At 39.7% G+C, this 144179-nt stretch overlaps 1 protein-coding gene across 1 annotated transcript; it reads left to right on the top strand.

The window, feature by feature from the left end:
• The first annotated feature begins 35653 nt into the window (after window positions 1-35653).
• On the top strand, window positions 35654-126259 carry GRXCR1 (glutaredoxin and cysteine rich domain containing 1). Its single transcript, XM_008140261.3, has 4 exons — window positions 35654-36049; window positions 77428-77670; window positions 116047-116112; window positions 126080-126259. The coding sequence occupies exons 1-4, from the start codon at window positions 35666-35668 to the stop codon at window positions 126257-126259; spliced, it is 873 nt and encodes a 290-aa protein (XP_008138483.1). The 5' UTR covers window positions 35654-35665.
• Window positions 126260-144179: the final 17920 nt, after the last annotated feature.

Raw genomic sequence — 144179 nt, 5'->3', positions numbered from 1 at the left:
GTAATTTGGGCCTGACTCACTTGAGATGTATTTATTTACACCTTCATACTATCTAGGATATATTGTTCAATTCCTCATTTTAGAATCTCTCTCAACAGCATTTACCATTGATTGGGAACTTCTGAATTCAGCTTGTTTCACCAATCCGGGCCTACTTTGCAACATACAAAGTAACTTTATTTTCTTAGGTTACATGTAGTGAATAAAAAGCAAACATGATTTAACACTTTCGGTCTGGGGTTAGAGATTACTTCAGAATGTGCATAGTTTTCTTTTTAATGTCTGTTATAATGATGTCCTAAGATATAAAAGCAGCAGTTCTAACAAATTGTAATTTTGGTTGGAAGAGGTAGCATGTAAAAGCAAAAACATAAAATTACCTTATATATACTAGTATCTATGTATTCCATAACTCTACAGATTATATTAAAGTCAGAATTTCTACATAAAAATAGTAATAGTATTATTTTGGACTCAGGTGTTACCCACTAAGTAACAGGAAGCTCTTACCCAAATCTTTTCAATCTAGAATGGAGGTTATGTGAGTTTTTCACATGTGCTCTAAAAACTCTCTTTCTAGACAGAATAGCACAGGAATGTCCCTTTGAGGGGAAGGGGAAAGGGTAGAATATGTTTCTAGAAATGGAAGAACTTAGTAAACATAGCTGACATTACTATTCTCTAGTAAATATGCAGTGTCTTAGTACTACTATTATTCTTACTCTTACTCTTACTCTTACTCTTACTCTTACTCTTACTCTTACTCTTACTCTTACTCTTACTCTTACTATTACTACATATCTTACTTCTCTCTTCCTAGTAACCCACGGTTCACTTTTTTACTTTCTTTTAAAAGGACATTATTTTACCCTATATTTGGGTCAGGCAGGAGTGGGGACAGCTGGTGAAAGGCCGAATTAGGCAGGGACTAGGAGCAGGCAGTAGGGGGAGCCAGGTTGCAAGAGGCCAGGTATACACTGGTGGAGAACAGTCAAGGTTAAGTGAAGGCCCAAAGGCTTCAAACCAGAAATAAGTTATCCTGAATACACAGAGGCAGGGCCTGTCCCAGGTTACCCCGAGGAGGTAAGAGGAGGGTGTGATGGCCGCATTTTCCTGACCCTTGTCTCTTGCCCTCTGGCACCATCCTCCTGCGGCTCTTCTCTTTTCTATTGGGCACCAGAGTTCACATTATCTTGCTAAGCTTGGGTTGTTCTGGTCCCTTGTTCCCTTACAGAATGTTCCTGCTCAGAGTCCTAAACCTTGACTCAGTAGATACCAAGGGTTCAGTAGTAATGTCACCCTTTTCAAATTCAGTCCATGAAACTTACATTGACTCATCTGGAAGAAAGGGGAATTTCAGGCAGATCATAAAGAGATGATTTGGTCCCTGATGCATGCAAAATCCCATTTCATAAGTCTTTTTCAAGTGTTCTGCATTCACCGCAGAGGTTTATTTTAGAATCATAGGGTTTCATAGCTGAGGAGAAATTATCTTTGTCATTATTCCCTCATCCCTTAATGGTTCCCCGTACGTGGTATCCACAAGAGGTGCTCACACAGTGCTTGTTAATAAACAACATTAACAGAGAAATAGCATTTCTGTCCTATAATGACATCTGCTGTCACTGTTTGTGACATGCACAAAATAGAGTTGATGAAATCTGTAGATGAAATACAAAAGCAACATTTGATCGATGTTGTGGGACTGAATTGTTATCAGGTTTTGGCACTTCAGTTGGTTGGTTTAATCCTATTTTGATTGCTATCAGTGAGACATTTTTAGAGCAGGCTCTATCTATGAATGGGAGATGTACATCAACGACTGCTGGGATTCTAAGGCTGCGGGAAAAGCGCTATGCCATCTGGTCCCTAAAATAACTCCCTTGCTTTCTGTGACCTGAAATTCCACAAACGGAGCTTCAGATTTTTCCTTTTGTTTCATTTCCCCATGAAAAAAAAAATAGATTCACCTGGGGAGATATTAGAAAAATCCTCATGCTTAGGCCCAACTCCCAGAACATCTGTTTTTATTAGTCTGGATATGGCCCAGGTATTAGTATTTTTAAAAAGCCCCTGAGTAATTTTAATGTGCAGCCAGTGTTGATAAACACGGTGTTAATGGGACGCTAAAATATAGTATTTGCTATATCAGAGCTATCCGAGCGTAGGCATTTTGCTTTTGTTTTCTTTTAAATCAGATATCTTCTTGAAAAACAGAGTATTAAAAGGGAGAAAGACAATAAGGAAAATGGAGTGGTCAAACCATTTCACAGAGCTCCAAGGCTAGGCTGGCTAGTATTAATGACAAACAACGAGGAAATCAAGCAGTGGCAGGCCTCGCCCTCTTCCCTTCCCTTGGGCCTTTAAGGAGCCATCCACACGTAGGTCAGGGGCCAGCGAAATGTGCACACACTGTTCTGAAGGCGGCACAGGTTGTTTTAAGATACTGCCAGCTGCTCTGCAAATCCATTAGGGAGATGATTGGTCCCTCCTTTGATTTGAAGTTCCAGATTAATGGGCCTGAAAATTGAATGAGCTCAGGGACTGCTTAAAGATCCATGGCGAAATGAAAACAAGTCAGAATAAAAACAAACCTGTAGCTCGTTGCTGCAGAGGCTTTTCCGTTTGTATTGTTCTCAGGCTTAAAGTAAACCTGAAATGTCAGACCACATGGGAAAATCAGAGGCGGGGGGTATAGCTAAAATGTTAAAAAATATTTCTAAATAATGTCATAAAATGAACAACCATTACATGGGCATTTTTTTCCCAACCCAAGTCATAAATCCTTTGCTTTTCTTTGCCTAGATACTCCTCGTTTTTCAAAGCAACAAGACTGGTCAGAGAAACTAACTAAATTAAAAGCAGGGTAAAGGTAGTCTTTGTAAGGAATGAACGTATCCTTTTAAATTGCTTGGGAATCCCAGAAATGTTTTCTTCCCTATAAACACAACTGGAGGCATCCGATTAAATTGGCTCCTTGCCATTGCTTTGGGATGAGTCTCTCCAGAGCTGGATCTCCTGTGATGCTGACCAAGCCGAGGCTTCCGGCCTCTCACTTGCACTACCCAACCTCAGGTCCTGGGAGGAAGGGCCTTGTAATGAGCACACATTTTATAAAATTTGAAAAATATAAGATACTTTGACAGCAATCAGTGAAGACCACTTTCTCCGCTCCAGATTTTCCTTTGACATACTTCCTCCCGTGGTGTGTGGTGGTGGAGGGACTGCATGCATTTTTGGGATCTGGCTAAGGGATTTATGAGCTGACTCGTGTAGCTTGCAGTCTCTTCAGTATGTACCTAAGTTATTGCTCGTTATTCTAATGTATATGTAGCTTACAGGAGCACGCCTTTGCTCACTATGTGCTCATCCAGAATCTTCACCCAAAGGTGCAGAATCATGATCTTGTAGGGGAGAAAATTTGCCACCCCAAGACATGTTACTTTGGCATATTGACTATTTTGAATTAAAGTTACTTGAGAAATAGCCTATACAAGAAGGATACTGTAGCCCTCCTCTCTGTCTCCCTCAAAGCAGGAAATAAATCTCTCATGAGAAAGGAACCCTCCCTGCACAGGAGGTAGAGAGACATCCTTATCACCAGAGATAGAAAATTCAGGGCCCAGAAGGCTGGGTACACAAACTCAACTTAGTTTCTTCACTAATTAGACCCAAGGCTAAGTTGCTTTGTCTTGTCAGTTCTTCACAGATTTATTGTTTGTTTGTCTAAAAAGTATAAAAGGTCCCATATCTATGAACCTCTGTTTGTACAAATTAATTTTTTTTCTTTTCCTGTTAATCTGTATCATGTCAATTGAGTTATTAGACCAGCCAAAAGAACCTAGAAGGTTAGAGAAAAATATTTTTCTCCCCAGCAATATAAACCAGCGCCAGAAGTATGTTGGTAGGAAAAGGGATGAAACAAAGCTTGGAATGTAAGGAGCCAGAAACTAGTCTGTGGAAAATTCTCCCAATGTCAGATATGTAAAATTTTAAGTGGAAGATTCAGTTCATATTGATACCTATTGTAAGCAGATGTTCTTTTTTTAAAATATATTTTATTGATTTTTTACAGAGAGGAAGGGAGAGGAATAGAGAGTTAGAAACATCGATGAGAGAGAAATATCGATCAGCTGCCTCCTGCACACCCCCTACGGGGGATGCGCCTGCAACCAAGGTACATGCCCTTGACCAGAATCGAACCTGGGACCTTTCAGTCCGCAGGCCGACGCTCTATCCACTGAGCCAAACCGGTTTCGGCTGAAAGCAGATGTTCTTACTAGTCAGCAACACTGCATAGAGAATTACATAAAATAGAATTTATCAGAATTCCTGTGTATATAGGCCACAAGTCTAGAGCAATAGGTCAAGTTGGTGAAGTTGCCTGTTTATGCATTCAAGTACAGGGGATGGCACCTTAGAGTATCTAGTATGCCCTGCCTGCTGAAGTGTGGCAGCTCCAAACCAACTGCCAGGTAAAATTGCCTTCAATAAAGAAAAGCAATCAACTATGCTAAAGACTTATTCTGCTAGTGTCTGTATTTGGGAAATATTTCAAAATTATTATCGGAAGAGGTGATAAAAATGTAGGAAAAAAGTGTTATAGAAATTTTTCATCTAATTGATTCATACATATTATATAATTTGTCTGGATTTTGTAATGTTTTCATTTTTTAATCCACTTTTTAAAAAGTTATAACTGGTGATTTCTCTCATTCTAAATAAATAGCACTTTTATACCTAATCTTATGTTTTCAATTTGGTATTATTTTCTTAAAGAGGGAACTTTCAAATTGTACAAATGTCAGGCTTCCCCAAACTCGAATCTGCCTCTATGTCTGTGTGGGAGAAATTTTTACATTATGGCAAAACCATGAAGATTAAGGATAGAGGGGAATTGTGGCCGCTGAACAGATACTTTTCCACTTGGTTAGGTTAGGAAATTGGGTTCTCTTCTGAACTCTGCCATTTATTGGCTGAGTGGTCAGACCAAGATCTCTGAGAGAGAAGGAAAAGGTAAATAAATGATATTTGTTGGAGATCTAGTAGTAAAATGCCTGAATCATACCAGCGTTTTTTATATACATTGTCTCATTTAATCCTCCTAACTGATTTTGGAGATTGGAGGAAGAACCTACATCAAGTGATGTTAGGGATTATGACTTTTTCTATGACTTACAGATTTAAGATTCTAAGATTTTTTTTTCAGCTGTAAAATGAGGATAATTATGTTTTATTTATCTGCTTTACTGGATTTTGTCAGCCATCAAATGAGGGAGCCTGTGAGAAAGGATTTTAAATCTTCCTCTATAAATATGAAATAACATTTATGGTCTATAGCTCTGTATGCAGCCATGTGATTTGGGGGAATTAAATTATTTAACCATAACAACTCTGAGATCTTGCAGCACATGAAGCTACTTAAATATATTTCATAGAGAGTGACATTGCAGGGTTTTTTTTGTGCTCATGGGGGTGAGTTGTTTCCTGCTTGGACCTCCAACCTTTATGTCTCTTCTTACCATAGAAGTTCTTGACTCCATCCGGAACAGAGCCCAGGGGTGTGGAGGATAATCACAATGGTAAAAGGAGACAAAGAGCTTAGAGCTGCATTTGGAGAAAGAAATGACCCTTAATATACAATATATTGGAGAAAATCAGCATCCGCCAAAGGAAATTAATATAGATTTGGTCATTTCCATGAACCTTATGTTTTGCAGAGTCTCAGAATAATATGTTAAAAGTATCACAGGCTCAAATAACAAAGTTCCTGGCAAAACTTGAAAGAAGATAAATCAAAACTGAACAAAACAGAGTGTATTCTCTTTGCCAGGTGAGGTAAGGAAGATTAATTTTTTGTTGAGAAGTAACTTTTGGTTAATATCAGGATGAAATTGGAGAATTATTTAGAGAAAGTTGTTTATGTTAAAGTTCAAGTTAACTGTATATTAATATGTAATAGATCTTTCATTTCAACTATGTGATTAATAAATCTCAAATCAATTTTTTTCTTTAAATTACATGTATTTAAAAAATGATTATAGATATTTTCATAGCTAGGTACTTGAACTAGGTGCATCATACATAATTATTATAGTCAGGATCTGGTTTTTGGGTAAGGTAAAAGTGGGTTACAAGAACTGCTTTAACAAGGCTTATTACTGAACTAGAGGCCCGGTGCATGACATTCATGCCCTGGGGTGGGGGAGGGGGTCCCTCAGCCTGGCCTGCTCCCTCTTGCAGTCTGGGATCCCTCGGGGGATGTTCAACTGCCGGGGAGTGGGCCTAATTCGGCAGTTGGACAGTTGGACATCCTTAGCACTGCCGCGGAAGTGGGAGAGGCTCCCACCACTGCCACTGTGCTCGCCAGCCATGAGCCCTGCTTTTGCATTGAGTGTCTGCCCCCTGGTGGTTAGTGCGCATCATAACAACCAGTTGTTCTGCTATTCGGTCGATTTGCATATTACAGTTTTATTATGTAGGATGTGCTACATGTAAAGCCAGACTGAGATATAGTACTTGATAGGCAGGTTAAATAACTTGGTGCTTTCTTTGGATGGAAATTTTAAAAAAAGATTTTAAAACTTTTGTAAAGTGGAGGTGTGGAGATATATTTTTCTAAGAAGTTAGAAGTTATAGCAGAAAAAAATCACATCCATTCATTAATACTATCCCAAATGTTTGTCAAATGTTTTCCTGTTTTAGCTAGTTCTCATCTTTCTGTGTTTCTTTTATAACTTTCTAAGTTATAGACATTATAGAATTATAGAGTCTCAAGATAAGATCATTGAAGACATAGAACCATTTCTTTAACATTTAGTGAACTATCTTACTCATGCTTCAGAAGTGGACCTATGTCTGACTTAATTTGGTTTTAGAACCTCAGCTCACTTTACTGACACCTAACTCACTAAGTTTACATATGAATGGGGGGAAAATACTCAAAAGATAAAGTAGTACAGTAAGGGTTTTTAAAATTTTGACTTCATTTTACCTACTTCATTGGGAAAGGGACCAATTTACATTGTGTGACTGTCCCCTAATGATGCTTTATTATTCACTAGAAACCAGTGTCCCAGGCAACTGCCCATTAATCCAGCTCTAGATAAAAGTAACTTATTTTTCTTTCTTGTCAGGATCTCCTCTCCTAAATTATGTTTTGTTTGGTTCTTATTTTGTAATCTCTGTTTACATTTTGCTGTTTTATTGCATGTGCTCTGCTGTAAGTCATATTAAATCCTTTGTGGATAGTGATAAGGCATAAAACAAATAATATATTTCAATCTGTCTTGCCTGGTTCCTTTTGCTTTTATCTTTGCCATCTGCCTCAACGTTAGCAGAATTCTGATGAGACGGTGGCCTGACATATCCCCACTGCCCTGACATCCACTCCCCACTCTAATCCAACCAGCAGCTGTTTTTCCATAGACATGCTCGGGCTAGAGGGTGTATGTGAGGACTCTGACCCTGCCCCGGGCTGGGGGTTTAGGATGACTCTCAATTTTCGGACTGGCAGTTAATCTGGGCTCAGAATCTGCACTCTTGTTCCTAAAGAGAGGTCGTACCTCTGGGATCTGTGCAAACCCAAGAGGGAAAAAGCCTTGTCATTCCTTGCAGCTTGTTCCAAGAGGACCTGCTAACTGTGAAGGCTTCGGAGGGTCACTGTGATCTCCCCTGCCCTTCTCCCCTCCCCCATTTGAACTGCTTTAGCATCCTATATGTATTCTCTCTTTCTTTTTTAAATTAAATCTTTATTGTTGAAAGTATTATGGATGTCCCCCTTCTCCCCCATTGACCTCTTCTAGCCCACCCCAGGCCTTCACCACCCTATTGTCTGTGTCCATGGATTATGCATATATGCATACAAATTCTCTGGTTGATCTCCTCCCACCCATCCATCCTTCCCCAACTTCTCTCTGAGATTCGACAGTCTGTTCCATGCTCTGTGTCTCTGGATGTGATCGTCCTTTTATCTAAGAGAACATCCATCACGATTTTTCCTGCTGTTTGCAGAAGGGAGTGAAGTGTTTCCAGTTTTCACATCATGTCTGTGAACAGCAGTCCTTCCTACCACTTGTAGGCTTCCGTCACTCCCAGGTATGCTTTTAGTTTGGTATGGGAATAAACGCATGAGTATGCAGAAAGAATAATTATAATCTAAGGGGACCCAATAGTCACCTTGAAATAGAGCAAGAAGAGAGTGAGAGAGGATTACAGAGAATTACAAAGAAAGAGAGGGAAAGAGAGAGAAAGAGAGAGAATAGAAAAGCTTCTAGTGTAGTAATACCAGTAAAACTGTTATGGAGACAGATGACTATTAAAGTAACCACCAAAAAAACGTTTTTAAAAGAGAATCAAAGAAGTTCTATTATAGATTTACAAAAATTCCTGAAACTTAAAATCTTATACTTTATAAATTTAAAAACTGGGTAAATGAATTAAGGAGACATTAGTAGTTTGGAAGGTCAAGTGGAAGACAGATTTTAAAACACAGAGAGAATGAAATCATAAGGAAAAAGAGAAGAAACTTGGAGGGTAACAGCAGGTGTTCTAAGATGTGGAGAATAGGCATATTCCAAAAGGAAGAAAAAGGATTAGCTAAAAGGAAACACAATAATCAAAATAACAATAGGGGAAAAAAGCATTGGATTGAAATTAAGACTCATGTAATGTGATCAAAAGTACCAAGCAGATGAACTGCTTGATACAGGATTGATTTCCATATTTGATGATTGGAGGTGAGAGGGAGAGAGAGAAAGCTGGCTGGTGGTACTGGCTTTTCATTCCACGCCTAGCAATACCCCTTTGGGAAGTATGGAGTGCCTTTGTGAGTGAGGATAACACCATATGGTCACACCTTAAACCTCTCATGTGATATGTCAGCCCTTGTTTTACTGGCTTTCATACCAACTATTATTATCTAACGGATGAAACATCTTGCATAAGAGCATCGTTCTTGTTATGTGAATTATTTCGAGCTGCTCTGCACCCTGGTGGATTTGGATATACAAAATTGGCCTGAGAACTAGGTTCAGGGTTGGGAAATGAGGAAAGTGAATTTCTGTGCAATTTAGGGGGAATTTGGCAAGTCAGAAACTATCTTGAAAGAAGGGATAAAATTGCATGTAGCTGGGATTTACTGTGGTGTAAAGTATCCGGTGAAAACTCTCAAGAGAAATTGATCTAAAGACAATAATGAAGATGTCTAAGGTCCCATGCTCAGTTTGAAATTGTGTTTCCGTGCCATAAACTCTTCATGGTTCTGTTCTGCCCCTCCCTCGTATTATGTTAAGTCTGCTATGAATATCGCTGTACGTATTTGAGGCAGAAAAGAGGTTTAACCACAGGAAAATAGGTGTTTAGAAGATAATTGTAGAGGCTGAAGGAAGAGGTCTAGGTTGGGTTTCCTGAAACATCTTTAGGAAGAACGCATCACTGCCCCACTAGGCGAGCCATTGTCTCTGAGGCCTTCAATGCAGCTTTCCTTGGAAGCAAGAAGCCTCCTTTCATCAAACCCAAGGAACTGAAGATAAACCCTGGAATGCTGATGGAGGAAGATCTTATATTGTTATGAGCTTTCTTAACAGCAGCCACAGCCAAGAGCGGCAGGAATATAGAATTCACTCTCTTAGGCCTTTGGAATCTTATGAAAGGTATCTGATTAGCAGAACCTAATTTGCGTCCAGATGATAGCACCTAGAAAATACTTGGTGTGAAAGTCAAGAGTGGCAATCCAGCCTAGGGCTGACTTTTCACAGAGCCAGTGAAAAGGGGCAGAGAGATAACTAGTATCCATGGTTCATTAGATAGTGTAGGGGCATGGAGATAATTCTTAAAGAATCACGGGGAGGCAGGATCTGGGGTACACAGGATGATCATGATGCCTCAATTTAGGTTACAATTGTCTTTGGGTGACTTAGATTGTCTTAAGGTGGCTTAAGATGACCTCGGGCTAGGATGGTGAGTCTTGGAATGACTAAACCACCTCCTATATCCCAACTAATGGCCAACATTAAGAATGTACATTGACCTGCTACTCCTTGGGCCTTAGAATCTTCAATAGGCTCTTCAGAAATTCAGTTTACCAATTGACCAGAGGTGACATGAAGAGAGAAAAGAAACCTATTTGCAGCCCTGCTTGTCAATACTTTTGAAACAAACTTGCCACAGTACCACAGAGCTATTATTGTTTAAAACTTGACCAACATCCTGGGGGCTGCGCACAGAGCTACAGGCCACAAATGTTATTTTCCATGATTAAGAGGCAGTAGCTATCTATGTATTGCTATCGTTAGAAAACAGCAAACGGACAACGAAAGACAACAGGAAGGGAGGCTGTGTGTAAACTTCCCATGTTTCATAGTGGTTAGGCCGTCTAGTCCAATAGGCAGATGGTCCATAAAAATGAATAGAACCATTAGCCCCATTGATGTAACCTAACCTTAGCAATTCTAATGATTATATTGTTCCATATTGTTAATGGTCTTAAGAAACTTATTTTCATCTTACGAAAGAAAGCATGAAGAAAGCTACTATAAGTCTCCTGATGATGTGCTAAACATTTCCCATGTAGTATTACGTATGTGTATAGGTATGGTATGAGTCAAATTGTTTCCCCCCAAAATTCATATAATTTACCTCCAGTAGTTGAGAATGTGACTTTATTTGGAAATAGGGTCATTGCAGATGGAATTACTTAAGATGAGGCCTCAGGGTGGTTGTTAATCTAATATGACTGATGTCCTTGTAAAAAGGGGAAATGTGCACACAGGGAAGAACATCATGTGACGATGAAGGCAGAGAGTGGGGTGGTTCTTATACAAGTCAGTGATGCTCCAGGATTACTAGCAAATCAGCAGAAGCTAGAGGAGAGGCATGGAACAAGCTGTCCTTCACAGCCCCAACCTGCCGACTTCTTGATTTGGACTTCCAACTTCCAGGACTGTGTGGCAATAAATTTCTGTGGTGTATGCCACGTAGTTTGTGGTACTTTGTTAACACAGCCTTAGCAAACAAAAACAAAGTATAAGAATTTTTAAAAAGCATATAAAGAATATGATCAATAAAAATTAAGAAAAAAATGATCCTGATATTATGTATACTATGCATACACATGGGGGCCAATCAGATATCACCTTTCCAGAAGATGAAAACTTTGGCTACACATTTTTACATGTGACTGAAGCAGCTGTGAGAGAACTCTACACTATTATACATCCACGGAGAATTAAAAAATAGATTTAGCCTCTTAGGAGTTATCTGAAAAATTCTGATTACAAATGGAACGTTTGGAAGCAATCTTTTCCAAAAGAATTTGAGGCAGTAAAGGAATATGAATCAGAAGTAGGAGGTTAGTGTCTTTTCAAAAATTAGGTCATTTCTGGCCTAAAATGTTCCATGTAGTGTTATCATAAAAAAGATATTCAACTTTAGGGGAGTGGCTACAATGAAAATTACCTATGGGAATTTTTCATGGGAAATTGGGCCTGCTTCCAAGTAGATATCAAACGCAGGCTGGTGAATAGATCAGCTGGTGGATGTCACCCCATCCCTTGGTGTCTGCCAGAGATGATAGAAAGAGGCCACACCCCTAATTCCTCCTCCAGGGAACACAGAGCAGCCTTGTCTCTTTCCATCCATAACCAAAGCTTCCAGGCAGCCCTGACAGCACGTTGTAGCAAATCTAAGGGATTTGATCCCCAACACAGGGGAAGCATTTCTTATTAATCTAGAAACCTCTAACAGTTTTACTGACAAGTTAATTTTTTTTTCCTTCTGGAGTCCCCACATTTCTGAGTACTTTCTGTGTATACTTTTTTCTACCGGTGTGAATGCTTTTTAAGAAACAGCGCATTTCAGAAATGAGAAGCTATTTCAACTTTTCTTATTGCATAGGAAAATCATGATTATATTTTTACCCTCTTGGGAGACTTTACAAAAATAACCATTTCAGTGCAGTCAATAAAAACTTTTCAGTAGGATAGTATTTATATACAGGACAATCAAGATTATTTTGCTGTAAGTCCAAGAAAGAAATGAAAACTTCTTACTGTTAACTTGAACTAGGATGTTAAAAAAAAATCTTTTGAAAAGTTATTTAAGTGTTTGTATAAAAATAGCTCGTGGTAGCTATCATTTATGAAATGTTTACCATGGGCCCACCCTGTATTAATACCTTACTCACTTATCATACATACAAGATTTTTGCAAGGACCATGTCCTGTATGTGAAAAACTTTGGGCACTTGAAAGTTACTGAGCTGGATGGAGCTCAAATGCAGGGTAGAGTCCCTTGTGCACCGAAACACATACCACAGGCTGTGCTCACATATTTGAATGTTATTAAGAAAGCCCCACAGGATTTTATCTATTAAAATTAAGTAATGATAGCAAATAATGACAATTGGAATGTTCTGCTTCTTTGGGATGGCCACGAGTTTAATATGGTTATTACTGACATTGAGGCAGGTGGGGTCCTCAGCTCAGTGATGCCATAATTATGACTTAATCATCCTGCAGGCATATTTATTCAGATGTGCTGGGGCAAAACCTCAGGAGCTTCCTGTGTGAAATCTGAAACTGGTCCCTGTACACAGAGGACAAGGAGAAACCAAAGAAAGAGGCAGACAGCTCCAGATTGGGAGATGGCCGTTTTAATAAGCAAGGGCACTTACGTGTGAGGCTTGCCTTGGGTAGCTGCCAGACAGTAGATCTTTGCACTCACCCTCCAGAATCTTAAAAGGTTAGACACCTTTAGGAGGTTTAGTCATGTTTACCTTCCAGATGGTCTTAACTCCGCATAATTATTTTGAGATTTATCCAAGTTGTTGCCTGTATCAGTAGTCCATTCCTTTGCTATTGCTGAGTAGTATTTCATTGTAAGGGTGAACCACAATCTCTATATCCATAGACCTGCTGATGGGTATTTGGCTTGTTTACAGTTTGGGGCTATTACAAATAATGCTGCTGTAAGCACCCACATACATGTATTTTTATGTACATATGCTTTTCTTTCTTTTGGGTAAATGCCTAGGATTGGAATGGCTGGGTTAGATAGTAGTTGTGTGTTTAAGAAACTGTTTTTCAGAGCAGTGGTACCCATTTGTTTCTATCCCTGTGAGCAGTATATGAGAGTTCCAGTTGCTCCATGTCCCCCAAATACTTGGTATGGCCTGTCCTTTTAACTTTAGACATTCTAGCAGGTGAGTAGTAGTATCACATTATGGTTTAATTTCCCTAATTATGGGTGATGTAGAGCTACTGCCATTAGTAAATCTTTAGCAAAGTGTTCAAATCATTTACCTTTTTACTTTTTTTTTTCTCCTTATCATGCTCTAATAGTTCTTTATGTATTTGGATAAAAGTCCTTTATCAGATATGAGATTTTCAAGTATTTTCTCCCAGCCTGTGGTTTGGTCTCTGTTGAACCTTTAACAATTTTTTTTTTTTTGGAGAGCAGAATTTCTTCATTTTGCTGTAGTTCAATTTATTTTTTATTTATGGATTGTGCATTTGATATATTATTTAAGAAATCTTGGCCTAACACAAGGCACAGAGATTTTCTCATGTTTTGTTTTAGAAATTTTTTAGTTTTAGATTTTACATTTATATCTATGATTCATTTCTGAGTTAATATTTGTAATTTGTATTTGGGAAAAGGTATAGATTGAAGTTCATCATATATATATATATATATATATATATATATATATATACATATATATATATACCTTTTATTAAAAAGACTATCCACTAAATTGTATTTAAAGCTTTGTGGAAAATCAATTGACTATATATATAGTGGTCTATTTCTATTCTATTTCATGGATTAATTTTTTAAAATCTTGGAGCTGATACTGTGTCTTAATTACTGTAGTTTTATGATAAATTTTGAAGTAAGGTAGAAGAACTTTTTTCTTCTTTTGTAATGTTATTTTGGCTATCTTAGTTTCTTTGCATTTCCAAATGAATTTTAGAATTGTTTGTCAACTTCTAAAAAAATGCTGCTGGGATTTTTATCGCAATTGTTTTGAATCTATACATCATTTTGGAAAAATTCCACCTTACTGACTAAATTGTCTTCTAATCCATGAACATATATCTTTATTTAGTTAGACGGTCTTTAATTTCTCTTTTTGGTATTAGGTCTTGCACATATTTTAACAGGTTTATCTGAAAGTAGTTCATATTTTTATGCTATTATAAATTATATTTTTTATTTTAATTTCCAATGGTTGCTAATATATAGACATACTGTTGATTTTTAGACATTGATCTTTTATCCTGAAACTTTGAAAACCCACTTATTAGTCTTAGTAGCTACATAGATTTTCTGCATAAATAGATCATCAGGACATCTGTGAGTGACTAGATATGTGTATGGGTGGTAGGATAATGAGGGGTCTTTAGGATGGCGATCATGTGTCTGACTTAGATATCATTAATAAAATAAAAATATGTAATAATAATATGTTTTACAAGAATAAATATGATAAGTTTAATGTTGGATATGGTGAATACTAGGTTCCCATGAATATTCAAATGGAAATGTTTAGCAGGCAATCATATCCATGCTTAGGGGAGCTATCAGGAATGAAACTATCAGGAATGAAATACATTTGGGAGTCATCATTATAGATGGTGTTCTGCTTTATAGGAATATATGTATACTGTGAAAGAAAAAGAAGAATGTCAATGATAGAATTATGGGGAGCTTCATGTGTAATTTAGGATGGAAAGACTTGGAAATTTTCATGGGCTGAGATCAGAGAGAAGAAATTAGTTTAGAGAAAGACTCTTTAATTTCCTTTTCTTTGTGCTTTGTTCAGAATCACGAATATCTGCTTAGATCTATGAGAAAGTATGTTGATTCCTACAGGGGGCATAGCTCTGTCTTCAGCGTTCGTTAAAATGAATTTGTTTCTCAGCCTCACATTGCATTTATGAAATTGCAAATCTGATTATGAGTCCATCTATATGCCATCATTTTTTAAAAAGTTTGTATTAAAATACATTTTTTATAGTTATAGAAATAATACACATGCATTGTAGAAAATTATGACACATATATAAAGCAAAATTAAAAAAAACAAGCATCACATTCCCACTCTCTCAAGGGTCACAACCATTAATACCTTAGTACATAGTAATATTGTGCATCCTGTTTTATAAGTTTCTTTTCTTAATCAATGATCCTCATCTTTCCTATCTGGTAAATTTTATCTCACCTAATACCCAGATCATAAGCGAATTTCCACAGTTGGGTAAAAAATGTTCTTTACAGTTGATTTGTCTAAGTCAAGACCACACATTGCATTTGATTATTATGTCTCTTAGATTATTTTATTTGGTACAATTAATTTTTTAATGATCTTACTTTTCCAAGAGACTGTTATATATCAAAATCTTAAAGACTTAGTTTCTAAAAAAGTAGCCACTATTGTTCATTGAAAAATACTATCATAACAAAACACAGAAGTTAATCTACTTGTCTATTTACTAGTGTTAACAATTGGTACATTGTGAAATCAGGCATCCTATATAATAAAAGCCTAATATGCCAAGTGTCCGGTTATCTGGTTGTCCATTCAACCAATCAAAGCATAATATGCTAATGATATGCTAAGACCGCTCAACCACTCACAATGACATGCACTGACCACCAGGGGACAGACAGTCAACTGGTCAACCAGTTGCTATGATGTGCACCGACCACCAGGGGACAGACAGCAGTTGACTGGTTGACCAGTCGCTGTGATGTGCATTGATCACAGAGGGCAGATGCTCTGACCAGCAGGTTAGCTTGCTGCTGGGGTCTGGCTGATTGGGACTGAGCAAGATGGGCTGGACACACCCTGGAGCCCTCTCACAATCCCTCCCTGGCTGGCCAACCTCCCGCGTCCCTCCTCGGCCCTGATTATGCACTGGTTGGGTCCCTTCCCTTGGCTTGGCCTACACCCTCTCGCAATCCGGGACCCCTCAGGGGATGTCAGAGAGCCGGTTTTGGCCCGATCCTGCAGGCCAGGCCGAGGGACCCCATTGGTGCACGAGTTTGTGCATTGGGCCTCTAGTCTTTATATATGTAAGATGCAGACAATAAGAGCAATATGTGTGGTGAAAGAGTTAGTACTGCTTTTGTGGGATCACTGGGCTTGGATTGGCAAGACGTGGATTCTCATTTCACTTCTCTGAGTGATTCCAGCACAGCCTCCTCTATTCTCCAAGCAGTGGCTTTTGGGGTTCCAACTCCACAGTTCTTGGTTCTTGTAACATCACCTATTTCTATCATCCCAGACATAAGGATGATAGCTGTTTCCTCTTTCTGGTAGGTTTTAAACATGTCTATGTACAAATTCCCTGACATTCCTACCACTAAGAGTTGGAGCCTATGTCCTTTTCCTTTTTATATAGACCAAACTTCCTGACTAATCAACAGAAAGAATATGGCAGAAGTGATACCAAGTGATGCTGGGTAGATCATAAAGAGAGGTGGATCTTCTAACTTTTTCTCTTGGATTACTTGCATTTAAAGCCTAACCCATCAGGTAAGAATTCTGAGGCTGCTGTATTGTGAGGAAGGGTAGGCCACATGGAGAAGTTCTGTGTGGGTGTTTTGACCCCTACTAAGGTCTCAGCCAACAGCTAGCATCGACTATCACTCCTGTGAGCAAGTAGACTTTCAAGGTGACTCCAACTTCCACCACCGACATATCTGCATGAGAAAAGCCAAGTGCGATCCACCTAACCAAGCCCACCCAAGTCTCAGAATTGTGGAAGATAACAATAAAAATAACACTGTTGTTGTGAGCCACAAAAGTTCGAGGTACTTGGTTATGCAAAAATAGAGAAATGGAACACTCGGTGATTCATTTTTGAGTGACCCCATCACCCCTGCTTTTCTCTCTCATTTACCACCTGTGTTACCAATTCCCTCAATTAAGTTTCCTCTTGGAAAAACCCAGCATTGTTTCTGATTTCCTGACTAAAACCTCATGGATAACCCTCCCAGGAAGGGCATATACAAAACAGCCAGGCAAAATTGAAAAATTTAAAAAGGAATCCAGATCCCAGGTCGATCTCTTTAGTTACATGACTTGTGATGTTTATTATGAACTGGTTTTGTAAAACCAACATTATAAAATGGTTCTGTTCTCTCAGAAGCTATACATGTCACCTTTCCAGAATGTGTGGAAAATGGTGCTACACATGAATAAGCACAAGACACAAGGATCTCAGCATTTGTTATTTAAAGTTCTTATAATATAAATGTGATTTGATAATCCTTTTTTCTTCACTACAACAAACTGTCTTTTTTTTTTTTTGCCTCCACATTTAAAGGGGGTACAGTTTAAACCACCCCCCCCGTTCTGCCCCACCGGCTGGGTTAGAGCACTGTACAGAAACATCAAGGTTACGGGTTGGATTCCCGTTAGGGTACAAACAAGAATCAACCCATGAATGCATAAATAAGTGGAAAAACAAATCAATGTTTCTCATTCTCTTCCTTCCTCTTCTCTAAAATCAATAAACAAAATAAAGGTTGGTAAAAACACACCCCTAATTTTATTTTTGTTTAACATCTTTTCCTTAGGAAAGTTATGATCAGTTCAATATGAGGAAATACAGTGAAGACGATCCCGGAACAGAGTGATTCTTGCTACTTATAAGGTGGCTTTGCTTGTGATCTGCAATATATGTGGTAAGATGCTTGCTGCTCCCCGAGGCAGCCATGCCTTGTAGGGTACTTATGAGGTACAGATTGGCAGTTACAGAATAGTCCCGGGATTTAAAGTACAGCAGAGGGAATATAGTCAATAATATTGTAATAACTAAGTATGGTGCCAGGTGGGTCCTGGAAATATCAGGGGGATCACTTTGTAAAGTATACGATTGTCTAACCACTAAGCTGTACTCCTGAAACCAATGCAAAATAATAACGAAAGTAATTGTAATTGAAAAAAAAAAAAAAGACTTGAGGCTTGGATTTACATAGATGGAGGTGGTAATTGTAAAGTGAATGCCATGGGAATATTTTTCTCAGGATGTTAGGCTCTGTTGGGTTCTTCTCAGGGTGATGTTTTACAGCTATGGAGGGCCTGGGTCTAGAGCTGGTCAGATTCCAGGAAACCAGACTTTGGGGCCTGTCCCATGGAAGAAAGGAGACTTCTCAGAGTAGGTATTGTCTCAGTTCAAAGCCCTGTTTTTCAAAGGCCATCTAGTCTGCTTCCGTCATTAGTATTGCAATATTCGTTCAGCTCTCGTGTTTCCCTTTACCATCAATTTCTTTGTCCCCTCTGATTTCGTCTGTAGGCTACACATGACCTGGGTCAGCCTCAGCGTCTCCAGCTCAGCTCTGGGCACTGAGGTCACACTCACTTCCTGACACAGTAGACACTCAAGTAGGAGACTCTAGTCCATCAGGCAGTAGAAGACAAGTTTTGCTGCCAAAAGCTTTAAAACTAGTGCTGGCCCACACCGGGCACTGAGCTGCAACCTTGCCTTAATTTCTGCATTGTTGGCCTCCTCCATGCAACTGGATTTCTACTTGTCTCTAGTTCACCGCATCAGGTCCTGTTGGTACTGGAGCTTAATCCTGAACCCTTTACATACTCGGATGGGTCTCTGACAAGCTGCCTAGTTCTGGCCTAAGTCTTTTGTTAGCTTTCTCTTTACCACACATGGATGAAAACTGTCTCCCATTTACTTGGGCACATGATGGAGTCTGTTCCCAGAAAATGTTGACTCAGAATCCTGACCCCAGCCCCTCCCCCACCTCATCTTAGCCTTGCATTGAAAATGACCCCTACTGGGAATCTTCTGCTGCTGGGCCCCCTCCCCCACCCCTCATTGAATACAGGCGCTCAGCGGAATGGAAGATGAGCTTGTCATACTCATCTGGATACTGATTACTCCTCTGGGTCTGTTTGATCCAAATTAATGCTGTCTATTCCTGGTTTCTTCTCTTTTCCCTCCCCTCTCTCTCCTCTCCTCAGTTGGTCCTGCTAATTGTTTGAGCCTGTCTGAATTAAGACATTCTTTGGCCTTTACCTTTTCCTGGCCTCTATCAGGCTCCGCTTTCACTCTTGTTCCAATAAAAGCACATAAAAAGCTTTGCATTGACATTTGAGAGGGGAGGAAGATAAATGCCGAGGTAAATTTGTGAAGCCAGTTGCTGTGGAACCCAACAGGTGTTGAATAGAAGAGAAAATAATGGAGAAGCAGGTGACCAGCATTTATCGGGAGAAACAAATAGGAAAGAGGATCCATAACAATACATATAGCCTCAGGTGGCTGTATGGTCAACAATGTCCAGAGCTCAGCAGTGAACAATTGAACTTAAAGCTTTACCTAAGAGAGGGAATATGATCTCTTGGGCATTATGGAGACTTGGTAGCATGGAACAGAGTAATGGATCAATGTCACCATTGGAAGCCAATCTTGGGGTGATGTCCCTAACTATCTATCCATGCCACCAAGGAAACTCAGTTTTACCTCTCTGTTTCCTTCTACTTCTGAACATCACCAATGGGTCATCCTCACAACTGGGCCTGTATATGATGGGTTTATGCAATCATTGTTTTCAGGATTTTTAGAGTAACACATGTCCCAGAAATGGGAGAACAATTCTAGTTGTTGAGAGATGATGGTATATGAAACCTGCTACATCAATTATGAAACATTTGTCATTGTGCAGTATTTATTTCTGCTTTCCTAAAAATCACAACATTTGACATCTAGTCCATGGAAGATATCTACCAATATCAAGTGAATTTGCCAGCTCCCCTCTCAGCAATTTATTTTTTCCCCACATGATGCTTCCAAAGGTGTTTGGGAGCTTTTTGGGTGAAAGCTTTTTAATGCACAGAGGTTACGGGGAGCACAGGTCATAGAATTAGGAAGCATTAAGGATAAGGAGCCTTTTGCATTTCTTGGAGATGCAGAAATGTGAGAGAAAGGATCGTCAATGAGCTGGCCTTTCAGTTCTGATACGAGGATATCTATAATCCAGAATGCAAGATTCAGCCAGATTTGCATTTCCATCCCCACTTTAGTGTCCCTGAACCTCAGTTTTCTCATATGTAAAATGGGAAAATATTACATGTTTTATAGGCTTATTTTAAGGATGAAAAGAAGTAACATAAGGAGCATTTTTTTGGCACATAGGACATAATAAATATTATTTTTAATCATTATTACAGGAGCTATTGAAGGTTCAGTTCCAAACTACCACAATAAAGTGAGTATCTCAATGAAGTGAGTCATAATCTTCTTGTTGGTAGAGGGTCTTACCTTCAATTTGTAAAAAAATGTGACATCTGTGAAGTGCAATAAAGTGAGGTGTAATAAGACAAGACACGCCTGTATTTACTGTTTAGAAAGCATTCAAAATGGAGACTATTCAGTAGGAAGTATACCAATACAGGCTAAAGTGAATTTTTCACCCCAAATTTCACTCTCTAAGTATCTAAGTTCTTATCTAAAATTAGACTTCATAATTTAAAATCACAAATTTTGATTTCTAAAAGATTAAGAAAAATGTAATTTAGAAATAAGATGAAAATGCAAGAATATTCAAAGAAGCAGTCTAAATTCTCTAAATAGGCTACAAAGTTGGAATATGCTTTATATCTTTCCAGTATGAAAGGCAACCTCTTAGCTTCATGTTGCTCTTATGATAACACTAGAGGCTTTGCCTGCACCCTCTTGCAATCCAGGACCCCTCAGGGGATGTTGAACTGTCAGTTTTGGCCCAATCTCCGCAGGCCAGGCAGAGGGACCACACTGGTGCACTAATGTATGCACCGGGCCTCTAGTATGCATATAAGATCTTTGGTTAATCTCTTCCCACCCTCCCGCCTCCCCACTTCCCTCTGAGAGTCATCAGTCTGTTCCATGTTTCCATGCCTGTGTGTTGAGCGTCTGCCCCCTGGTGGTCAGTACACATCATAGCTACTGGTCGAATGGTCGAATGGTTAGTCACTTGGGCTTTTATATATATAGATTTGTAAAATAACAAAAACATTTTTTACAGGATCATTTTTTTTAAAGAACTAATCCTATTTATTGGACAGTAAGTGACCACCACTGGCTTTTTATTTGCACTCTACTTTGTTTTATTTGTAAACTAAGTAGACAGTCAGTCAATAGAAGTGGTAAAAACATGCTTTGGACAAATCATACTTTTGGATATGCGTGCTCTGAACCGTAGCTGTAAAAATATTTATCCTTTTTTATAAAGAAAGTGATGGGAAACCATGCAGCACCTTCAGAATATTAATAGTTCTTGAAAAGGAATACTTGAGTAGATTTTCTAACCTGCAGCCTACCTTGGGAAAAAATAATGATAATAGAGACATAATTATATGGTATTTTTAAGTACTTACAGGAGTTCAATAAACCTGTACTTATACTAGTAGGTATTCTGAAACCATGTTTTGGAATGAATGGACTACTGTCCAGTTTTCCTTCCACTGAGGATGAAACTCAGAAAAGGAGTAAGTTGTTTTTCTTTAAAAGTGCAAACAAAATCTTGATTTCTGTTTGACTTTATTGGATAAAGTATTTTCTTCAACATTCTTGGGAATTATAATAGCAGCAGTTATTATTACTTTTTTCATGGAAGCTCTCTCTCTAATTTTTATGTCTGAGCCTAAGTAGCACTTATACTTACCTCCATATCCATTATAGCTTGTCAAACTGTACTGCGTGTATTTGAGGGCAGGAGCTTAATGAATTTAGAGTCCCTGTTGTTTAACATGACATGTGCTCAATCAAATAGGCCTAATGAACAGTTGGAAAATGAATGAAATGTGTCTTGTGGAAGGAATAAAGGTGATATGTATGCCCACAGATGGAATGTGGGTAGCAGCCACAAAATCAGGCCTCCTGTTTAATCAGAGTTACTGGGAATGGAGGGATCAGAGAATTTTAGAGTGGCCTCAGTTAGGATTCAGTCCATATTGAGTCTGTTTTCCAAATCCCCCTAAGGCTAGTGTGGGCTGGGAAGAAATGGAACAGAAATTAGTTCAGTGGTTCTTAGGATGGGAAGTATGCCCCTAAGAGCATTCTGGAAATTGTGAGAGAGTGTTTTTTGGTTGTTAAACATCTAATGAAGTTGGACCCAGGGATTCTAGATGCCTTGCCATGTGTAGGAGCCTCCTGCATAACAAATGTAGATGTAGTCTGTGTACATTGCATATTATCTTATCCTTGAGATGAGCTCTGTCTGACATGAATACAAGGTGCTTTTTATACAGTTTTATTTTATTTTCATTTTTTAATTGCATTTATTGTACTGACATTGGTTCACAAAATCATACAGGTTTCAAGTGTATATCTGATAAGGGGTTAACTTCCAAAATATATAAAGAACTTATACAACTTAACACCAGGAAGACAAACAACCCAATTAAAAAATGGACAAAGGACTCAAGTAGACACTTCTTCAAAGAGGGTATACAGATGGCCAATAGGAAAAAAATGCTCAATGTCACTAAACATCAGCTAGATGCAAATTAAAACCACAATGAGATATATAATTTTAATACAGTTTATTTTCCAGGAAAAGCTACTGATATGTAAATAGAGAGAAATCTAATATTGTGTGTGTGTGTGTGTGTGTGTGTGTGTGTAGTCTAGTATTTTTTTTTTTTGTTTAGAAATCTATCAAAAGTTATTTCAGACATTAATGTCACTATGTAGATCAAAGTTGACATGGTACAGCCTTGTCAGTTTGCAGGTGTGCCTGTGATACCCATTGATGGATGGTTCTATGTCTTGCTTCAAGTAGCAAACCACTACAGTACTTCTACTCTGTCAAGTTCAAGGCTTACATCATGAAATATATAGTTTCTTATGAATTAGTATTCTTTTTTTTTTTTCATGCTAGGGTTAGGCTGTTACATTTAGTTTTTTTTTTTTTTTATGTGAAGGTTTGTTACATAGTTCCACAAGCCCTTTTCTGAATCTCTTAGCTCGAAGTGTTTTCAGTCTTGTTCAGATTTTAAGAAAGCCAATGATGTATATATACCTGATAAAATATAACCATCTCAGTGGAATACAGAAGCCCCCCAGTAACCAAGACACATTGATCTTGCTACAGCAAATACTCATAATAGATGGGATAAATAGAATAAACCACTCCCATCAGTTCAGATCAGGAGATGTAGCCATGTGAGGTTTGGTGCCAAACTTTGATAAAAGTTGTCAGATTTCAGTTTATTGGGCTTTATGTTATCTCTGCATTGATGGACTATAGTTTGTGTGTATTTCATTTCAAGGTAGTAAGAGGGGGTATTAAAATATTTGGAGATCTGAGGTGTGTTATAGTTAGAGACCATTGATATAGTAGAAGAAATTCAGACTTTTACCAGTAAGTAACTTTCACCAGTTAGTAACTATATGCAGTGAAATCATTGACTGAGTTATGACCCAGATTCAAAGTCTGAAATAGTTCCCTGAGGCTAGAGTCCATTCATAAAATATGGAGATGTACAAGCCAGGTTATTTATCGCCATCTGCTTCACAACAAGGGATTGCACTCAGGGCCATAGGTGCTTTGTTGATCTGAGAATGTTATTTAGTCATCTACAGAAATGAAACATATAAGCAACAGTCAAAAATGCCAGATGAACTCTCTAGGTTATTAAAAAGAGGTTTTGTCCTTTTCCATTTCCCATAAATTTCCAGATGTATCATGTTCTAAAATTGGGACTTATTTATGCGCTCACCAGGTACCAGGGCTTAAAAATCAAAAGTGGAGAAAGCTGAAACAAAATATTTCGAAAATAGGAAGCAGGAATAGGGATAGAGGTAAATGAAAAGGTAAAATAGAAAAGAAAATAGCCATATGGAAACACTTTGGTGGGATAAATTGCACAGAGAATTTTATTAAACAGAGTGAATTGATTGGAGAAGAAATGACCATTAATCCTCCTAATTGTTTTAGTTGGATTGGCTGCTACTAGTTCATCCATTCAAATTCTCTGGCTTACATTTTTACATTTAAAAACAGAGGGGGATACATGGTAATGGAAACAATTAAATTACATTTTTAAAAAACCTCACACACAACATAGGACCCAAAAGCCAGTTCATAGGGGAGTTTGGAATAAACCCAGACTACTAATTCTGAGTGCGGTTTCCTTCTCCCACAGAGTACCTGGACTTCAGTGGAGACTCTGAGAATGAGGAGAGAGGACATACCTGAGACATGTTTAGAAGGGAGCACAAATAGCACTGTGGATTTGGTTACCATGTAGAGGGAGACACAGGAAGGGGTTGGAGATCCAAAGTTTAACATCTGTTCAAAAGAAGAGTGCTATTGCAAACGTGGAGATGATTAGAAAGAGGAGAATGAGGAGTAACGAGGTTCTATTTCAGATATATGCTTAGGTAACAGATCACACCTTGTTGGCAGAGGGATGGGTAGAGCCTATGAAATGCCCTGATCCTGTCGAGCACTGACCCAGTGCAGGGACGCTTGGGCCAGAGGGTGAGACCCTATTATCCTGTGAACACTAAGAAGGTACTGCAGGGTTGAAAATTAAAATGGAAATGGGCAAAATAATCAACTCACAGGGGGTCCAGATAAGAGGACCTGAGAGGACATTGCTGTGGTCCAGATGTGAAACAGGTCCTTCCTGCCAGATGCAGGAAGCTGGCATCATTTCCCAATAGGGTTCCTTAAATCCCAAGTCCCCCAAGAGATGTCTGCAGCCAAAAGGGCTAAAAAACTGCATTCTCCTGAATCAAGACCAGAACCAGTGATAGGAAGGAGCCAGGAACCAAGGGATATCTCCGTGTCTCTCCGTTCTGTGGTGCCCCTCCCACCCCAGAACGCTGCTTGTGTTTCCTCCGGGATATCTGTATCTCCTCCTCCCCTCTCTTTCCAAACAGTTTCTTAATTTCTCCTCGAATGGAGTGAAACCCTATCACTGAGAATGCTCCTGAATGCTAGGGCTTCCAAAGTCTGATGAGAATCACTACATCTGGTTATAAGTTGCCCAAGACAAGCTGATGGATCACGGTTGGGGTAGAGGTCCCATGGACCCAGGGGTGGGTCCTGTGCACACTCTTTAAGGAGGGGACAGTGTACTTGGATGTAATGAAATTGAGCCGCCAAAGAAGTTTGTTTTCATGTTTTCCCTCCCTCCCCGCCCCCCATGTGTTTGTGCTCGTCCAGGAATCCCTTCAGAGCCTCTCCCAATAGTGGGGTCTGCCTTCGCTCTTCTCTAGCTGTCCCCTGCCACCAGAGGCTGTGATGTCCTGTTTCCACGCTCCTCTGGGCTCCAGTAGGAAATAAACCCAACAAATGGTGGTGTTGGTTTCCGAATAAGACTTGTTCTGATCTTTGGTAACTCGCTTTTGTCCTGAAAGCCCCTGGTCCCAGGGAAACCAACCCCCTCTGGTAAACTGGGACTGTTGGTCACCCTAAAAGTCCAATGAACACCTTGGTTATCTCTCTGGAGTAGTTACAGAGGGTAAAGGAGCCTATTTTTCTTCTCCTCATTGGGCTAATCCATGTTGTTTATCCCTGCCAATCTATACTAGCTTTAAAAAAATGTGTATTTCTTTGAGCTGAAGTTCAATAAACATCCAAGTTTAGCAGGTATACATTTATTACATCATGCATACCAGTAGCTATAAGGAATATTCCACATAAAAATTTTTAAAATCCTGTCTTACTTGTTTTAACTAGCACTTCCCAAACCTTGATGTTCACAGGAATCCCCGGGGATCTTGTTAAAAGTCAGATTCTGACTCACTAACTCTGGCTGGGGTCTGAGGGTCTGCATTTTCTGACACTCTCCCAAGTGGCATGATACTAACGGTCTGAGGACCGCATGTTGTCTAGAAAGATTCTAAATTGATTAGAATACTGTTTGGGGGTATGCCTCTCTGTGATCAGTTTCCCAAAACAGTGAGAGCCAAAGAGAGGTTGATATCTTTATATAATTTCTGCCACACAAATAGATCTTTTGCACATCAAATTTTAAACGTGTTCATTTGTTTTAATTTTTAAAGCTTGGATGTGCTTTGCTGTACAATACATATGCAGAACTAGCTATGCTTCAGTTAATAAATGTCTGAGTTCACAAATAATTCCTGATTGAATATTCAACCTGTTTGGCTGCCCAGCATCATCATATGGAATACTAAAATTTTCTCTCTCTAAGAAGCTATTTGGATGATCATTTTGCAAAATCAGATTTTTCAGATCCCATTTTCACGACTTGATGTGGGAACCACTGGAAACCAAAGCCCTGAGCAAAAGGCAGAATCCTACTATCACAACGTCATGAGTTGAGTGCCAACTGGACAGCTCAGTAGCAAATACGTCTCAAGAGTCTAGTCTCAGCTGCCCTGGGCCGTCCTCTATATTAGAGAACATCACTGGGTGATCTTTGCACATTTCTATTCACAATAAGAACCTGAAGAAGAGATACACTTAAAGGTGCCGGTCCGTTTTCTGTGTCCCCTCATTGATACCCCTTTGGCGTGTGTGTACTGTGCTGGCTGAGCCTGCGCAGACTTTGATCTTTTGAACAGATGCCCTTGACAAAAAGTTAGACGGGCTTTAGGGACGGCTAATGTCTCCGTGGGCTGCAGACCGTTATTAAGGCTTGATTGCAATCTCCTGACATGATAAAACGGAATGAAAGAACAAGAACAGCCTGCTTGGCAGGGCCAAGTGCAGTTGGAAAGCTCAGAGAAGGCACAGGCATTAGGAAGAAATAATGTTGACAGAAGCTGGGCAGGCAGACAGGGTTATTTAATTCAGAGGGGAGGTATTAATTAATTGATTTGGGGTGAGGGAGATCTGATTTCTAAGCTAGACTACAAGCTGTTGCCAGCCTAGTTGGGGACAATGCCCTAACAGCTGTAGGAATATCATCCGTCGTCTGGGTGGCTGACCTCATATCATATCCATCTTCCTGGGTCCAGACTCGCCAAGTTGTGCCATTTGGACACCAGCAGCTCATTTTTCTTACCTTTCAGTGTGTCTCTTAATGTACCTGCCTGTCTAGTTGCTTGTCTCTGCTCTTAATTTCTCCGGCGACTCCCCTGGAGCACGGAAACAATCCAGGCAGGTGGAAAAGAGGAAACTGGGAGTGAGTTGGAAATGATCGCTCCTTAAATTATTGCATAATTTTAAATATATGAAGTCTTGGCTTTCTATATTTTTAAGACAGGTCAAATGCTATCCACACACACACACAAAAAAGTCTAGTCATTAACATTTACTAAAGCAAATGTCAGGCTCATGGTGTCCTGACTTCCTGTCTAGTCTCTGCTTTGTTCACTGCCAAAAATTATTTTCACTCAATTCTATTGTTTCACAGAACAAAGGACATGCCTAATGATGTCCTCCCACATGTAGTTCTGTGGAAGCTTTTATTATAGTAATTCATGTTTCCAGGCAAACAAATGCCGTGATGTATTCTGAAATACAAGGCAAAACGAATGAGTTTTGAGGTAACTTTTAAAAGTATTTTTTAAAGTATTTTGATGGAGTGGAAAAAGCATTGGTTTTTGGTACAGAAGATCTGGTTTAAGCAAGTGACTTAAAAATCTAAGGATTCCTGTACATATTTGTCAAAGCTCATCCATCTATAGCATTAAAACAGTATTTTTTTGTGTGTTTAAATTAAACCCACATAAATATAACTAAAAAATGTGAGTAATACTATGCTTTATTTATTAAATATGAGAAATATTTATCAGAAACTACATAAAAGCATAGAATAATTTTAAAAAACTAGCCATATCATTTCAACTATCAGATAATCACATATCCATTATCTGGTTGCAGTGGGGTGAATTAATCATAAGCTCTTGATCATGGTGCTCTATCACCACTGGTCCATGCAAATTGCCTCTTTTCCCCATAGTCCCCTATTCCCACTCCCATTCCCCTTCTCTGGGTTGAATCTGAGCTTTATGTAGCTTTTATGTAGAGGATGAGGAAAACTTCTGAAAAAGATGAAACAACCTTCCATGAAAATGCTCTCTTTTGATATTACTTGCTCTGCACTCTGCTTTCTACCAGAACAGTAAAAAAAATGAAGCTATTTATGAAGGGCAAATACATTCCTTAATAAGGGAGCTCAAAGCAGACTATACACTAGGAAATGTCTAATGTTTTTCTTCTGTACTTACTTGAAACAAAGAGATTTTTTTTCCATGAATAACACTATTTTTAGAGTACTACCACTTTAAAAATGAGTGATTACTTGGGAACTTCTGGAGGTTAAAATGTTCAAGTTCAAATTGTTCTCTGTTGGTAGTGGAACTGGCTAATGACTGGAAGAGAAAGCAGAGCAGGCCACTCTCTATGTGGGTGAGGGTTAGCTTTGCGCATCTATGCACGGGCAGGGCCAAGGGCAATGCTGAGTATGTGAGAAGTACTAAGAAGTACTTGCTGAATAAATGAATGGGTTGGGAAATTAAGCAATTAGATATCTAAGGAAAAAAGTGAAAGTATAAAAATGAGTGTTGATTTTCTGACTTTCTGAAAGATTACTGGCATTCAACTTCGACGCAAACGTTTCATTTATATAGGACATTAAATGGGGATAAACAGTGAACTTGGAATAATTTTATCTCATAGTGGCTCACTTTCTTAAATCTGCAGATTGGACATAGTAATTTTTACCTCCTTTTTAATTTTTTCTATGCCTCCCTTTTTCTAATTGCTTTAAATTTATGTTGCTATATGGTATGCATTTTTGTAACCTTCTTTACTCTTATAAGAATTGGGTGGAGTAAACATAAATTGAAATAATGATAGCTGTTTTATTTTAAATCAAGTTACACCCTCTGTAACTAAGCCTTCATAAATTCTCCATAAATAAACATTTGTAAACATATATGAGGAATCATTATTAACACACGCTTTGCTTATTACTATTGTAATTAAATAAAAGATTATCTTCCCCCAATGTAAGTCACAGCTAATGTGCTGCTCTACCTGCTCAATCTATTGGTCCATGTTAGAGTTCATCTGTGACTCACCATTTTGTCTCACTTTTCCTATCTGTCAAATGGGTGTTTCATATCCCCTAGTCTCAGGAATGTTATAAGATTAAATAAGGTAACAGGGAGTGTTCTTTGCTGGTTTTATTCTGTTCATTCCTTCCCATTCTCACCTTGCCAGAAGGTATCCCCCTCCCACCCACCGAGGCAGCATTAACATATTGCATTTGTGCCATGAGATGCGATCAATACTGATGAGAGAACATGGTTTCAGAGGTGCTCCATTCTGAAAGACCTGAGCCTGTTCCCACAGTGGGGTGAGAAGAGCCCGATTCAGTGGCTGATACCACATGGAGGGACAAATACATGGAGCACTGGGACCCTGGGAAGAGAAGAGAGAGGAAGAAAAGGGAGAGGGTAGTGGGGAAGATGTACATGGGGAGAGAAAATCTGGGAAGACCCTCTGAGGCTGACTTTATTAGATAGAAAGGTGACCCTGTGGAGACAGCAGATAAGTGAATGGCCTGTCCCCTGGATCCAGTGTTTTCCTGACTAGTACAGGTGCCTCTTTCCTGGGAATGAAGGCCTTGTCTTGGGATCTTACACAGCTTTAAATAAAGGTTAAAGGTTACATGTATGTGAATATTGTGGAATATGCCCATATTTCATTGAATCTAAGATGCTATCAGCTGGAAGATACATCCTTATTTTATGAACCATTGAGAATGGATGAAGAAGCCCTGCTAATTTAATCATGGCACAATATTTTAAGGTCATGAACTTTTTATTTAAAAATATCAAAAAAGCTCCTTTAGATGTATGTAAACATAGCATGCTCTTCTACATCACTCTTGAGTATACATATAAAGGCAAATAAATGTAAAATAAATTGATTAGGATATTCCTAACTGTGTTCTCAGAGTTTATTCTTGTGAATTGTTTTCCACCAGCCTCTTCGATGTGTGTGCTTTTTCACACAGTACAGTCAGCCCTTCCTGCAGTCAAGGCCGCTGATGATGTAGCGTTATTTAAATGTGTGTTTTGCTATTGCTCTGATTTTCCTCCAAGTCAATGACACTGGTCTCCAATTTCAGAGATGTGAACATGTGAAAAAACATGTCCTAGAATTTATGAAATATGGTAGGAAACACCCAAAGGTGCTAAGATCCCCATGTCCCCCTTTAACTACCTGAACAGCGTTCATCACATTTATTCACTGGCAAATACATGTTGTGGGCTTCCACAGCCTGAAAGAACAACTGATTCCTGAATTACTGTGGCTCTGAATCTTTAACTGATGGCTGGCTGGACTTAGGGTCCCCAATTCTAAAGCCTCCAGAATTATTTCTGGGAAAGAGGGTTCTGGGAGTCTCACGTGGAAAACTACACAGCCCTGTGTGGAGTGCTTTCCCCCCTTTGCTTGTGCTTATCAATACCCACCGCCCCTGGTGAAGCCACAAAGTCCACACCAAGGTGTGATCTTCTAACGCTCCCAGTGACTGCTCACCTCCAGGGAGTCAGAGATGTTGGAGTTTTCATGCAGAAGTGGGTTCGATGATATTCCCCTCAATTCCTCATCTCATTTTATTCCCCAGGTCCCAAAGCAGCAAGGTTCACCCCTGGAGTCAATTGCATCTTAAAAGAGACTTCCAGCTTCTACATACAGAGAACATTTTGATGGTTACCAGATGGGAGGGGGGTTGGGGGAATAGGAGAAAAAGGTGAAGGGATTAAAAAGTACAAATTGGTTGTTACAGAATAGTCGTGGGAATGTAAAGTACAGCATAGGGAATATCTATAATAATAAAAGGGTAATATGCTAATTAGACCAGACGTTATTCCAGATGTCATCCCAGACGTCCTTCTGGATGAAGCCTCAGCCAGAGGGAAGCCCAGGTCCCAGGTGCCAGACAGAAGCCGGTGCCGGCAGCCAGGGGAAGGAAGGCCTACTCTTGCACGGATTTCATGCATCGGGCCTCTAGTAGTCAATAATCCTATGTAATAAAAGCCTAATATACTAAGTGTCAGGTCGACCGGTCGGCTGTTCAACCAATCAAAGCATAATATGCTAATGATATGCTAAGGCCACTCAACTGCTTGCTATGGCGGGCACTGACCACCAGGGGACAGACAGTCGACTGGTCGACCAGTCGCTATGATGTGCACTGACCACCAGGGGCAGATGCTCTGACCAGTAGGTTAGCTTGCTGCAGGGGTCTGGCCAATAGGGACTGAGTGAGATGGGCCAGACATGTCCTAGAGCCCTCCCGCAGTTCATCCCTGGCTGACCAACCTCCTGCATCTCTCCCTGGCCCCGATCATGCACTGGTGGGGTCTCTCAGCCTTGCCTGAACCCTCTTGCAATCCGGGACCCCCTGGGGGATGTTGGAGAGCCAGTTTTGGCTTGATCCCACAGGCCAGGCTGAGGGACCCCATGGGTGCATGAATTCATGCACCAGGCCTCTAGTATTCTAATAACTATGTATGTGTGAGATGAGTATGAGATTTATCAGGATGATCACTTAGTAAGTTATATTTCTAATCACTGGGGTGTACACCTGAAACATATAATATTGTATGTGAACTGTAACGAATTTAATTTTAATCATAATTTGTTTCCCTAAGGATGACAAACTTCTTGAGAGCAACGGTTATCTCAAATACCCTTTGTGCAAATCTTCTAATGGTGGGCAGTCAATATAAGTGATTAAGGAATTTTTATTTAGCTTCTAATATGACTTCTATAGTCATACAGAAAAAAAAAAATTCTATTTGCAAGCAGAGCTGATCCAAGCCAAATCACTCAAATTACCATAGAGTTCCAAATGCTTTGGAAACTGCATTAACTCACTTTGCAAAAAATGCTGCAAAAATTATATATCTGCAAAAGCTCTCTCTACAATGTATAATTGGACGTTGGGAGAGGTGGCTGAGCTTCTGGGGTGATGTGCTTTTTCAGCCACAGAGCTCACAATTCATATTCTATCATGCCTTCTTTTTAGGGGAAGATTGACCTCTTCTGGGTATCCCTCAAGTGCTCTTAAATAATTTTCTAGTTTATTTGTGGACTCAGGACTACAATCCCACCAGAAATCCAAAAACAGCTCTAGATCTCTAAATTAACAGTTGTTTTTTTCGTATCTTGCCATCTCCCCATTTTTTCTCTCCCTGCCAGCTTTCACCTTCATCTCAGACACTAGAATCAACAGTCCTCTGTAACCTTGGCAACGATGATGATAGGATAATAGAATTAGAATTTCCCAGGGGTCTGTTCTATCATCATGCTCTTGGAAGAAAAAAATACAACACAATTTGAATTATAATTTGTGATACTTTAAAGTGGCAGTGTCCAGTCATTTTAAAGGCATGGCATTTATTGATAAAACATAATGTGTGTTAAAATTTCACTGATTTAAAAAAGTTCAACCACAAGAATAAGACAGGAAGTCTGTCTCATTTCTTTTCTTGTTCATTTTTTAATATGTATATTTTCAGCCAGACTTGTATGTTCCTCTTGACAGTCTGCTTTTTCATTAATTTAAAATGAGTAAGAAAAATTTATCAGCAGGGTAGTCTCTGAGAGGATTGTCACTTTATTTCAATGGATTTGAAATTCTGGAGGCTCTTTTTACAGTTTCCACTAGAACATTCTCACTATGGAAAAATAAATTGCCCCTCTAGGGATTTACACTCCCAGATTGCCACATGACGCACTGACATTCTATGTGCTGCTGATTTGAAGAACTGCATTTATGTTCTAGGCTGATATTTCTAAGACTGTGACAATGTCTCTGTTCTCTTATTTCTGTCCTGATTTTGGAAAAATACATAAACACTGGTCTTTCTTATATTTAGTGGATATCTTGAGTATCTCTGGGTCTGAGTCAGTAATTTTGATGGTTTATTCATCAATCTTTATTCTCGAGTGCTTTGTTCATTCAGACCTTTCCCCTACCCCACAGTAGTTGGATTTGCTTTGGGTATGGTTCCAAGCAGAAATTTAAGAAGTAAACTCCCCATGTATAGGAGAAGAATAGACATAATGCCATTCATTGATTATCTCATTTTTTTTTAGGAATTAAAATATATCAAATCCATATACCAATATCTTAGAGTAATAATGAAGTTAGTTTAAAAATCTTTTTTGCCATAAGGCATATTTATAAGTATTCTACAGAGCGTGACAATCTGATTGAAGGACATAAAAGTGATTTTTTTTCTGTATTGCAGTTTGAAGATTCTTAGCCACACGATACACAAGAAACTCATTATTCAAGAGGAAATAGAAAAATCCTTGTTTCGTGCTTGAGAATGAAGCTTAAGCTTATTAAGTGTGAAGTGGACTGGATGTTTGAGCCATTTGGCTTTTGTAAGTTGAAGGCAGCTAAGTCAAGTTTTTAACACCATTTAGCAGGGAAACTTGATTCATGATTCTTTCATTTCCTCTGGGACTTGGATTGTGTAGGCAGAGTATATTATTTGTTGTCTAGCATTCAACAATTTCTTATGTAGTGTAGATGGTCCTTTTTATGATACCAATAGCATTGACTGAGATATTTTGCCTAAAAAGTCAATAAACATTATTTCTTACCTTGCATATGGACTGGAAGCAGGACAAAAAAGAGATGGAAGTGATCATTACTCTCTCCTAATTTCAGTTTGTTTTGACATTAAAATCTAACTTAGCTAATTTCAATTCAGCAAATATTTAAGCATTGTTTATATATGAAACCTTTTACAAGATCCATTGGGGAATCAAAGATGAAAACTGAACTGTAAAATTTATTTTGGGAAGCTGTTGCTCTGTGGACTCTATTTATCCCCTTTGTGTTAATTTTAGAGAGTTTGGGTACAACTATAAATCGGAAATGCTAGGTATGTGTTGATTCCACAGCTGAGCAGCCCCAGGAGTCTGAGACAGCTATGCCCCCTCAGGATCCATAGTGACAGGATGTATGCCAGCACCGAGCCCCATCCTCCGGCACAGCACTTAGATATACTAAACTCTCAGTCCAGAGATGTGCACATGAACAAGGCTGCTGGAAACCGGAGCCCTTCTCCAGGACCTACCTGGTGGCAGGCTGGTTTAATCTGGAAGCCCTAGAATCAAACCAGAAACAGAATGGGTTGCCTTTATTCCCTGTCAGTTACTTATGCTTTTCCAGTTCCATTCTTCTCACTGTCCTCCAAATAGCATGTATCTTTAGCTAGTTTAAGGAACCAAATAAGAACTCATAGCTATTATTTATTGAACAGTGTGCTAACCATTTCATATACATCACTCTATCTAATCTTTGAGAACACTCTTTGAGATAGAAACTATTTGACAGGCGAGGAAACAACATGATGAACATCTCTCTTGTGAGATTATTTGTGACTTTCCAGCTTTGTGCTATTATTTTCTGAATTTTTCTAAAATAGGTATAAATTCAGGTCACAATCAGTTAAAACTATAAACATGAAAAAAGGTGAGGAGTAGTGGGAGGGCCAGCTGCTTGTTCTCTCTCTGGAGATGCAGACAGGCCGGGCCCTCGCTGCAGTGTGAGTTTCAGTACGGCTCTCCACCGCAAGCGGTTCCTCAGGTGCCTGCCAACGTGACAGAAAATACACTGAGCGCGGCAGAAGGAGGCCTCTTCTCCATGCATGGGCGATTTGGATATAATATTTATCAATGCCGATCACCTGGATTGCGTTGGCTGATCTGGCTGGCTTGGGGGATTGTTCCATTCTTCCTTCACTGCTCCATACGTTTCCTTTCCAAAAACCTTTCCCTCTGTCCCAGAGAACGTGTTTCTACTCGCAGAACTGGGGCAAGTCCTCTCTTTTCTGTTAAAAAGTTGTTCTTTAGAAAAGCCCCTTGTGCGTCACGATGTAGGTTGCAGATACACTGTATACAAAGCTGGTGAAATCTGATCAATGATTTACGAACCAGCAATGAGAGCTCTATGCAGCAACAGAGCGTGCTCACTGCTCTTTTCAAAGGCTGCTCGCTGAGAGTGAAATGCAGAGGGAATTAGTGCTGTGAGAAGACTAGGACCTCTCTGACGCTATGCCTTTGATTCCCTATTTTATCTCTGGCCTCCACTCTGGACAGTGAACTGTAGAGATACTTCGGCCCCTAAGATCCTTTTCAACACCCCCTATTGGCTTCGAAGATCAAGTCTTTCCTTTCCTTGCCCACACTTATTTTCTGTTTCCTTATCCTTTTCAACACCCCCTATTGGCTTCGAAGATCAAGTCTTTCCTTTCCTTGCCCACACTTAGAGTGATGTATATGAAATGGTTAGCACACTGTTCAATAAATAATAGCTATGAGTTCTTATTTGGTTCCTTAAACTAGCTAAAGATGCATGCCGCTTTCTTGCACTTGTCCTGTTAAAGAGCCCACCATAGCTATTGAATATTTAACGGCTGGGATCGTTTTGCAGGTTTTAGTTTAAAGGTAACCATAGCGCACACACACACACACACACACACACACACACACACACACACACACACACACATTCATTATTGATAGCAGAGATGCGCTGTGAGTTCTTGGGAATCTCCTTTCCTTCCGATGTTAGTTTCCTGTGAGTGCTGCTGTCACCGGGATGACGTCCTGACATCGCTATGTGGCAGGGGGACGCATGCAGGGACGGGGGGTCTCGAGAGTGATGTGACCTGCGGTGTGGGTGGCTGTGACCATGCTCAAAAGGGACATGAAGCCGGAGAGTGACAGGCCACGGAGAGTGCGGTTTCGGATCGCGTCGTCCCACAGCGGGCGAGTCCTGAAGGAGGTGTACGAGGATGGGCAGCCGCCCGGCTCCCTGGACTCCGAATGTGCCAGCGTCTGCGGCATCGATGGGCTGAGCGAGCCTGACGGGCCGCAGAACGGCCACCGAGGGTCAGAAAGCGACGAGCAGGAGGACGACCAGGATAACTTGCTGGTGTTGGCGAGGGCTGCCAGCGAGAAGAGTTTTGGCACCAGGAGAGTCAACATTTTAAGCAAAAATGGCACCGTCCGAGGCGTCAAATACAAAGTGAGCGCCGGCCAAGCGCTGTTCAACAATCTGACCAAAGTGCTGCAGGTAAGTCGTTGCTCTTCGCTCCTCCTGACCTGGCTCCCGGCTCACCATCTCCACACCACTCTGCGCTCCAGGTTAAAGCGCGCCTCCCTCATTCGTGGCTCCTGCATACTTCATGAGCCACTTTCCCTTCGGAGACATTGTCTCCCCAGCCACTGGTTAAAAACCGGGTTATGACGCTTAGCAAACTAGGCTGACTTTTCAAGGCCAAGTTTCTGCCTGTTAAGGGGCCTTTTCTTCCACTGTGTAGTGACTAAAACAACATATTTCTTTCTTAACCAAGAAAAAAAAGACACACTATAGTGTTCAAAGCATCTGAGCAAAACTTAGAAGTTAATTTCTGGTTTATCATCCTGAAGATACCGAGCTGGTGTTTATCGTTACTTGCGTAGGTATTTAAAGCAGAAAAAGATTGAACGCTGCAGTCCGTGGGGATGGATTCAGTTGGCTGTTGTGAAGAGAGAAAGGCTAACTCTGCCTCGCTCATTCCTGAGGAGGTTGCAGGCTCATCTGAGTTGCATTTCTCCATTAATTTGCTCTTTAGAACTCTGAGAGCAGTACTTACAAAATTTATTCTTCTATAAAAGTACAGACTGAGACCCAGATTTTATAGTAAAAAAAAAATCGCTCTTAAAATGTGATAGATTCTGCACAGTAATGTAGGAATGTATTATTCAGGTCCTGGGCCCTTGGCAATGAATTAATGTTAAGATAGCTTTTGGAATTGCCTGGAAACATTAGTAAGATGATTTTCGGTTAAAAATAGGGATCAGATTCAGGAATGAAATTCATTGTCACTATCATTAAGGTAGCAAACTAATATTTTTCATTATAATACCATTTTATGTTATTCTCAGTATTTAAATAAAATGATATCTTGTGAATTATTCAATGCCTTGACATTATGCAAAGCTGCTGGAGAAAGGGTTTTTAAAAAGGTAGACTATTTTTTTATTTTAAAGGAAGTATTTGGAAAGATCACGCCATGAGGACTTTATAAAAGAAAATAAAGGGTAAAGGCAGCTAAGATATAAGGTTATTTTCATATATAAAACCTGTGAAGGATTTCATAGATTAAGGGTGGGAGTTGGGAACCAAAAAATCAGAAATGGATGACTACGTTTTACTAGGTTGGAAAAAATCTTGTATAGATTTCTAGATATGTGACTATTAGGTTGAAGTCATCTTAGTGGCCTCTATGTTTCACTAAATGCAGATATTATTTTTGCCAAGATGTAGACCAAGACTGTACAACAATTAAATAAAAAAATGATTGCATTCATTGTAATTCATTTAGCTTGTCACGATTCTAAAGGCTTTATGGTTTGGAGCATTATTTATAAAACTGCTGTACTAATTTTAGTACTTTGACTTGAATTTGTTCAAATCTCTCAAAAACCTATCTTTTTTGAATAAGTACCTTAAATCTTCAAAACCTACAAGAGAAAAAATTTTCCTCCTATGGCTTTATTCTGATGGTGCTATAAATTTGCAAATAGGAAATGGGAAAAAAATTCCAAGTCAAAATTTTGGTACTAGATTAGCTTATAATATTTACTTGTATATTTTTCTATGCATAATTTCATTGCCCTTTTTGGGAGAGAAATGAATGAAACTGTCATTTTATAATACTTTAACCCCATTCCAATATACTTTAAGAAGAAAATAGTGGTTACTAGCAGAGGTCTCTCAAAGTCTTTGATATTGAATCAGTCCCTCTTTCCTACCCCAAACCTAATCCTTCTTTCTTTATAATGTGGGTAATCAGCATATTGCAGGTATTCACTAATTTTGGCCATCAGCATCAGTTTCATCATCATCACCATCATCACCTCCATGGAATGCTTTTTGATCTCTCCAGGACAAAACATAACTCCTACCTTGAATCAAGGCTGCCAGTTGCACTATTTCAAGGACTCCATTCACCTAATTGTCTGGGTGAATAGCACCCCCTGGAGTTGTGCAATAGAACCTACACAGCATTAGGTAGAGAGCTGACTTGGATACTTGCTGCTTGCTAAGGGATGTGTCGTAAGTGGTGATAAATGTCTTAGGCATATGTCTTAGAATGATTGAGTTTCCACATGCATTCCACAATGTAATAGCAGAGAAGTTCTAGGGGCTAAAAGCAGAAGTTACATTTCATTTCTTCCCATACGGGTTATGGGACCAGATGTGACTCTTTCTTGGATCTCTTTATATTTTCCATATCCCGTGGAAAGTAAGCAGCAAACTTAGCTACATGCAACTGTAACAGCAATTTCTCTTAGCAAAGAAAAAGTGAGGACTTGTATCTTGGATATTTGGTTAAGGTTCCAGTGCACAGACAGTCTTACTGAAGCAAGGAACAGTGATTGGAGAAATAGTCAGGTTTTTCTTCCTGTTTTCAGTTATAAAATCTTGAAGCACTCAACTTGAAACTTGAGAGGAAACTCTAAATATAACTAAAATCTTTCAAAGACCCCATCAATCACTTTACTTCCTCTCTATTAGTTTACCATTCTGTTATTCCTATCTCATTAAATACTGGCATGTGCTGTGTAAAAATTTTAACTGTGCAGAGAATAGTCATTGAAATCATTTGCTTAAAACATTTTTACTTCTTAGCACACTTATTTAAAAAGTCGTCTATGAAAGAATTATTAGAACAAATTTTCACTTGATTTATCAATTAATTTTCCTTGTAGAATTCTGAGCAATTGAGGATGTACAATATTAAACAAGGTTGCTACGGGTAGTGATGGATCAGAAGGCATAGAGAGAAAGGACACTTGGATTCTCAGAGGAGTCTTGTAGCAGGTGGATTTTTGGATCCTTGGTGAATTGCTCAAGGACCTCCAGCCAGTCTAGATTGTAGTCCAGATGTTTGACTTTTCTAGCTCTCATAGAGATGCCAAAAATTTAATACTCAGGAGAGACTAGTTTGGAAATCTGAAAACCTAGAATCTAATAGAGGCCTGGAAATATGGATTTATTGGAATCTTTCCAGGTTGTTATTACATACATTAATGCTTGAGAATCATTGACCTAGAGTGTAAAAGGGAAGTTCATCCAGTTTCCTAAAGTTAAACATATTCCATAATATTTTTTTTATGTCTTCAATATTTAATGAGGAGAACAAAGAAGATATAGATTGATCTATGATTTGTTAGGTCATAAGAAGGGTCTTTCCTGAGCCAAAGATATCCTGACAGACATGCTTCCTATGAGTATTCTTTTTAAAAAATATATATATTTTATTGATTTTTTACAGAGAGGAAGGGAGAGGGATAGAGAGTTAAAAACACCAATAAGAGGGAAACATCGATCAGCTGTCTCCTGCACACCCTCTACTGGGAATGTGCCCACAACCACGGTACATGCCCTTGACTGGAATCGAACCTGGGACCCTTCAGTCCCGCAGGCTGACTCTTTATCCACTAAGCCAAACTGGTTAGGGCTCCTATGAGTATTCTAGCGTATCAATTAGTTGGTTCAGGAGCAGGCCCAGAAATCTTAACAGTACACTCTGATTTAGGTGTAATGTTTTGGTTATTTTTAAGACATTCTGCTGTAAGGATATTTCTACCTAGATAAATTATTTTATTCCTCATTAATGGAATATTTTAGAAATAAATTATTATTTTTAATTTTTAAAAGAAGTCACTGTGTTACCCTATGCAACACAAATTACACAGCCACTGTGTAGCTCAGAGCTCTCATCACCCAGTTTGCATGATTGGATTTGAGCTATACCTTGTTCTTAGCAGCAACATATTTCCAAAATCTCTTAGGGTGGGTCAGTGATTCAGGTAATTAATTAAGGTAATTAATTTTTCTAACTTATTCTCACAGGATTAAATTTCAGACAGTAATTAAATTTCAGACAGTAAGCTTATCTTAACCTTATCCTCAAACTTGTATACTCTGTTGTATACTCTATTAGAATCTTCTATTGTAATTTTCATAATATCATTTCCCTATTTTTCTACAAATTTAAAGTTGTTGTATAGAGAAAAATAGATACAAAGAAGGAAAATAATTAAACCACATATTATAATTTGATGGCTCCTTCTAAGAACTCAACTACATATATAAATGTGGTTAGTGTGTTTATATTTATGAGTATTCTAATATTTCAAGACAAATAAAATAAAAGTACTATTGAATTTGCAAATGAGTTGAATTTTGCAGGTTTCCACATACATAATTTTGCTTCAGTGTACCCAAAATTTTGAGAAATGAGCAAGAAAATTATTATTATAATGCAGTTTTTAGATAATTGAGTATCAGAGAAATCAAGCATCTGGCCCAAAGCTAGTAACATAAGAACTATGCCTTTCTCTGTTTTAGCTATGTACGTTTTACAAAATATAATGCCATATGCAAAAACTCTCAACTTTACCTTTTGAAGTGTTATAATTATGAATATGAAGATTTATAAGGCTAACTAAGTCATGTTATGGTTTAATCTGATCTTTTGAAAGGTCAACATTTTGTTAGCTGTCAGGGCCAGCCTGACAGTTGAACCGGGCTGAGGTAGGGAGGTGGGAATTGAGAAAAGAAAGAAAGACAGGACAGCGGGATCGGGAGGACTACGAGTCATTGAGAGACTGTAGTAGGTTTATTAACTGCGTAAAGCCTTTTATACACAAAACACTGAGTAGGAGGTCTGTGAAGAGGAATGTACTCTTTGTTCCTCTTAATCTCTAAGGGAGAGACAGAGCAGAAGGACAAATTCTTGGTATAGTAAATCAGGCAGATTCTCAGTACAGCAAATCTCAGTAAATAGTTACAGACTTCTTGGTAAGGCATGAAAGGGTTGCTCTCATTCTACTGATAACCACCATCCAAACAAGCCTGGGAAAACTGTGTGGGTAGGGGGCTGGGTCTTGCCAGCCCCTTCGAGTGCAAGGGCCATGCCAGCTTACAACCGGTCTCCAACAGTTAGCAGATTTTAAAATCTATTATTCTAGTGAATATTCAGTCTTCAGCTACGGAAGGTGTTTCTGTAGAGTTAAACCACCTCCATTCATTTTAAAATTGTATTTTTTAAATGTATCAAAACTTATCATGTCTATCACATCATTTGATTAAATTGCCATGAAGTTACAAGGGTCCCCTTTGGAATAGGATGCCTTAAGAATGTCAATAAAGACTGTGCTCAGTGTTGTTCACTGACTTTAGGATGGATATTAACAGGTGTTTCCAGCCATACTTATTATCTGTGTCTGGCTCACTGAATCCAGCTTTGTTAATAGAATGTTACTCCAGTGAAAACAAGGTGATACTCTTCATGACTCCTTGGTCTCCGTGGTTTATCTGGACCACTTTGGAAAAGCAACAACAACAAAATTAACATTGATTAAGTGTTTACTTAAGCCAGGCACCGTTCTTATTATTTATGAGCATTGACATCTTTATTTTTCACAATTTTATGACATAGTATTATCACTAATCTATTCATAATAAGTTTTCTTCTCTGTGTGTGAAACATTAAATTATAGGATTAAAATATTACTTTTTAAAAGCAGAATACAATAAATAAGCACCCACTATCAAAATAAGCACCCACTAATGGAAATATTGCCTTTTTAGCTATCAGGGAGTAGACAAGAAACTCTAGAACTTTTAATACAATTCCAAACAATGCAAGAAACTACATTATGCAATTAGGTGACTTGTAATTCAAGAAACAGGAAAAAAGAAGCCCCCAAAATGAGTTGGTACTACTGATATATTCTTATGTGCAATTAAATAATTGCAAACCAATATTCTTGAAAATCCTGTGACCACCTTCCATACTATTCTTAGTCACAACATTTGACACTGATACTGATTAGGACCTCAATAATTCTTTCTTTGAATTATGAATTAAGTGAAATTCTCTGAGACAGTGGTTATTTTGTTCTTTTCCATCTCTTTTGGCTTTGGAAATTTCCCATCTTGAATAAGAATAGAGTTTGCATCATGAAGCATTAGTAGCTTGCTCCATTCAGTCCTTTCTACTTCAATATTTTTCAGTCATTCATTTAATAGCCATTTACTGCCGATCTATTATGGAGCAAGCACTATGCTACAGAATTTGAGGGATGAAAACCAATTCTTGCCTTCATGGAATATTCAGTAGTGTATTGTGAGTGGGTGAGTAAAGCTATTTAGGGAAGAATTCAGATATGAAACTCACTTTTGTTTCTTATTGCCATAGGACTCTCCTCTGTTTTCGTGTTGGCTTAATATAGCCTCTGCATTTCTCCAATGCTTATATTTTTCTCCTTTTAGCCTTTCTCTGATTACACTATAATTTTATTACATCCCTTTCTTCAGCTTCTCTTGCTTTCTAATCTAGTTCTGTCTCCAGGCCCAATAACTGTAATTAATGACTCTTATCTTGATCCTACAAGTCTCCAGAAGTCTGTAATGATGACTCTGACCATGAGCACTGACTTATCCATGTTCTATGAATCTTACTAAAACTTTCTCTCTTAAGTTCATTGAATATCTTGTTGGAATATCTCTTATTCTCCTCTGTTCATTAGAACCCTTGTGTCATCATGACATTTTAATTTGTGGGAGCTTGGTTTTAATTGTTTGACGCTTAATCCTATGAATCTATCTGAATTCTGTCTTTAGAATAACATGCTGAGCAAAACCACAGGTTCCACAGATGACTTGGAACTGCTTAATGAACTCATGCTGGCAATCTGTGGGTACCACATAATTAGGGAATTATCTTTAAAAGCCATATAACTGCAGAACTATACAGACATCCTTTGGGTGGCCTGGTCATGCTTGCAGAGTTTCTGACATTTTCTCTAAAATTCAGTATTGTGAATGTTGTATAAGAACAATATAAACATTTAATAGTCTATGAATTGACACACTATGTAACTATATCAGTCTCTCAACCATTATTGCCTGGGAGGAATTTAAAAGTTATAAACAGAATAAAATATCATAAAGAAATTTTTGGTTATGGAAATTATATTTATGATCTCTTTGCTCAATTTCATTTTTCTAACAATTCATTATCTCACCTAATTGCTGGCAAATTATTTGTGTCTTAGAATATTTCATTAGGAGGGAAGAAATAGATGTACATTTGTTTATATCACTCTCCCACACAGTTAATACATCAAATTATGGGAGTAGTCCTTATTTTATTGATTCCTAAACAATAAAATTAGGTTATGAAAGAAGTTGCTTCTTTTCTGAATCTTTTATGTAATTAGAGGTATGGAATTAAAGATATCTCTTTATTATTATTATTATTATTATTATTATTATTATTTCTTGCTTGTAGATAGAGAGCAGGCTGACAGCTGGGGGGGGGGGGCGGACAATGGGGATGGAGGTATTGAGCAAAAAAGAAAAAAAGAGAAAGAACTCAGGAAACAGACAATAGCATGGTGATTGCTGGAGGGAGATGGGGTGGGTGGAGGTGGAGGAGGGTATGGGGGATAAATGGTGATGGATGGTGAACACACAATACAGTGTGCAGATGATGTGTTATGGAATTGTGCACCTGAAACCTGGTGGATCCATTGTCATTGCTGCCCCTTCAGCCCTCTTATGCTGCAGGCAGCCTGTGAGGCCTGTCACATAAGTCCTTTCCCAGGATACCCAACTTTTACTTCTTCTGACTCTTGGAATTACCCAACCTCATTGCTTTATGCCCAGCTCTTTAAAGCACAACTATATTGATTACTCCCAAAGAAGACCCATGTTTCTAGGAACCAAAGCCCACTTTCTATATGAGAGAAAGAAGAGACAGTGTCATAATCCTCTAGCAGTCTCTTAAATGATTTTGGTGCTTATTGTCTTTCCACTAATGGGTCAAGGTACTGTTCTCTGGGGGCAGATGACCTGGTTTCAGAAGCAGAGTCTGCCACATCTTAGTTGGGCATTCTGGGAAAATTTACTTCTATAATGCCAGTTTTCTTCATCGGTAAAGTGGGGATAATGATAGTGACTATTTCCTATGAACTAAATGAACCATCACGGATAAGCATTTTGCACAGTGCCTGGAACATTGTAAGGGCTCAGTGGATACTGTTCCTATTTTTATTACCCATCCCTCAAACAAATTTTGAATTAATTCTTGCTAAGAACTCTGCTAGGCAATGAGTATGAAAATATGAATAAGGCATCATTCCTGTCCTCAGAGAAACTAAATTCCTTCTTAGGAGGGAAACAAACACATAGTTACTGTAAAATATAAGTATTCAGGAGCTTCCTGGGGGACAGAGGCAGGACTCATGACCCAATTCTGTAAATCTTATAGAGATTCTGCCCCCTTCACTCCCCCCACCTCCCACCTTACATCTTTTAAAACCAGAGCTGCGTGGGAAGTAAGTCCAGGGCCACTCCTGGAAAGGCATCCTGGTGCTTCACGCTTTATTGGTGGAACTCACTTCCCTTTGGGAAATCCCAGCTGCTGCCTCTAAACCTGGCTTAGCCCCTGTCACACAACCTGCTTTCCCAAGGCTTATTCCTCTGTTCAAGATCCTGTCTTGGTGGCAGCCCCTACCTGGTTTGCTTTGTCTTGGATTCTGTAGTTCTAACCTCCCGTGGCTGCTTGGCCATGTTGGTCAGCCTGGCTCTGCTGCGATTGGCTCCATACCTGTGAGCTCTGCCAGCCGGGCACCCATGTGCCCTGTGTCTGAGCATTCCTCTGCAACGCCTGTCATCCTGAAAGCCTGGCCTGCTCCTTCTGCATAGACCTGGACTCTTTCTCTTCTTTAGCAATAGCCTGGGGTTGATTTATGTCTTTCAACACTAATCTGGGTAATTGTTTGTATCTATATGGGATGTGCTGTGCTACAAGTCACATTGTGTGAGAAGCTCAGAAGGGGCCTCTGAGGTTGTTTGCTGGCTTCATAATGTGATAAGCCAGTTCCTGCTCTGCTCTTTCTTCTTTGGCTTATTTGTGATGTTCCCTCACAGATTCCAGATGGCTGCTATAGCTTGAAGCCAGGCCAGAACCAAAAACAGAAAGGGAGGGGTGACAAAAGAGAATATTCTTTGTAGGTGTGCCTTTTCTATCAGAAAAGAAAAGAAAATTCCAGAAACTTCCTAGACGCTTTCTTGTACAGTTCATTGGCAGAATAGAGAGTTATGGCCTGTTATAAGAGGAGGCTAGGAATGTGAAGTTATTTATGGCAGTGCCTCTATGGCAGAAGAGAGCATGGGGCATGGGGTTGGGAACTTACTTATCCATGGAGCTCGTGGATAAGTAAGCAGTGGTGCCTGCCCATCATCATCCAAGAACTTTGATGAGACAATTTTAATTTTATGCAATTTAACTCACATTGGGTTCTGCTACTTGAATTACAAAACCATTTTACTAGTGATCTTATTTCACAACCTGCCTACATTTAGTTTGCCTGTCCTTGTGTTTTGTTTTTCTGTCTTTCCAGTTTGTTTTTTTCTTAATTATTTTTAGTATCTATTCCTTTTGATTTCTGACTGTTATCTCTTTTTCCTTAGGTCTAGAGCTTTTTTTTTTTTTTTGCTTGATGGCTTTAATTATTCTAACACTAAAACTTCAGAACCTCAAAGTGACCTTACGGGTGCTAAACCAATTATTTTCAACTAACAGCAGTTAAAAGCCTTAAATATATTAGTTATTTATTTTATCTGTCGTGGGGTGCTAATTGTGCAATTTTAAAGAGGTGCATGCCACATTAGACCTAAGCTGAGCAATCTAAAACGTAAGGAACTTCCCCCAAACAGTACATATTGCTTTATTTTTTTTCTCTCCCTGCCTGCCTCCTTTAAATCAAAACCAAAATACAAAACAAAAACACAATGACTGCAGAGTCACAGCGATCATTCCCACAGCTCCTTCCCTCCCTCCTCGCTTCCCAAGCCCGGCACCTGGGGGGCTCGGAAGTCAGTGGGCTGGAACTCATTTCGCATTTGAGAACAATGATAGAAAAGCCCTCTGCATGCAGAGCAGGGCAGGCCCGTTCTCAGAAAGCCTTTCAGCCGTGCTGCTCCAGCTCTCCTGCTTCTGCTAGTCATAAACAAGCTTTCACAAAATTAAAAAACAAAACACAAAACCCTGAAGAGTATCATGCTTAGCGAAATAAGCCAACCAGCCATAGAAAGACAAGTATCACATGATCTCACTCATACGTGGAATCTAATGAATAAAATAAACTGATGAACAAAATAGATCCAGGGACATTGAAGCATGGGACAGAGTGATGAATTTCAGAGGGAATGTGGGGGTGGGTGGGTGGGTGGATGGGGAGAAGTTAACCTGGGGAACTTGTATGCATATATGCACAGCCCATGGACACAGACAATAGTGTGGTGAAGGCCTGGGAGGAGCAGGTGTGGGGTGGAGGGAGTCAGTGGGGGGAAAAAAAGAAAGGAGATATCTGTAATACTTTCAATAATAAAGATAAAAATTTTAAAATTATTTAAAAGAATACTATTAGTAATAAGAAAAACTCTTTATTGAGTGCCTACGTGTGACAAATTATTTTAGGTCTCTTTCTTATAATAGTTTCTTTAATCCTCAGGGAAATTTGCAAAGTTGATATTAACTTGTTTTACTTGCTAGGAGCTGACAACACCCCAATATGATTTAAAGGACCATGAGAAAACATGGTCCCCGGATATTTTGGCCTTAAGTGTTGATCTGCTCTCTGAAATTGTTTCTGCTGTTTTTCCTACTTCCCTACTCTCGAGACCTCCTTTGTCCGAAGTTGAGTTCCCTAGAAACAGAACCTGAAATTGGCTTCCTGTGGAAAGTGATTTATTAAGAGAGCATTCTCTGAAGAAAGGGGGAGAAGGAAGCAGATGAGGACAGGGGAAGAAAGCTAAGCCAGGCAGTGATCTTGGCTAGAAACCAGCTTCAGCCTGGACATTCACAATAGCAATTGCACCATAGATTTGGTCTCCCTTACAGCAAAGGGCTGGCATTTTGTATGCCTGTATCAGTCTGTCATTGGCCATTGGCTTTGCGTATGTGTGTGTGTGTGTGTGTGTGTGTGCCTCATAAATTCTGCTGAGACATTTTGAAACATTTATCCAGAGAACGGGGAATTTTATCTTTTAGCAGCCAGTATTTACAGTAGCTGAGGGATGGATCAACCAGCATTGTGAAATAAATCTGGAAGCATCCACTATAGTCTGCCTTTTGCACTATTCAGAATTAGTTGCTTCTTCCATTAAGTTTATTCCATCTGCACACAGCCTTGTCACAGTTAGTGAGAGAATTAGGGGGATAAATTATAGCCCCAACACTGTTGTTGGTCTTAAAGTAATAACTAATATTTACATTCCCTCTTTTATTATCCATTTTAGCCACCCCTCCTCTTAGCTAGCACTTCTGCTCATCCAGGCAGCTTGCGAGGTTGGGTTAGTCCCCGTGGAACCTGAGCCTCTGCTCACTATGCCCTTACTAGGCCGTGGTTACTGTACTTGCCTATTTACATTGAAAACCAAGGGAGGTACCCGAGGACCAGGCATATTTTTACCTGCCCCTAATATGTAGCAGCAGTTCTTCCTCCTTGAGACAATCAAGCTCTATTACCCCTGCCGGTTATGTAACTCCTTTTTATGTCAGCTGGATTACTGTCATGATGAGTCCAAGGTTACCAGGTGTCAAGTGTAGCGTTTAAGTTTAGTGGGCCTCTTTCTGCATTGCTTGGTGGAAGGACTCCCTTCTGGGACCAAGGACATAGAATAATAATGCCTAAAGTTGCAGGGATGGAAAGCACAATTGTCCAGGTGGGTGGCTGGGAGTGATGGTGAATGGGATCATTCCTACATCTACCCGTTGGTTCCCGAACCCATGAATTCTAGCTATTTGGCAATACAGCTCCATATAATAACCATTGGTTTAAAGTGTTGACTTTAAACAAACAGCCAGATATTTCTTCAAAAAAAAAAGGGTTTATTCAGGAACAACAAAGAACTGCAATTTGGGACCTGCAGCCTAATGACAAACCACTCTGTGCAAGTACAGAGAACAAAGGAGAGAATGTTCTTCTATAGAGGAAAGGGTTATTATATATTCAGAAAGTTTGCGAGATGTTATGAAACCCTTGGCAGTTTGAAATTGGCCATGGTGTGAGTATTCCCAGCAAATACTATGAAGTAGTATTTGTGCTTTTTTTCTTCCCCTTGAAAGTAATTTACCAGCATACCACTGCTACTAAAAAGAGGCCGAAAAGAACATCAAAATAGGAAAAGGTGAAGACTCCTTAATAATTTATCCTGGAGCCAGAGCTAGTCCCTGCACATTTTTCTTTTCCTAAAATGCCCTCAGAACGTGCCATCTGGTTATTATTTTCTCATTAAAAAATTGATCTACCTCCTGCGTATGGTCAGTAAGTCTGTGTTGCTGTAAACATGAAGAAATTCTTCCTATTTAATTTTCCAGCCTCCAGGCTTGCCTTCAGTGATCTTTTCCTCCTACAACTGAAAAGCTAATCATATTGCTCTCCTGCTAAAAACAAACCAATGGTTCTCTGTAGCATTTACATATAAAATCAAAACGTTTTAGTCTGGTAGATGAGCCTGAGCTCCTCTCAAAAGCAGAGTGTGAAATAGGACGTGGGTACAGGTCGTGTATTGGGGAGGTCATCTCAGGGCAGGAGGGAGATGGAGGAATGAAGAGGGAAGGGGATAAACCAATGCATAGGTGCACTGATTGCTGCCATGGGCAACTGGGGTTCCTTCCATCCTGGATCCTGCCGGGGCCTTCTGAGGAGGGTCTAGAATGCCTTTCAGAACCCACAGCACCTGAGTACCACAGGAAGAAGCATTTATGGACTCTCTCCCCTTGGTGAGGGTGGTCCCAAGAGGTCTATAACCCCCACCCTACAAGGTTGCATCTGAGCCTCATATACTGAAGAGCTGAGGGAGTGGTCTTCTCCCAGTGCCCCACACTGAGGACCTGGAGAAAACCAGGGCAGGCAGCAAAACATTACACAAGCTCTCGGTGAGCTTCTACCACTGAAAATGACTTGAAGCTCAGGGAGCTTTTCTTGAAACGGGACTGTGAAGCAGAACAAGGGGCAGCTGATCCAAGGGCGTATGATGCTCTCCAAGGCTTTCCATGTTCTCTTCCAGTCTCTCCCTGGACTTGTTCTCCCTGACAGCCTACACATACCAATGCAGTTACCCTAACCATACTCTGCCATTTTATATAACCCTTTTTGGGGAGTATATGCTCACCTGCTGATCTCTCTTATCAAAATGCAGCCACTTGCTTCTCTTAGTTAACTAACCTCAGATGTGACCCTTTCCTGGAAGCTTCCATGTTTCCCCCATCAGTGTTTAATGTGCAATTGCTCTTGCAACATCCTCATTGTAGCTCTAGGAAAGCCCTCATTGCAACATGCTGTAACTCTAACATAAGCATCTTCTTATACTCTGCACAGGCTGTAAGGATCTGAATTCTAAATGCCCATGTTCTGAGGGCCTAACATAGTCCATAACTACATAGCTACATAATAAATGTTCTAGAAATACCGTGGACTGAATGAATGAGTACATTTTGATTTTGCCGTGGATTTATTTTTCAAAAAAACATTTAAAAATCCAATCTAAGACCATTCCAAAGCAATTGAAGCATGGATCTATTTTGAAAGAAGTCTACTAGGTGTCCAAATATGCCATTCATTATATGTATAAGTAAATAGCACTATATAACTATACTAGAGGCCCAGTGCACAAAATTCATGCACGGGGGGTAGGGGTGTCCCTCAACCCAGCCTGCACCCTCTCCAATCTGGGACCCCTTGAGGGATGTTCGACTGCCCATTTACAGGGATCGGGCCATGGGAGTGTGGCCAGCCTGGGTGAGGGGTTGAGGGCTGTTTGCAGGCTGGCCAAGCCCCCCAGCAGGGACCCTCACTCCATGGGGGTGTGGCCAGCCTGGGTAAGGGAATTTTTTTCTTTTTCTTTTTTTTTTCAGCACCTCCTTGAGCGGAGGCCAGGGCTGGCTGGAAGCAGGTATCTAGGATTTATTTATCTTCTGTAATTGAAACTTTGTAGCTTGAGTGGAGGCCAGGGCCGGCCAGGGAGGGCGGGAAGCTTGGCTTCCTCCATTGCTGGGGGCAACCCAAGCCTCCTGCTCACTCCAGCTCTGTGGCGGCTGCCATCTTAGTTGGGTTAATTTGCATACTTGCTCCTGATTGGCTGGTGGGTGTAGCAGAGTGATGGTTAATTTGCGTGTTTCTCTTTTATTAGTGTAGATGTATAACTAACAAAGCAATAACAATGAAACTGTAAGAAAATCAAGCAATAAATCAATAATAATGAGTGTATGACTTCTGCTTAGAAGAATTAGATGAATAAGACACGAACATATAACAAGATGACTAATGATAAAAGAGGGGAAAATAACACGCTGAGCCATGAAATAGTATGATGTGGTAGGGGGAATAGGGAAACGAGTAGCAGGAAATATATTTGCTATGGTATCAGAGGACGCTGAGACCCTGTGGGCATAGAAGAAAGGGAGGTTTCTAAGCAGCAGATTGGATTTGAACTAGGCAGCATGTGCAGTGGTTAGCAGCAGTGACTCTGGGGAACTCTGAGGTTCAAACTCCTGTGTCACATATCACCCAATAGCTGTGTAATCTTAGGCAAATTTCGACTGCCTCATCTATAAATGGTAGTTTATAATTATGCTTAGTTCCTGTGGTTATTGTAAGGATTAAAATAATTAATGTATTTATAGACATCAAAACAATGCCTGGCATATAACATACCTATTAAATATGACATACGGTACTTACTCTAAAACATGGGGAGGATAGTCTCTCAGCAGAGACATAGGATATGTTTGTAAGCCAGTAAAGGGACTAGTTTACTTGTAGCAAAGAGTTTATATGGGGAAATGGCAAGGGATAAAACTGGAAAGCTGCTTTGGATTCTTAGTGAGGATCTCAAAAATCAGCTAGAGCCAGTAAGGACAGCCAATAGATGATTTTCATTCATCATTGAAGTTTCTATTTCTCTCTCCCTTTCCCTTCCTCTCTGAAATCAATAAAAATATATTAAAAATAATATTTATTTCCTTTAGAATCATAAAAGCTCAGTACTGGAAGGGACCTAGAGATAATCTGGTATACTTCATTCTTCATTTTTTATATCAGCACATTGTGATTTGGTGTTTCCTCATGATTAGATTCAGGTTATGTATTTTTGGCAGGGACATTATATAACTGACCTACCTTCTCTTTCTGGGGGCATCAGATCTGAAGTCATATGATGTCCATTTGCTCCCACTAGTGATCTTAATTTGATCACTTTATTATGTATGGCCTAATTTATTCACTGTATAGTCATTTTCCCCATAATAATTAATAAATAATGTGATGGGAGATATTTTGAGGCTGTGTGATTATCTTGTTACTCATCAAACTTCTACATTCAAGACTCAAGATTAAGCACCCATTGATGTTTGCATGGATCAATGTTTAGCATCATGTTTACAAAATGATTATTTTTTCTATAGTTATTAGGCAGCATTTTTCTGTAAGGATGATTCTTTGTTTATAGATTTATTTACCCATCTATTTACTATCAGTATGTAGACTCACAGATTTTTTTAAAAAAATGTTTTTACTTATTTCAGAGAGAGGAAGGGAGAGGGAGGGAGCGATAGAAACATGAATGATGAGAAAGAATCATTCATCAGCTGCCTCCTGCATACCCCATTTGGGGACTGAACCCACCTTGACTGTTGAACTGTGACCTCCTGGGTCATGGGTCAACGCTTAACCACTGAGCCATACCGGGTGGGCTAGACTCACAGATTCTTATTCACTGGGTTCTAATCCCTCACTGTGCTTATTTATTTTAATGCTCTAAATGTTCCAGTCTTGGCCAGTGGGAGCCCCTTAAAACTGGCACTGGTGTCTCCTTGTCATACTCCCATCATTTTTTTAAGCACTTCCTTTCTTTTGGCACAAGGTGTTCCAGGCTCATCTTAAACCTTTCCTGCCCATACCAGGAATCGACCACTCTTCAAAGAGCCTTGACACCCTTTGGTGCAGAATGACATTAGGAAACACAAATCTGGGTGGTAGGTCTGCTTCCACCTGCTGGCATGCTGTTCCCCATTGGTCCTCTCTGTAGACAAAGCTGCTGCTGCTGGTGGAGGGAGCTCTGTTGTAATTTGGCATTTATTTCTCTAGTTTATTTGAAGCTTGTGCTATTCTCTCCCTCCTAGTGATTCTGAAAGCATGGGACATGCGTATTTTTATTTTGGTTCCTTATTGATCCTGTTTTGCGGGGGAGGGAGGAATGGAGTGATTTGGCTTCAGGAAGCCAGTGTTATCTGAGGGCTGACCAGACCTCTGAGATCTGGTCTTTTGGTGTCTTCCTTATCTATGGCCCTCTCATTCCTCAGGGTAATTAACATTTAAATAAAGATTTCTGATGAACTAATGTATGTGTTGATGAAAACGTTGAGAATAGAAATGCATGCTCTATTTCCCCACAATCTCATTTTAATAGTGTGTGGTTGCTTTAGTGTCAAAGCTGGAGAGGAACAAAGCCAAGAATTACCCCCTTAAAAGGAACACTAATAAGAGGGTGGCTTCTGCAATTTGTTTGTATACATTGCCTTCAGAGGCTGCTGTTGTTTACCCAATACACTTGGCATTTTTTCTTTAGATAGGCATCCATATAACCCAAAGTGCAATCCTTGGCTTTATGAAAATCTAATGTGATTTTATTGCTGAAAGCAGACATTTATGGAGGAGGAAAAAAGTGTCCCATTTCCTCCAGTATTGACAGCACAAATGAGAGTTTAGTGTTTCATTCCAATGAGACTGTGGCTTTCATTAATCTCACACTCACAGCTGATGAATGAAAATGGCTTTGTCGTGCTAGGCAGACTGCTCCCGCAGAGTAATTAATCCCCAATGAAGGGTTGGAACAACTGCCAGTGAAAATGCTGCATGCTTGCAGCTCAGCTGAGCCTCACCAGTGAGGGCTTTACTGCACGGACTCATGACTTTACATTTCCTCTCTCTCCGACACGGGAGAGGGACAGATGGAGCCACTGACCCTGAAACAGGTGGCTAGGCAGGGTGAAGGAGGTGCAGAGGGCTTCTTAGGTAAGAGCTTCTGAGGGTGAATGTATTCACTGGGAAAGATGCTGCCCTGGGCAGAAAGGCTCCTTAGTGCTTCTCTGAGGAACTGGAACGATTGAGATTGTGAAGCACAAACTTTGAATAGGAAAACAAGATAGGAATCAGACACAGAGCTAGGAAGGAAGGACGTCCATAAAATATTCACCGTAATATGTAGCTTTTCAATATTAGGAGGTCTGATATGGAACCTAACTCATGAGTATTCGTTTTAGGATTCCAGCACAGCCAGCACTTACTTATATCTGAGTATGGAGTGGTTTGAAACCAGTTTTATATGCCCACAATGTTTCTCCAAAACTCACCCTGGTGAGTGGCTCCCTTGCCACACCAGCCTCACCTTCATGAAGGCGTAAAACTAGGATCACTGTTAAAAAGAAAAAGTAAAAAAATTATTAAGTCAAAGACAGGGTATGGCAAAAGGAGTACACAAAACACAGTTTATTTTTGTATTATTACTTACTAGAGGCCTGGTGCACAGATTTGTGCACTGGTGGCATCCCTCAGCCTGGCCTGCACCCTCTCACAATCCGGGACCCCTTGGGGGATGTCAGACTGCCTGTTTTGGCCAGATTCCTGCAGGCCAGGCCGAGGGACCCCACTGGTGCACGAATCCATGCACCGGGCCTCCAGTATGCATATAAGATCTTTGGTTAATCTCTCCCCCTCCCCCTCTCCCCCCTTCCCTCTGAGATCTATCAGTCTGTTCCATGTTTCCATGCCTGTGCATTGAGCATCTGCCCCTTGGTGGTCAGGGCACATCATAGCTACTGGTTGAATGGTTGGCCAGTTGCTTAGGCTTTTATATACATAGATTAGTCATTGTACTTTTTTTTCATGTGAATAGCTGTATACAAGTTTTGTCCCATCCTGTATGTACTGTGATCTTTGCTTTTTGTGTATAGAAACTTTCTTTCACTTCACAGTTATATAAATAGCATAATTGTAATTTGGCTTAAAAATGTGTTCTGGGCAACATACAAATTGCCAATTTTATCCCTTCTCATCTTAGCTTTGCCCATGCTTCTGCATCCCCATCTGTCACCAGTCTAGGAGATGCACATGCACATTATTCCCACAAATACCAATTATTTTAAAATTTCCAAAGATACTCCAACGTTTTTCCCCTTAAGAAACATAAGTAATAGATATTGTTTACTAACCAGGCACCATTGTGTGGGCAACAGTGAGGGTGATACACAGCTTCTTATATGGTACCTTCACTCCACTCTCTCTTTCAGGGGAACATTTCAGAATGTTAGTGGGTGAGCATGAAGTTATTATGGGGATAATACTAATTTATTCTATATTAAAAGTTAGATAAATTACAGCCCAGCTGCTGTGGCTCAGTGGTTGAGCATTGAATTATGAGCTAGGAGGTCATGGTTCGATTCCTGGTCAGGGTAAATGCCTGGGTTGCGGGCTTGATCCTCAGTAGGGGGCATGTAGGAGGCAGCTGATCAATGATTCTCTCTCATCATTGATGTTTCTCTTTCTCTCTCTCTCTCTCCCTTCCTCTCTCTGAAATAATATTTAAAAAAAACCTTATAAAAAAGGTAAATCACTTACAAACATCATTGCTATTACCAGTAATAAATTACCTGACACAAATTGCACAACTGATGATGATACTAAATTTCACAAGTAGTTCCCTAGATTAAGTAGAAAAAGCAATAGAGAATAAGGTGTTTGAACAAAGATACAGGATCTGATTCCTGAGAGGGGCTCCAATTTATGGAAAGCCTTAGACAAATGGATCAAGTCCTATAATTCATTTTCAAATTCAACAAGCATTCATTAGCAACTGACATGCTCTTAACAGTACTGTATTTTAGAAAAAGAGGTACAATAAACCTATGTGTATGTGTAATGTATCAGGAATAATGATTAATGGATTTATTATTTTAGGTATATTACCACATTTAATATTTAAAATCATTCTGTGGGAGAGATGAAGTTGATTTCATTTCATAGGTAATCTGCCCAAATTCATTCATTTAAGACAGAATGAACTAGCGCGGTCACTATGGAAAGCATTATGGAGATTAATCAAGAAATTAAAAATAGAACTACCATATCATCCAGCAAACCCATTTTTGGGTATTTATTCAGGAAACTGAATCACTATCTAAAAGAGATATCTGTACTTCCTTGTTCACAGAAGCATTATTCACAATAGCCTAAGCAGGAAACAACCTGTGTCCATTGACAGGTGAATAAATAAAGAAATTGTGGTTTATATAATGCCTAGTATCACTTTTAGGTGGGATCTTAAAAAAAAAAAAATAGGCGAATTCCTAGAAAGAGAGAGTAGAAACGTGGCTGCCTGGGGTTGGGGCAGGAGAAATAGGGAGAGGGAGGTAAGTGGGTACAAACTTTCAATTATAAGATGAATGAGTTCTGAGGATCTAAAGTATTACATGGTGATATAGTTAACTCTGTAGGGTATAATTAATTTTGCTAAGAGAGTAGAACTTAAATGTTCTCACCCAAAAGAAAAAGAAATCTCAATATGTGAGGTGATGGACTGGGTTAAATAATTTGATAAGAGGAATCCTTTTACATATATACGTACATCAAATCATCACTTTGTACACTTAAAATATCTTACAATTTATTTGTCAATTATACCTCAATATCTCTGGAAACAACAACAGAAGCAACAATAAAAGAAGTAATGAAACTGTGTTGCAATTCAGGGCCTTCGGACTCTAAAACCAATTTTCCTTATTAGTATTTCTTTCTCATCCTTTATTTTTTCCTTTACTTAACAGAAATCTACAGAGCATTGCAGGGTTGTTGTTGTTTTTTTTGTTTTTGTTGTTGTTGTTCTTTTTAAAATTATTTTTTTTTACTTTTTTAATTATAAGAGGGTATATAAAGCCTCAGACCCCCACCCAACTTGCTCTTCAGATAAGCTGAGAGCTCGTCTGCATTTAAGCCAGATTTATAGGTTTGCTTGCTTTGCTTTTTCAATAAAGGTTTATGCTTTAATAAATTGGCTTTTCACAATGCAGTCAAGGTCTCTCATATAAATTCATTTATATGAGAAGACAAGGATCAAGGTTGGGGACAGCCTTCTCTCACTAGCTCAGGGGGCTGTCCAGTAACACCTCTATTGTGTCAGTGAGAAGTGCCTCTAACAATTCTGTGTCTCTTGTTAATACCTTTGCTTTAAAGTCTATTTTGTCTGATGTAGTATTGCTATCCCAGCTTTTCTTTTCTTTTTTTTTTTCATTTCTAGTCGGATAAAATATCTTTTTTCATCCCTTTACTTTTAGTCTGTGTGTGTCTTTTGATCTGAAGTGAGTCTCTTATGGGCAGCATATGTATGGGTCTAATTTTCTTCTCCATTTTGCCACCCTATGTCTTTTGATTGGAGCATTTAATTTATTTACATATAAATAGGTATGTAGTTATTGCCATTTATTATTATTTAAAATTTTTTTTTTCTCCTTAAAGAAGTCCCTTTAACATTCCTTGTACAATACTGGTTTGGTGGTGATGAACTCCTTTAGCTTTTTCTTGTCTGGAATGGAGTACTGGTTATGCCAGCGATGTTTCTAGGTGCTGTATATATAGCAGGAACAATGAAAAATTCCCGCCTTTCTGGAGCTTATAATTTATTTGGAAAGGCAGATAGTAATCAAGTAAATAAGTAACTAAACAAATAGTGTGCCTTCCGTTGGTGGTAAATGCTATGAAGGAAATCTCCAAAAGGCAAGGAGATTCAGAATGAGGGGTGGGTAACAGGTGGGGGAAAGAGTAGGATTGTCTTCCATAGATGGAAGTCAGGCAAGTCTAAAAACTCAGGTGCTTCACAAGCCATTGGCTCCTTGACTAAAGCATTCAAGTTCCCCATGGCCCTGTAAACAATAGGAATTTGTTAGTAGAAACCTTTACTTGCTTTCTGCAATTTGTTTGTAGCTCATGGGTTGTTATGAAGCAATGAACACATTTGCTCTGAGCATCCCCCACGAGAGAGAGAGAAGTTTGTGAGATGTTTCTAAATGCCTGGGAAGATGTCTGAGTATATTTAAGAAGATTTTAAGTTTTTATATGGCAAGCAGGTACAGAGTATACGTTTAGGTTAGATGCCCTTTAACTAAGACCAATATTATATGTTTGGAAGGAGTAAGAAAATTACAGTGAGAGGGTCAGTGAGGAATTTGGGAGGGCATTAGTAAAGGCAACCTGCGAGTGAGAGCAGCACATGAAAACTATAGACTCCCCCATGGAATCTTCTAGTTTGTTATACTCAGGAATGTATAAAACTAGGAGTAATTCAATTCTAGAAGCAAATAAAAAGTGAGTCATTTTACAAAGTGTATCAGCCCCCTAATTAGAGGATCGTTTTCAAAATAAATTGCAGCAGACCAATTAACTGAATTTTTCTAATTTCAATTGCCTATTATTTTTCCAGCAACTTGATTATCATTGTAATGTATTTAAGCATTTTCCTAATAACCTTCTCAGAATGACATTTTCAGATATAACTGTCTTCAAAATATATGCTGAATCTATGCATGTAAAAATTTTACAGTCTATTTCCTTTTCTGCAGTTATAATTGAAACGGAATCATTTGGACTAATGCCCTTCCACCATCTTTGCAGGGGATTTAATGAGGTGGAGAGAGAATGAAAGATGGAGAGAAAGTGATTACTTTGATAGAGACAAAAGGTGGAGGAGAAGGGGGTTGTACTGAAAGGTAGCTGATTCAATTAATCCCACCAACCGTTTTCACCACCTCCAATGATAAGTCCCTGAAGCTGTTGAACACCTCTAGCAGTAAATGAGCAAGAAGTTCAATGTAGGATACCTTTGGGTGGGAGAAGATCAGATAGCTCTGACTCATTAATTACTCCATGAAATTTAAGCTGCTGTTGGAGAAATGGCTTTGACTGGTACATTTTAGATCTCCTCAAGATAAAAGGTTTCTTTCAAATGGGCTCTAATCTTAACTCCTTTTATCCAAGGACGCTCAATCGATATTTGTTTAGTTTTTCCAGCTAATGTTGCTGCTTGTGAGTAAGGAGTGACTCAGCATGTCAGAGCTCTATTCTAGGTTATAATAAACTGAAAAGAAAAATGTGCAATGAGTTCTAGTAGAGAGTTAAATTTATTTGTATGTCCTCTTCATTCTGAGTTTCTTTGAGCCCAAGTCTGGGCAAATATGGTAAAAATACTCAAAGTGTCTATTAGAATGTTAGCTCCATATGGACTGAAATTATGTTTTAGTCTTTTTTTATTCAAGACTGTATCAACAGTTCACAGAACCATGCCTGGCATAAAGCAGATGCACAATAAATATTTTTAAGTAAATAGATAATTGATGTAGTATCACCCAATTTATTGAATTTTTCAAATTCACTATTCCTAGATTTTGTGATTCTGATTTCTTTAATTATTTTTCTTTTGGGAAGCAATCCATTGAATGAAAAGTAATATTGACTTTTCTGTTAGATTCTAAGGCTTCAGTGCATTTTGCTGTGTCATTTTATTAGTCAAAACCGATGTTACACATATTTCACATTGGGTTGTTTTGTTAAATTGTAAGTCATTCATGATGCTTTGTTAGTTGAAGATCTTTTTAACACTGAAACCTTTGGCTGATTATTCTTTAATTGAGGCTGATAGCTAAGTTTGTGATTTAAGATGTTTTTAATTGCCCAACTTTTAAATTGTGGTTGAAGATTTTTTTTCAAACAGGTTTATTGAGGTATAACTGATCAATGAAATTGTTTGTATTTAAAGTGAACAACATGATGATTTTATATTTATATATATTGTGAAATGATTACCACAATAAGTCCATCCATCATCTCAAGATCTACATTCTTAGCAAATTTTAGGTATACAATGCAAAATTAATAACTATAGTCACCATGCTATACATTAAAGCTTCAGAACTTATTTATCTTACTAGAGGCCTGGTGCATGAAATTCATGCACTGGAGGGGGGTCCCTCAGCCTGGCCTGCGCCCTTTCGCAGTCCGGGAACCCCATGATCGATTGCCCCACAAAGGGAGGCTCCGCCCACCTGCTGCAGCCTGCTGGTCAATGGCCTGGGCCTCCCTCTGCGGGGCAATCATGGGGCAATGGCAGGGCCCCCGACCAATTGCATTGCACCCGCCTTGGCTGGCCTGGTGCCAGTGCGTGTCATAGTGTGGTTGTCCAAATGGTTGTTCTGCTATTCGGCCACTTGGTTGATTTGCATATTATGCTTTTATTATTATAGATAATTGAAAGTTTGTACCCTTTGACCAACATCTTCCCATTTCCCTCATCCCCAGCCCCTAGCAAGCACCAATCCACTTTCTATTTCTATGAATTTGACTTTTTTTAGATTCCACATATAAGTGATACTGTACAGTATTTGTCTTTGTCTAATTTATTTTACTTAGCAAGATGTACTTCAGTTTCATACACGTTGTCACAAATGACAGGATTTCCTTTTTTTATTTGGTAGAGTAATGGATCATTGTGTAAATATATAGTGCATTTTCTTTACTGACTTATTCATCAATGAACTCTTAGATCATTTCCATAACTCAGATATTATGAATAATGCTGCAATGTGCATGGGAGTATATAAATATCACTTTGAGATATATGTTATGGTGATAGTTTTATAAGTTTTGTCAGTAGGAGCTTTCTCACATTTACCACTTGTAAAGAACCTATTATTTATTTGATAATCCTACATGTTGACAAGGACCTTATTGATCTTCATATAAGAGGTCACTGTGTAAAATCACAGATTTCTACTTGATCATTAACATCACATATATTAATTTTAAACTCTGTATTTATCCATTATAATTTCTTAATAAACAATGAACCAAAAAAGAATTATAAATCATCACCAATAGAGCAAATCAGGCTTAAGCAATTTCATAATTGACTAAATATTCAACTTATAAACTTTAATAAAGAGAATTAATGAATGATAAAAGTAATATTTAAAAGTTAGGAAACATTTTATATGGCAACATTAATGTTACACTTCATTAAAAGTAATAAATCATCAGTTATTTTTATGTCTCTATATCACTGAAACAGCATTGTGTGCTTAGAGGACTAGTGGTTATCAGAGGCTAGAGAGTAAGAATAGGTATACATTTTTATTAACAGTTAATTGTCTAAAGTGTTGGTAATTTTTAAAATCAAAGAAAAAATATTTTGTCAATGTCATTGAAAGGTAATATAGTTATTTAATTGAAATAATACTGGTAAAACTAGAAGAGATTTCTAGAAACCAATGGGTACTGTTCCTTGACCCATTTATTGGGCTATCCTAGAGTTACAATCTGATCATAGAAATTAACCATTTATTTTAGTTCAAAATACCCAATGAGGTAATCATTAAAATGTAACAGTTTAGATTTCTGGTTTCAGTTTCAACATGTAAAAAGCTTAGAAGTGGTCACTTTCATCCTTACAAGAAAAGCTGAACAAAACCCAAATCACTCACTTTTCTTGGTCCCTCAAAAAACTCGGTTGCAGGGCAAGCTGCCATCCTGAAACCTGGAGAGACATGCATGCCTGGGCACTGCTTACCTGAGCTGAGAAGAAAGGAAAATAAGTATTAACTTTGAAGCCAGGAGCAGGAGAGTGGTAGTTGAAGACAATCATATAGATTAGTCTTCATGGGAGGGAATTTATACAAAAGATATTAAGATTTGAAAGACTAAGCCTTGGGAAATACTAGTAATTAACAGCAGTAACTTACTCATGGTTGTACAAAGTATAGGCATGTCATTCATTTTATTTAATCCTATAAGAGCTCGGTGACATGGTGCAGGTGGGTTTTACCTATTTTATGAATGTGGGAATACATTTATTATAGGTTATTTTATTACAGAGTAGCAGATTAAATTCACAATTTAGGTTTTATATCTCCAAATTCAGAATTCTTAATGCCAAGAAGTCAAGAGGAAGGAGATCAGCCAGGCATACTAGAGATCGTCAGCCACTAATTGTATCAAGCCTAGGTGATATATGAGCATAGGAATGGGTCCCACACACATGAAAACTGAAAAGCTGGTTTCCCTACAAAAAAAAAGTTATTTCTGGAAAGGATTTTATTTCTGGAAAGCAAAAATGTAATCAGTAAAGTTCATTGAATTTGCTGGAATCCTGGGTATTGTAACAGTATCTTTGATTGGTCATGACAGAAACAAGACCAACTCAAACAAACAGACAAAAACACAGAAAGAGACATTTATTTATTGACTCATGTAAATAAACCACGATCACCACAGGGATGGAGATGCAAATGAAAGTGGAAATACTGTCAAGACCCTTTCTTTCATTTCTGCTTCTTTCCTGCTTTTCCATATTTTGGGGTGGTGGGGACGCCATGTCTGACCTCTTCTGCCCTTATATTCTCCTAGGCTGGGAACCAGAGAGAAGATGCTTTCTCTTTCCCAGGGCTGGCTGAGGGGGTGACGGTGGCATGCAGTTGAGAGGGCGGTTGCTTTCTAATGGACTTTGCATACCATGTCTGTAGGTGCTACCAGGAAAACAGTGGCTGATGATAAAAGCCATCAGGCTTTCCTCAGGCCTGGCTCACATCGGCACAAGCATTTCTCCACATCCTGATGGAGAGCCACGGGGAATTCTGATGCTCTCTATTATGGTTTAGAGGTGGCGAGCCAGCTTTTATTGCACCTCCCACTTCACAAATGCATATTTCAGAGCTCCACTTCACAGTCTTAGTCTCCAGTGTTTGTGGAATGATCCTCTGCTTGAACAAAAGTACATTCCTTCATTTTAATTGTAACACAACTCTTTTCCCTTTTCATATGTTGTTTAAAATGATGCAATGAAGACAAGTGAGAGTCCTTTAGGTGATTTGAACGCATCATGTTGGTTGCTGGGCAACACTCAGCTGCAGTGTTTGGCCTGGCGAGGGGGTTTCAGTTCAAATCGGAGACAAGCATTACAAATTATCCCACTCAGAATTCTATACACCTACCAGAATGGCTGGGCGACAGCAACAACCTGCAGTTTCATGCTAGGTATTTTGCAAAAGGTACATTAGTCATTGTTGTTATGTCAAAAATTTGTAAAGGAGGTAGAAAATATATCCAGTGTACATGTTTCCCTAAGTGACAAATTAGTTTGATATATGCTCGTGACATTTTGTTGGTTTGCTTATTTTGGATTAAAAACATCACTTGGGAGATTTTTCTTTTTTCTTGATTTTCTCCTAAACCACACATATTGTGTTTTATATTATCACGGAGAAAGTACAAAAACTTTAGGTTCTCACAACCTTAAGTTTAAATTTTAGTTTATTTTTCATTCAGCAAACATCTGCTTTGTGCCTCTGATTATGCTCTAGACACCTGTTAAGTGTGGAGGACACAAAATCAAATAGCACAAACCCTTCATTCGATCTCAGGAAGTCCATAGGAGGAGAGGGTGGTGCAGAGTGAGTGTGAAGTGCAGAAGATGGGCAGCACACATCGCACTGCAGAGAGGGCTGGGAGAGACGCCCTCCGAGGTGCTGCTTGACCTGCATTGTGTCAGTTGAGAAAGAAGAGGGGACAATGGGGAAAAGTCCTTCCAGGCACAAGGACTACATAAGAGAAAGGCAGAGACACTGAAGGACGTGGCGTGATTTGGAAAACATGTTTTGGTGTGTCTGGAGAAGTTGGCACGTAGTTGGAACCTATAAATGTTAGTCAAATAATCAGTACATGACAGGAGTGCTGTGGAAAACAGGCTAGGGAAGGAAGTAAGAACCACATCACAGAGGGCTTTTGGGGTATTTTGACATTTATCCTGAAAGCTATGGGAAAATTATTTATTACTAGTGACCCGGTGCACGAAATTCGTGCACAGGGGTGTGTGTGTGGGGGTTGTCCCTCAGCCTGGCCTGCATCCTCTCCAATCTGGGATCCCTCGAAGGATGTCCTACTGCTGGTTTACAGGAATCAGGCCTAAACCAGCAGTCGGACATCCCTCTCGCAATCCGGGACTTCTGGCTCCTAACTGATCACCTGCCTGCCTGCCTGCCTGATTGCCCTTAACCACTCTGCCTGCCGGCCTGCTCACCTCCAACTGCCCCCTCCACCACCACCAACCTGCTCACCCCCAAATCCCCCCCTGCCAGCCTGATCACCCCCAACTGCTTGCCCCCAACTGCTCCCTCCCGTCGGCCTGCTCACCCCGCAACTGCCACCCCTGCTGGCCTGCTCACTCCAAACTGCCCCTCCCCCCGCTGTCCTGATTACCTCTAACTGACCCCCACTGATGTCCTGCTTGCCCCCAACTGGCCCCCTGCTGGTCTGCTTACCCCCAACGGCCCCACCCCCCACCAGCCTGATCACCCACAACTGCCCTCCCCTCTTGGCCTCTAACTGCCTCTACCTCAGTCCCACCACCATGGCTTTGTCCAGAAGAATGTCCAGAAGGTCTCCTGAAAGGTCTCTCAGTCTAATTAGCATATTACCCTTTTATTAGTATAGATAGAGGCCTGGTGCATGGGTGGGGGCTGGCTGGTTTGCCCTGAAGGGTGTCCTGGATCAGGGTGGGTGTTCCCTTGGGGTGTGGGGTGGCCTGGGAGAGGGACCTGTGGTGGTTTGCAGGCCAGCCATGCCCCCATGGGGTGAGGGTCCCCACTGGGGGGGCGTGGCCAGCCTAGGTGAGGGACTGAGGGCTGTTTTCAGGCTTGCCACACCTCCTTCAGGGTGGGGGTCCCCGCTGGGTTGCCTGGCCAGCCTGGGTGAGGGGATGATTGCTCCCAGCCCCTTCTTTCTTCCTTCCTTTCTTTCTTTCTTTTTTTTTTTCAGCGCCTCCTTGAGCAGAGGCCAGGGCTGGCTGAAAGCAGGTTTCTGGGATTTATTTATCTTCTATAATTGAAACTTTGTAGCCTTGAGCAGAGGCCAGGGCCAGCCAGGGCGGGCAGGAAGTGTAGCTTCATCCATCGCCAGGGGCAACCCAAGCCTCCTGCTCACTCCAGCTCTGTGGCCACCGCCATGTTTGTTGGGTTAATTTGCATACTCACTCCTGATTGGCTGGTGGGTGTGGCTGGTGGGTGTAGCAGAGGTACGGTCAATTTGCATGTTTCTCTTTTATTAGTGTAGATTATTATTTTATGTCAAGACATGTCATGATAAAAAAAAATGACATGATCAGATTCTTACATGCACTCTGGAGAAGGGATAGAAAGGGCCTACGTTAGAGGAATGGAGGACAGTTTAGAAGCTGGTGAGAAATTGTGGGGATCTGAGTTAAAGCTGTAGGAATTGGGACAGAGAGAAGGGGACAGGCTTGAAACATATAAGAAAAAAATTGGTAGGACTACTTGATGTACAGAACATGGGGAGTGGAGAGGGAAAGCTCTGGAGGAATCTGTTCCTAGATTTGGAGCAACTGGTTGAGTAGGTCTAGTGACAAATATGAGGTTAGCTTCGGGCATTCTGAATTCCAGGTCTGGAGGGTATATCCAAGAGGAGATGCTACATAGAAAGCTGGACATCCAACCTGGATTGTTGGAGCAGAGTCTGAGCTGAAGATGTATACTTGGGAGTTCACCAATCTTTAATTAGCTATTGACATTTTTGAAGAGGTCCTCCAGAGAGATGGTGGCCCGGGGACCAAACTGAGAGTTCATGGGAACCAGAATGTTTAGGGGAAGAATGACCATAGCTGAACATGAAAAAGGACTAGCCAGACATGTAAGAGAAAATATGAGAAAGAAGGATGTTATGTACAACAATAGGAAAATATTTTTAGTACTTTATGACCTTGAGCAAGTTTGCAATCTCCTTATGACACACTTATGTTGACAGTGAGAGTGAAAAAATAGTAACTATTGCATTATATTTTGTCAGGATTATAGTGACAAATAAATGCATTCATTTGACATAATGCTTGTAACATAGAATTCATTAGTGAATATTTTTTCTCTTTCCAATGTTGATAGCATTGCTAATACAATCCTTCATGATAAAGATCTTCTACTTAATGGGACTTACTATTTAGTTCAATAATTTAGTTAGATCTCTTGCCTAATGTCTGAATCTCCAAAATCTAATAATCAGCTCCAGTAAGGAGCTCTGTTATCAAAGCAAGCGGTGTCTGATGAAGAACATTTCCAGAATTAATTTTATTTTCTTCCTTTTGATAATACTGTGATCAATCTTGTTTAAAAAAGAACAACTCTGGCATCTGTTCCTTATTTAAATATAAATCAATATCAAGTGTTAAACTTCCTTTACAAAATTACATCAATCATCTCGAACAACACAATATATACTTGAAAAACGTAACTCCTAAGGTTTTGAGCATTATTTTTCACATCTGCTTCTGTTTGGCTTCATTTCTCACAATTTACTTGCTTTTATTAAAGCAGCCTAATTTGGGGGAATTTCAGAGGAGATGGGAAGGCAACATTTTTTTGCTTTTGAATTATGATTATTTATTCTCTTTGAAGCTGAAAAATTAGCTAGATTCTTTTGTGGAGCTCACAGACAAATTGAACCTCTGAGTTTATGCAGTCATTTCAAACATTTTCATTTGTGTTTTCCTTTTCATGTGATACAAAGTACCTTATTCATTTGGTTATGCTTATTGTTTGATTTTCAGAACAATTTCTAAGGCATATTTGACAATGGGAGGCAAAGCATATTGAAAGGTAAGAGATAGAAAAGAGTAGAAAAGAGAGATGGGACACAGTAGATTGATAAAGAGCAGGCAAATCTTTTTTTAATGCACTTCTTTTTTTATACATCTTTGTTTGTTCAGTACCAACTTAGAGAATAGGCCTATTCACAAGTAATTGTGCCAAAGGCCTTGGAAGAACAATGTGTTTTATAGCTAATTTACTAGAATTTACCCTCATTTTATGATTACAAAACAAGTAGATAAACACAATGGGGAAGATCTAATCTGATAATCAGAGGTTTACATATTCTTCACATCTCATACATTTGTTCAAGTTGGCTAGATGATCTCCAAGTTTCCTTTCTATTTTAAGATTGTGTACCTTTCATTCCTATCTCTAGGATCCAGTATCTTAAACATCTATCATCTATCTATCTATCTATCTATCTATCTATCTATCTATCTATCTATCTAATCTAACTATATACCTATGGTAGGCTGAATAATGGAGTCATCCCCCCCCTACTCCCACCACTAAATGTGTCCATGTTCTAATTTCTAGTGAATATGTTACCTCACAGCAAAAAGGACTATGCAGGTATAATTAAGTTAGGGATATTGAGATGGAAAAATTATCCTGGATTATTTTATTGGGCCTAATGTAATCACAAGGGTTCTTATAAGAAGGGGGCATGACGGTCAGAGTCAGAAAGGAGGTGTGGTCATGGAAGCAGAGGTTGTACACTTTGAAAGTGGAGGAAGGGACCACCAACCAAGGAATGTAGGCAATTTCTAGAAGCTGGAAAGGCAGGGTAATGGAGTCTCCCCTTGATCCATTGAAGGCAGTGTGGTCCTGCCAACACTTTATTTTCTTCCCAGTGAAACCCATTTGGCACTTCTGACTTCAAGAATTGCAGCATAATAAAATGTTGTTTTAAGCCACTCAATGTGGTAATTCATTACAGCAGCTGTAGAAAAACTAATATACTATCTATCTAAAATACCTATATATTTATGAAAATTGAGAATTCATAAATTTGGTATATATCCCTCTAACTTCTTGTTCTGTATCAGATGAGATAGGGCAGTGGTCGGCAAACTCATTAGTCAACAGAGCGGCAAACCACGGCTCACGAGCCACATGTGGCTCGCGAGCCGCAGTTTACCAACCAGTGAGAGAGGGTATAGATGAACTCAAAGAGTCAGTACATGACCAAAAGGGTCATATAAAAAGGCCATTCTGTGACTTACTTGGATAAAATACTAGCTCCATCATTTGATAGGTGTCTGACTTTAGACTTGTCACTTAGTTCTCTGTGCTTTACTTTTCTCATGTGAAAAGTTAAGACAATGATAGTGCCCACTTTCCTTATAAAATTGAAGGGCTCGGTGCTCATAAAATATTTTTTTTTGGCCTGAATACAGTGTTTGGAATCTGGAGAAGAGCCTATTTAGGTGAGGTTGGGACCATGACAATTAGTATGGTCAGAGGGACATTAGGTTTAAACCTGTAAACCTGAGGAGAAGGCAGGAATGAGGGATTTGCCTGAGTTTGGGTCCAGTCTTCTCAACTTCTAAGTTTCCACTGGCTCTGTTGCTCTCAGTCTTCAGTCTATTCTGGGAATTCCACAGAGACTGAGACCATGTCTCTTCATCAGATTGGCATTGATGAAAACATCAAGTTGAGAAGAGATGCAGATATTTCAACCCCACTAAGAGAGATTGGCTCCATGAGGCTGATAATTAATTTTCTTCGATGTAGAAATTCATGGAAGGTTTTAATGTTTTGTTTGATTTTTATTTATGATATGTATGTATTTGGGAGAGCTGAAGAAAAAGAACACCTTTCCCTTTTAGAAAGAGCACCAGGATCCCTAGCCAGGTAGCTCAGTTGGTTAAAGTGTTGTTCCAATACGCCAAGGTTGCAAGTTCAGTCTCCAGTCAGGATACATATAAGAATCAACTAATGAATGTATAAATAAGTGAAACATAAATGAAATAACAAATTGATCTCTCTCTCTCTCTCTCTCTCTCTCTCTCTCTCTCTCTCTTTCTCTCCCTTTCTCTTTCTCTAAAATAATTTTTTTTTAAAAAAAGAGCATCAGGATTTTTGTAAAGTAAAATGATAAAAGAAGAACTATCTAAGCACTTATTACTTTGATGCTATTGTCTAATATTTTAGTCCCTCTTCTTTGGTTTTGCAACTTGAATCTTTCAAAAGATGAGAGGGAAAAATAATTTTTCAGTGTCTCCATTTGCAGAATGTACCTGATTCATTTGCTACCTAGTTTTTCACTGTTGTAGTAAGCACATCACTTTGGGATTGGATGCTCCTAAATATGGTGATTTGGGCATTTGTTTTGATATCACTTCTATCTGCCGAAATGAACATAATCTCAATTGCCAATAAATAATGCTTATGACAATTTCTATAGAAATCAAAGTATTCATATTGGAAGAGAGGTACTATTTTTTTTGGTAGGAAGGTGGTTTTCATTAGATCCTAGTTCCTCTTCTCCCAGCCATGTGACTTAGGGTGATTGATGATAGCTAGTGTGTTTGTAAAGTTTTATAATTTACAATGTGCCTTCAGGTGCATTTTACCTGTGATCCTACAACTCCCTTAGGGGCAAATTATAGCTACTCCTATATTAGAGAAGAGAAAATATAGTCCCAGGAAAGTTAACTTATTTTCCCAGTTTATGCAGGAACGTGCCAGAGCAATGGCTCAAGATACAACATGTTGCTTATCCAAAAAAGTTTGAATCAAATAATTAAACTGTGACTCTCAGTTTCTTCCCATATAACGTGTATGAGAAAACACATTAGACAATATGTGATATCACAAATACAGCTAAAAAGGAGTGATATAGGCAATGTTAATGCAAGAAATTGTCCAGACATAAGAGCCTGGTATTAAATGTGGCATCAAGAGACATGTGCCACTAACTGCCACCAAGCTTTAATTATTGTTTTTGCGCAGGAATGCCATAATACTAGTGTTGTCAGAGTTTCTGCTTTTTCACGAAAAGACAAAGTCTAGCTCTGTAAGAAAACTCCCTGCGTTTGATTAATGCTAAATTGGCAAAACTGTGACCCCTTTACAAGGTCTCCATGGTGGGAGATGGTGGGCATCTTCATTCCCATGAACTCTGATGTATTGTTAAATCAGCATTTTCTTTTGCATGGAGGATTTATTAGGTTCATCAACTTTTCAGTTAATGTCTAGACCAATTCAGTAATAGATTTGGACACATAGATAATTCCTAAGGAAATAACTGAAATTCATTTATTTATATGATTTTTGAGCATTATGAAAACAGAAAACATTTGCATATTTGCATGCATTGCTCAGGCATTTCTTGGTGCCACCAAAGAAATAAACTTTTCTGAACTTAGAAAAGGAGGGATTTTCTGATGTCTGGTGTGTGTATACCACTCCACCACTTTCACTCAGAATTGATGGTACATGCAAACAAATGTGAAGTGGTGATTTAATTCATTAAAGAGATTTTTTTGATCACTGTGTAATTATGAAGTTAACCTTTGTCATTCAAACTTATGAGGTTGATGACCTGTGAATTTGGATTTGTTGGTTATAATGGTAGTGGTGATAGTGCTGGGGCTGGTGTGTGTCAGTAACATTTTATTATAATGATGATATTAATAATAAAGAGATATCATTTTACTGAGTGTTTATTATGCATCAGGCTTTATGCCAAAGGTTTTTCTATTCATGACATCATTTAATTCCTACAAATCCCCATGAAGTAAGCATTAGTGTTGCTGTATTTCAGCTAAGAAAACTGAGATATAAAGAGATGAAGTAAATGGTCCAAGATTATCCAGTTACTAAGAGGCAGAGTCAAACCAATGTGAGGGAAAGAGGCCAGAAGATATATACTGAGCATGTACTATGTACTAGGTTACTTCCTGGGTTCTTAGTTCTAGAGAACAAAGTGAAGTTCCTGCTTTATTGGGGCTATATTTTATTTGTGGAGATTGACAGTAAACCAATAAACACATACAATATAATGCCCAGCAATACTAGGTACTAAGGGACAGAACTGGGTCAGAAGATAGAAGGCCTCTTTCCCATGGGATTCTGAGGGCAGGTCTGTCTGAGGGGTGACCTCTAGGCAGAGATATTAGAATGAAGTGATGAGATAAATAGTGTGCATTTCTAGGACTGTCCTGTAACAGTCCCTTCATACAACCCAGGATTCATTTCTAGAATGGTATGTCCATTCTAGACATAAAGTGGTATGTCTAGAATGGTATGTCCAGGGCTTGTTTGTGTTTAAGGGGGATATGTGGTATATCCTACAATAAGAGCAAGGATTTAAGAGGCAGACCCAAGTCAAAGTTCTAGTCCTGTTCTTTTTTACTCTGAGCTATTTGGGCACCTTAAATTTTATTCAACTTTAGGGTCCCCATCTGTAAAATCTATATATATAAAAAAGCCTAAGTGACCGAATGACCAGTCAACCGGTCTCTATGATGCACACTGACCACCAGGGGGCAGACGCTCAATGCAGGAGCTGCCCTCTAGTGGTCAGTGCGCTCCCACAGTGGGAGCGCCACTCAACTCACTGACAGGTGCCAGAAGCTGGGCTCACAGCTGGGCTGGTGAGCACAGCTGCGGTGGAGCGAGCCTCTCCTGCCTCTACAGCAGTGGCAGGCACAGGGGTTCCAGGATGAGTGGGAGCGGCCTGGCACCTGGCCCCAATACTACATCCCTTGGGGGATGTTGGACTGCTGGTTTCAGCCCGATCCCTGCAGGACAGCCTGTGGAGATTGGACCAAAACTGGCATTTCAACGTCACCTGAGGGATCCCAGATTGTGAGAGGGAGCAGGCCAGTTTGAGGGACCTCTCTGGTGCAGTAATTCATGCACCAGGCCTCTAGTTTGTATAATAATCCTTCTCTCTTATGATCAGTGAAAATTGCACATTTGAAGTCCCTAGAACGACACATAAATATGCAGGAGTCATACAATAAATAATAGCTATTATACTTATTTTTATATTCTGTGCCTTACAGAGGGACAGAGAGAAGTTCCCAGGGTTTTTTGTGGTCAAAGTGTGGTGAGGGGATATGGCATAGATTGCTTTTCACCTTCAGGGCTGAATAGGGAATAATTGATGGAATGGAAACAGATCCAGGAAATAGGCTAAGAGAGGTACCTGGTGTGGATCAAGTGGGTTTTGAAATCACATTAGTTAAGAGCAAGAATGAGATTTCAAGAGGTGATTTGAGAGCAAGGTGAGCAGGAGTTTACTTATTTTAATTCAGTATTAGAAGCATTCCATAATACACATATAGCTAGCTACAGGGGCTCACAGAGTCACACACACACACACACACACACACACACACACACACACACACACACACACACACAGAGAGAGAGAGAGAGAGAGAGAGAGAGAGAGAGAGAGAGAGAGAGGGATTTGTAAAATTCCCTTCCCCTTTATAGGCATGTGGCTGTTATTGAAAATGACAGTTTCTGAAGCCAGGTTGGCCAAATTCCTGATAATCAAGGAATCTGGATCTAGTCCCAATTTGTCTTCTAGCATGCTGACCCTGAGCTAATCACTTCGCCTCTTTGCCTTCAGCTAGAGGAGACAAGATCCCTACACTTTGCCCATCTCAAAGGAATTTGTTTAGACAGAAAAAAAGTAGTTTAAAATGTCCCCTCTGTGATGTTACTTACTGTTAAGTGTGGGGAGCATAAGTTAATAAATAGACAAATCTCCTCAAATCGAGAACAATATCTCCCAGGCAATGAGTTAGATCTATAGCTGCCTCTGGTTTGGCAACAACTTTATGTCCAGGGGAGGGGGCGGCATAACAGCAGTGGCTCCCTGGTTCGATGTGGCTCCGTGGGAAGCACACAGACTTTGGAAGAATGTGCATCTGGGTCCAGTCTTCTAACTTGGATGCATTTTAACTCTGTCACCTTGTCTAGGACACTGATCTCCTCTGAGCTTAGGTTTCCAGGTCTATAAATAATGACAGTAACACCATGGAAGCTATTGTGAGGATTAAATGGATGTAGAGCATTATGTCTGCCACTGACATTTTTAAAATGTTACTTTGCACGGAGCGGGGGGGGGGGGGAGGGGAGTCTTATGTTTTTTAAAAAATTTTTACTGTTGAGAGTATTACAGATATCCCCCTCTTCCCCCTTCTCCACTTCGTTCCCGCCCTGCCCCAAGCCTTCACCACCCTATTGTCTGTGTCCACAGGTAATGCATATATACATGTAAGATCTTTGGTTAATCACTTCCCACCCCCCACCCCCTTCCCTCTGAGATTCGTCAGTCTGTTCATGACAATAAATGCATATCTATCAACAACTGAATCTAAAAATCAAAACAAATGAACAAGGAATGTAATGAACAAAACAAACTGATGAATAAAATAGAACCAGAGACATGGAAACATGGAACAGACTGACAAAAACTGTTACTTTTAATTTTTGTTTAAGACCTGAATTCCTGAAGTTGTCTGGAGGCCACTAGCTTCTCTCAGTGGTTTGGGGGCATACTGGGATATGACCAGGAGGCCTTGTCGAACATGGCCAGGCTGGACAGGCATGGGTCAAGTTGAAATGACCCATTGGATTGGCTGCATCTGAGGAGCTGGGTCTGCTCCAAGTTCACCCTCTGACAGGAGGGCTGGGGTCTAATCCTTGTCCTGGGTTCCAGTGGCAGTTCCAGTGAGTGTGGGGCTCCAGAATTGTCCCAAGATGACTAGGTGACTGAAGTGCTTACTCTTTCACAGTGACTAGTGCCGAACAAAGTGCAGGCTGAGGACATACGTTGGCTATTTAGGAACCTCTGGGTCTCATTCACAGCAGTGTGCCCACACGTCTAAATTTGCTGTGGATTGTTGCGAGGCTTCAGGGCACCACTAAGATTCATAATTAGGGGAGGTAGGGGAGGCTGGGGGAAGGTCAATTGGAAAAAAAAAAAAGGAGACATATGTACTACTATTTGTCATACTTTAAACAATAAAAAAAGAAAAAAAAGATTCATATTTTTAAAATAAATTTTGTATTTAAATTTTTTAAATTACAGTTTGTATTCAATATTATTTTGCATTCATTTCACTTGTACAGCAATAGTGGTTAGCAAATCACACACCTTACAAAGTGATGCCCCTGATATTTCCAGTGCCTAGCGGGCACCAAGATTCATCTTTTTAATCAATGGAAAGGAAGAAATAGCCTGCTTTTATTAGCATCTAGGTCAGCTCTCTGAACGAGCAGGCTACAAATCCTGCTGTCTCAGACGCTTCCTCCTTCATTACGCTATTCCCATGGTAACCCTCAGCAAGGGAGAAGAGGGACAGCTAACCACTGAGATGCTATTTTTAGAATCAGGCAGATGCTTTACACGTCTGTTGAAGGAAAGAAAATGAAACAAATGTAGGAGAGGATTTTTTTTTTAATGACCAAAGACAGTATCATTGAAAATTCATACTATAAAACTGGAAAGGACCTTGAGAAATCATTCAGCCTACCTTTACCTTTAAGAAGATCTCCTTCCAAGTCATCCCAAAAGTTGTGCAATAGGATGATTTTAGAACATTTTACTTAATAGCCTATTCTTGTGGGTACCCATATCTCTTACCCTGAATTTACCCTGTACTCAATCTCAGTTTCAAGACCGAGGGAATTGGGAATGAGACTGTGCATTGTATTGTGCTCCAGCTGTGGACTATACAACCCTGAAGGCATAGCTCATTTAGCCTCTGCTACCAATGACCCTCCCGAGGTTTGCGCAGCGCATGTTCTGTGCAACTCTCCCCACTGGCCTTGCTTCACTTCCCTTTTTAAAATGTAAGTCCCTCCCATCCTCCTTAAAAGCCTCAGGGACTTCTCATTGCTCTTAGATGACAGGCCTTACATCTTTACAGTGGCTATAAAGTACAACATGATATTGATCCTGCGCACCCGTCCAGAATCAGTGAGCACTATTATAACTCTCTGTTTCAGCAGAAGACCTTATTTCAGAATCTCAACATGCCATCTGCCTCCCAGTCAAGATCTTTGCCCTCACATATAATACTTTCCCCCATGCTCTCTACCTAGGTAATTTCTCTGTCAAATCCTTCTTATACTTCCAATCAGTATTCAAATATCAGGAGACCCTTTCTCAACCTGTAAGATAAGAGAAGGCACTCCTGCAATAGCCTCTCCTAACATTGTGTGCGTTTTCTTAACAACATTTAACAATTTGTTGTTTTATATTTGTTTATGTAACTTTTGAGTATCTTCTTTATTACTTTAGTTCTGTGTTGTTAGGGAATTATATTCTTTGGCCACCATTATGTATCTAGTGTCCAGCACCATGTTTGGCAAATGAATTGCTCTAATAACTGAAAGAATGACTAGCAGTTATCTTAAAGGGATATAATCCCTGATTCTCTGCCAAGTCAAACTGCCTAGGTGATTGCACTGGAGCTCCTCAAAATGTCACGTGGATCTAAGTTTCCAGAAAACTTGTTAAAATGCAGATTCAGATTCAGTAGATGTGGGTGCAGACCATGATTCTGTATTTCCACTGGTAACTAACTAGCTGTAGAATGTGGTTTGCCATTAGAATCACCTCAGGAGCTTTAAAAAAATTCTCCGCTCTGCGGTCCCAACCCTGGAGATTCTAATTCAATTGGCGTGTGCTTGGTGTGGGCTTTGGGGATTTGTAAAAGCTCCCAGTTTATTCTAATATCTAATATCACTCTAGGAGATCCACTCATTCCAGACAGAGCTCATCCTCAACAGCAGATGAAGGGATATTTTTGTTATCCTTTGCATCAGATAGCATCCAAAGTGACCACCTGATAGGGGTGTATCTCATTACTAGTTTTTAAATGCACGACTCCCAGAGACACACAGGAGGGTGGTACCTATGGTTTAATGTGTGCGTAGAGAGCACCCTATGTGAGTTGGTTAATGTGGCAGCAGAGAGGTCCAATCTCAAACTTTCCCACTTCTACACATGGGGCAAATGCATTTCTGATCACATATTTTTAAAATTACATGTAGCTATTGAAAAAAAGTGGAACATTTTGGAAAGACCATTTGCAGTTAAATGCAGCCTTTGCAGCCAGAAGAACAATGCATAATTACTCCAATAATAACAGGAAAAAGAGAACTTTAGTGCTCTCCTAAAAGCCTCAGCATTTACAGCGAGTTCCCTCATTCCAGGCTCGCTCAGAATGGTGAATGTGAACAGGAGCAATAGGCTCATGGGGGCTTGGTTGCTGACTTTGAAGATCAGTGCTTGATCATCTAAAGCAGTGGTCGGCAAACCATGGCTTGCGAGCCACATGCGGCTCTTTGGCTCCTTGAGTGTGGCTCTTCCACAAAATACCATAGCCTGGGCGAGTCTATTTTGAAGAAGTGGCGTTAGAAGAAGTTTAAGTTTTAAAAATTTGGCTCTCAAAAGACATTTCAATCGTTGTACTGTTGATATTTGGCTCTGTTTGCCGACCACTGATCTAAAGCATAGTGGTAATCTCCTTGTCTTCTCATTTATTACCCTGATTTTTCCACTGACTTATTTTTTTGTGTGGTTTTAATCTTAAAGATTTCACAATGTCTAGTAGCATTTTTGCACTTAGCACAGTACTATATTTTAAGCCTCATACTAATTGTTTTCATATTCTTGCTTACTTTATGTTCTCAGCTGACTGTTAGGTAGCTGTTGCTATTATAACATTGTACAGATTAAAAAAACAACAACACCTAAGACTTATTAGATCATTAGCTTCTAAAAGACACACAGATGGCCAGTGGCAGAGTCCAGGTATATCAGATGCTGTTTCGACCCCAGTGTTAAGAGATGAGCAGTTTTTAGGCCAAATTCAGCCTTCAGATATATGAGTCTACCTGGGCTCAAGTTTTAATGAGGTGCTAAAATTTAGAAAGAAGAATATTTACTATAAAAATCCATGTTTCAAGCATATATTTAAAATAATCATGTCTGACAACAGTGAATAACATGCCTGCAAGCCTGAAGCTTGCCTGAAGCAGAGTAACATTTTTCTCTTTCATGTGACACTCTCCTTGCCTCTCACTACTATCTTCCTTAGTCCTGACCTGTCTGAGAATTTATGACACCTGCTTGTCCACTCCAATTCTCTGGGTTTTCAATGGAGCCTCTAAACTCTTATTGAGGGAGTAAATGACTCTTTCATTGTTAATAAACTTGGTCATCAGGAAAGAAAGATGTCCTCTCTTTCGGTGAGGTGGAGAACATTACGTTGCCATCTTCATGACTTTGGATCTTTTTAGAACTATCTGTACAAATGTATCCAGCAGAGTGTTCTGATTTCTTTGAACCCAAAGTGGTGGAGCTTAGTATCCTACCTTCTGATTCTGGTGTTTAGCTGGCTGGAGCAGTTTCCATTCAGCGTTTGGACTTCACCTGGGTTTACAAATTGTGTGGTTGTGTTTCAACAACTGGAGCCCTGTGAGAACTCCCATGTCCCTTCTCTCATGGTGCAGCCATATTCTGTTCAGTCTCCTGCAAGTAGCACTGTGATAAGGAGGAAACGGATCTTTCCTGACGATGTCAGGACCGACCTGGTATGGTCTGAGCAATGCTGGGCAGGGTTTCCCAGGAATACAGTTCCTGATTTCTGATGTAGCAGGATCTGTTGAAAAAAACAATTCTCACAGAAGGAGACTTCTCCTTTGTTGTGAGAGTTGCTTGCCTCCATTGACGTATACCTGTTTTTTTTTTTTTTTTAATATGATTTCAGAGAGAGGATGGGAGAGAAATATTGATTGGCTGCCTCCTGAATGCCCCCCACTGGGGATCAAGCCCACAATCCAGCCATGTGCCCTGATTAAGAATCGAACCAGCCACCTCCTAGTACATGGGACAAAGCTCAACCATCTGAGCCACACTGGCTAGGTGCAGTGTACCTGTTTCTTTGTTTCCTTGTCACGCCTGGCTTTGACCCACTCCCCATTTGGCTGTTGATTTCTATGCACTCCCCCTGAGTTACTCAGTCTTTCATTCCTTGTGGCAGAGCCTTCTCACTGCACACTGGAGACCTGTTACTCAACAGATCTCATGCCCATGTGTTGTGCTATTTAAACCTCAGAAAAATCTTATGACATAGGTCTTGTTATTCTCAGGAAATTGTGGTGCAAAGGACTATGAAATTTGGTAAATTGATTAGTAAGAGAATTTTCAAATGGTTAAATGCTAACCTATTTTGTTCCATATTTTACTTTGAGTTTAAGAGGCAGATATAGTAATTTAACAATGTCTACAAAACATGAGAAAAATAATTCAACCAGTCCTTATTTCACCACATGGTATGCCAAGTAAGACATCATCAGTTTTAAGATATGCCATCATTCGATGTGCCACTGAGAACAGCAAAAATACTGTCAATTAAATTAGGTCATTTAAATTATGTTGATTGCTATCTCCATCTCAATTACAGATGTTTTAACTTAAAAAGTCATGTCTGAGAATTGACAAATACAGCGTTTATTCAACTTGTATTGCATGCCCTTAATATATAAGACACTTGCTAAAACTTAATTGTCTTAAAATTAATTGTCTTAAAATAAAATGTAAGAAAGTAAATGCAAATGTATTTACACTACAATGTTTTCCCTTTAGCAACCATCAACGGAGTTAGAATTTGACCGTGTGGTGATTTATACCACTTGCCTTCGGGTGGTGCGGACAACCTTTGAAAGATGTGAACTGGTTAGAAAGATCTTCCAAAACCATCGGGTAAAATTTGAAGAGAAAAACATAGCTCTGAATGGTGACTATGGAAAAGAGTTAGATGAGCGCTGCCGACGGGTTTCCGAAGCTCCCTCCCTCCCTGTCGTGTTCATCGATGGCCATTATCTTGGGGTAAGGAAAATCTTATTTTTATCAAACCCAACTGGTATTGATAGAGATCTGTAAGCCTATGACAAGGTCACTTGCAACATAATCACTAGGACACTTGCTATTTTTCAAGTTCAGACCAAAGGGAATCAAACTGTCCCAAACAATTGTACTAGTATGTGTTCAACGGAGTTGATCTCTGCAGAAGCACGGTGAGATAAAATCAGCATGAAATTGCCTTTTTTAATAGGATACATTTTTAAATGTTCAGTGGACTTGGGTTTTGTGTTATGAAGCTCGACATGAGGTATTAAAAACTATTTTTTTGGTAGAGGCAAGAAAAATGGATTACTTGTAAGATATATATTTGTGAATTCTCTTATACCCCATTCATTACCCAGCACTCAGTTTCCTACCTAATGAACTTAAGATGACAATCCTGAAATGAAATCGATAAGAAATGGGTCCTGGAGCCAGAATTTTATCTGCTTGTTTAAAATTATTCTTGATTTTGGTAATGCAGCAGCGTGAGACACAAATTCAGGCTTACAACAAGCAGAGAGAACTCCCAGAGCAACAAGAAAGCATGTCTGCTTCATTTCTTTTTGAGTAATACTGCTAGCATAGTAACTCCCATTGATCTATGGACATGCTTAATCTGTGAGAAGGCCAGGAGAGGGCTCTAGAGAGCGCACTTTGGAAAACTGGGAGCAAAGAGAGGGGAGGGGGGCTGACTACAGGATCTCTCAGAGAACAAAGAGGGACTGTCAAAGGACAGGCAAATACTTGGATTTAGGTTTTGTTTTGCATCTGGTCTTAAACTTCAACTTTCAGGGGAGTTTAGGGAAAAAAAAACACCCCAAAACTAGAGCAGAAAATACTTATGTTTTGTTACAGGGAATCTCATATTCTTGTCATATTCTTATAGGGAACCTGTGTTCTGATCTCCTGTCTGGAGCCATAGTTATTCAAGGCAGCCTGTCATCTTATGGAAAGATAAACACAGGAAGCCCTGACTGAATAGCTATGACATTATGCCACCTGAGTTTCGGAGCTGGGGACAGAATGCATTCCCAAGCAGAGGAATTTTGATTTGAAGTAATGAACCTCATGTATGCTATTTCAATATAGACCCTTAGGTCTCTAAAGCTGTAACAATGGTGGTGATAATCATGATATATCATAACAATAATACTAAGAATAATGCTAAACTGTGCTGTCGATGTTACACGTGCCTTCTGATCCAGTCCTCCCACAGCCTTGGAAATCAATGCTCTGGCATACTGGTTAAGAGGCCCCGGAATCAGCCAGCCTTGTTTCAGAGTCCTGCTCCGAGGCTTCCATGTCATTCTGGGCAATTTGTAAATCACTTTGTGCCTCACTTTCCTCATTTATAAAATGAGAATGATAATAGAACTACTCTCTTTGGCTAATTGTGGAGATTTTATGATAGATATACTTAGTTCCTGTGCCTGGAACTAAGTTCCATTGGAATGGAACAAAGTAATATTTTCAATAAATATTAACAGTTATTACTTCTGTTTTGCAAAAGAGAACATTAAGTCCTGTGTACCAAGTCACATACAGAGCTGGTAAATGGCAGGGCCAGACTCAAGGTTAGGTCTGTCCAACTCCTTAGAACCTTGCTCTTTGGTACATGACCTCAAGGAGAGGATCTTGAACTGGTTGCTGATGCCTTCTTAGCACCAACGACAGGGCTTGGCACAAAGTCTCAAAAACAGATGTTGAATGGATGTGTCAATGATGCTCTCTCATCTCCTCAAAATCTTTCCTTCTCTCCTGAAGACATTCTTCCATAAGGAAATAAGCTGATAAACTCACCTACACCAGGGAGCAACTCACTGATAAGGGCTGTGGGCATTTGCCTTTTGACCCAGGAAAAACTCTTCTGACAACGTAGGATATTTCTCATTGTGGAACTTAAGACTCTGTGAAACTGCACAATGAAACTTAGCGGGCGACCGCCTGCTTACACAGGTACAAGGTCGGCCACGCCTGTCGCACTGCTCTGGCCCATGCTTCTCCTCTTCCTGCCTCTGAGACAATCTAGCAGCCTGGGGCACCTTTTCTGCTTTTGTCTTTTAGTTTGGGGAATAGAAAAAGAGTGCCACTAAGGAGGTGGGGCGATTTTGCTCTGCCATCACTTTATTTTCACACCTAGAAGCCTAGCGGAGGACGGATCTCACAGGTGCTACCTTGTTGCTTCTGAAATTTGCAGCTTAATGCTCCAAACTTGGAGAGAGGCTGGAGACAGATATGTTTTTTCCCTCACAAAAGAGAATTATTTCTAAATCTATAACTCAAAATGGAGGTAGACACTCGAGAATAACTTGTATAACAAATTCCCTTCCTCCCACAAGAGCCTCTTTACTTGAATCACAGCGCACAGTTGTCAATGGAAGACACTGCTGGCATTGCAGAGCCTTTTTGCTGCAGTGTTCACGCATCTGAGATGGAAGGATGCCCTCTGCTGGGTATGGGCATGTGGAGAAACATAATTTTTTAGGGAGAAAAAGAAGCTGATGTTGGTAATTTCCAACTGTTGGTAATTTATAACTGTGATGTTTTAAACAGTCACATGAAACCATTTGGTTTCGTTTAAATTTAGATGAGTGAGAAAAATTAAGATGTGTGAATCATCTGCATAATACAACTTTCTGTAAGGAGGGAGAGAGAGAAAGAGAGTGACAGAAGGAGCCAGAGAATGAGTTAGACAGAGACAGAGGCACCTGGAGGCAGACTGTGTGACAATGAGGTGGGTTGCAGAGAGAAGGAGAACATTTTGCAGCTCCCTTTTTTCCTGTCATCATAGCCACCCCACCCAGGTGGGTGGCGCCAAAGGAATTCAGTTACCTTCATGGAAGAGAAGACAACAGAGTTCAATGGGCAGGAACAGAAGAATTGACAAGGATGCCAAGTTCTTTTCTCCTGAGGACTCTCTTTCCCAGGCAAATAAAAACTAAAGATAAAAGCAATGCAATCGTCAAGGGAAAGAAATTAATTTAGAAAACAAATTTATACTGCCCTAGGATGCTCCATTGTTTGGGAGTGGCGTCTGGGGGCAGGGGTTGGCGGGGGGGGGGGGGGTAGGACATAGCGGGTGGGAACAAGTTCAACTTGGAATTTACTTAGGGCAGTTGTCCTATTCTTTTGGCACCAGAAAAATCTTCTTTACACAAGATTATGTTCTGAAAGTTTAGAAAGAAATTATCTTAGAAATTGCAGTAAGAAATAGATTAGTTTTTGATTCTGGACCAACCATAAAACTCTACAGTGGAAATCCACAAAACACACACTGCAACTGAGCTATAAAACAAATAGAATGAACCTACGTGGGGACTTTGGTAAGAGAGAGAATAATAGAAGGCCTGTTGATTTAAGTAGGTCCCTTAAACTAGCTGATATTGAGATGTGACTGATAATACTATGTCTAGAATTGAAGTACTGTTTATTCCATTAAGAATGCAGGAATCCTTACTAAGTATAGCTAGTTTACAGACTTACAGACACTTAATATGTTTCTAGGGACCACTTGCAAACCTTCTCTCAGGCCTGTTTACTCAACTCAGGGAGTCCACCAGGCTCTGCCTGGATTCCCCTTTCCTACACAGCTTGGTAAAGCTGTCATGATAATAAGTTTAAGAAACCATAGATCTTACCTCATGTATTTCTTGCCACACAGACATCATAGTTCATTGTGCTACCTAAAGTTCAAATTCATAAAAACAATCCTCTAAAAATCATTGTTTATTGAAATGAATCATCAGTTAGCCTACCTCTGGGCAGTATCTATAATAATAAAAATGCTAATTAGACTGGACAGCCGAATGACCTTCTGGACGTCATTCTGGACATCCTTCTGGACTAAGTCCCGGTGAGGGGGGGCGAGGCAGAGGCAGTTAGGGGTGATCAGACAGGCAGAAAGAGTGGTTAGGGGTGATGAGGCAGGCAGGCAGAGTGGTTAGGGGCGATCAGGCAGGCAGGCAAGTGGTTAGGGGTGATCATCAGTCAGGCAGGTGAGCAGTTAGGGGCAATCAAGCAGGCAGGCAGAGTGGTTAGAGGTGATCAGGCAGGTAGGCGAGCCATTAAGAGCCAGCGGTCCTGGATTGCGAGAGGGATGTCTGACTGGCAGTTGGACATTCCTTGAGGGGTCCCGGATTGCGAGAGAGGCAGGCCAGGCTGAGGGACACTCCCCCTCCCCCCCGTGCACAAATTTTGTGCACTGGGCCTCTAGTAACAAAATAAAGTGAAATTGGCTGGATGTCTGTAGCAGTTATGAATTACATTATTTTTGGAATAACAGTGATCCTTTTCCACAAAAAATTCCTAAACAAACAACAACAAACCCCAAATCATGAAAAACCAGGGGTTTTACCTCACCTCTCCACCCCCCCCCCCCACACACACATTAAAAATACAGTACAGGAAGATGCTCTAGAGAGGTTTAAAGTTGCATGGCATCACCCAGGACCACTTTCTCTTTTACAGTTCGGCCATTCTTAGCACATGCCTTCTATCTTCAAGGTCTCCTGACGGTTCAGGATAGTGGCTGAGACTCTTGACCTCATGCCCGAATTCCTGGCAGGAAGGGAATGAGAAAGAAAAGTGCTAAAGGAGCTCCCTTTTAAAGAACTCTTTCAGAATTCCCACCCAACTGCCATTTGCATTGTATTGTTCACTTTTAGTTGCAAAGTAGGCTGGGAATTGTGGTCTTGATATATTGAAAAAAGTCAGATTTTTCTTAGATGAGAAGAGGGATCATGGATATTGGGAAGGCAGTCAGTTAGTTTTGATGTTTTAGCATTTAATTATGGAATCAATGAATTCAGATCTTTATCTTCTCTTCCTTTTTCTTTGCAAGTCATCTTCATCCCTTTTTGGTCATTTCCTGATCATTAGCAATTTCATCAGAGGTCTGGATGGGAGAAGGATCCAATGAACATTAAAATCTACCCCTATTGTCTTGCATTTTATTTGTAATAGACAAGGTAAGTGTTTACTCTTCAAGCCTCCTTGTTCAAAGTCATGAAATAATTTTCCCTGGTTTGTTTACTCCACTTCAGACAGTGCAGGGATAGAGAGGTTTGCAACTTAAGCCTTAAATCAGGCTCTTGGAATTTAATTGCACTCGGATGTCGAGTGTGACTTGACACGGTTAGCATCGGTAGCAGCTCATATGTTGATTTGTATTGAATGTGTCAATAATTTGAAATACAAAAAAAATCCAAATAAATAAGTTTGTATAAAAAGAAACTCCAGTTTTTATTCTACTGCCGTGCTTTGTAAAATCTGGGGTATTTAAAAAATTAAATCCCGAGTAGAATAAAGGAATCGAGAAAAAAGCAAGCGAGTACAAAGGTTTAAATACCTTCAGATCACAAGTGATCATTAAAATTTAGGTGTGTCTGCTTCTAGAGTTTAACCATTTAAAATCAAGGCCACACAGTTCCTTAACTCTCATCTTCAATATCTTTCCATTTCACTTTTTAGCAGTATATACACATCCTGTGTTACTTCATCATTTGAAACCACTCCACATTAAAAATCTTGAACTTAGAAATGTCCTGTGCTGGCCACAATTTTCTTTCCTTTAATCTCTCTCCTTTGTGTCTCTATTAGAGTTACTATATCATCATCGGTATTGTTTATCCTGTCCCCCTTTCCATTTCTCTCAGCTGGTAGTCACAATTTTGGTTTCACTTGCTTCCCTACCATCTTGTACTCAAGAATATACTAACACCTAGGCTGTCGTCACTTGCTGGATAAGCTCTCTTGATTTTCCAAGGTTGTTAGTTCTCAGTCCTTTGCAACCCTCTCCATCTGTTTCCTCCTCCAAGGGCATTATTGGAGAAAATCACAAAATCATAGCAAAGACGTCTACACTAGAATTGTAATATCAAGGTCCATTATCTAATATTCCAATTAATATTATCTGGGTTTTCTATTGTGAGCCACATAACCAGTGCTCTTAATGTTCTCTAATTTCCCCAAACAAGAATCCCATTGTCATCTCCTGCTCCCTCTTTTTCACATTCATTATTATCTTTATCTTTTTCCAGCCTTCAAGTCTATTTACAGTTCCTATCTTGTAGGGTATTTTAAATTTTTGAAGATATTTTATCTCATCATTAAAAAAATACCATAGAATGATTCTTCTTTATTAGTTTCTTATTCCAAATCTCTGGTTTTGATTAATGACCCCCAATTCTCCTTGTCACTCAGACTCAAGATCTCACTTTTCTTGGACTCCATCATTCTCTTCCTCATAGGTAGTCAATTGCCAAGATTTACATTGTATCCTGTGGGATCTCCCATCTTAGGGGCGCCTCCCAGAAGGTAGGAGTAGCAGAGCAAAGTGGAAGCAGGCGTCTGGAAGCAAGAGTGAGTTCTTTGTCTAGCTGGTATGTATGTTGGACAAGTTATTTAATCTCTCCAAGATGAACATAATAAAATACCTATGCCTGGGTATTTTAGGAATTAAATGAGATCAAGCATAAATACTCACAGTTCCTGGAACATGGTACACACTAAGTACCCCTTTGCTAATATTATTAAGGCAAGAGCTTTAGAGAAGGCTTACATATAAGGTCTATAGGTGGGAAGAGATGGAGAGAAAAAAGCAGCATTAGGATAGTGCTGGATCAATAAGTCATTCATGAGAAGAGAAAGGTGTAGACTATTGTTATGAGACTACACTCAGACATCTATGTCCAAGTGGTCTAATCCTTGGGGGCAGGATGCTTTACAGCATCTGAGCTTCTGGAGAGAGGTTTTGTTGTTAATAGAAAGCAGGTATCAAGGTCAAATAGCATTAAGTTTTATGTGAGCTGATATGTAGGCTATTAGAGATACTCCATCTCCATTCATGACACTTTTCCATGAATAGTAAATATAATTATTTATATAGTGTTATATTTGTTTGTTTTAATACCAGATAAGTTATTATTTTAATTAACAATGCTATTTAAAACATATTAATGAGCGTCTATAACATAAGAGATTTAAAGATTAACAATATATCTCTTTTCTCTTAAAATGAAACAGAACTTATGTACAAGAAACTCTATACCTTGTCCACTTTTTCCTTATAATATAAACTTTGACTTCTCTCTCCCTTTAATAGTAAAGTCACTTTTACTGTATTCAACTCAGAAAGCATTTCATTACGCCAGTAGTTGACATCTGATTTGCTATTTATTACTAGAACAAAGCTAATCAATTTAACATGTGTGCCCAAGTAGGGGAATTAGGGTGAAGGAGTTAATTTCTCACATTCTTTAGGTAACATCCCCCCTTAGTCTCAGATCAAGACTAAGTTGAGAGACTGGTGGGACAGCCCTTGAGATGAGACTGCAGAAGACTTACTTTATTAGGTTTTGTAAAGACAAATGTAGATAGAGGCACACAGAAGTTTCACACAGAAGCACAGACTATTGGATTTGAAAGGAAACTTAGCAGTCGTCTTATCTAATGTTCCTTTCAGCGCAAGAATCCTTTCTACCACATCCCTGGGCAAAGATGAACAATCTTTGAACACATATAGTGACAGTATCCTCACTACTGTTCAAGCCAATCTATTTTATGATTATACCCCTTTAAATATTAAGAAGTTCTTTTTCATGTTGAGCACAAGCCTGCCTCTGACTTTCTTTACCTGTTGGTCTTAGTACTTCTACCTAGAGCAATGCAAATTAAAACCGGGTCCTCATCCTCATAACTAAAACTTCATATACAAAAATGATGGCACGTTTTCTCCATGGTTCCCTTGATTCGTACTCTTATCACAAGGTTTTCTGATCTTCCACATCCTAATTACACTCCTTAGGACACACTCCAGTCTTTAAGTGCAGCACCCAAAGCTAGAGCCAGCCTTCTAGATGATTATCTCCCTAAACAGGGTCTCTATCCCTCTAATAATGGAGCCTAGATTTCCTTTAAGTACATTTACCATACAATTGTTCATACTGAGTCTGAGGCATGTACACTGTGGTCTGCTGGTGGGTGGGCTAGAGCTGGGTGGTCCGGGATGGCCTTACATAGCTGGAAAGGGCTCCTCGGATTTCCTCCACCTGGCTTCTCTGGGAGATTACCTGGGATGTGTTAAATGGTGGCAAAGGAGTTTCTTGCAGTGAAAGAGGGCAAGCCCAACGCTCAAACACTTTTCAAGTTTCTGCTTGTTTCATGTTTGTTTTTGCCCCATTGACTAGAGCAGGTCACATGGTCAGATCCAAATACAAGGTGGAGAGAACAGACTCCAGTCTTGATGGGAGGACCACCAACGTCATGTGGTTGAGAGTGTCCATACAATGAGGCCTGGACAACTTAGGGGCCATTACCACACAGTCTACCAAAATGCAGGACTTTGACATCATCTAGTCATGGCTTTTTGCCTGAGACAGGTGTGCTCACTGACATTTTCATATTTTTCATGGAGGACTGGATACTTTTACTGAAGTCAGTCCAGATAATTATGTTTTAACATTCCATGTGCCCATGAAGTTTGTTTGTGGAACAGTTTGGCATTCAATGAACAGCTGTATGGAACTAATCAAAGTACCAAATCTCCCTGAAATTTCCAGAGTCACACACTATCACCTTGTTCCTTTAGTAATACTGTAGCACCACTAGTCACACCTTGTGAATCTTTGGTCCATTGACCAAATCATCGCCTTCAGCTTTACAAATATGTTTGGCTATCAATTTATTCTCACAGAAGAAATGAAGCAGCAATAGTTTCTTCATCTCATATTTCGGTGCTGGTGTTAATTCCATGACATGAAAAACCCGAGAGTATTAAGTACCTCAAAACCTGTTTATGCACAATTCAACTTTCACCCCCAAAACTCAGAGCCTGTTAAAGAGAGGGAACTTTTGAGGCATGTAGACATTACATATTTCTAAATTATAGGCCTAAGGAACAACTTCACCCACATAGGCTTTTCTCAATATATATCCTGATCCTGGCTTCATCCTCTCACAAATGTAAATCTGTTGTCCCATTTGCTCAAGGCTTTGGTACTACTAGTTTGTCTGGTGTATTTCTCTGTATGGCAGGATACTTTAAAGTGTCTGGTAGGTCCATTGTTTACTGATTTGCATCCTATGTCAAAAACCGAGTCTTAAATTTGGTGCTTTGTACGTGGGAACTGTAAAGTATAAATCAGTTGTGTCTATTTGTAACTTGGCCACAGTTAACCCTTTGCACTCGCTTGCTTTTTTCTCGATTCCTTTATTCTACTCGGGATTTAATTTTTTAAATACCCCAGATTTTACAAAGCGCGGCAGTAGAATAAAAAACTGGAGTTTCTTTTCATACAAACTTATTTATTTGGATTTTTTTATATTTCAAATTATTGATACATTCAATAACCATCACACTCGACATCCGAGTGCAAAAGGTTAAAAGAGGCTATAGAACGTGCCACTTAATAAAGGGCTCCAGGAGTCAATTTGCCTATATTTCAATTTAGATGTAAATTGCTAACTATTCTCAATCTGATTGAAAAGAAAATGTACTTGCATATAATCAGTGTTTTCTTAATAGGATTTAAAGACATAATGTAAGCATTTGAGATCTTTTTTTTAAACCTAGAAAATGCATAAAAATAAATTGATTTACAATGCTATAATAGTGAAAGTTAATAGAAATTTTAATAAGCATACCCATTTCTAATAGAACTTAAAGTCAGTATCTCAGTAAAGCAACCAGGGGGTGAGGGCAGGAGTAAGGGGGGATGGGGGAGCAATGGGGGGGATAAGGACACATATGTAATATCTTAATCAATAAAGAAAAAAATAAAAAAATGAAAATACCAAACTGTTAATTTAAGATGAATATATTTAAAAGAAAAAACTGGGAAATAGTTGCTGACTGCATAGAAGAGAAAATTTCACTACTGATTCTTACAGTTTTTTTGTTATGAAAGCAATGATTTTGCCAAGTTTCATAGTTCAGGCATCAGAACTTTCTACTGTTCCAAAAAATAAAAATAAATAACTAGTTAAAAAAAAAAAGAAAGAAAAGCTTTGGTTTATAATGAACTCTATTTCTGTTCTTGTGAGCATACAGGTTTAGTATCCTTTCCACCACCAGAGGGCTCTCACAATATAAGAAAATATATTAAATAGGAGAATAAAGGAAAATGGATGAACTCATTTATGATACACTTTTCTTTAGTGCTCAATTTAAGTTAAATGTCTTAAATAAATAGATTATAAACAAAATTTCCAATATGTATTTTCTTTTAGGAAAATAAAAAAGATCAGGGGAATGATTTTAAATGGACTATTCAAGAACCTTAAACAAATATATAAATATTTTATTATGTGGAGGCTTATCCTGAATCAAATGCATATACCATTTACATTTTGACGGGGGGGAAAAAATAAAAGGAAAAGTGCATATATATTCTCTGAGAGTTTCTGGCCCTTAGGACCTATTTTTCTATAAACATCTAGTTTGTTACCATGATATTCTATATAATTACAACTGCGCAAACATCTCACAGGGGGATTTGACAAAGTAAATAGCTCCGGAGCCAAGTGGCAGGCTGCCTTCTGCCAGTTGGAATTATGATACATTGTGTTGTGGTTTTGTTTTGTTTTTAATCACTCCTTGGACTCCCAGTTTGGTTTAACTCATCCCAAGATGCCCGTCTCTCCAAAAACAAAAAATTAAACTAAAGACCTGACCATATGTTTTGGTCCTGATGGTGTTTATTCACTGGATTAGATTCAGAGAATGAATAGAATGAATAAAATGAAACAAACCACCTGTCCAGCAACAAGCCCTGAAATGCTGATGGTGGGGAGGGGGGCTCCTCTTCTTTGGGTGTAACAGAGGTCAGTCTTGCAGGAAGTCAGTAACATTCAGTCCCCGGGAGCCAGCGCTCAGCTTTTCTGTGTGAATTTCAGAACCTCTCTAAGACTCATGTGGTTTACCGGGGAGGCTGAATCAGAATTAGTGCTTTTCAAATAGTTCTCTGTGTCCCCTAGAGGTTCCTTCGACCTTTCCTTAGAGGGTACCTGGTGGGTAGTGTGAACAGGAGGGATGTCAGTCAATCTATTCTCCGAATGCCAAACAACACTGCTGATCCACACACTTTCTTGTATTCCACATACGGTTTCCCTTGAATGACTTGAAATAAACCGAAAAGTTCAGTTAAAAGACTTGGGAAACGCAGAAATAAATGTCTCAAGTTCTTTTCAGCTATTTTATGTTATTTGAATTTCTTTGGAACTTGGGCCACATTGCTAAAATACAGTGTGGATGCTGACCCACAATCAGATGGCACAGGACTGTGTATGTGTCTTTGTACAGCCTCCAGACCTTTGTAAAAAATAGTCACCTTGGAGGGCCCAGGAGAAACAAACATGGAGCAGCCTCTGTGTTCAAAGCATCGGAAAATAGTCTAGGAACTCAAAGATTTTAAATCTCTAGAATCCGAAACTAGGCTCACAATTTAAAAGGTGTGTGGGGTGAGGGAGTGGGGTGAGTATGGATACAAACTATATCACTCTGAACTAGTTGTGCTATGTACTAAGTTGATGGTAAACCAAAGTTTATTTAGAAGGAAGAGGCATTTCAATCAGGGCAATGACAGCAGGTCCTACAAAGGAGGCAGCATTTGAGCTGTGCCCTGTGAAATGAGTTATACTCCATTAAGAAGTGGAGGGAATGAGCCCTTAATTCCATGCCACATGTATCCCCAGCCTAAGAGATTTCTAGAGAGGAATCCTGTGCTGGCCTAACGTGTGGACATCTCTGACTCTTTCTCATGAAGTGGGGTTCAGTTCAGTTCTGAGAAAGAGTTAGCTGATGAAATGCAGGGTAAAGAACTCTAGGGAATAACTGAGTTTCTTTCTGAAAGAACAGGTCAACTTAGATCTCTTTAAAATGTTAGTACCAAAGGAAAAAGTTATGAGCCTGCTCTGACATGCAGCTTAGCTCCTTGCTGATTGTTTCCAGGTCCCTGCTGTCTGTCTTTAATCGTGGCTGCCAAATCAAAGGCCCCAAAGGCCTTCGGGTCCACCGAGGGTCCCAGGGCCTGAGAGTTTCTTCTTGTTCTTCCCATTGGGGTCCTCAGATGTCACATTTTTTTTTTTTTGGAATATTCTGTGCTTTGGAGCTTTGAAATGACTTGAGCTTGAGCTTGAGTCCTTTGTTTTCCCCTTGAGTGAGTCAAGAGAGTTCAAACATGTGGCAGAGGGTATGAGAAGGGGGTTTGAAGGACCTGGGTGTTGGAAAGGGCTATCCTAGTTATGGGAATGCTTGCTGAGAATCCTGGCTCCACTCTGCCTACTGTGTTTTGTCTCTGGAGTAAAAAGGGCAAGATCTACATTTTCAGATTTTTATACATCAAAATGAGAAATCAATGTCATGCTGTCACTGGCTGAGAGCACTGATGCAGAATGACACCAAATCTCAGTTCTTTCTCAAGCAGAGGATACAATAAAAATAACAATTATGATTTTACCTGAAGACTGCTAACTCCAGGCCACTCATTCACTTTGATAGTGCTTCTTCCAGGTTAAAGGGAGATTAGTCACAATAAATATTCTTTCAAGGTCACTTGTGTCCTATGTTCAAAATCATATATTATAACATGTCTTACAATGCATAGTATAATAAATTATTAGGAAATTGGATCTTTAAAAATTGATTTTAGAGTGAGGAGGAAGGAGAGAGAGAGAGAGAGAGAGAGAGAGAGAGAGAGAGAGAGAGATTAATGCAGAGAAACATCTATCAGTTAGTTGCCTCCCATTGTGCCATCCCTCTTACCAGGGTCAAACCCACAACCTGGGCATGTGCTCTGACCTGAAATCAAACCCGCCCTGGGCCAATGCTCTAACCAATTGAGAGCTAAACCAGCCAGCCACTAGTTTAATATTTTTGAACTGATCAATTAATAAATGAATGGGAATCTATTATGCACTGTGTCAGGCCTTTTGGAGGATTTAACAGCAATATAAGCTGCGAGGTTTGCATGCCAGGAACTTGCAGTAATACTGAAAAGACAAGAGTATATATGGAGTCCTGTGTGCCAAAATTCCCCCCCCCCCCCAGATTGTTAGTGCTATAGAATATCAGCTGAGAAAAAGATCACTGAAAAATGGAGTTATCCTAAAAGACTTCTTGAGCTCATAGAATTTTATTATTTCATAATCCTTTCCATTACTAGAGAGCTCTCATAATATAACAAAATATCTATATATATAAAAGCCTAAGCAACCATTATGACCTGACTATGGGACTACTGGATGACCTGCTGGTAGCTATGATGCACACTGACCACCAGGCAGATGCTCAATACAGGAGCCAACCTTCTGCGGAAGGCCAACTTCCCGCAGTCCCTCCCCCTGGCTGGCCACTCCAATCTGCCCCAATCGCTGGCCAGATCTCCGGCCAGCCTGAGGGACCCCACCCGTGCACAAATTCATGCACCGGGCCTCTAGTATTAAATAAGAGAAGGGCCACTCATGAGTTCTAGAATATAATTTCTCACACTACCTATTGATCAAGACAAGTCAGAAGCCCAGATACAAAGTAAGGGATTAGACCCCACCTCTTGATCAGTGAAGTGACATATGTCTACAGGAAGAGGAGGAAGTGATGGTGGCCATTATTGGAGATCATCTATCAAATGTATATAGAAACTGGGGGAAATGAAATTAGAAAGGTTGCTGGAGCCAGTTAATGGGATAATTTGTGGGCTGTGCTCAGATATATGGAACTGATTGGTTTTATTTATGGGCTTCTAGAGCCAGACTAAATGGATTTTAGATTGTCCATAATGATAAAATTATTTTTAATGGTTTTATACATTTTTAAAAAATATATTTTATTGATTTTTTTTTTTACAGAGAGGAAGGGAGAGAGATAGAGAGCTAGAAACATCGATGAGAGAAACATCGACCAGCTGCCTCCTGCACACCCCCTACCGGGGATGTGTCCACAACCAATGTACATGCCCTTAACGGGAATCGAACCTGGGACCTTTCAGTCAGCAGACCGACGCTCTATCCACCGAGCCAAATCGGTTTCAGCAGTTTTATACATTTTTTGACATGTACTACACTTTTTTTCTTCTTTTCCTTACTCTTGACTGTTTAGGCCCACTGTTCTGCAATAAGCATCTTTGTGAATGTAATTTTTATATTGTTAGACTATCTTCTTAGAGAAGTTTCCAAAAATGAGATAATTGAGGCCAAGATCACAAAAATTTTCACTCTTTTGGAGACATTATTGTCCTTATTGAGAATATGTGCTGGACAGAGAGGTCTTCTGACTACCACTCACCTCAGAATGAGCAAGCGTGGGTCATGTATTTACAAATATTTTCCTCAGGCATGCAACTCCCTTTATGGTGGAGTTCATGGAACATTCAGTCCTGTCTGCCCTTCTTTTTGCAACATATCCTTTAAGTACCTGACATGTGGATATTATCCTGTTCAAGTTTTTATCATTAAGTCAAATTTCCCACAATGCTTACATTACTTTTTCCTTTCAGAGGAAATCTAGTTGTGGAGGATAGAAGAGTTAGACTCAAGGGCTTATGTCACCATCGTACTCAGAAAACCATATGGCTATTTCCTAAGAAAATTCTAGTATGTAACCATAGGCATGGCATTAAAACTGAGCAAATGCCCTTCTTCAGAGAGCTAAATAATTTAACACAATTGATAATTAATAGTCAGGAAAAAGAGGAGTACTATAAATCAAGCCTAGAGTAATCATTTTATTGGAATGTCAATATCTTTTGCACATCAAAAGTCACTCTTTGAATTACTTAGAACACAGATGACTAACTTATTATTGTTTTGTAGTTTATATATGATAATGTAAGATGTATTATGCTGCCTACTATTTTTTTCTTTGAAGATTGCAAACATCTTATTATTCAGAAACATAATTTTCATTCTTTTTTCTTGTCATAATTTCCTTACTTTATAACCCTAATATTAGTGTGGAAAAAAAGCTGAAAATCATATTTGTTCACATTAAATTCCATACATTCACAGTGGATCATGCTATGGTCTTAGTAATCTCAAAATCCTTGCTTTTGTTTTCATATTGGGATCCAGAAGCCCATAATGTAGTAGTGTGATTCAGGCTAATAACATTCTGAGAAAATGGCTTTGCATCATTCATGTCAGTACATTCAGAATAGTAAAGTGAGGTGATTGTGGGTGAAGTAAAGTTTACTCATTTTAGTATAATTACTTACATATAAAATATAATTGAAATGAGTTTCTTAAAAAGGATTTTAAAAATCTTTTTATCAAGATGTTACAAAGTTCATTGTTTTTTAGTATATCTATTTCTATAATTTCTTTATTATTTCCCAATTTGGGGAGAAAATAGTAAAAATGTAGTTTTTTAAAAATATATTATTTTTATTGTTGATAGTATTACAGATATTTCCCATGTAAAAATGTAGTTTTTTAAAAAGGTCTTTTCCTTTCCCCTCTTTTTCCATCTTAGCAAACATCACACACACTACATTTCAGCATAGAAAATATAGATGCGATTCTAATCAATGGTGGGGTTTTCTCCCTTCCTCCCTTTCTCCCTCCCTCCTTTCTTCTCTCCTTTCCTCCCTTGTCTTTCCTTTCTTTCTTCCAACTAGAGTATGTTTTATCTTTCACAGGCAAAACATACAGGAAATTAAAAGAACAGCTGAAAATGTGCTCCAGCCAGATTGGAGCAATTCACTTCAGTGACATCTCAGAAACACCCCTTTTATCTTCTTTGTTATCTGTCTCCTTGCTTTTCCTGGCTCTGGGTTATTTATTCCTTGGTGCATCTCTGAGCTAAAAAGCCTATTGTATCAACTTCTCAACAATAAGCTCCAGTTTTCAATTACTTACTTTCAACTGAGAATCATCATTAGGTTCCAACTAGGTATTTTGCTGGACACTATGTGTATTTTGAAGAGTGGAGCAGACACACTGTCTCCTTGTTTCTTTCATAAATAATCAAGTGTGGAAGAAATCAAGTGGAGCTCTGTGAGCATAAGGCTCCATTTGCTAATGCTGACTGTGAATGGGCCTGGAAGGAGCTTTCTGATTTGGGAAAGGAGGGTGAAATGCTTTATAGGGCTGTAGCAATAGTAGGTCAGCAGAAGTTCACCAGATCCAGGGAATAATTGGCCAAAGATGACTCTTGAAATAGGCAGTATTATTCTTAGAGATTAGCAACAACTGTTGATCAATTTGGATAATGTCAAGAAGGATGAGAGGGCTAGTTATGGGCTGAAGTCTGCACAGGCAACTATCAGCTTAGGACACAAAGACAAAGAGTACAAAAGCGAAAAATCCTTAGTCCTTCAATGTCTCTTCTGAAGGTAATATGAGCAGTTGATAAACAGGAAGAAATGAAGAGAAAGATTCCTATTAATACTACCAAGGGTACTAGATAATTTTAGTATCATCAAAGTTCTTATGTGAATTGGTAGAAATGGCCAAAAAGAATGAAGAACCACCCCTACACCGTGCTCTGCTCCAGATCCTGTGATAGTGGGGACAAGTTGTGCAAGTTAAAATCTCCTTGAGTATGTGCTGATGCTCAATTTACTCCACCATTTTTTCAGTATTTCCTATGTAAACAGTCTTCTCTCATAAACTAGTAGAAAAAATAAACTTTAATAACCACCATAACGAGTGTAGAATCACAAAGTGAGAAAGACGTTCTGAAGGAACAGAATAAGGTCTTTGAGAACACTAATAGGGTATTTTTACTCAAAGGGGTAGGGTTAGAGAAGACTTTCCTGAGGAAGTGAGAGGAGATGAACTATTGAGGTGAATTAGATGAACTATTGAGGTGAATAGAAGTTGAAGGGAAAGCTGATTAAATCTGAGTTTTGACAAGTTTATTATTAGCTTATCCTTACATATTACTCTGAAATAATTTGCAATCTAGATACATTTTATTCTTTAACTTTTTTGGAAAAGATTAAGGATTTTTAAAAATATTAATATACAATACACAGTATTTCTAGAGAAACTACTTTATATGATAACATAATGATGAATACATGCCATACATTTGTCCAAACTCATAGAATGTACAAACACCCTCATGTAAACTATGGACTTTGGGTGATAATGAAGTATCAGTGTAGGTTCAACAATTGTAACAAGCATCACTCTGGTGGGGGATGTTGATAATGGGGGAGGCTATATATGTGTAGGGGTCGGGGTATATTGAATTCTGTGTGCCTTCCTCAAATTTGCTGTGAACCTAAAAATGCTCTAGAAAAATAGTACTTGATAAAAACATATATAATAACCACTTCAATAATGTAAATTTTTCATATTGTCTTCCAGTATGCGTGTATATATATATATATATAGATACATATATCTACACATTTGTATTTATATTTATGGTGACATTCACAATAAATGGACCATTTTTACTCTATTTGTTAAGCCTAATATATTAGCAAAAACATTTCTTATTTTTCCATATATTTAAAATTAAACTTTGAGAATGATTTTATTATACACCATCATGATGACACAGTTGAATTGTTAAAACATTTCCCTCTTGTTGGAAATTAATATTTCTAGTTTTGTTGTTTGTTTTATGATAATGTTGGATAGAGATTTTTGTTCATGTTGGAATTATGTTTTAAGACAAAATCCCAGAGATGGGAGTATGGAGCTCTAGTCATATTGTAGCAATATATATCAATAAATTTTAGTTTTCTTGCTTTGGATACTTTACAATATGCTTTTTCTTATAAAGGCTTTTTAAAAAGTTTACTTATACAGTGTATTTTGTTTGCATGTGTAGAAATAATCCATTTAAGAATATTTCTGGTAGCAGTAATTTTTTTGGAAGGGATGAAGCAGTGTATATTATTTTTCTAAATCTTTATGACTCTCTTGGAAATAGTTGCACAATTATATAACCACCACCAGGAGTCACTACTTTACCACATCTTGGCTGTAAGGAGCTCACACTTGGCAATCCTATGCACACAGCTGAATTGGGTGGTATTGAGGAAAGCTACATATGGTGCAAATCTTACTAAAATGCCAATACATTTGCTGCCTTAAAACAACAATAACAAATCACAAAGTATATGTATGTCACACAAAGTATATGTAGGTCAGTATAATGAATTGGTAAATTAGAGAATGATATTTTAATTTTTTCATGATTCTTTCCTTCTAAGGTGATGTACAGAGTAAGCAGTTTTATCTTTATAGAATTGGAGGCCCACTCAGCCAGCTCAGGACAAAGTCTCACTGAGTCTGAAGGCTTAGAAGTTGTTTAAAGCAAAACTATGGTTTACTTACTCAGGAATGATGTCAGGCAAAACCAGGCATTACCTACTACTGTTTAATCTTACTGGGGAATACCTCAAATACAAATATCCTGAAGCATTCAGATTTCTTCCTTATGCTACTACTATATCATAAGCTGCATTTAATCAATAAAGAGTAGATTGTTTTTAAGAATGCTGTTGTTTCTCCATAAACATGGAGAGAAATTTATATATTTTTTCAAGGATGTTTTTTAAGATGAAATTTAGGATCAAACTTTGTTCATTAGAGGCAAATTTATTATGAAGTGAAGTGGATTTGATTTATAAATCCTGATTTATATGCAACGTCACAGAAACCGATCTCTAACATAAATAGAGTTACTGTCATCTGTCCTCATGACTTGTGGTTTGCTCTGCTGTGGCTAATACTGTCTGATTAAAAATACACATTATGGCCGGGTAGAAATAGCTTTGGTTACAAAATGACCGGGAACAAAGAAAAGACATAAATTTACTATACCCAGTGCTATTTTATGATGCTGATAAGTCATCTTTAACTTTGACTTGAAGTGACTTGGAGACTAAATCATTTTAGTTTTTATAACTTGCACTTACTGATATGTGGGCCCTTTGGTTCACACAATGAAGAAATCTTGATTAATAATCTATGTATTTGGAAGATATATTTGTAAATCTAGTAAAATAACAGATTTGCCTGTGACTAATTTTATTTTTGCTTTAAAATTGTCAAATATTAATTTTGTTGTGAATATATGCAGCACAAACATAAATCCTACAAGTTTGGATTTATTGTGGAGAGCTGTCATCCTCAATTATAGTGTTTTGAAGATAACTGTAATTTCCCCCAAAAAATTGCAATTATAAAAGATGGTAAAATAACATACTGACTTATAAAAATATAAATTCTAGTAAATACTGTACATTTTATAAGTTAATATTTTATATTAATAAAATAGACATAATAAAATATGAATATCTTATATGCTCCTCTATTTATCTTTTTTCTCACAGTGATCACCCTTTGTTTCAATCCCTTGGCCACCAAGTATTCTGGGTTCTATTTTCTGAATATTGTTTACTTCTGTTCTTTTTCCTTAATTTTCACTACATTAGCTCCCTATCTTACCATGTGTAGTCTTTAGCTATTTTGATAATTTGTTGATCAATTGAATGGCATATAAACTTTTTATTTTATTTATAGATATTTTCATTGATAAATATATAAAAAATATTCTATGTTATTAGGAGATTATTACTCATAGGTATGGTACATTTGGGTAGATGATGTCTTAAAGCAGATCACTGAAAGTTGCAATTTGGATTGCCTATAGGCTATTTTTTCCTTGGCATCTGTGGAAAAATTCAAATATTTGGTACTCATCATTTTAAAATTGTTTAAAAATTATACTTGACACATAACATGGTGTAAATTTAAAATATACAACATGTTGTCTTGATATATTTATGGTGAAGGTTATTATTGATCACAGAGTTGTTGGCAAATTGCAATTTTTGTGAGCAGAAACATTGTATGCCAGTTTACACAGGCAGTTTTCTGGCTAATGTGCAAACTCCAGGTAAAATTTATGGCAGAAGAGAATCATAAAATATCTTTTATTTTCCATATTTTCAGATGCTGTGACATCTGGGGCCTTGCTGACATTGGAGGGCCTCCCCTCCCAGAGATAGCTAATTCCTAGAGACAGCTGGCTGTGAAGTGTGCCTTTGACACGCAGACCAGCCAACCCAGAGCCCGATCCTCAACCATCCTCTCTACCACTCAGGGCCACTACCCCTGCCCCAGGCTCTGGCACCGGGCCACTAGCGATAATCCGATAATCCTTATCCCCTCAGGCCCACTGAAATTATTCAAGCCAGCCATAGTTAGTCTGTTTAGCCTGTCTTTCCTTGTCCTTCCTATGGAAACCACAATGTGGCTCTTGCCCATGTTCCCTCCCTGCCACCCCTGCCTCCTGACCAAAACTGGTACTTCTCCATGTGGTCCCTCCATGGCCTGGCATCCTCATCTTGGGGATGAACAGCTAAATTTTCAATCGCAATCGTCTTCTGATCTGTTGGCTTCACCATATCTGATCAATAATTAAACCTACATTTTAAAATAAAAGATAATGTAATGTGTTTTCAAAAGCTTACATGTATTGAGTAGTCTGTGACCGGCACAATGGTAAATGCTTTACAAGTGGGATCTCACTAAATCCTCTCAGCTTTATGAGGTAGATGCTGTTACCATTTGACAAACAAAAGGACGGAGCCTGTGAGAGATTAAGAATTCTACCCATAAACAACATAAACCGTTGAACAAAAACAGATCCAGAGACAGAGAAACATCGGTCAGACCATCAAACCTCAGAGGGAAGGTAGGGGAGGGTGGGGATAAGGGGAGAGATCAACCAAAGGACTTGTATGCATGCATATAAGCCTAACCAATGGACACAGACAACAGGGGGGTGAGGGCATGAGTGGGGGTGGGGTTGGGGGGATAATGGGGGGATAAGGACACATATATAATACCTTAATCAATAAAGAAATTAAAAAAATATTTTAATAAAAAAATATAAAGAATTCTACCCAAAGTTCCACAGCCAGGAAATAGTAGAGGAAAGTCTGGAATTGGGCTTTCTGATGCTAGAATCTACACTCTCAGCTCGGACACACTTTCTATCACTTGGTGCACTCTGCTTGGTATCACTTGCTAAAAAATTAGCAAGTTCATTTCCTTCATTTCCATTTCTCCATTTCCTCGATTAGCTGATTCCTTTCTTTTCTTAACATAGAAATGACCTTGAAAATACTGAAAATTCTATTCCAGATAGTTCTATATTTTTATGTATATTTCAATATGCCACATGTGCATGTAATTAAACAGAGCACAGACTACTTCAACATATCTCAAATTATGTAGCACATGGACATCACAACTTCTGAAGATAATATCCCAGAAATACAAGTTAATAATATGTTTTAAAAATGTAAATAAGTGAACGAAAGGTAACCTAAGTGGTCAGGTTTTATAAGGAAAATAAAAAAGTCTATTCATGGCCTTCCTAAAGCAAACAAACAAACCAAGATGCGGGGGAATACAGCAGGCTTTCACATTGGGACAAGCATACTTGAATTTCACATTTTTAGCATGTCCCGACAGGGAATCATCCATTATAAACATTTCATGTGTGTCCTGACTTCATAAGGAAGAAGGTCTTGTTTCAAGGAATAATCACTTCTGACAAGAAGAATTTAAGCAGAAATGTTTTGCACCTTTTTGATCATTCTTCTTGCCTACAGTCATCGGTTCAATTTTTTCACAGGTGAATTTTGAGAACTGGCTTAAGAAAGAATTAGCAAATTAGTAGATTTGGCTTTCCTGGCATTGAAATACAACTGGTGTTGTTAACTTGATATCTGGTACCTATGTTAGATCTTACTGGGCTATCAAAAAGTATTTTAAAATCAATAGGCAACCTAGGAACAAAACTGCATTTTCGGTGCATGTCCAAAATCCTGAATTTTCATGAATTCTTGAGGGTGAAGGGGAGAGGAGGAGAGAGAAGCTTCAATCTAGGATTGCTTCTGCCTCTGGTATATTTCTTCTTTGTGCAGTTTCTCTCCTGCACCATATTAAGCCTTCATGTGAAATTCAGACCTTTTGTGTGTGTGCCTACGGGATACTTGCTAAGCATGCAGGGGGGAGGGGGGCAGAATTTACTCAGGACGCAGAGGGATGAGTGAGGAGAGGTAGCAGAGGGACCTGCTATGCACTAAACACACTCGCTTTGGCAGAGACAGCTTCTAATGAAGCAGGAGTTTCTTCAGTCCTTAGGCTGCATGGCTGCCTCAGGCATCTTCACCACACAGCCTTAGATTGCCCACTTTATCACCTCACAGCCTCTCCCTTTGCCCCTCCCCCACCTCCAATCTGCCCTCTCCCCTTTCTTTGAAAGTGAAAACCAAGAATCCTTGTCTTCTACAGAGCAGCCAGGCCATTCTCCTGTGCTGCCTCTGGGCTCCTATTCCTCTCATCCTCAGGCCTACATTTTTCTCTCTCCAGAAACCCTCAAATTAGGGCATTTGCCCCAAACAGCCTTTTCCCTTAAAGGTAACTTGCCTGGGCAATTATTAGGACTTCCTAAAAACTCACATAAAGTTCATCATATACTGAATTAAGAAAATAGCTTTAGTTCACTGACAACTCCCTAAAAGTATCCAAACCATTCAACCAACCCAAAGCATACAGTTGGCTCAAAAGTTTGTAAGCACCAGTAAGTGAACTCCAAGCCCATTAAAGTACTAAGATGGTTTGATAATAGATGGTTGATGGTTGCTGGAGTTTAATTTCTGCTTAATGTACCGTTGGTTACCTGCTGTGGTATCTGAGACTACGGTGATTGTGTTATTACCAAAACATAGGGTGTAGGTGGTGAGGACTATGTTACCAATTCATGTACAGCTCTAAGTATTTCCTTCCTTCTTTAATTCCCTCTTTCTCAGAGATTATTGGATGCCATTGTACTACAGTCAAACTTTTCTTCCTTAGTCACAATGTACCATTTGCAGAGAGTCTCTGCTTTGTTTCTTTTGCTTGTCCAAAATATAGTTGTCTTAGTTAGTTAGTTAATTAGTTTTGGATCCACCCTGAGCTGGGGATGAGGTTCAATGGATGATGGCTTGGCATGGGGCTTAATGCTGCTAGACTTTGCAAAGGGTCAAGCTCACTCTCTTAATTGAGATTTTGACTCTTGGAAAGTATCCATTTTTAAACACTGAATTCAGGAATCAATGGCAGGTATTTGTTCTGCACTGTGAGGTAAAGCATCTGGATTTATGTGGAGTTTTCTGGAGGAAAATCTATGTAAGTCCTCTTCAGAATTTAAGTCCTCAGCAGTGTGTATACGTCACTGAAAGCTTCCGAATGGCTTGCTTGTGATTGTTTGGGCATTGTGTGACAGCCTTCTTCTATTTTAGTTTATTTGTTCCCTAATGCCAGCTTAAATCAACCATTGCTGTATTTCTCCTGCTTCTTATCCTCTTTTGCTCTGCTTGAAAATCCCAGGGGCAAGAGATGATGGTTTATTTTGGTCTCCTAGAAAAATGAGGTGCTGATACTTAAGGACTGATGTAGACAAGACCTGTATGAACCAGGGTTTAGTTTCTGATGTGATTTCTCACATCTTTCATTTAAGAATACCTGTATGCTGCAGTTGTCTTTGAGAGACTGGTCGAATGCATTTTATTATTTGTAGCACACCCTTTAGTTTTAATTCTTTTTTTTTTTTTGGTATAATGATGTGTATTTATTAAGTTGAACTCTAACAAATTTCCAATATTGCATCGTTTTTGACAATAATGATAATGTCACATTGTTCGACCTTATATTATTCAAGAACAAAGAGCCACCACAAAGAGGGAGACTGTGACCAGGTTGCAAACTATAGGCATCAAGGAGCTAAGCCACAGAACTCCGTCTTGCTGTACTGAGTTATCCTAACACTAATATCTAAGGTAGACAGTACACCTGGTGGAGTGAGAGGCCAGACATGGGGATGGGCTTGGAAACCAAGCATCCTGCTTCCTGTTCCTTGGTTTTGAATCTTGAGGATTCTTGTCCACTAGGAAAGCCAAGGCTTTGGAAAGATGCCATTGGTATGGGCTTTCATTCAGCAAATATTTATTAGAATTATGAGTCTGGCTCCATGCTAGGTGACAGTTTTGAAGTAAACAATGTTGAATTAAATAGCTGTTGTCTCTGCTCTCATGGAGTCTACACTCTGTGAGCAGGTGGGGGGTGAGCAGGTAAATAAATATGCACTTAATTAGAAATTGAAAACTGTTATGAAGTTAATAGGATCTAGAGTTGAGAGTAATTAGGCAAAGAGGTTAATTAAGTTGGGTGATGGGAGAAAGCCTGCTTAAGAATCTCAGACTTGAGCTAAGACATGGAACATTACAATGAGGCCACCAGAAAGAGATTCTGAATGTAGAGATTTTGCACATTCAAACATGAGCTGATGTTCTAAGGCAGGAGGAACTGGCATGTTCTAGGAGCTAAAAGAAAATGGAAAGGAAGCTCCAGGAGAAGTCCATGGTTCAGACAGAGGTGAGGCTGTGAGGTGCGTTAGAGTGTTAGGAGGGCCATGCTTCACAGAATCCTATAAATCATGGTAAGAGGTCTGGCTCCTGTTATAAATGGAAGGCAAAGGTGTTCAGTGTTTTCTGAAGGGAAATGGCATGCTACGTGACCATTGTTACTATGTAAAAGATCATTCTGGTCTCTGCATGGAGATGATATTGGCGGCAAGCAAGAATAAACCGAGGGAAATGGTGGGCCCTAGGCATAGGACATTGCTAGCAGAGGTAATGAGAAGTGGATAGATTCAAAATAAACATTGCAGGTGAATCAACAGGACTTACTGATGGATTTGGGTGTGGGGTGATGAAAAGTGAGGCGTCAAGTTCAATTGCTGGAATGTTGATTTGAGTAACTGCCATTAATAGTTTAAGAATTTGGGTAGTTCCCATATGAGGGTTTATGCCTCATTTATACATTCTAATAAAATTCTTTGGCTTTTATTCTCATACCTCATAAAACCTTAACTGCTTAATTATATATTTTCAATGTATATTTTTAAACTATTTTATTTCCATTTTTTAAATGTTTCTAGGATTCTCTTTATCTTAATTTTCTTAGTCTGCTATAGCTTTGGTTATACTATTTTATTTCACTGGTATCTTTTTTCCTGGTTTTTATTTGCTTAATCTAGTTTTCATTAATTGTAATAAACTTCTTTTTATTCTCAGGATCTACTTTTTTAGTTTACTTTTTGCTGCTTCTAGCATGTTTTCCTTACTCATAGTTTATTTCATCTTTTAAAATATTTAGTATATTATCTTTTATCTATGACCATGCTTTGCCTTATTAAATGGTTGGTAAGATAAATGGTCATTTCATGGATAACTTTTGTATTAGCCCATCCTCTGAACAAAGAGACTATCTATTTACTCTTTGGATGCTCTGAAACAGATGTGCCTCTGTCTTTAACAAACGACCTATATTTCTATCCATTTGTTTCTGTGCTTCACAGGAAAGAACATAGGAGACACACAGATCATAAGCTTGCCTATATTGATGGCATAAATGAAATGTTGAAATGGTCTATGAGTGATAAGAAATGACAAGATCTAAAATCTATGTTCTTGTCATCTACTATCACTGAACATTAGACAGAATCCCATATAATAAAAGCCCAGTGATCAAACTGTGGAATAACCAGAACAACCGGTCAACCAGTTGCTATGATGTGCACTGACCACCAGAGGGCAGATGCTCAATGCAGGAGCTGCCCCCCTGGAGGTCAGTGCGCTACCAGAGTGGGAGGGCCGCTAGGCTGACTGGGATGAGTGGCTGCTCCCACTGTGAACCCTGGGCCGACAGGCAGTAACTGGGCTGCCATCATCGCCTCCTCATCCCAGGCTCCTCATCCTTGCTCCCTGCTGCCTCCTCTGGATGCCAACAGGCCATGTAGCACCACAGGGCTCGCAGAACTGACCCCAGAGGCTGGGAGGCAGGTTCGTGGCCGCTGTAGGACTGAGGCCTACTCTACTGCCTCTCAGTGCTATTGTCCCTGGGCCCGGCCCCAACTGGGTCCCCTGGAGAGGTGAGTGCTCTGGCTCCACAGAAGATGCCGGACCAGGGAGCAGCTGCTCAGAGGGTGGGTCCACAGCCGCTTGGCTGACCCGTATGAGCAGTGCTCCCACAGTAGGCCAATCTCTTCAGGCCACGTGCCCATCAGTGCATGAATCTCATGCACCAGGCCTCTAATTTATAATATATTACTATCATTGTGTTTGCATATAATAATAAAAGTAATTTTAATAGTAATAACAGATGTCATTTATTACTATGTTCTATATTAAACCATAGCTTAACAAGTTTCATTCTTCTAATATCACTTAGAGGTAAATGTTGATTCAAATTATGTATTTATTTATTTATAAACTAGAGGCCCGGTGCACGAAATTCGTGCACGGGGGTGTGTGTCCCTCAGTCCAGCCTGCACCTTCTCCAATCTGGAACCCCTCAAGGGATGTTCGACTGCCTGTTTAGACCCGATCCCAGTAGGATCGGGCCTAAACAGGCAGTCGGACATCCCTCTGATAATCCAGGACTGCTGGCTCCCAACTGCTCTCCTGCCTGCCTTCCTGATTGCCCCTAACCGCTTCTGCCTACCAGCCTGATCACCCACTAACCACTCCCCTGCCAACTTGATTGATGCCTAACTGCTCCACTGCCAGCCTGATTGCCCCTAACTGCCCTCCCCTGCAGGCCTGTCCCCCCCCCCCCCAACTCCTCTCCCCTGCAAGCCTGGGTACCCCCCAACTGCCCTTCCCTGCAGGCCCAGTCACCCCCAACTTCCCTCCTCTGCCAACCTGGTCACCCCTAACTGCCCTTCCCTGCAGGCTTGATCACCCCCAACTGCCCTCCCTTGCAGGCCTGGTCCCTCCCAACTGCCCTCTCCTGCTGGCTATCTTGTGGCAGCCATCTGTGTCCACATGGGGGCAGCCATCTTTGACCACATGGGGGCAGCCATATTGTGTGTTGGAGTGACAGTCAATTTGCATATTACTCTTTTATTAAATAGGATAGAGGCCTGGTGCATGGGTGGGGGCCAGCTGGTTTGCCCTGAAGGGTGTCCTGGATAAGGGTGGGGGTTCCCTTGGGGCATGGGGCGGCCTGGGTGAGGGGCCTGTGGTGGTTTGCAGGCTGGCCATGCCCCCTGGGGACCCAAGGGGAGGCCCTGGTATCTGGGATTTACTTATCTTCTATAATTGAAACTTTGTAGCCTTCTGCAGAGGCCTGGGCTGGCCAGGAACTTGGCTTCCTCCATCGCTGGGGAAACCCAAGCCTCCTGTTTGCTCTGTGGCCACAGCCATTTTTGTTGGGATTTATTTATCTTCTATAATTGAAACTTTGTAGCCTTGAGCAAAGGCCAGGGCAGGTGGAAAGCTTGGCTTCCTCCATTGCCAGGGAAACCCAAGACTCCTGCTTGCTCTGTGGCCACAGCCATCTTGGTTGGGTTAATTTGCATACTCACTCCTGATTGGCTGGTGGGCGTGGTTTGTGGGTATAGCGGAGGTATGGTAAATTTACATATTACTCTTTTATTAGATAAGATGGGAAAAGTGAAGTTTGGTGAAGAAAATCATAGACTTTGGAGATAGGTAGATCTTGATTTGGACCTTGACCTTGCCAAATGTTAGCTGTGTGATGATCTTGAACAAGCACTGTTATAACACTTGTGCTGTTATAATCTCTTAGAGTCTCAGTTTCCATATTTTAAAACTGATGGTTTTAAAAGACAGCTTGCAGGGATGCCATGAAGATTAAATGGGTGATGTTTATAGAGTACATGGTTAATGGTAGTTGCTCATTAAACTTCTTATAGTTTGCTACTTTCTCATTGCACAAACTCTCTCCTCCCACACCCCTTAAGAATTGTCCTCTTTACATCAGAAATTATACAGCATTCCATTTTCAACTTGAACTTGTATATTATCCCTTCCCCTCTCCAAGAATTATCCCCTAATTTTATGTAAGCTTGCATCTGAAAATCTTTTGTTGATCACTCTAGCATACTTTTCTGAAACAATAAAAAATGTGTACATATAACTTAAAAAAATATGACATTCCTCCTGGCACTGTCCTACTCACTGAAACAGCCAATGTCCTCAGGAGATGAGCTACAAAAGCCTTGTAACTTTGAGAAAATCCCAAGCTCACTTTCTTTGGAGGCTGAAAGGGCCAGGACAAAGGGAGATGACACATGAGTACCAGGCTTTGTTCTCATTCCATTTTTAAAGACTCAAGTTTATTCATCTTCCCTGAACTTGCCTACACAATTATTACTTAATTTGCTTCTTCAAATTGGAGACAGTTCTAATAGGGGGAGTCTTGGAGGAATGGAGGGAAAGAGTCTTAAAATTTCTACAAGAAATCTCTCCGGACAAGGTTTTGTTGCCACCTTGTTTTACTTCTTTTCCTAAATATTATAGCCAAAAAAATAAAAAATCAACCAAAAAAACCCCAAAAGAACCTTCCATTTGGGCAATACATAAGAGTTTGTTCTGGCCTCCAATCCATTCTAGCTAATGTCATCCTCCTATTGCTATCTCTCTCTCTCTCTCTCTCTCTCTCTATCTCTATCTCTATCTCTGTCTCTATCATCTTTATCCATCTCCATCTCTATCTTCCTTTCTATCTCTATTTCTATCTCCATATCTACATTCATTTATCTATCGAATTATCCATGCATACATACATATACACATGTCTATGTATCTATATCTGTCTCTGTATCTATCTATATCTATATAAATCATAGGCTACTGGTTCAGAGAAGGTAGGTATTTGTCTCTTAAATAAGTTGGCATGGTGCAGAGGTGTAGATGTCTCTGTTTCATGAGTGATTCTTTCATCTTGTTGTGCCTCCATTCCATGGTGAATCCTCACCTCATGGTTAAAAATGGCTCAACTCCATCATATTTTTTCCAGCTCGTTAAAAGGTAAAAAGAATAAATATGAAATTATCAGTTTGCTTTTAAGAGAATGGCCTGGAAGCTGTATGTATTACTCTGTTCATATTTCACTGGCAAGGACTTAGTCATGTGGCTATATCTAACCATACAGAGGCAGGGAAAACAGTCTTTCACTATATGCTCTGCCCAAATCAACTGCAGAGGATCTTCTAACTAAAATGGAGAATGGAGAATGGGTAGTGAAAATGGAGCAGGGGTAATTAAGATTCTCTATACACTATTAACAGAAGTAGGATAGTCCTAATAAGAGGTCACTGTAGCTAATTTAAAAAAAACAAAACACATTTGACAATTAATCCTTCAAAAAGGATCTTTGAAATTAGGGTCAATGGAAAATCCATTACTTCTACTAGTCTGCTGAAAATAATACTTAGTAACAAATATTATTCTTGTTACTAAAGCTCTATGTGTGCCTGGCACAATGTATTATCACATTTAGTTCTTACAACACTACATGCAAGAGTTATTTTCTTTACATTTTATAGCTGAGAAAACAGGCCTTGAGATGTTCAGTAACTTGCTCAAGTTCATACACTAAATAAGCATCAGAGACAGGATTTAATGCATGGCTGAGCCCACCAATTTTAACCCCAATGCTACAGCCTTCCCAACATATCTTGTTACCCACACAATTCACTTTCCTTCATCCTAGGATTATGGGAAGACTCTCATCCTTTTTCTATTGTTTTGAAGATACATAATAAATGGACTCAAACAGGGATCTACCCCGACAGAATGAAAGCAGTCCTCTGATTCATTGCTGGCTGGGCAGGTTACTTTCTGTTTTTCCTTCCAGATCCACTTTCCTGGGCTCTGGCCAGTCCTGAGCCTCAAGAAGGCAAACTTACAATTGAAGCACTAGTGGTTACTAGTTCCTTCCCCTGACTTCCAGTCACAGGGAGGCTAGCGAGGGAAATCTGAGTAAGGCAGGACAGAAAGGTTGAGGTAATCATTTTCTCTTCCCCATCATACAGAGGTGCCATTTTGGCAGGCCCCATGTTCCTCTCAGCCCCATTCCCATGGCTACATTTTTAAAATTTTGTTAAGGTCTGGAATACAATACCTTCCCTATGAACATGAGACCTCGGGTAGTAACAGCTTCCTATTGTTGTTTAAAAACAACCACTGTTAGACAGTCACGACTCTTTAGCGTTATAATACTTTATAAAAATGGCATCTCGGCTTCATTTCATGGTCATGAACTTCAGGACACTGCAGAGCAGTCTTTCTAGGTGGCACTGGGGATGGCATCTTCAATCTTTTGATAATTTTGCTAAGATGGCCATATGAAAGATAAAGTAATTGTTATTGAATCTATAACCTGCAGTGATGAATCGTTAGTAAACTATCAGGTCTACATATCCTTGGACACCATCTGGGATGAAGGCCCATTCAAGTTGTAGCTCCCTCCTAGAAATGAAATTTTAATTGACATTTTGATCAAGTAATGATATTTCTCAATGACTCTTGTCATTTGATTCTTACTCAAATATTCTTCCTGTTCTGTGATTAAATATCTATATTGTCCCAGAAAAACAAATCAACTCGATTTTCTTCAGCAATATTGGTCACTAACTATCCTCAGTTTTTCCACTCTTCACAGAGCCCTAGCTGAGGGCTAGTTAAATCTCCTATAATAAAAAATACTTTAGCCGCTCTACAGCTTAGCTGAGAAGTTTTATGGTCTACAAAGTCCTCACGTTTTATACCTATTATTCTTCTTAAAAAGTCACAAAATTGAGTCTTTCATTCCAATATATTGCATTAGCCTCCCCTCCTTTTCATTTTATGGTAATATCATCCAACAACATCCAATAAACTCTTGTAGATAACCTTTTATTTTTATAAATTATTGAATCTACATAGAAAATGTTTGTGGACTAAATTGTGTGTGCTCAACATTGATTCTAAGTTATAAATGCTCTCAGGGAGTTTGATAATAGTAATAATAATACAATGACTATTTATTGAATTCCTATTATGTGTATTGCCATGTTCCAGACTCATATATCACTGCATGTAATCTTTGCAACACTATAAACATTATTATACCAAATTTACAAATGAGGAAACTGAATGTCAAAGAGTTTACGTTGTTTGTCCAAGATAAATTAATTTGTAAGTGGAGGTGTTAGAATTTAATCCAGAGTCTTACTCAAAAAGCCTTTGCTAAGCTTAGTTACTGCATTCCAAAAATCGGTTAATGCTAAGAGAATTTTATGACATAGGAGACAGCAATCTTAAATCTATTAAATAGAATAGTCTTCTGGCTTCTTCTAGCTCAATCCTCAATACTATATTATTTTTCTAACCTGATGACTTGATGTCACTTTTGTATGATTTTTATATTAACTTTAAAGAAACAAACGAGATGGCCTTCTGCCATAGAGAAGGGGATAACACATCCCCATGATGTATTATTCAATTTTGATGGTACAGTATTTATTTTTAATTTTGTTATTAAAAAAATCAATTTTGGCCCCTATTGGAAATTGTTCTTTACTGCTACACTGAAAAACGTGGCTCAGCACTAACTGTATACAACTAAAATCGCTGTCTTCAGCAGGCATTTTCTAACTCCCAAAGGTCTGTATTACATAATCACACAAAACAAGTCAACTAGTTTAGTTAAGCTTGCAGTTAATTCTTCCTGCCAGGGAAGCAAGAAAGCTATACTCTTTAGAATGGGATTATCCACGAAGCTTGTACTGTGCTTTTTAAGACGCTGGTGGGATACTGCTACACCTGCTTTGAGCATTTTCCAGACTCGTGTTTGATGTAGAACTTCAGGGTCTTCCCGGAGTTTGTTTACATCCTGGAAAAGACCCAGAGCTGATTCCTGAAGCAAATTCTGACTTTGTCAACAGGGCTCAGGTGGCCGGTCTCCAGGGTTGATGTAACCTCCCTCTCTGGTGGGCATGGCAGCCAGAGTAACACACATTTATTGGGCACATCCTTTGGCAGGCGCCATGCTGAGTGCTGGTTGAGCTCCTTGAACGCCAGCCCTGCCATCTGCTCTCCTGATTACACAGCAGAAGGCTTCCCTCGCAGCCAGCACTAGACAGTCCTTGCCGCCTGGTTGCACCAGAGAGTGCAGCCTCCAGTGGTTTGCTCTTCACTTCCCATCAAGTGCCCAGCTGAGAGAAGGGATGGTGAGGGGAGATCCGTGAACACGGTGTTCATCCCTTTCACTCCTCTAGTGTGGGGCATTCTATCATCAAATCACATCAGCTTGGACCTTTTGCAAATTTCCCTCCACCAAGGTGCATTTGATTCATGCCTTGCTTGTCTTTCCTTATTAAATCACCAGTCGTTATAAGAAACGGCTCTGGAATGTAATGCTGCATTTATTACAAAATGGCTGAAGATATCAATATAGCAAACACGTATGCAGTGTCTATGGTGCACCACAAGAAAGTGCTGGATCCTTGAAAGGGTAGCCCCTGTCATCACCACTGTGTCCACTGTGGCAGAGGGGCAAAGTGTGATCGGAGGGAACAACTGATTTTTGTCCTGGGAAAATCAAAGAAGCTCCATTGGGAAGGTAACATTTCCATGGGGTTTGGAAGCATGTACAGGAGTTTTCCAGGAGAAGGTGGTGGAAAGGATAGAGGAAACTTTGGCCAAAGGAGGGAACATGTACGCTGTGTGTCCAGATTATTATGATCTCTGAACGCATAATAATCTGGCCACTCAGTGTGTATCCTATATAATAAAAGGCTAATATGCAAATTGCAAATTGTCCCCTCTACCAGGAGTTCGACCAGCAGGCAGGCCGGCCAACCGCCCATGTCCACTCCCCCTGGCCAGGCTGGCCAGATCCCACCCATGCAGGAATTCATGCACTGGGCCTCTAATATATATAAACACTGAGTGGCCAGATTATTATGCATTCAGAGATCATAATAATCTGGCCACTCAGTGTATGTGCAAAGGCATATTATCTCATGGAAGGACCAGGAGACGGGGAGGAATGCAGAGGGCCAGGAGCATATGGAATTAAAGGACAGGGCTGGAAAAGCTGACGTAACCAGAAAGTGGAGGCCTTTGTCAACCATGCTAAGAACTTTGGGTTTCATCCCAGTTACTGGAAGACATTTCAATGAGCAGTGTAGGGTATACAATAAAATAGGGAGAAATAAGCGGCAGGGAGGTAATTAAATGAGAGAGAAAACCAGCCTTGTTTAACCCAGCAGGAGGGATGAAAACTTGCTGTTTGATTCAAGAGCCAGTTCTGTGATGGCATTTATCTGGAGACTATGCTTTCATGCTTAATTAAAAAGCAAGACCGTTATTTATTGTATCAGCCAGCTCCTCTAAAGCCTTATGTAAGGCATTGCTTTGTTGGACTACTGTGCTAAGGAAAAGTTTGCTTTAACTGAGCAGCTGGCTTGGAATTAAATGTAAGCCTCAATTAGCTATCATTTTGAGATTTATTTAAGACATTTCCTATGTCCTGAATTCCTATTCAAATTTTATTTTGTTATATCATTGTATGGATCTTTTGTTGCAAGCTGCTTTCTTAGTAACATGAAGTGTGTATGAATAGATGCAAGTAAAAAATAAAATATATAATCTATATATGCACACAGTTTGTGTTTGGTTTGGTTAGTGAGAACATTTTTCTGGTTCTTCTGGACCTCTCAGAAATGTCAGTTGAATAGCTTTCAAATATTGGTATCAGCATGGAGAAGTATCAGCATGGAGATAGCTAATACCTGTGTTTGTGATTTTAAACAGTGTTTGAAAAAATATACTTAAGTGTTTGTATTGCTTATTTTATCTTGTTTTTGAAATATGCTTTTTTACAATTGATTTTAGAGAAAGAGAAAGGGAGAGGGAGAGGGAAGAGAGAGAGAGAGAGAGAGAGAGAGAGAGAGAGAGAGAGAGATTGATGTGAGAGAGAAACATTGATCAGCTGCCTCCTGCATGCAAGAACCCTGACTGGGGATCAAGGCAACAACCTGGACTTGTGCCCTGACCGGGAATCGAACCAGCAACCTTTCGGTGCTTGGGGTAATGCTCAATCAGCTGAGTCACACAGGCCAGGGCTATTATATTTTTTGATAATGGTGTTCAGAAACTCTTGCATTAGTAACTCTTTCCGGAAATCTAGAAGAGAGCTCAATACAAGCTGGTTTATACCAATCTGTTATTTTCTTCAGCTTATTGTTAAGTAGATTGCATACACTGAGGCCTGCTGTCTTACCTCTGTTTCCTCCAGGCCACGATGCAAATTAGTATGCAGAATATCACAGAAAGTTTCATGAAACAGAGATTTTCTCATTTTTGAATGAAAGGATATGGTGACTACAAAGGGTGATGTACATATAGTATTTGGTAACCCTATTGCCCTAATTAATTTCTTTCTCTTGTTCTTTGTGCTCAGTGAACTATTATTCTTCCTAAAGATATGTAACCATTACATTATTTTTTCTAAAATGTATTTTTATTGATTTCAGAGAGGAAGGGAGAGGAAAAGAGAGAGATTGAAACATCAATGATGAGAGAGAACCATTGATCAGCTGCCTGCTGCATGCCCCCCACCAGGATTAAGCTCGAAATTCGGGCATGTACCCTGGACCGGAATCAAAGCCAGGACCCTTCATTCCACAGGTTGTTGCTCTATCCACTGAGCCACACTGGCTATGGCACCATTACATTATGAAGAAAACTTTTACTAATCTTTTTAATTAGTTAAATTCACCTTGTTATATGCATTTGTAGCATCTTGTACCAATGACTCTTTTGTAGCATTGATGATAATAATGGTAAGTTTATAGTTATTTATGTCATCTTTTGTTTAACATGTTTCTCCTCCAAAAGACTACATTTCCTCAGCAACAGGGAACCTATTTGTTTTCTTATTGTGGCATTTCTTACACTTAGAACAGAGCCTAACCCATAGTAGGGGCTCAAAATAGAGTTGACTGTGGAAATGAGTGAATGGACATATGTATAATTGAGTACACTTTGCCCATTCGTGCATCAGAAATGGTGGGTGTGTCTCCTGGAAGTCCTGGTCAGCAGGGGGCTGATTTCTTCTCTCATCCTTTTGCTATTTCTTGAAAGTATGGGTCTCTTCGTGGGGGTCCACACGAGAGGAAAGGTTATGTAAACTGTCTTGTCTTCATCTGAGACATTTGTTACCTGTAAAATAAAATGGCTCGTTCACATTTTATTCACAGCTCACTACTTAGGATTTTAAGGTGGGAACTAATTGAGAAAAAGCTAATTTCGTGTATGGAAGGATAATGAAACAGATCCTTTCCTGGCATATGCAATGTATTAAAAATAACTAAAAAAGGCATGGTAATGAGACATAAAAGGTCAAGAGCTAGGATGTTCTGTGGCTTCTCTGGCACCTTCGCTCTGTTTAGAGTCATTATGAAAGCTTTCATTCACTTCACATCCTTGGGCTCCTACCCAGCAGTCATTCAAACTACAGACTGAAATGTCCCCTGTGATTGGTACCACTTTTTTTAGGGGGCAGTAATACAATCACATCAGCGAGCAGTTAGCATGCATGGCACAATGGAAAGAGTGTCGGTTATGGAGTCAGCAAGACCTGGTTCAAGATCTGGCCAGGCCTTGTATTGATTAACTAAACTCCTTGGGCATGTCCTTTAATCTCTTTTAAGTTTCAGTTCCTTCATTTAAAAAATTGAGGTAATAATGCTTACTTTCCACTGATGATAAAAAGAGCCAACATCTATAATGCACTGAATACATTGCTTTTATCATTATTTTCAGGATTGAATTAATTTTTAGGAAAAAAAAAGATTATGAATCAATTGAAAAATACACTAGAAATACTTATATAGGTCTATTGGAAGTCTTGGTAAACTATGCCAGGTAGTAGAATAATTAATTGAATGTGGAGTTATATTTAAAAACTATCAAACTCACCTGGTATGTGACATTCTTAGCCACATACCATCCAGGAAAAGATTATTTCCTAAGAATATCAGTCTGAAAGGAAATACACTCTTTTGTGGACACACAAGGGTCTCTCTTCTTAGGCCAAGTAATAATCGAGATACTTGTGATGGAGAACTGTGGGGAACGAGACCTTGGGAATACATAGATGCGGTGCCGAGCAGGAGAGCTTGAGAGCCACCCTAGTGTAAGTCCCGAGGGTGAGGATGGCAGGGGTCTAAACTTGCCCTGGGACTTGCCGACGAGGCTGAGATCCCCTCCTGCTGCTGCTCAGGAGCAGAGAGGGCACCGTCTGACCTCCTTGTCTGCCTGTGGGATCTTGTACTTCAGTTTTGCAAGGACGTGGGACCCCGTGGGGAAACAAGGGGGTTTGGGCTATTGTTCCTGCTCAGCGTGTACACAAGGACCGGAAGGCTCCTTCTAAGGAAACAATATGAGGCCTGGCCAGATGGAGTTGTGGATGGAGGCCATGTTGAGTAGCAACATTTGAGAGATAGAGACCATCAGGTCTCTGTCGCAGGGCAAAGTTTTTCCCACCTTAAGCACTTGGTGCATCACCTGCGCACTAGACACCAGGGTGTCTTGAAGAGCAAGGATGAGCTCTTCAAGTGGGCAAAGCCCTCATTTCATCTGAAACATGGAATCTACTTCCATAATAGTCATGGTGCTGGAATTATTTGACGGAGGCTGAGCATATTCCATGCATTTAATGGTAAGGAGATGGCCCTTTCCTGGCCTGTGCACGGTGTGCTGAACAACTGACTGAAGCACACTGACCGCTGAGCTCAGTGCTGGGGAGTAGATGTGTGATAGCTTCTCTGGTCCATTCATTTTGCTTGGAGTGATGGCGATGCATTTTCTTTCATTGATGGAAAATGACTCATATATTGTTTCCTTACTGCTTTGGTTCAGTGGGCCAAATTCCCCAGAGGCATTTCCCAGTGTAGCTTAGCTAACTCTTAAAGGAAATAGAATGTAGCAGCAGTAAAATATTACCAGATATTACTACGCTTTAGACTTTAATGTTTTATTTTGGTGCTTTTGTTACCTTGGTTCTCACTTTAGGGGGTGTCACATCTATATTCCTGGCAGAACTACCCACAAATAAAAGAATATAACCTGCCCGTACAGCTACATATATTCTCTGTAGCCCTGTGTATTTTTTTCATAGTGCTTTTTAATATAGCAAGCTGACATCTCTGATGATGATTAAGGTGTCATGAATTATGTGAGATAAACTTTAGTGACGTGAAACCCAGACCCAAAGGCTCCTCCATATCCCTATGAGAATGGCTGAGCCTGCCATAGGAACCTCACCTATAACCTTCATGGGCCACATCAATTGTCACCAACTTCAGAAATTTTTCTCTACCCTCACTAAGCAGATTCTTTGTCCCCCCTGCTGAGATTTCCTAGCTTGTCCCCTGTCTGCGTCATTCATTTGCCTCTAATTTTCCATTCTACCCTGTGCATTCCTTTGCTTTGTGTTTACATAAAAGTGTATTGAAACCTCCTTCAGAACTAGGACCTTTCCTTTTTGAAGTGAGCCTGTGGTTTCTACCTTGCCCTGCAAAAAGGAATCCAAAGAGTATGTACTGTGTGATGATATTTTCCCCCTGTCCTGTTGATTAATAGACAGCGAATCCAACATTCTGTGCTGGGGCTATGATGTGAACAAGGCAGATGGGGACTCTGCCTTTGATTAGAAATAATTACCCCAAGTTTTTCTTCTCCCCCTTCTATGTGCATATGTTGGGAAATAGAGGAGAGAGTGTAAGAAGAGACTGGAAAGGAAAGGAACGTGGGTAGTTAGAAGAAACACACGAGTTTTTGGAAAGTGCAGACATTGCCCCAATTCTCGTTTTCACAGTACATTTTAGAAGTTGAAAACATGGGTTCTGGAGTCAATCCCCTGCTCGTGTTCAAATCCCCACTCTGCTTCCTTTTTGGGTGACCTTGGACTTATTTCATCTCATGAAGGCTCGGTTTCTGCTATGAATATAGTCAAACACATCAAGTTAGATGATGTTGGGTGCCTCCCTCACAGTATGTGCTCAGTGGCAGTGGTTATTAACTCTTTTATTATTTTAGCTACTGTTATTTTTACACGCACGACTCTAAGGAAGACCGTGTCCAGGACGCCTGGAATAGGGCAGAGACAGCCCCGGCTGGGAATGTGCTCAGAGGTGTCCCCTCCCAGATGGTAGCACAGGCTCCAGGCTCCCTGAACACCTCTGAAGGGTGTGCTGGAGGCTTTCACATCTGGGCTTATTCTGACAGCTGTGGGCTTTCTAGCGCTCCCCTCCTGCTGGCCGTCCCCCTCTTGCCCACAGTAAGCCTTCCTAGATGGGAACATGTGAAAGGAAAGATACGTTTCTTCTCTTCCTTGGCCTCCTGGTTGTAAATGTACTTAGATCTGATGGGAAGAATCATGTTCAGTATTTTGTAGCTTAAACTTTCCTGGCTAGAACTTTATTTTCTCCGATACTAACAAAATGGATTTTCTTTTTCCCCTACCCTCTCTTGTTAATAGGGTGCTGAGAAAATTTTGTCAATGAATGAATCAGGAGAACTGCAAGACCTCTTAACCAAAATTGAGGTAATTGTGCTTTTAGCAACTTACTTTTAGTAATCAAAATGTTAAACACATTCTGATTGTAATTGAGTTTTCCTACTTGAATTTCCCCGTGTTCTTACAAATATGTAACAGGATACACGTGGCAGTTTTAATTTGATGTCACCTGTCATTTAATGTGCTCTTGCTAGAGTGGCTTTAGTGTTAGTTTCTAAGATCCCCATAGTATTAGGTGAAAATTCCAGTCTGCTTTATTAGAGCCTTATTCTCCAATAGAGGTGATGTTAATGAGGTGTTTCAAATCAAATACTTGTCTTAAAGCACATTTAACATTTTTCATGTAAATTATTTTTCTCTTAGATCATTTTTAAATATTACAAAAATTTATTTCTATAAAGTGCACATTTAAATTTTGCTCCTATACTGATTATTACAGCATCAGAGAAATACTTATTCAAATATACCATGAATCAAATCAGTATGCAACCAGAAAGCCCCTAATACTTCTCTGCTAAGCTTATTTTTCTCTATATGTAGGAAGACCATATATTTTGTCATGGAAACTGGGATACTTTGAGAGTGCAAAGGGGGATTTATAATTATTCTGGGATCGCAAACATGAGCCTAGATGTTCCCAAGTGAACTAGGCAGTCTGCTTACCTGGAATCTAGTGTGTATGCCCCTACCAGCTCGTCCTGGTCTAGTCTCCTTTGCTGACCTTGTTTTTGATGGTCTACCATTCCTCCCACTTCAGTTAAAACAAAGAACTCCTTGTGCTTTATTACTGCCATTCCTTTATGAAAGTTGTTTGTCTGTCTGGAATGCTGTTGTTCCAATTCCTCCTTTCCCTCCACCATCCTCAAGGCCCATCTGCAACATGATTTCTTCCCAAAATCATTCCTGATCTCTCCCACCTCTGAATTCCCGTGATCCTCTTTTTGTTGGGTGCTTTTCTGAGTATTTTGATTTTTGTATGATTTTTCTTTGGGTATTTGATTCATGTCCCAAATGAACTCTGTGTTCCTTGGTTTTATTCATATCATGTTTCATACTGTGACCTTCTCAGAAGGACAAACAATGTGGGTATGCACTTGATAGTTTAAAACTCCTTTTGAAAATCTTTATGGGAGGAGCTAATTTCTTTCCATTTGTACCTATATCCTACTCCAAGTACATGGAACCATTCATTTGAGTGAATATGTATTTTTTTTTTATTTATGTGAATTAAGTTGGTTAATGTGTATTATTTTCTCTGCACTTTTTAAATTTATGTAAATTTAATGAAATATACCAGTATGTTATGAAATATATGTAATTTTGTTCCATATTAGTTCCTCTAGGCACTATGTTTTTCGGTACCATCCATATGGCTGTGTGAACATTTAACCCGTTTTATCTAAGTGCTGTGTACTTCTGCAGGACAGCAGTGCTCCATAGAACTTTCTTGGGGGATAGACATGCTTATATCTGTATCATCTAAAATAGCGGCCATTGCTGCATGTGGTTATCTAACACTCAAAGTGTGGCTAGTGTGACTGAGGACTTACCTTTTTTATTTTATTTAATTCTTCTTGATTTAAATTTAAGTTTAAATAGCCACATGTGGCTCATAGCCCCTGTTTTGGATTGTGTAACTCCATGAAGCCCACCTGCTATTTTCTTATCTACCGTCTTGTCCACTGATGAGCACCCCAATGTCCTCCAACTCCTTCCACCAAACAGTGCTGCAAGGAACCGTCCTGAGCATGTTCCATGGGGGTTTACCTGGGAGTAGAAATTGCTGCTTCAGAGCTGATGCATAGACTTCATTTTCCAGGAAGTGGCAGATGGCTTTCCAGGATGGTTGCACTGTTCAACACCCGCTCCTGTAGAGAAAGAGGTTCTGTATGTCCCCGCATTCTTGACAATTATTTTACACTGTTCTCTAACTTACAGTTGTCTAATTTGTGCCAGGGTAATAGGCAAATTGCTTTATTGAGCTATATTGCTTTTTTTTTTAATTTCTGTTTTTCTGGTTACCACTGAGTTTGGACATTTCATTGTATACTTGTTAGATTTTATTTTATTTTTTACCATTTCTTCTTCTATAAATTGTGCATTCTTATACCTTGCCTGTTAAATGTCTTGGACTTGCTTTTTGGGGTTGATTTTCAGAAGGTCCTTCTATATTCTAGATGTTAAATTTTTGTTGATTTTAGTCATTGCAATGTTTCCTTCCCTTCGGTCAGCTTCTTTCATGGCATTGTTCATGCAACAGAAATTCTCTAATATAATCAATACCATACTTTTTCCTTATGTTTTGTGCTTTTGAATTTTTACTTATGAAATACCCTTCCACCTTAAGGTCAGAAAAATATTGTCTCATGTTTTCTTATATTAACTTTACTATTTTTCACATATAGGTCTTTAATTCATATAAAATTCATTTTCTTACATATGACTATCCAGCTTCTGAATTCATCTACTAAATTATTGCTCTGTTGTGTTGATTTTATATTACAATAAATTCCCATATATACTTGGGTCTTTGTCTGAGCTCTATAGTAAGTTCCACTGATATGTTGTTTCATGTACCAAATCATACCGTCTTTCTTTTTTGTGGTTTAATAAACAACTTTCAGATTCTTACAAGGTGAATCTCCCTCATTACTCTTCTTAAAGATTGATGATTGACTTAGCTATTCATGGGCTTTCATTTCTTTGAGTCTGTAATTCTTTAATTCTACAACTTTATTAATAGCACCAAGCTATATTAACATAACTTATCTCTCTCAGCTCAAAATATTTTGGAAAGAAAATTTGTTATCTTCATTAAGTGTGTCTTCATTCTACTGATGACATAAATAAGGCACAGACATTTAAGACTACTTTTGATGTTAAAAAATAATGGGATGGTACTGGATTCTAATGTTATATGAGTTTTAAGGTGCTATAGCTCTGTTGGGCTGCTTTGCTCATGTAATCAAACTGGTAGAGATTGGAAGCCATTCAAGAAAGCCCTGGACACTGTCTGTGACAGGGGCTGAGGTGTAAGACAAACGAACCCAAATAAAGAGACTGGCTCTGGAGAATCAGTTGGAAGAGCCAAACAAAGTGAATAAGGGAGGCAAGATTGAGATCCAAACCCACTGCATTCTTCTGGCTGGCTTTTGGCAATGGAGCAGGAGTTAAACATTCATGAGGCAGGAAGCACTGGAGTCTTTATTTTGTAGCAAGTAATATTCTTGGTATTTTATGTATTAAGTCTTTGAAACCTCACAACAACTCTGCAAGGTGGGTTCTAGTATTATCCCTATTTTGCCAGCAAAGTAACGGAGTCACCGAAGGTTGAATCACTTGCTCACGACCTTAGTAGACAGGATTCCATTTATGATTCCACTCAGCCTGACTCCAAAGCCCATGATATTAACCATGAATCTATGCTCTCATCACTCTTGAATTAAGTGTCATGTAGGTTCCTGGGAGATATGACCATAGTGGCAGGACCCAAGGCCCAGGTGAGAAGTTTACTGGGCGGTAGATAGAGGATTAAGTCCAGGGAACAGATGGTTTTAACACTGGGTTCTGAGACTTGTGGTGCAGCATGGAAGATATGCAAATTGGTGGTAACTTTAGAGAGAAATCAGACAGATTCTATCCAGTTTTAATTTGCTGATACTTGTGTGCTGCATAGTAGACTTGACTGTCCTGGTGCTGGTAATTCAGGCCCCAGTAATCCCAGGTGATGATGAGGAAGGATGCTAACCATTGCAGCTGGGCCATCAGAAATAGTGTCAGCAAATAATTTCAAGTTTTCTGGTCCACAAATCTTAGCATCCATCTCTCCTGGGTGAAAATTGCTCTGGGATAATGTGTGGGTCAGATTCATTGGTGAAGATTGTCAGTGGCCTCTAACGTGAGGAGCTGGCCAAAGGCAACAGAAGCAAGTGAAATATGGTGACAGCTGGTATGAGACTTGGGTTCCATAAGGCTAGCTATACCAATGCAAGCTCTGCTCCTGAGAGAAGGGGTCCTCCCCACAGAATATGAGCCCCACGTGGACACAGATTCTTGTCTACATTGTTTTGTTCTTCACCGCTAGTGCCTAGAACAGGGATTGCAAATAATGGGCACCCAGTAAATATTTTTGCTTTGAATCCTTTTTCATCCAAGGTGGGGTTTGTTTTGAGAAGGCAAAGCAGTTCATTGATGAAAAAGATGAGAAAAAATTGTTAGTTTAATGTAGGAGAATGCTTGGGCAAAAAAGATGAGTGAAAACACATTTTCGGGTAAAATTGATTTATTATTATATTTATGTATTTATTTATTTATATTAATAAACAGGCTACAGATTAGAAGCAAAGAGGTAAGATTTTCCCTGACCCTGCTGGTGTCCACACAGAGAAAGCAAGAGAGCCTGAGGTGTCTTGGCAAACACCTTGTAATTAATGGCAGATCCTGGGTGAAAGTTCTCAGTTGGTTGAGAAGATCTCAGTAAGCTTTTGCCTTGCTATTCTTTTTAAAGACGTGAGCAAACATGTTGTTGTCATTTCTAGTGAGATTGCCAACATAGTGTCCATTTTCTGCCTGATTCTTCCCTGAAGGCTGAGGACTACTAATTTGTTGTTCACATAGAACAGAGGGAAGATGCCCAGCAACACACTGAGGATGCTCGAAAGGCCCAGGCTGTCTGTACAAGGCATCGGAGCTGTCAAAGCCTGTCCTCACCCTCTCAGGAGAAGCCATTCTATATGATGTCCCCTCCCAGTGGGGAGATGTCCACAGCCTGTTCAGAGACTCTGGTCTCAGAGCACCACCCACTCACTGGGGAAATCAGGCCATGTGTTCAGTCTGCTGCTCTCTGAAATCTGCACATCTTTTGAAGTAGGTTTATGGCAGTATATCCCACTGGGTTCAAGAATCAGACTCATACATTCAGGCTTATCCATTTCTAATCATAAGCTACAAATTTCCTGTGTCTGCATTTTTTTTCCCGTGTCTTCTTTCGCAACTCTGCTAATTGATGATGCTACCATCTCTATTCTGCTAACTATTCATTAGCAGCGTGGTCAGACAGAGAGGTGCTTATTAGCTACTTAATAAGCATTTGCTGAATTGAAATGTTGAATGTAGTTTAAAGCAAAATACAGAGACGAAGCTGAATCATGCAGAGATGATTACATGTCAAGTGTGCACTCTTTGACAATTTGTTGCATGGATTAAGTCCGCTTCATAGACAATCTGGATGATGAGGTTTGTTGTCACAGAGACTCAGATTAGTTGCTTCCTCGTTGGTAGAATGCTCAAGGGACTTTCAAGCTCTTCTGGAATAGGATTAGATGCTCTGAGGTTAAGAATAAGAAGTGCACTTAATTTCCTGATCTTGAAGAAGACATTGAAGATTACTGATCTTAGTACCCTATTTCTATATTAGATAGCAGCAAAGCCTTTGTATTTTTGAAATTTGAGATTTTGCTACCAAAAAAAATCCATTTGATTATCATTTATGAACTCCACACTTGTATCTTTGTCCCTTGGACCTTTATGAGAGATTTGGGAGTTCCTGTTGCTTCAACTTAGATGACTGCAGTATGGAGTGGACCTCTTCAAAGACCTCAGGTTGGGGCTAAGAGCTATCTTTTATAGAACAGGGAAGTGTCTGTTTCACGACTGTATCCCTAATACATTGCACAGTGCCTGGCAGTAGACACTCAACATATTTGTGGGATGAATGACTAAGTATTTTTAAAAAGTCCTTCAGCAAGAATATGTGAACAGAAAGAGATGAAAAGAAAATACTTTTTCACTTTTTAAAAAATTGAATTGTGCTCCAAAGGGGCATACTTCTACCTGAACCACTATTCAGAGGAGTGACATTCTGTAGACTCTGTGCTCTGAGTGCTATTCTCAACTAAGTCTGCATGGATTCTCACTCTGCTGGGTACCAGGACACTGAAAAGTTACCCTAGATTCCTTAGTTGCTTGAAGGTCGAAGTCCTGAAGTAGACCTATTCATTGAAATGGAAGTCTGTATTGTTGCTAATAATAACTAATGATAACTTCAGATATTTCTCCTTCCTCCAAGCTAGAATATTGTCTAAGTTTTGGGGAATTTCTTAGCTCATTTTACCTTTTCCCCTGAGGGAAAAACTGTCTATTGAGGTGCTGGACTTAGGACACAGGAGCATTCTATATATTAAAAGCTTAATATGCTAAGTGTCTGGTTGTCCAGTTGTTCATTCAACCAATCAAAGCATAATATGCTAATGATATGCTAAGGCTGCTCAGCCACTCAACTGCTTGCTATGATGTGCACTAACCACCAGGGGACAGACAGTCGACCTGTCAACCAGTCGCTATGACATGCACTGACCACCATGGGGGCAGACACTCTGGCTGGTAGGTTAGCTTGAATCCTAATCAGGACTGAGCAAGACAGTCCGGACATGCCCTGGAGCCCTCCCATGGTCCCGTCCCAGCTGGTCAACCTCCCGCATCCCTCCCCAGCTCCAATCTTGCACTGGTGGGGTCCCTCAGCCTGGCCTGCACCTTCTCATAATCCAGGACCCCTTGGGGGATGTCGGAGAGCTGGTTTCAACCTGATCCTGCAGGTCAGGCCAAGGGACCCCACTGGTGCATGAATTCGTGCACTGGACTCTAGTCTAATATAAGCCAGCTTATTTTATTTATAAGGAACTCTTTGAGATGGAGCCAAAGTTCCAGTGTAACAAAAGTGCTCTTTGAAGGAGATGGCTAGGCATGACTGGATTGTTTATCTTTATTAGAAGACCAAATGGAGGAGAATATACAGGAATGGGATTCCTGGAGGCTAATGGAGTTATGGGGAAGCTTAGTGGGTAATCTCAAGACTCACTCCCTCCCACCCTGTTCTGCTTTAGTCATAGCATTTATCCTCTTAACTGTTTTACATTTGGGAATCCTATGTAATATATTATTTGGGAAAAATGGATGTAAATAAGGTTGAAACTACTGTTAAATAGAAAGAACAATGGCTTTTGCTCTTGAAGAGAGTTCTTCAGTTTCTAGTTTTCTGATCCCCTGTACCCTGAACATTTTTTTACTCTTTCAGAAGCTTTATTTCCTCATTTATAAAATGAGGTTGGTGTGAACATTGGGTATAAACTCTTCAGGCTATGTAAGCCATCCTTTGCAAGTTTATGGCTGAAACAGCTAATTTTTCTTAGGAATGGAAGTGGCCTTATAATCTTTCAAACACTGCTCTGAGACATCAGAATTCACACATGTATAGAAATACATTTATTCTCCCTTAAGACCTGAAACCAAAAGGCTAATTATAGAAGTGTTTAAATAAAGTGACTTTAAAAATGATAGACAATAGTTGTATCATGTGACTACAAACAATTTAGATCGAGGCAGCAGTTAATACAAATCCTTTCAAATAAGAATTTATTAATGAAATAACAATGACTAACTTTATTGAGTGGTTACTATGTGTCAGGCAATATTCTATTCATTTTTCATGAATTAACTCATTGAATCCTCTCAACAACCCTTTGAGTAAAAGACAGATCTCAGAATAGCACGACATGGATTCTGATGACATTGTTTTAGGGTGGCCTTCGTCCATCTGTGATTCCCTTTAAAATGACAATTTAGCTTTTAGTATTTATATATTAATTTTATTTTAGAAAATTTATTTGACCTGATTTGTGGAAGAGCTTTGAATCTCTACAAACTTGACAAAGTTCCTTGTTTGTGTCATTCGGGTTGACAGCCATTACTTTCCATCAAAGTAATCCTGTGCCACTGAAAATGAGCTATTACATGCATTTTCCATCTTGATATAATAGCTAAGTCCAATAGTAATTGCTCATGAATCTTGCAGAAAATGCATATCTGAAAAGTGGTCTGGAATATATAAATTTTAAGGCAACCATGTTCTTAATGGTTGTTTCCCAAAGTACACTCCACAAGGTAGTACATATGAGCAAATTACAGTTGTTTCTTGGGGAAAGGGTTCATATAGTAGTTTGTGCTGGGAAAATGGTGGGTTAAACACACTTAGTCAGGCATCTTTTTTTCAGTCAGATTTTTTGGAGACTTTTATTGTGCAATTGTGATGCTCCAGAAGTATGTCCAGTATGTGTGTGTGTGTGTGTGTGTGTGTGTGTGTGTGTGTGTATCCACATTTCTCAGCATTAGCCATTATTCTTGTTTCAAAGCTGCACTTTCAAACATTGCTGCAGATTCCTATTTTGCAAGTCAGAAGCTTGGCTTTCACTCACTTTTTTCTTTGTATTCATTTTATAACCTGTCCCCAGCTGACGGGTGCCACTTGTGAACTCCCGCAAAGGTTACACATGCAAAAGAGCAAATAGAAATGTGTATGGATCATTTTAAAAATATTATCCTCCACACACTGGCTAGTTATTTTAATCCTACTACCAGGGTTCTTTATCTTTCCTTGAGGTAGAAAGGCTGATAGCAACCATGAGAAATTATACAGACTTGGGTAAACATCCTAAAATTTTTATGACTGTTTCTTCAAATATAAAATGAAGAAAAAGTTGCTTGAATTATCTGGTTTACAGAGGTGTCTATATCTGTGAAGGGAGAGGCCAGGGAAGTTTCTATATAATAAAGCATTGAAAGTGCTTTTTGAAAAACAAACATATTCAAATGGGCAATATAACATGGGGCTTCCAGGTGGTAGTGGCTCCTCTGCATGTCAGCCTTTAGTTTTTAGAGTTTCCAGACTCAACTGTTATTGATAGTAGTCTATAAACACAACCATAAACTGTTCAGAGGTACTAGAGAGAAAGTTGCTGTATTTCCCTTTAATGCAAATCACCATCTTCTGCATTGTTTGATTTGTAAATATGTGGTTTTATATGATGGGTTTCTCTAAGTGTGTGCCTTTGACCAAAAACGCACCAAGTTTTATAAATTAAGCTCCTGCTATTGGTGGCCATCAAAGGGGCAATGAAGGAAACTTAGTAACACATATATATTAACTAGAGTCCCAGTGCATAAAATTTGTGCATGGGGGGGGGGTTGTCCCTCAGCCCGGCCTGCACCCTCTCCAATCTGGGACCCCTCAAGGGATGTCTGACTGCCCATTTAGGCCCGATCCTAGTAGGGTCAGGCCTAAATGGGCAGTCAGACATCCCTCTCACAATCCACGACTGCTGGCTCCCAACTGCTCTCCTGCCTGCCTTCCTGATTGCCCCTAACCGCTACTGCCTGCTAGCCTGATCACCCCCTAACCACTCCACTGCCAGCCTGATTTCCCCTAACTGCCCTCCCCTGCAGGCCTGGTCACCCCTAACTGCCCTCCTGTGCAGGCCTGTTCACCTTCAACTACCCTTCCCTGCAGGCCCGGTTGCCCCCAACTTCCCTCCTCTGCCAGCCTGTTCACCCCTAACTGCCCTCCCCTGCAGGCTTGATCACCCCCAACTGCCCTCCCTTGCAGGCCTGGTCCCTCCCAACTGCCCTCCCCTGCTGGCTGGCCATCTTGTGTCCACATGGGGGCAGCCATCTTATTTGTTGGAGTGATGGTCAATTTGCATATTACTCTTTTAGTAGATAGGATATGCAGATATTAATATATACACTGAGTGGCCAGATTATTATGATATCTGAATGCATAATAATCTGGCCACTCAGTATATATATGTTTAGAGGCCCAGTGCATGAATTTGTGCATGGGTGGGGTCCGGCCAGCCTGGCTAGGGAGAGGGGACATGGGTGTTTGGCCGGCCTGCCTGCTGGTCCAACTCCTGGTCGAGGGGCCAATTTGCATATTAGCCTTTTATTATATAGGATATACACTGAGTGGCCAGATTATTATGCTTTCAGAGATCATAATAATATGGCCACTCAGTGTATATGTAAGTGACTCCAATTCATAGCTATATTATGGCAATACTATTTTTATGAGCATCAACAGTACAGAGAGACAGGAAGGCTGACTGCGTTGTCCATGCTAACACATTCTCTGTTCTCTGTTGTCCTCCTGCCCCCTATACAGAGAGTGCAGCATCCACACGAGTGTCCTTCCTGTGGAGGCTTTGGCTTTCATCCGTGCTCCGTGTGCCATGGGAGCAAGATGTCAGTGTTTCGAAACTGCTTCACAGACTCTTTCAAAGCCCTGAAGTGCACGGCGTGCAACGAGAATGGTCTTCAGCGCTGTAAGAGCTGTGCTGGTTAGGCAGAGCGTCCGCCAGGGAAAGCCTCGTTTTATTCATCGAGGCAATCATTTGCTTTCTACTTTTTTTAAAAAAATGGTCACGTTTATGGATTAATCAATAAACTTGGTTTATTATAAGTGCCTTGGTTTCGAATTTTTACTGTGACCATTTGATTTGATATCAAATGAATGTTGGTTTAACAACATGCCAAGCCCTGTGCTGGATCCTGATTTCTATTTGGAAATACCCAGCACCATTCCAACATATCCAAAGTTTGACTCCTTAACTGGGTTTGATTTTCTGAAGACAAAATGTATCTATCTGATGATGCCTATTGCAATGTCACCCTATGGATGGATTAATTCAACTTTCTAGGTGTATAGAACATATTTCTATGTGTCCCAGCTACAGGGAATAAGAGAGCTCTGGGATAGTGGCAAAGAATATGATCATATTTATTCTTAGACAGCAACATTTTTACTACATCTTGGAGGAGATGATGATTAATGATAAATTAATGTTATCAGATGGATTTCTTGGTGATGATAAAAAAAAAAAAAAGCTACCAGAAGACTTAGCCAGACTTGTTATTTTTTTTCAAGCATTTGCTTTGTGTGTCATGGAAAGCCTCCAAAAGGCTATCATTATAGTCCTCTTGAGCTGGACAAAGAGAACTACAAAGTTTGGACTCATAGTCGGCAATGATAGAAAAGTGGACAGAAGAAAATTTGCTGCAATTATTGGCTAATGCTTAACTGTGCACACATCTGTACTCTGATGAAATCCTTTATCAATGATTTTAATAAATCACCTTCACAATATTTGTAGTAAGGTCATCAAAATATTGTATACCTTGGTTTTAGACCAAGTTATGTTTACAAAATGCTTCCTAATCATCTAGGCACAGTATTAAGTATAATTTCTGCTTTCATAGCGCTTACTCTCTAAGAAGGAAAGACGCATTAACTGACAATAAGCAGAATAAGTCTTATAAATACTAAATGAAACAGTGTGCCGTGGGAATGTATAGCAGAAGGAGAAACCTGGATGAGTTAGGAAATGCTAAGAAGAGACTGTTGAGCAACTGATAGTGAAACAGACATGAAGGGTAATTGGAAACTAGTTAGTCAAAGAGTATGGGAGATAGTGCTTCAGGTCAAGGATAGCATATGTGGAGACTCTGAGGTCAGAGAAAGGTGTATGTTTCTCTGTTGAGGAACTGTTAGAAATCCAATACGGGAAGTTTCAGTCTGGTAATAGTGGGACAGTTATGGCAGACTAATAATATGCTAATAATAAGTTTACATGAACAAGAGAGGAAAACATAAACTGTTCAAGCCATTGGAAAGAAACTCAAATGGAAAGAAACAGGGAGGGATTCAATCACTAGACAAAGGGAAACAAAGTGAGTCCCACATTCATCCCGCTTATCCTCTGAGAGCCCTTCCCAGTTTGCACCGAATATAGCTCACAAAGAAAGAGCACTGAGTCCTAACTGGTTTGGCTCAGTGGATAGAGCGTCGGCCTGCAGACTCAAGGGCCCCAGGTTTGATTCCGGTCAAGGGCATGTACCTCGGTTGCGGGCACATCCCCAGTAGGGGGTGTACAGGAGGCAGCTGATCGATGTTTCTCTCTCATAGATGTTTCTAACTCTCTATCACTTTCCCTTCCTCTCTGTAAAAAATCAATAAAATATATTTTTTTAAAAAAGAAAGAGCACTGAAACTAGAGACATCTTTAAAATGTTGTCATCCAATCCATAAACATGGTAGATTTCTTCATATATTTGAATTTTCTATAATTTCTCGGCAAAATCTGCACTGTAGTTTGAAATGTGAAAGTCTTACACATCTTTTGTAAAATGTATTCCATGTACTTGATGTTTTCTGATAGTGTTATAAATTGTATTATTTTAGTTTTATATTCTAAGTGTCTGTTATTGTATATTGTATTATAATTTTTGTCTAATGACCTTGAATTCAGCAGTTTTGTAAAGTTCACTTTGAGGTTCAGCAGTTTGTGGATTTCTTTGGATATTCTACATATCAACTGTGTTATTTACAAACTAGAGGCCTGGTGCACAAAAATTTGTGCACTTGGGGGAGGGGGGTCCCTCAGCCCGGCCTGCACCCTCTCATAATCCAGGACCCCTCGGGTAGGGTTCCTAGGCCTGGCCTGAGATCAGGGCCTATTGGGGGACTTTCCTTCCCCACGCTGCAGGCAACTGGCTCCACCCCTACCACTGCCACTGCTTGCAATCTGTGCAGCGCTGTCCCCACTCCACTGTCACCGGTGGCCTCCCTCTGCAGGCCACAGCCTGTGGTGCAATGGCTTGGCTGGCCTGGGCCTCCCTCTTTCTTTGCTGGGGGGACGAGGCCAGCCCTGCCAGGGGCCGTCTGCCTACCTGATCACCCCTAACCACTGGCCTACCTACCTGATCATCCCTAACCGCTGGTCTACTTACCTGATCACCCCTAACCCCTCTGCCTGTCTATCTGATTGCCCCTCACCGCTTGCTTGGGGACAGGTCCAGCACTGATTTCCGGTTTATAAGCCTCCAGTCATTACTGGTCGTTATGACCCAGGGTTTTTATATATTAGGATGATGAGCTTCATTTTTGTTTCAATCTTTGTGACTTTTTTTTTTTTTTTGCCTTATTTAGGCCCTTCATCACAATGTGAAACAGAAGTGATGAAAGTAAATATTCATGCACTCTTCCTGAAAAAATAAATGTTGGAATTTGAGGCTAGAGCATGCCTTGAATTGAATGTATAATTCTAAGAAATGAGAAGACCAAAGACAAGTCCCCAAATCTGCTCATTAATTCCACTCAAACTCTTGGCTAATTTCTGACTTACATATACAGACTAATATCCTGGGACCAAGCAACTCTCAGACACCACCTGGGTATCCTACAATTCAACTCAGTTCTGACACTATATACCTGAAGATAAAGAGCTCAGTCCTATAAAACTGCCCTCCCTTCCCCGACATTTGTTACCAAGTGGCTATAGATCACAACTCCCTGCTTAGTTTCCATTAATTTGCTAGAGGAGCTCACAGAACTCAGAGAAACATTTTACTTGCTAAGTTGCAGGTTTATTGTTAAAGGATAGGACTCAGGAACAGTCAGATGGAAGAGATGCATAGGGCAAGGTATTGGGGAAAGAGCACAGAGCTTCCATCCTCTCTCCAGGTGCATCACTGTCCCGAATTTCCATGTGTTCACCAACCCAGGAGCTCAGACCCTTTCCCTTTGGGGCTGTGTGGAGGCCTCCTTACATATATGTTATTTATTGAATCATTGCCCATTGGCAATTGATTCAACCTCCAGATAAGAGTGGGACTGGAAGTTCCAACCCTCTAATCACATGGTTGCTTCTCCTGGCTCAGGGCCCCAATCCTTAGGTGAGGTCCAAAAGCCACCTTATTGACATAACAAAAGACAATGTTATGCTTTTATAACGTAGGAAACTCTAAGCATTTTGAGGAGTTTTGTGCTAGGAAAGGGGATGAAGACCAAATATGTATTTATTTTGATAAATCTCAATTATGCAGAGGAAAGAAGTAGCTAAGAGGCCAAAGAGTTGAGCAGAGAGTTCAGGAGCTGTCTGTGTTGCAAAGTCAGTTTGGACTTCATACGGAAATGTTCCCTTGAAATCTCAGAAGGGGCCCATCTTCAGAGTAAGGCCCAAAATTAAGGGCTGTGTTGTAAAGCTAAAAAACAAAATGAAACACAAAACATACCTGCCCTTATAAGGCATAAAACCAAACTTCCATGATATCATGATTATCTTTTAATATGTGACTACATGTTAGAACAAAACTCAATACTCAAACAAGCAAAAGAAAGGAACTTGGTGAATAGGAAAATCTACAGGTAGCATAATTCTTAATGTATATACATACAATGTTAAATACTTCCCCCTAAGATCAGGAAGAGTGCATAAATGTTTACTTTCATGACTTCTATTTAACCTTGTGATGGAGGTCCTAGCTAGTGAAATAAGGCAAGAAAAAATTGTCATAAAGGTGGAAAAAAATAAATGTCATTATTTATAACTAACATAATTGAAATGTAGAAAATCCAAAGAAATTTACAAACTGTTGAACCTCAAAGTGAACTTAGCAAAATTTTTGGATTCAAGGTCATTATAAAAAAATTAGAAATACAATATACATGCAACAAACACTTAGAATATAAAATTAAAATTATATGATTTATAAAACTATCAGAAAACATCAAATATGTGGGATACATTTTACAAAAGATGTGTCAGACTTCCACATTTAAAACTACAGTGCAGATTTTGCCAAAAAATTATAGAAGATCTAAATACATGGAACAATCTACCATGTTTATGGACTGGGTGACAAAATTATAAAGATGTCTATAGTTTCAATGCAATCTTAAAATCCTACAAGATGTTTTGTATAATTGACCAATAATTCAAATTTACATGAAAATGCAAACAATCTAGGGTATCCAAGAACATTTTGAACAAGTAGAGTAAAATAAGTATAGACAAATAGATTAATGGAATCTAACAGAACGTACAAATATAAATGCACACAATAAGGTCAATTGTTTTTCAATAAAGATGTCAATTCAAAGCAATGGGCAATGGAAAGTCTTTGTGAAAAATAGTGCTGGAGACCACCAGATTCCCACATGGAGAAAAATGACTTTGAAAATGACTAGTACTACCATCGCTACCTCTACCGCTACTGACATCTAATGGCTAGAGGCCAGCAATACTGATAAACATCCTACAAAACACAGGGAGACTGATCCCCTCCACAAAGGATTATCCAGTCCAAACGCTTAATATTGTCAAAATTGAGAAAATCTGATGTAAATGTCAAAAGCTAAACCAGGAGAATAACTTCACCATATTGTGGTAGGCTATAGGCATCTTGTGACTTGTTCAGATAGAAAATAGTAAATTGGACTTAAAGTTAAAATCTCCTCATTAAAAGAAATTATTTCTAAAAAATCAAGAAGGAAACCAGAACTGGGATGATATATATACAGTACAAATATCTGCCAAAGGACTTACATCTAGGTAATTTATAGAACTCTGAAAAAATCAATAATTAAGACAATATAATAAAAAAAAGTAGGCAACAGTCACCTCACAAAAAAGACATATGGATGGCTAACAATATTGGGAAAAAATACACATCACTAGTCATTGCGGAATGCAAATGAAAATCACAATGTGATATTACTACATCAGATTTAGAATGGCTAAAATCTGAAAAGACTTAAAATGTAAAGTGTTTGTGTGGATGGGGAGCAACTGGAACTCTCACACATTGCTAATGAGACTGTTAAGTGGTACAACCACTTAGGAAAACCATTTGATGGATTCAATGAAGGTAAACATACACAAGTTGTATACTCAACAATTTTGCTCCTAGTTGTTTAGTCAAGAGAGATAAAAACATATGTCCACATGCTACAAAAGTTTCATGGAAGCTATGTCATTAAGAGCCCAAACGTGGAAAGATCTCAAATGCCCACTGACAGGAGAACTGATAAACAAATTGTGATGTATTGACACAAGGACACACCACCTAGCCATAAAAAGGAACAGGCTATGGCTACCTGAGAGAAGATTGCTCCTCTGTCAAGAAAAGGGGGGAGAGTTTCTTGTATCAATAGAGTTTCTTATCCAACTGCAATGTGGTTTTAAGATTCTATGAATTAGTAGAGTCTATCCAGAAACTTCCTGACTACCCAGACCCTGGCTATGTTTCTTAAAATCTAGCCATAGTCCCAATGTTTTTGTCTGGAGCAGAATCAGGATGGAGAATTAGAACAGCACAAGGGATTCTAATTTTCAGGCCCCATCTTGAACTACAAGCTCAGAGAACAAAAGGTCTCTGACTTGTGTTTGTGTTCACAAGGAATTTGTTTCTGTTCCTATATTTTATTCTTTTTTTTTAATCCATTGGCATTGAATGAAAGTGTTAATGTTTTCTGCTGATTATTTGTGAGCTTCTAAAGAAGAACATCATGGAAGAGTAATGAAGTAAAAAAAAGTCTCAGAGATCTCATGGAATTGCAGAAGTTAATGAGAGTAATAAGCTCAGAAAATAAGCTTACAATAGGCTTATTTAAGCATAAATTTAAGTTAACTTTCTAAGAGAACGAGGTTTAGATACTTCACCTCTGTTTCAGTTCTATAAAATATAAATGAGAGATAATTATCCCTACTATATTTATCCCATATTGTTATATGGGATTAATTAGAATCTATAGGGAAGTACTTTAAAAATGCAGAGCCATCTACAGAGGCAGAGGATAATTTCATAATTACCATGAAAATGATGCATCAGCAATATATCTTTTTACTGACCACATAAAGGAAATGAACTAACATTTATTGGACACCTTCTGCATGCTTGTTTTTTAGAAGGTATCCCATTTATTCTTTATAATACCGTGAAGAAACTGTGGTGTTTCTTCACGGTACTATAAATTGTTAATTTTCCTCATCTTGAAATTTGTTAGTTTGTTGTATCTTAAGTGTCCACGCGAGCTGCCTTTATTTCTGGTATAAAGTGGGAAGTCAGTCAAGCAAACAACACACCTCAGAGATGCACACCTACATAAGCCATCGAGTTGGAATGAAAAGAAAGGCCTGTCCGGTGCTCTTAAACTTCATACAGTCCTCTCGGCAACTCTCCATTTATTTCAAAGCCAGGCCATGCTGGCTGCTGGCCAAGGAGATGTAGTAATCTAATCAGGCTAGGGGTGGACCATGAATAAACTTTTTAAAAGATTAAAGGGGGGGATTTTTAAAAAAATGGCACACACTTCATAAATACAAATGCATATTTATTTTTTAATCTTTTTGTCAGATCAAGGTCTTTTTAAAAAAAGATAAATTTAAGTATACTGATTAGAATTTTGTCTGGTCTTTCAGGTACAAATCTCACAGGAGCCATTCTGGAATTCTTTGAAGTGGCATGAAAATTTAAAGACTATTTTGGCAAGCAATCTGAATGCAATATCCCTTTTAATTTGGGGGATTGTTTCTCCTGATCTTCTCTAGTTGCCTCACCCACAATAACTTGACAGTAATTTTTTTTCTTAAGACTGACTTTATGAAGTTATTTCTAAAGCATTAAACTTACTGTCAATAGAATCAACATTTACCTCTCTGTGCTCATATTTAACACGCCTAAGTAATATTTAGTTATAAAAATTGTTTCACTTAATTAATTAATATGCCATTTTGGAACACACACACATATACTTATAAACACAATTATTAGGCTGATTTGTCAAGAAACAAAACTGACTTTATATTTGTCTGCTGGTAGCAGAAGTATGCAAGCAGATAAGACTTTTTTTCTGAGTTGCAAGCATACAGCAGGCACAGGGCATCAGAAGGCAGGTGTTATAGAGGGCATGTGGAGGGGGTGAAGGTGTGTGTGGAAGTTGGCTAAGAAAGCTTTAGCTAACTGACATGACCATTTCAGTAGCCAGGAGCATTGTTGATAATATGCTCAAGATTATTCATCATCACCTCCCTTTGAGTTATTAGCAGCTGGTGTTGCTGAGGGGGCTGTTGGACCTGTGGTGAGTGACTGAGGACCAGGAGTAGACAGTCTTAGAAGGAGACAGTCTCTCTTTGTTTGGGTCACTTCACTTAGCCTAATGTCCCCTGCATGATCTCCCTTGTCTGTGGGGTCCACAAAAGTTGGATATGTTGAAGCAGAGAGTAGGATGGTGGTGACCAGGTGGGGCGGTAGGAAAAATAGATGTTAATCAGAGGGTACAAAGCTGCCGTTATACAGGATGACTTTAGTCTTAGAGATCAAATGTACAGCATGGTGACAATAGTGGATAATAATAGTGTATTGAACGCTGGACATTTGCTCAGAGACTAGATTTCAGGAGCTCTTACCACATACGCAAAAAATGTAGCTATGCGGGGAGATGATATGTTAATGAGCTTGGCTGTAGTAATCGTTTCGTTGTGTATATGTATACAAAATCACCAGGTTGTACACCTTAAATATATACACTCTACATTAAAAATGAAATAATGTGCATTTTTAAAAAGAACGAGAGTCTCAATGAGCACACAGCCGCTGCAGACTGGCTTTGCTGGACGTGATCACGGTGGATTCCTATCAAGAAGCACCCTCCTCCAGAGAAACACCGCTTCCTTGGGAATTCTTTGAAGAGAGACGAGTTTTGTCCCAATGTGGAGAAGGACTCATGCCTCACACAATTCCTCTAGGGAAAGAAAGTGCACCCATTCTGATGAAAATGTTTTGTCCCAGCTCTAGTCTGAACTTGAGGGACGCCTTTATGAAACCTAGCCTAGCCAAGAACACATTGGAAAACTCAAAATGCATGAGTTGGTGACTCTGAACAGTAGTTTGCTGGTGTTAAGTACCAGTAATAAAGCTTTTATAGAAGAACTTAAGATACCCTAAAATCATTGCTTATATGTAGCAAAACTGAAGCCTACTCTTAATATTAATCAATACCTAGAAAATCCATATTCCTTTTCTCTGAACTGCACCTGCCTCCCTTAGCAATCTGTGTTCTTACATTGTTCCTTTTGTTTTCTACATGTTTCTGTGATCATAACCCTTTTCTCCCTGCCACCTTGTTAGAGGAATAGCTATAAAAATATTATCTGTGTACCCCAAAATTGAGGTACACAGATCAGTTAAAAAGCAAAATGTTTGCACAGTCTGGGAAATGGTGTTAGGTGTGTGCTCATTTATAACAATAAAAGGACAAGATTAAGACTGATGGGAAATAGTGATCTTTCCGATGTTTTCCTTATAAATCACCGGCTGTTTTGTGCATGGGACTGTTCTGTGCTTGACGGATGGAGACGTTGTGAGGCTGAAAAGCCCCCAGGAGAAGCCGTGGTACAAAATCGAAGCTGCTTTTTCCTGGAAGACCAGCTGCCACGTCATTGCTCTGAAGTTTCCATATTTGCTTTGACCTTTCGAGGTCTGTTTTGAGTGCTTTTCTGTCTGCTGTAGATTTCACCTGGAGACAAAATTGTCAATATACTTTCCATCACATTTTTGGTTCCTGGCTGGGAAATATTATAGCATGCTTTATTCTTAGGAAAGAGATATATATCTGCTTTCCAGAACATTGTTCCCTAAGGTAACTGTGTCTGTACTCTTTGTACTTTTTCAGCAGTTGCTATGAATCCTTTGCTGTTATAACTGGGTGAACAGCTGTCAGGAGCTGTTACCTCTACCTAACGGGTTCTCTTCCCATTTTCTTCTCCTTCGATGTTTGTAGAAACAGGGATAGGGGAAGAGTTTTGAGCCTATTTATGAAGTAGGAGCACTTTAATCTCTGAATAAAATATTTAAATCTGTTAATGATGTTATTGTGATAAGTAGGTATAGAAAATTCCTTGAGTTTCTGGGATCAAGACTAACCATGAGGCACTCGGTCAAGCAAGGCACCAGGCATTGTGAGGGATACAAAGATGACTGTCAGGTGGCTTCGTCTGTCTCTCCCGTGATTGGGAGGTAAGACATGTTCTAGTTAGATAAATAGAGCACAGACTCTACCCTGCAGATGATTGGTTAGCAGAGGATAAAGACACTAAATGTTAGCATGCTCCAAGGAGCGGGAAATTTGAACACAGGAGACTCCTGGGGAGACCTAGCTTGAAGCAGTGCCTGTGATACTAGCCAGGACGTCTATAGGCAAAAATATGGGTGGAAAGTCATGCCTGGCCTTGGAATCAAGCAGGTGGAAAGCACAGTGCATAGCACAGTGCCTGGCAGATGGCAAACATTCATTACACATTCCAGACGATCCCAAAGATGATGATGACAGGCCATGTGGTATTGAGGTCTGGAGCACGGGCTGTGGATTCTGACGATTCAGTTCTGAATCCCAGTTCTGCCATTTACCAGCTGTGTGACTTCAGGCAAGTTTGTTAAATTTTCTGTGGTTCAATATTATTATTCGTAAATGGAAGTAATACTAATGCTTACATTATAGGGTTGTGGGGAGGATTAAATTAATAATCATAAAACATTTAAGTACCAGTCATTATAGGATTACAAATAGTGTGGGTATAGATTTGCAAAAAGCTTTGAAAGCAGAGAATTTTTGCATTCATTCTGTAAATGAATGTTTTTTCAGTCAGGTTATTTGTTCCATGAAATATTGGTTTGAAAAAGAAAGTAATCTATATATATAAAAGCCTAAGCGACCATTACGACCAAACGACTGGAATGACCGGTTGACCACTCACTATGCCGCGCACTGACCACCAGGGGGCAAATGCTCAACACAGGAGCTTCCTCCTGGTGGTCAATGCACTCTCACAGCCAAGCTCCCATAGTCCCTCCCCCATCCCTCCCCCTCATCCGGCAGGCCCCATCCAGCAGCTGGCAGGCCCCCAGGCCCCAGCTGGCCCGGCCCTGATTGGGACTGGGCAAGATGGCCCCGATAGGCCCTGATCACTGGCCAGGTCTAGGGACTCCACCCATGAATGAATTTCATGCACTGGCCCTCTAGTTATAGAATAGAAGAAGTGAGGAATTTGACAAATAATAACTTAAGAGTTTAGGGTGCAATATATACTCTTAACCAAGACAGTACATAATAATGGTGTTTTTTTGTTTTTTTTTTACATTATCAGAATATTTTGGCTCAAAATATTTTTTTGTGTTCTTCCTATTCCCATGATATTGGGTTATTAGCATCTTAGTATTCAAAGGAGCACTGCTTCCATCAGAAGCCAAAACAGTGGACTGTTGATGTGGAAGTTGAGATTTCCATAAGGCCATTTTTAAGCTTTTCATGACACCAGACCCACAGAGAAAAGATTACTGCTTGGCAAGTGATTGATCCTGTTTATCAATGGAAAATAGTATTATTGCTACACAATGTGTACAGGAAGGAGTATCCTATCTAATAAAAGAGTAATATACAAATTAACTGTCACTCCACAACAAAAATGGCAGCACCCATAGCCACAAGATGGTGGCACCCAGTCCTCTCAGCACTCTGGAGTCCCCCAGTCTCAGGGAGGGCTGCCGCTGAGAGCCTGCAGAATAAGCGGCCTGGCGGAATGCTGCCCAGAGACCCTCTTGACCCTTTATAAAAAATGACCCGATCCCCTCCCAGCGGCGGCAGCCTGGGGTCTCAACCACTGAGTCATACCAGCCAGGCAGATATGGAGGAATCTTAATTGTTTATTTTTTTAAAATATATATATTTTATTGATTTTTTACAGAGAGAAAGGGAAAGGGATAGAGAGCTAGAAACATCTATGAAATAGAAACATCGATCAGTTGCCTCTTGCACACTCCCCACTGGGTATGTGCCCCAACCAAGGTACATGCCCTTGACTGTAATCGAATCTGGGACCCTTGAGTCTGCAGGCCGATGCTCCATCCACCTAGCCAAACCAGTTAGGGCTGTCCAATATGTTAAAGAAAAAAACCCTATCTAATAAAGAGGGAATATGCAGGAGAGGGCATTTGGGGGTGACCGGGTTCTCAGGGAAGGGCAGTCATGGACGATTGGGCTGGTAGGGGAGCAGTTAGGCATCAATCAGGCTGGCAGGGGAGTGGTTAGGGGGTGATCAGGCTGGCAGGCAGAAGCGGTTAGGGGCAATCAGGCAGGCAGGTGAGCAGTTGGGAGCCAGCAGTCCTGGATTGTGATTGGGATGTCTGACTGCCTGTTTAGCAGTTACAATAACATGAATTAAAAAATGTGTATGTGGAAGTGGTGATTTGTTCCTAAATTTTCCATCACAGTTGGCAAAAATTATTACTTCTCTACATAAAGGTAGTGTTGCCTTAGCCAGTTTGTCTCTGTGGATAGAGCATTGGCCTGCAGACTGAAGGGTCCCGGGTTCAATTCCAGTCAAGGGCACCTGCCTGGGTTGTGGGCTTGATCCCCAATAGGGGGTGTGCAGGAAACAGCCAATCAATGATTCTCTCTCATCATTGATGTTTCAATCTCTCCCTCTATGAAGTCAATAAAAATATATTTTAAAATAAATAAATAAATAAATAAATAAATAAATAAATAAACAAAGGTAGTGTTAACAGACGGGAGAGGGGCTCATCTCCTGTGGTTGCTGCTAGGGATAGGATTTTTGCGATATCCTGAGAAGAGGAATTTTCTGAGACTCCCACGGGAGAATAAATGATTTTTATTTGCATGAAATTCAATCCCTAAGGTTTCAAAGTTCCATTTCCTTTAGTCCAGGCATAGTGGTTTCAGTAGAACTAAAATCAGAGCCAGTGTCCAGGGTTTCCTTTCCATGTTGGAACTGGGTCCAGTCCAGCACCCGGCTAGCTTAGCTTGTTTCCCCAGCTCTGCAGTCCATCAGTCCATTGTGTGTGTGGGTGTGCAGGGCCGTATGGCTATGGAGGAAACACAGGTAAATGCAAGGAAACCAGGAGCACAGGAACAACCACAGCACTAAGACAGATCATTCCTTTGTGTAGGAGATTGTGTAGTCCCAAATTTTGGCCTGCTTTCAGTGGCTATGCCTGTTCTGGCCAACTACCTCTGTCCTCATGTGTGATTTACAGACAAGTACCTTCCCCCACCCCCTCTACCCCCCACCCCCAGCTCTACTGGGCATGCGCCTATCTTCCCTTTGTTGGATTCCTTTCCCCAATGCTTTGAAGGGAATAGATCGGTGTCCCCTGGGGGAGTGTGAAATTGTGCTTCCTTGTGAAGCTTCCCAAATGATATGCTGTACTATCTGGCCTTCTCCCTTTGCTCCTATCCTATCCCATATAATAAAAGCGTAGTATGCAAATTGTCCCCTCGACTGGGACTTCCTCCGGGAGTTCGACCACGGGGCGGGGCCAGCCAAGGGGAGGGGGGAAGGCCCTGGCAAGCCAGTAGGGACCCTACCAGTGCACAAATTTCATGCACTGGGCCTCTAGTTATTAATAACTAGCCAATCACAACAGTATCAGTAGGACAATCACAATTTAGATTATAAATGAAAGTTTTCTGACATTACTTAGAATTTCCACACATGGACATCAGACTACATCTAAACATTTTTTGTACTCAGAGAGAATTATTTCTCCATCTGGTTTGCCAAATTGTCCTTGATGTCTCGTATGGTAAAAAAGGCAATATGCATTCTAAACGTCACAAAGATGCTAAAAAGCAGAAAATGGATAAAATTCATTCCAATATGTCTCTTGGAAGGTTATAAAAGTTTGGGCAGAATTAGAGATGCTTAGATTACAAAATGAAAGAAACAAACTAGATCCCAAACTTTTGCATATGTTTTAAGTAGCATAAGAAGTACAATTGCGACATGTATTTTGCAGTTTCTGAAGCCCTGTTACCATCTTCATACTAAAGCATAATCACCAATATCCCAGCAGCTCCTCCATTTTTTTCTCTCCAGGTGCTGGAAACTTCAGCACTGTTCAGTGAGGTTGTACCTTCTGGCATGCTCAGAATTGGCATGCTGTAACCTATAATGAATGCAAAGTTGTATCAGGATATCTGACTTATCCTTGGAGTCTATTGTTGCATCAGTGTGTGAACATTTTTCTCACTGGTTGAAAGTACACTTTGCTGCTTGTGTTATACCAATCATCATTTAATCTGAAGTGCAGAGAGACGCTGTGAAAGATATTCATCATTATTCAATTAAAATAGGCAACTCAAAAATAAAGAACTGGAATGCCATTACATTGTGCTTCTAATACCTAGTTGTGCTTGTTAAAGAAAAGTAACATGGGATGTAGCTATTATTTGGTAGATTGTACAGTTGTAATTAGGTAGTTATTAATAACTAGAGGCCCGGTGCACAAAATTTGTGCACGGGGGTGTGTGTCCCTCAACCTAGCCTGCACCCTCTCCAATCTGGGACCCCTTGAGGGATCGGGCCTAAATGGGAAGTCGGACATCCCTCTCACAATCCAGGACTGCTGGCTCCCAACTGCTCGCCTGCCTGCCTTCCTGATTGCCCCTAAACACTTCTGCCTGCCAGCCTGATCACCCCCTAACCACTGTCCTGCCAGCCTGATTGATGCCTAACTGCTCCCCTGCCAGCCTGTTTGCCCCTAACTGCCCTCCCCTGCAGGCCTGGTCACCCCTGCAGGCCTGGTCACCCCCAAATGCCCTTCCCTGCAGGCCCAGTCGCCCCCAACTTCCCTCCTCTGCCAGCCTGTTCACCCCTAACTGCCCTCCCCTGCAGTCCTGGTTCCTCCCAACTGCCCTCTCCTGCTGGCCATCTTGTGGCAGTCATCTTGTGTCCACATGGGGGCATCCATCTTGTGTCTTGGAGTGACTGTCAATTTGCATATTACTCTTTTATTAGATAGGATAGAGGCCTGGTACATGGGTGGGGGCTGGCCGGTTTGTCCTGAAGGGTATCCCAGATCAGGGTGGGGGTTCTCTTGGGGTGTGGGACAGCCTGGGCAAGGGGCCTGTGGTGGTTTGCAGGCCGGCCATGCCCTCCAGTGACCCAAGTGGAGGCCCTGGTATCTGGGATTTATTTATCTTCTATAATTGAAACTTTGTAGCCTTGAGCAGAGCCAAGCCTCCTGCTTGCTCCGTGGCACAGCCATTTTTGTTGGGATTTATTTATCTTCTATAATTGAAACTTTATAGCCTTAAGCGGAGGCCAAGGCAGGCCAGGGCAGACGGAAAGCTTGGCTTCCTCCATTGCCGGGAAAACCCAAGCCTCCTGCTCTCTCCATGGCCGCAGTCATCTTGGTTGGGTTAATTTGCATACTTGCTCCTGATCGGCTGGTGGGCGTGGCTTGTGGGTGTGCCAGAGGTATGGTCAATTTGCATATTTGTCTTTTATTAGATAGGATAGGAAAGAGACAAAAGGAAGGCCAGGCATTATAGGCATGTCATCTGGGCAGCTTCACCAGGAAGCTACAGTTTTACACTCCTCAGGAGACTACCCATCCATTCCCTGCAAAACACTGGAGGGAGTCAAGGGGTCTAACAAGGGAGAGATAGATGCATGTTCAGTAAAGTTGGGATGACACAGGGAAGGTGCCTGACAGTCAAACCTGGGAATAGAGATCGCTTTAACTCTGATGGGGAACATAAAAATAGAGTGATGGTTAATTTGCATATTACTCTTTTATTAGATAGGATTTATTTTTGCCCAGGTCTCAGATAAAACTTTGGATTCCAGATTTGTAAGCTCTCATTGAGAACTATTTTTTTTTGTTAATTATGTCTATTGTATATATGTTTTAAATCCCACAAGGTATTATTTAAAACCATCAATATTTATTTAGTTTTATCTACCTTTTACTTTGGCACTCTTTATTCTTACTTTGTTTACTCCTGTCATCTGGGATAGTTTTCCCTCTGCCTGATGAACTTTTAATGTTTATTTTGATGGTGGCGAAGCTGGTGAGAAATCCTGATACCTCTTCGTGGTCCAAAAAACATCTTTATTGCATGTTCCCTTCTGAAGGGTCTTTTAGCCTAGTGCTTCTTGCTCCACTTAACATAATTGTGTCTTTTCTGCTGGCTACTTTAAAAAATTTCTCTTTAAGTTCATTTTCCACCAGTTTGGCAGTGAGCACTCAGGGGTTCTTAGAGCTCCTTGAGTCTGTGGCTTGATGTCTTTTGGAAATATTCAGCCATTATTTCTTCAAGTATCACTTCTGCTTTATCCTCTCCTTTCCTCCTAAGACCAGAATCTCACATATGTTACATTTTTACACAGTGCCCACATTTCTCTAATGTTCTTTCTCTGTATTTTCCATCCCATGTCCTTTCCATGCTCCAGTCTGTGTATTCCCTACAAAGCTAAATTCTAGCTCATGAATTCTCTTTTCTGCTCACACAAGTACCCTCATTTCCAGTGGAGGACCTGGCAGAATGTCCCTGCAGCTTGTGGAGGAAAGAGCAGAGGGCTCCCATCCTAGAGGCTGCGTACCAGTCCTGGCCAAGGTAATAAATTGACATTGACCTCTCCCGCACAGTTTTCAATAGCAATTCAGGGAAGTACAGGAAATTGTGTTCAGATATAAAAACCTGAAAAATACTGACACTGGAGGGAAGAAAATTAAACACTTAATTTACAAAGTACCTTATATAAGCAAAGTATAGTTCTGGGAGCCTAACTTATTAGTGTTTGGAAAGTTAAGTCTACCAGTTATTAAAGAATATGACCTAAAATGACAATTTGCTCTAAAATGGTTTAGCTATAGCTTTCTGTGGTGGGCATGTATTGACTAACTGTCCAGCTCCTGAACCAATAAATTCTCCCATTGCTATGGAAACTTATGACAACCCTAGTCCCCAAAGCCACATAATGAAATCCTTGTTCAGTTGATTTGGCAGTAAGAAGGCATTTGGCTCAAGTGTGACTGATAAGATTCTTCCTCCAGGCAATTGTAGGTAAGTCTGAGCTTCTTTTGAGCATACTAGTAGTTTATCTAACCTTGGGATCTCTGGGTTAGCCAAGTTCTGGCTGACATGTGGACTGGGGAGCCATCTACTGAGAGAGGGAGATAAAGAGAAAGTCCAGAGAGAAGCAGGCTACAGAGTGTAGTGAGACTCTGCAGCTTCCTAATTCCTGTGAAACATCCCTGTGTCCATATAATAAACCCTATGCCCTCAGCCTGTCTCAGCTATTTTTTTTTCTTTTTCCTTAAGGTATCTTGAATTGGCTTATGTTGCTTGCCAACTATAAGCCACTAAGAAAGGATATTCATTACATTTAAAATACTGTTCAATTCAGAGAATATCTCAATTTAATTTAAGAGAATATATAATGAATAAAATAGTGCCATTATTGCTTATTCCCTTTCTGATTCATTTAGTCACTTCCACATTCTTATTTTCCCTTCCATTCTGTGAGTTTGGCACTTTTGACTGACCTTCTTCCTCCTATCTCTCACCTCTCTGATGAGTAAGAAGATCAGAAGAGAAAAAAAATCTGAAACTCAAACCCTTGTGGCTTTGTACTAGTTAAACACGGAGAGACAAATACATTTCCTGACATAAATGAAGTTCTAGTAAGGTTTCAAGGTAGCCTGTTCCTCAGCCTGCGGGTGGGGGGAGGTATGTCTTAACAGCACAATCAAAGCTATGCCTCAGAGAGAATGCCTGGCTTCCACGTCAAATGACAGACTGCCAACGTCTCTTCCACAAAGTAATTGGTCACATTGGTAAGTATATTATTGTTAATATAAACTACAGTAATAGGCAACCATGTTATAAGATAGTAAGAAGCTAGAAAAATTCCAGGACAAGTGGAATAGGGAAACTAAGATAGTTAAACAGCAGTTTGCAGCCACCTAGTAAATCCTATCTTCTCTAAATTAAGGACACTTTTTAAGAGTAAATGGCTTGCACTTCTCCTCCCCAACCAGAGGGTAAATAGCTTAAATCACCCTACTCAGGGAGACAGATAACTGAAATCTAATTAAGTGCCATTGTCCAACCACACCCAAGGACAGACAACTTAAGAGAGTAAATCTCATTTTGATACATCTACATGAAGCTGATGAACGTCTTACTGATCTGCCCCTCAGAACTCCCCTAAACGCCCAGCCTTTAAAACCTCCTTGAAAATGAAGGTCCCAGCATGCTTTCCCTCCAGGGAGCACTCCTGTGCCATTCCCTTCCCCCTGCCCCCCTCTCCCACATGTATCCCCTAACCTCTAAGGGACCCCATGAGGCTTACAACCAGGAGAGCAATGGGCAGTGGCAGCTTGTCCAGGGCTAACCCCCAATCCTGTCTCCAAGGCCCCCTTTTCTCTGACTTCCCAGTGAGCTAAGGCAGCCCAGCCTAGGCTCTCCTGTTGCTTCTGCTATGCCCTTCCCTGTTTCCCTGCCCTAAGTGTGTTTTTGCTGCTGTCAGTAACTTCTTGCTTGCTTTTCTACACTTTGTCTCTTGATTGAAATCTTTCCCTCAAGAAGACAAGAACCGAGGTCTCATTGTCTCCTG

This window comes from Eptesicus fuscus, chromosome 2 (genome assembly GCF_027574615.1).
Source record: "Eptesicus fuscus isolate TK198812 chromosome 2, DD_ASM_mEF_20220401, whole genome shotgun sequence".
Classification (NCBI taxonomy): Eukaryota; Metazoa; Chordata; class Mammalia; order Chiroptera; family Vespertilionidae; genus Eptesicus; species Eptesicus fuscus.
Note: the sequence above shows the minus strand (reverse complement) of the source record. Positions and strands in the feature narration are given on the sequence as shown.

Bases quoted from the DNA above. Each gene is read 5' to 3' on its own strand.
- GRXCR1 (XM_008140261.3), top strand. From the start codon at position 35,666: ATGCTCAAAAGGGACATGAAGCCGGAGAGTGACAGGCCACGGAGAGTG. The intron at 36,050-77,427 runs GTAAGTCGTTGC...TTTTCCCTTTAG, and splicing joins ATCTGACCAAAGTGCTGCAG to CAACCATCAACGGAGTTAGA. The intron at 116,113-126,079 runs GTAATTGTGCTT...CCCCCTATACAG, and splicing joins ACCTCTTAACCAAAATTGAG to AGAGTGCAGCATCCACACGA.